The 138,066-nt window shown below is 58.0% G+C and overlaps 6 protein-coding genes and 1 non-coding gene across 14 annotated transcripts; 3 read left to right on the top strand and 4 right to left on the bottom strand.

The window, feature by feature from the left end:
- Positions 1 to 346: 346 nt before the first annotated feature.
- D2hgdh (D-2-hydroxyglutarate dehydrogenase) lies at positions 347 to 32,126 on the bottom strand. The gene is given in 16 exon segments (XM_047543922.1): positions 347 to 1,203; positions 1,205 to 1,239; positions 9,751 to 9,864; positions 9,867 to 9,915; positions 11,110 to 11,173; positions 11,390 to 11,531; positions 12,381 to 12,524; positions 16,386 to 16,546; positions 17,360 to 17,391; positions 17,393 to 17,469; positions 17,472 to 17,561; positions 18,580 to 18,719; positions 19,151 to 19,208; positions 26,653 to 26,982; positions 28,442 to 28,554; positions 32,110 to 32,126. Coding segments are annotated over 16 exon segments (1,791 nt in total). The 3' UTR covers positions 347 to 978.
- A 3,757-nt stretch (positions 32,127 to 35,883) lies between these two features.
- On the bottom strand, positions 35,884 to 49,743 carry Ing5 (inhibitor of growth family member 5). Its single transcript, XM_053743361.1, is given in 11 exon segments — positions 35,884 to 36,062; positions 39,599 to 39,659; positions 39,747 to 39,818; positions 39,821 to 39,885; positions 45,715 to 45,788; positions 45,790 to 45,809; positions 45,984 to 46,095; positions 47,035 to 47,127; positions 47,129 to 47,202; positions 47,982 to 48,053; positions 49,644 to 49,743. Coding segments are annotated over 11 exon segments (723 nt in total). The 5' UTR covers positions 49,681 to 49,743; the 3' UTR covers positions 35,884 to 36,019.
- Positions 49,744 to 57,131: 7,388 nt separating this feature from the next.
- On the top strand, positions 57,132 to 64,992 carry Dtymk (deoxythymidylate kinase). 2 transcript variants are annotated; one of them, XM_047547185.1, is made up of 5 exons: positions 57,132 to 57,327; positions 58,506 to 58,614; positions 59,724 to 59,814; positions 61,958 to 62,155; positions 63,932 to 64,992. In XM_047547185.1, exons 1-5 carry the CDS (start codon positions 57,198 to 57,200, stop codon positions 64,040 to 64,042), a joined length of 639 nt encoding a protein of 212 aa, XP_047403141.1. In that variant the 5' UTR covers positions 57,132 to 57,197; the 3' UTR covers positions 64,043 to 64,992. The 2 variants fall into 2 exon arrangements, with proteins under 2 accessions (XP_047403141.1, XP_047403142.1); XM_047547186.1 differs by having other exon boundaries at positions 62,030 to 62,155.
- Trnav-cac (transfer RNA valine (anticodon CAC)) lies at positions 60,350 to 60,423 on the top strand. Its single transcript has one exon. It is a non-coding gene; the product is annotated as a tRNA-Val (tRNA).
- A 2,361-nt stretch (positions 64,993 to 67,353) lies between the features above and the next one.
- Atg4b (autophagy related 4B cysteine peptidase) lies at positions 67,354 to 91,422 on the bottom strand. The gene is made up of 13 exons (XM_047546289.1): positions 90,768 to 91,422; positions 82,955 to 83,056; positions 82,755 to 82,826; positions 81,062 to 81,160; positions 80,352 to 80,453; positions 79,792 to 79,864; positions 75,480 to 75,559; positions 71,061 to 71,254; positions 69,951 to 70,029; positions 69,649 to 69,794; positions 68,488 to 68,544; positions 68,069 to 68,162; positions 67,354 to 67,783 (listed from the first exon to the last, which is right to left on the bottom strand). Exons 1-13 carry the CDS (start codon positions 90,886 to 90,888, stop codon positions 67,710 to 67,712), a joined length of 1,293 nt encoding a protein of 430 aa, XP_047402245.1. The 5' UTR covers positions 90,889 to 91,422; the 3' UTR covers positions 67,354 to 67,709.
- Positions 91,041 to 117,967, top strand: Thap4 (THAP domain containing 4). Of its 7 annotated transcripts, none has more exons than XR_007107827.1 (7): positions 91,041 to 91,306; positions 92,904 to 94,066; positions 107,527 to 107,686; positions 109,488 to 109,597; positions 110,331 to 110,434; positions 110,873 to 110,986; positions 117,736 to 117,967. XR_007107827.1 is itself a non-coding variant. In XM_047546282.1 (7 exons), the coding sequence occupies exons 1-6, from the start codon at positions 91,230 to 91,232 to the stop codon at positions 111,879 to 111,881; spliced, it is 1,698 nt and encodes a 565-aa protein (XP_047402238.1). In that variant the 5' UTR covers positions 91,041 to 91,229; the 3' UTR covers positions 111,882 to 111,891; positions 117,736 to 117,967. The 7 variants fall into 7 exon arrangements, 6 of the variants coding, with proteins under 6 accessions (XP_047402238.1, XP_047402239.1, XP_047402237.1 ...); XM_047546282.1 differs by lacking the exon at positions 110,873 to 110,986 and adding an exon at positions 111,798 to 111,891; XM_047546281.1 differs by lacking the exon at positions 110,873 to 110,986 and having other exon boundaries at positions 91,046 to 91,306.
- A 3,377-nt stretch (positions 117,968 to 121,344) lies between these two features.
- On the bottom strand, positions 121,345 to 130,829 carry Bok (BCL2 family apoptosis regulator BOK). The gene is made up of 5 exons (XM_047545861.1): positions 130,592 to 130,829; positions 129,916 to 130,167; positions 127,704 to 127,832; positions 123,106 to 123,269; positions 121,345 to 122,212 (listed from the first exon to the last, which is right to left on the bottom strand). Exons 2-5 carry the CDS (start codon positions 130,136 to 130,138, stop codon positions 122,087 to 122,089), a joined length of 642 nt encoding a protein of 213 aa, XP_047401817.1. The 5' UTR covers positions 130,139 to 130,167; positions 130,592 to 130,829; the 3' UTR covers positions 121,345 to 122,086.
- Positions 130,830 to 138,066: the final 7,237 nt, after the last annotated feature.

Here is a 138,066-nt window from a genome sequence, read left to right on the forward strand (position 1 = left end):
AGGACACCCATCTCTGCCAGAACATGGAGGGTCCATGACCAGAGGCCCCTGGCCAGGGAGGAGGCCTCTGAGGGGCAGTAGGGTGTGTCCTGCCCAGAAGAGCCTCTCCCAGTGCCTGGACCCCTTGGGTCAGAGGAGGGGCCCTCAGATCCAGCTCACTTGGGCCCACGCGAGTCACAGGAGGACCCTTTCTACCCAGCCCCCAGCTCAGCTCCCACAGGAGTGGACACTGGGCACAGTGGATAGCCACTCCTGATAGCTGGCCGAGTGGGGTCCTGGGGTCCCACGGCCCCCGACACCCAGGTGGAGCCACGTACATTCCATGACAGAACCAGGAAGGTAGGGGTCATTCCACTTTTTACTGGAAATTCACAATGGACAGAAGAAAATGTGTCCGACCTCCCAGACTGCCCAGGGGCCTCAGGTCAACAGGGTGCCCAGCGAGCCCGGCTCAAGCCTCTGGCTGCAGAGGAGTAAGTGTGGGCAGCCTCCTGTGGCACAGGCACCTCTGTGCCAGGGCCCCTCCTGCAGCCCTGACACTCCCTGAAGCAGCAGAACCAGAGCTGTGGGCACCTCCAGCCTGAGGCCTTCGAGAAAAGGGGGATGGCCTAGACATGACCAGGGCCACCAGGCCCGGCTGCTCCGCCTGGCAGCCGGGTCCACTCACGCCCTTCACTGCAGGTCATGGTGGTAACATGGTTCCCTGCCCACACCCCCGGGGGCCTGCACCCTGGCCCTCTTCCCAAGGGCCGGGCTGACCAAGTGGAACCAGTAAGACCCGACTGGATGGGGAACCCACCCTCCACCACAGCCCCACGGAGCGGCAGTGTCCAGGAGGGGCCTGCCTGAGAGCCCCACACCCTCGACCCAGAGTTGTCCTGGTCTCCCCAGCAGGGGACGGGTCACCTTGCCTGCCCTGTGCTGAGGGCTGCAAGGCGGCAGACCCACCCCAGCGCTGCGTGCCACCAGGGAGGCCCATCAGGCCCGGGCGGGCAGTGTCTTGTAGGGGTTCAGGATGCCCCTGGGGTCCAGCAGGGCCTTGACCTGCCACATGAGCTGCACAGCAGCAGGCGGCTTGCTGTGACCAAGGGTGTCCCTCTTCCTGAAGCCCAGGCCATGCTCGGCACTGACGCTGCCCCGCCGCCCTGCTGTCCAGGCATACACATAGGGCTCCAGGGCGTCCAGCAGCGCTGCACTGAAGGTCTTCCGCCGTCACATTCAGGTGAAGGTTGCCATCCCCTGGGGACAAGGCATGTGATCAGGCTGGACAGGGGACCCGGGCAGTGCCCAAAGAGCCCTCCCCTAGAGCCCCCAGTATGCCCCTCCTGCCACTGACCGCCTGGGAGACGGCCTGCTGTCCTGGTTCTGTGGTGACAAGGCGGTCACTGTGTCCTGGGCTTCCGTGGCTTCTCTTGTTTTCCCTGACCACCACCCCGCTGACCTCCATACTGCTTCCACCCATGTGGTCACCCCTGAGGAGGGTTCCCATCTCCAGACACAAGTGTCCACTAGTCCCAGCCAGTGTTCCATGCTGACCCTGACAGCCTTGGGCTGAGACCTCAGGGTTGCACCCCAGGGGCCTGACCACAGTTGGGGGGCAGGCAGCTCCACCTGGTCATCCCAGCAGGCCAGCACCGGCTCCTGTGCTCGACATTCCGCTGCCCGGCTTGGCCCCCAGCTGGGACCCCAGGACTCTGAGCCCTGCTCTTGGGCTTCACGGTGGGGAACACCCTGAGCACAGGCAAGCTCAGCCCTGTCAGTGGCAGGAGCCAGAGGCCTGGGCCACCAGAACTGGGGATGGGCAGGTGGGGACAGCCTGGCCAGGGCGCAGGGCAACAGGACACAGCAATGACAAGTCGCAGGTGGGACCAGGCATGACACAGGGGACACAAAGTCACAGCAGAGCTACCCAGCCCGGGGGATTCAGTCCGTACAGCACAGCCAGACTTGATGCTCACAGATGGCAGGAGGGGACCGGGGGCCGTCAGACTCAGGTGCAGATGGCCCAGCAGGGGTTGAGGACCCTGACCACCCCGGGTGGGAGGCCAGGAGGCGCTCACTGCCTCCCTCTGCAAGACCTGCCCTCAGGAGAGCAGAGTGTGGGTGTGGCCTCTGCACTGGGCTGCCGGGAGGCCTGTAGGGCCAGGTGGGCACCTGAGGCACATGCTCAGGGCGCAGAGGAACAACCCTCCTGGGCACTCTTGTCGCAGTCCACCAAGTCCACCGAGGGCCTGGGCGGGAGGACACTCTTCCTCCTCCAGCCTGCTGGGCAGCCCAACGGGGGACCACGCCCCACAGTGCATCTGGGGTGAAGGCCACTGAGAGCAGCCGCATTGGGGAGCCAGGGCGAGGCCTGGGTGGGCGGGGAAGAAGACACCCACAGGAGCCGGGTGGTCCCAGGACACGAGCTGAGCGGGGGGACAGGAGGGGCTCCAGGGCGCTCCCACCCCCACAGCACTGCCCCAGCCGCCGGGGCAGCTGTTCCCACAGAGGAAACCTGACCACTCCTGAGCTGAGCCGGGACAGAACGCCACCGCGCAATACCGCTCAAGAGGAGGACCAGGGAAAGGCCTGGATGCCCAGAGTCTCTCCCAAGAGCCCAGCACAGGCTGGGCAGCAGGAAAAATCAAAGAGCTTCCAGACTCAAGGAGTCAGGGATCTGCAGGAGGAGAGGCAGGAGGTGGGAGACCTGGGCAGACTCCAGAGCCAGAGGGGACACAGCTGAGTAGCTCCTGACACTGTGAAAGGCCGTGGGCCAGCGGGCCCTAGCAGGGCCAGCAGAGTTCACTGGACATCGGCAGCAGGAGGCCCCACGCTACTGCTGGCAACAGGCTCACCACGTGGCCTAACGGGAGCCCAGGGAAGGCACCTGGTAGGAGGATCCGAGCTCTCCACCAGAGGGGACCAAGGCCCAGACACAGCGAGGCTGCAACCAGCGCAAGAGGTCAGGGAAGTCCAACAACCAACCCCAAGAAGGATGGGGCAGAGACACCAAGACCCAGGGCTCAAAAGACAGAAATGAAATGCTTCGGACAGGGACGGCCAGTGGAAGGGACCACAGGATGAAGCAGAGGAGAGGGATGAGGAGAGGGACCAGAGGACAGACCAGAGGGAGGGACCAGGGAGGGACCAGGAAGGGACCCAAGGGAGGGACCAGGGAGGGACCATGGAGAGACCAGAGGGAGGGACCAGGGGGTGAACCAAGGAGAGGGACCAGGGAGGGACCAGGAAGGGACCAGAGGGAGGAACCAGGGGGTGAACCAGAGGAGAGGGACCAGGGGGTGAACCAGAGGAGAGGGACCAGGGGTGAACCAGAGGGAAGGACCAGAGGGAGGGACCAGGGAGGGACCAGGAAGGGACCCAAGGGAGGGACCAGGGAGGGACCATGGAGAGACCAGAGGGAGGGACCAGGGGTGAACCAAGGAGAGGGACCAGGGAGGGACCAGGGAGGGACCAGGGAGGGACTAGAGGGAGGGACCAGGGGGTGAACCAAGGAGAGGGACCAGGGAGGGACCAGGGAGGGACCAGGGAGGGACCAGAGGGAGGAACCAGGGGGGGTGAACCAGAGGAGAGGGACCAGGGGGTGAACCAGAGGGAGGGACCAGGGGGTGAACCAGAGGAGAGGGACCAGGGGGTGAACCAGAGGGAAGGACCAGGGAAGGACCAGAGGGAGGGACCAGGGAGGGACCAGGAAGGGACCCAAGGGAGGGACCAGGGAGGGACCATGGAGAGACCAGAGGGAGGGACCAGGGGGTGAACCAAGGAGAGGGACCAGGGAGGGACCAGGGAGGGACCAGAGGGAGGAACCAGGGGGGTGAACCAGAGGAGAGGGACCAGGGGGTGAACCAGAGGAGAGGGACCAGGGGGTGAACCAGAGGGAAGGACCAGAGGGAGGGACCAGGGAGGGACCAGGAAGGGACCCAAGGGAGGGACCAGGGAGGGACCATGGAGAGACCAGAGGGAGGGAACCAGGGGGTGAACCAAGGAGAGGGACCAGGGAGGGACCAGGGAGGGACCAGGGAGGGACTAGAGGGAGGGGACCAGGGGGTGACCAAGGAGAGGGACCAGGGAGGGACCAGGGAGGGACCAGGAGGGACCAGAGGGAGGAACCAGGGGGGGTGAACCAGAGGAGAGGGACCAGGGGGTGAACCAGAGGGAGGGACCAGGGGGTGAACCAGAGGAGAGGGACCAGGGGGTGAACCAGAGGGAAGGACCAGGGAAGGACCAGAGGGAGGGACCAGGGAGGGACAGGAAGGGACCCAAGGGAGGGACCAGGGAGGGACCATTGAGAGACCAGAGGGAGGGACCAGGGGGTGAACCAGAGGAGAGGGACCAGGGAGGGACCAGGGAGGGACCAGGAGGGGAACCAGAGGGAGGGACCAGGGAGGGACCAGAGAGTGAACCAGAGGGAAGGACCAGGGGGTGAACCAGAGGAGACAGACCAGGGAGGGACCAGAGAGTGAACCAGAGGGAAGGACCAGGGGGTGAACCAGAGGAGAGGGACCAGGGAGGGACTAGGGAGGGGACCAGAGGGGAAGGACCAGGGGGTGAACCAGAGGGAGGGACCAGGGAGGGAACCAGGGAGGGACCAGGGAGTGAACCAGAGGGAGGGACCAGGGAGGGACCAGGGAGGGACCAGGAGGTGAACCAGAGGGAGGGACCAGGGAGGGACCAGGGAGTGAACCAGAGGGAAGGACCAGGGGTGAACCAGAGGAGAGGGACCAGGGAGAGACCAGGTGGTGAACCAGAGGGAAGGACCAGGGGGTGAACCAGAGGAGAGGGACCAGGGAGGGACCAGGGAGGGACCAGGGAGTGAACCAGAGGGAGGGACCAGGGAGGGACCAGGGGGTGAACCAGAGGGAGGGACCAGGGAGGGACCAGGGAGGGACTAGGGAGTGAACCAGAGGGAAGGCCTAGTCACAGGGAGCCCACCAGTGGTCCTTAAGATGCAGAACCAGAGAAGGGTGTGCATGAGTCCAGATGCAGAAAGAGGAGATGAACACACACAGAGAGGGATCTGGTGCCTTACAGGTACAGGAGAGGTCAGGAGAGGGACACAGTTGCCTTCTCGATGTCCACTGATGGACAGTCAGTGCAGGGCACTGTGGTCTGGCCAAGGACCCCACGTCACTGTCGTGGGACAACAGCACGAATGCCCCTAGCCTGCCAGCTGGGATGCCCACCAGATGCCCACCGCGCAAGGACTCCACCAAGCATCAGCACCAAGTGTCCAGCAGTGCGCAGCCCCACCAGTAAGGGAAGGTGCACAGAGGCACCGACCAGAGGGTCGCGAGCTGGAGGAGGCAACGAGGAACGTGGAGGAGGCCGAGGAGGGTGAGGGTAGCCCAAGCCCCCTCCCAGCACACCACTCAGCCCCGAGCTCTCAGGGACAGCGTCTGGCCACCTGGATGGGCAAACGTCTTCAGGCATGGTCTCCAGCAGACCACCCTGAGGACCAAGGGCTGCAGAGGCAGGTGCTGAGGGAAGTGTGCAGAGGCTCGAGGACAAAAGGTCCTGCTCACCAGGGCCAGGCCGTGGGGCCCGCCCCCCCTGCCTCCGAGCCTGCCCTCAGACACAGTGACCAGGAGGACGGATCCCACCCTGGGCAGAGACCCCACCCCTCTGACAGGAGTGCCAGCTGCAGCAGGAGGCAGACAACATGGACATCTGTGGGGTCTGGGGCCAGCTGACCCCACCAGCTGCAGAAAGCTCACGCTTCCAGTGCTCCTGACATGGCCCTGAAGGCTGCCCCACCATCCAGGCACATCCTGGCCAGTTCCCCAGCCACCAGGCAATGGGCAGGGTTTCCAGGTCTGGGGATTGAGACCAGGGTGCTCTATCACTGAGACACGTCCATGGTCCCACTGTTCTTTACTTTAAGATAAGGTCTATGCTGAGCAGCCCGGGCTGGTCTGGAAGCTGGGATCACAGGTGTGCACCAGTGCAGTGGCTCGTCAGCCTTTAAAATAGCTGGAAACCACCTGACATCTGCACAACCTGTGGGTCAGTGAAGACCGAGAATGGAGAGAGCAGGCATTTGCACCAGAGGGTGGCAGGAGCGGCCTCCACACACAGGCCCAGCCCCAGGCCCAGCCAGCACAGCCCTGCAGCAGGGGCACCATCAGAGACTGAGGCACCACCAGAGACTGAGGCGCCACCAGAGACTGAGGCGCCATCAGAGACAGAGGCACCATCAGAGACAAAGGCACCATCAGAGACTGAGGCACCACCAGAGACAGAGGCACCATCAGAGACCGAGGCACCACCAGAGACCGAGGCACCACCAGAGACCGAGGCACCATCGAGACAAAGGCACCACCAGAGACTGGGGCACCATCAGAGACTGAGGCACCATCAGAGACAGAGGCGCCATCAGAGACCGAGGTGCCATCAGAGACTGAGGCGCCATCAGAGACTGAGGCGCCATCAGAGACAAAGGCACCATCAGAGACTGAGGCACCATCAGAGACAAAGGCACCATCAGAGACAGAGGCACCACCAGAGACAGAGGCACCACCAGAGACAGAGGCACCACCAGAGACAGAGGCGCCATCAGAGACAGAGGCACCATCAGAGACAGAGGCACCATCAGAGACCGAGGCACCACCAGAGACCGAGGCACCACCAGAGACCGAGGCACCACCAGAGACCGAGGCACCATCAGAGACAAAGGCACCACCAGAGACTGGGGCACCATCAGAGACAGAGGCACCATCAGAGACAGAGGCGCCATCAGAGACCGAGGCACCATCAGAGACTGAGGCGCCATCAGAGACTGAGGCGCCATCAGAGACAAAGGCACCATCAGAGACAAAGGCACCATCAGAGACCAGGGTGCCATCAGAGACCAAGGCGCCATCAGAGACCAAGGCGCCATCAGAGACCAGGGTGCCATCAGAGACCAGGGTGCCATCAGAGACTTGGGGCACCCTCTGCGTGAAACTCAGGCCAGGCCAAGACTGTGCAGTAAGAAGAGGAACAACCAGAGGACTGTCACCCATGTTCCCTGCACATGACAGAGGTAGAGGAGAGGCAAGGGTGGCTAGTGACACAGAGTGACATGCACTGGGCCCCTGTCACCACAGCCCAGGAAGCCTACATTGCCAGTGGAGTGTCACATGGGTCCCAGAGCCAGCTGTCTCTGCTTATGTGACAACAGTGTCCTCACCAGGGCACTTCTGAGATCACACTGCTCCTAACAAAGAATGTAACAGAAACACCTGAACACAGCAGACTGTGGGAGGGCCACATACACACAGTAAGGAAAGTCCAATGGCCCATGAGCCCAGCACTCTTTAAAATTAGAGAAAGAACTGAATGAAGCTCAAAGCAAAAGGGGAAAGAAAATGACAGAGGTATTGGCAGAAATAAGGCCATGAGAGGAAGCCAGTGTCTGAGAGGAGCATCCAGGAAAGCCAGGAAGAGAAGAGCAGGCCAACCATAACCCAAGGCCCCCGAGAAGAGCAGGCCAACCAGAACCCAAGACCCCCGGAGAAGAACAGGCCAACCAGAACCCAAGGCCCCAGGAGAACAGGCCAACCAGAACCTAAGGCCCCAGGAGAACAGGCCAACCAGAACCTAAGGCCCCAGGAAAGACCAGCAAGCCAACCAGAACCCAAGGCCCCAGGAGAAGAACAAGCCAACCAGAACCCAAGGCCCCAGGAGAAGAGCAGGCCAACCAGAACCCAAGGCCCCAGGAGAAGAACAGGCCAACCAGAACCCAAGGCCCCAGGAGAACAGGCCAACCAGAACCCAAGGCCCCAGGAGAACAGGCCAACCAGAACCCAAGGCCCCAGGAAAGACCAGCAAGCCAACCAGAACCCAAGGCCCCAGGAAAGACCAGCAAGCCAATCAGAACCCAAGGCCCCAGGAAAGACCAGCAAGCCAACCAGAACCCAAGGTCCCAGGAGAAGAACAGGCCAACCAGAACCCAAGGTCCCAGGAGAACAGGCCACCAGAACCCAAGGCCCCAGGAGAACAGGCCAACCAGAACCCAAGGTCCCAGGAAAGACCAGCAAGCCAACCAGAACCCAAGGTCCCAGGAGAAGAACAAGCCAACCAGAACCCAAGGCCCATGAGAAGAACAAGCCAACCAGAACCCAAGGCCCCAGGAGAAGAATAGGCCAACCAGAACCCAAGGCCACAGGAGAACAGGCCAACCAGAACCCAAGGTCCCAGGAAAGACCAGCAAGCCAATCAGAACCAAGGCCCAGGAGAACAGGCCAACCAGAACCCAAGGCCCCAGGAAAGACCAGCAAGCCAATCAGAACCAAAGGCCCCAGGAGAACAGGCCACCAGAACCCAAGGTCCCAGGAGAAGAACAAGCCAACCAGAACCCAAGGCCCCAGGAGAACAGACCAACCAGAACCCAAGGCCCCAGGGAAGACCAGTAAGTCAATCAGAACCAAAGGCCCCAGGAGAACAGGCCAACCAGAACCCAAGGTCCCAGGAGAAGAACAGCCAACCAGAACCCAAGGCCCCAGGAGAACAGGCCAACCAGAACCCAAGGCCCCAGGAAAGACCAGCAAGCCAATCAGAACCAAGGCCCCAGGAGAACAGGCCAACCAGAACCCAAGGCCCCAGGAAAGACCAGCAAGCCAATCAGAACCAAAGGCCCCAGGAGAACAGGCCAACCAGAACCCAAGGTCCCAGGAGAAGAACAGGCCAACCAGAACCCAAGGCCCCAGGAGAACAGGCCAACCAGAACCCAAGGCCCCAGGAAAGACCAGCAAGCCAACCAGAACCCAAGGCCCCAGGAGAACAGGCCAACCAGAACCCAAGGCCACAGGAGAACAGGCCAACCAGAACCCAAGGTCCCAGGAGAAGAACAGGCCAACCAGAACCCAAGGCCACAGCAACCAACACAAAGAGACGAGAGGGTCCTGAGTGCCCACCCGGGTGCAGGGATCTGGAATTCTACCAGAAGTGGACAAGTTCCTATAGGAAAAACGCACCAAAACCAAGTCCAAGGAAAGCAAAGTTAAATAGACAATAACAACGATGAAGTTGTTCTGTCATCAAAAACGTCACCCCTCAAATAAAAACAAAAGCCAGAACCCCAACCCACACGTCTTCACTGCAAACCCTGCCAACCCTTCAGGGAGAACATGCCCAGGCTCACAGGCAGCCAGGCCGCAGCGCCCTGAGCTCTGAAGTCTCGGGGTCTGCCTCTGTGCCCGTCTGCAGCCAGCGTCTGCCGTCCCCTGGGTGGGTGCTGCCCTCTGCAGGCACCGTCTGCCATCTGCCATCTGCCAGACCCCAAGTTGGGCCCTCCAGGTTGGAGGACTAACGGGCTGCTTGGCGCCTCTGTGCTCCTTTCCGGGATGGAGAGTCCAGCACCACTCCTCAGAGCCGTGCAGTTGTGTCCTGGCCCGCACCCCATCCTTCAGACCCGCAGGCAGGTGGCCCCCGGCTGCAGGAGGGTGGGGCAGCAGAAGCAGATTCCACAGCCCTGCCACCAACCTGGAACTGGGATCCGGGTGCCAGGCACCAAAGGCTGCAGGATCCCAAAGAAGGCACTTCCTGCCCCACAAGCCCAGGCCTGGGCTCCAAGGAGGGTCTGTGTCCTCCTGCCCCGCGTCCAGCAAAGCCCAGGGCCTCCGCAGGCTGGGCGTGTACTCTGCCATGACAACTGCGTAAACGGCTGTCTTTTCCAAATAGTCCAAGAGCAAGGAGCACACAGGGCCTCCTCACTGGCCCTTCAAGCCCAGCACAATGCACTCAACTGCAGAGATGGCCATGGTCACTCACCCAGGTGGCCATAGCCCACCACGTGCCTGGCAAGCGAACTGAGGCGGGCTCGTAGGTCAGCCACCAGGTCATACAGCTGCTCCACAGGGAGGGACAAGTCGTACTTGTACACTAGCCATCCCGGCTCAGTGCCTCCGTGATCCTCTCCCTCAGGGCCCACAGCGCCTAGGGTGGAGAGAGAAGGAGCGGTCAGGACACGACTTGGCCCGGCCCCTGCGCCACTGTCAGCATGTCCACATCCCCAGAGATATGGATGTTGGTTCAGTTCCAGAACCAACATAGGACTGTGACCCAGGACCAGCAGAGGCCATTCACACAGGACCAAGCACTGAGGGACCCCGGGCTTCGAGACACTGGGCAGCCCAGGGCCCTTCCAGAAGGGGAGCGACAGGGTACCAGGTGCAGCTCTAGGTCTCAAGGACAAGCAGCTGCGCAGGGCTGCACAGGGCCAGGGACCCTGGAATCCAAGTGGAGGCAGGGGCGGGCAGGGTGGGGCAGGGAAGGGTGGGCAGCAGAGCAGAGGGACCAGGTTGCAGGTGGGGCTGCCAGAAGGACCCTGGGCAAGGCTGGGAGCAGCGAAGCACTGGTGGCTGGGGCAGAGAAGCCTGGCAGAGCAGGCAGAGTGCCCGGCGGGCAGGGGAGTGCCCATCCAGAAAGATCACCTGGTGGCTTTCTTGGTTTTCTCCTGCTGTTGGAAATCTGAAGCCACAAGGCTCAGTGGGCCTGCACAGCTTCCCTGCACCATGACCCAGACCCTGACCCTATCTATGCTGGCCAGAGAGACCCCACAATTTCAGAACTTTCAATGCTGGAGAACAAGCAATCCCACCCAACACCCACCCCAGCTCTCTACCAACCCCTTCAGCACCCTCCTCTTGAGGGTCCTGATGGATACTGCTGCCCACAGGCTCCTCCACCTTGGCACCGTCTGCTCATCCCAGCAGCTACAAGATCTGCTTTCCCTGCCTGCAGCCCCAGCCCTCTGCCCCAGCCCTCCACCTCTGGAACATTCTAGAACATGCAAGAACCTGCCCAGCTGCTCCTGCACCACCAGCCCAGCTCTGGGCATCAACCTAGACTGGACCAGGATGTGGCAGGGCTGGGCAGGTGTCCCAGGAAACTGGTGGGCAGGTTGTGCAGGCCTGTGGGCAGCTCCAGGAGGGATGCAGGCCTCTGCCACCCTCCCCAGAGACATCGTCTGCTGGCCGGGGCCATCACTAGCCAGTAGCCACTATAGCTGAGGCCCGAGGTCCCTGCTCTTCCTCTCTGCGAGAGAATGGAAGGCAGCTGCTGTGGCTGGGCCCCAGTGACAGGGGGCGGAGCGAGTGATGAAGGAGACGAGTGTCCTGGCCAAAGCACCTCCGGGGTGACCAGGCGCACAAGGGCATGCAGGTCTCCCAGCCAGTCAGATGGACTCCAAGTCCTGCCAAGTGAGCAGCCAGCCAGCACCAGCTCAGCACCCCTGCCCCCACCTAAACATCAATACCTAAACGTGATGAAAATTATCTAGACACCAAGAACACACGTTCCACCCCAAGAGGCTCTGCCCACATTCAGAAGCCCCGCCACACGGGCCCAGCGCCCTGGTCTGGAGACTTTCCAGGCCCTTCTAGAGAGACAGCAGGAGGGGCGGGAGCACCTGGCTTTGCTCTCGTCGGCGGCCACGGTGCCGTCGGTCACCAGGCCTGAGCCCAGCACCTGCTCCAGAAAGCAGCTCAGCTTCTCGGTGTCGTGCTCTGCGCTGGAGCCCGAGGTCTCGACCAGGAGGTAGAAGGGACTCTCTGGAAGGGAGCAGAGAACAGAGCAAGCGGCCCGGGGTGCGGCCTCTGTCGGAGCCTCTCCAGGCCGAGAAGCAGCAGCTCCCTGGACAGGCTGAGGTCCAGACGCCCTCCCAGCTGCACTGCTGTGGGACGACACGGGCTCTCAGCACTGGAGCGTCCACCTCACCCACACCAGCGCCCGGGGAGAGGCCGCTGTAGGAGACACCCACCAGGGCCTCAGCCTGGGCTAGTGCACAGAGCCTGCTGTGCGGGCTCTCAGATTCGACCAGGGCTGGGGAGACAGCTCAGCTGGGAGAGCACTTGCCTCACAACACAAGGCCCTGAGTTCGATCCCCAGCACCGCAAAAAAAAAAAAAGATTCAACCAGTCCAGGAGCAGAGGCTAGGCCTGCGCTCCCAGAGGCTCAGGAGGCTGAGGCAGGAGGAGCACAAGTTCAAGGCCAGCCTCAGCACTGAGCAAGACCTGTTTCAGAATGAAAAATAAAAAAGGGCTGGGGTGTAGTTCAGGGGTTAAGCACCCTGGGTTCCATTGCTGGTACAAAAAGAATCCAACTGTGCATCACTTACGTAGGAAAGTGTCAAATCTGGAGTTTTGTCAAGGCTACTGTGAATTTGTTCTCTACATTTATTGAAATCAATGCATTAAAATTTCTTCCAGAACGACATCGCAAGTTCACCCTACTACAGAGAGGACACTAGTGTGAAGGACAGCTGGCCCCCACAACGTGCCATGGTCACACAGTGCTCTGCCCAGGGACCCTCTGTCCACCCAGAACCCCTGAGCTGCCCAACATGTCCCATGGCTCAGAAGGAGCAGGAAGGGTGTCACCCAGCTGCTCAGGGCCAGTACCTTGTACTGGGTTGTGCAGGTGGAGGTGCTGCTGGACCAGCTGCATGCATCCAGCATCCATGAACTCGAACGCAGACAGGATCTCTCCCAACATCCCCTTGCAGGTGCTGAAGGTCTGCAGGACCTCTGCAAAGCCAGGGCAGCCTGCAAGGTCACAGGGCATCAGGGGCCCTGCAGGGACAGCATGCAGAGCCACCCCACACCCTGGCCAGTCTCCCTCAAGTAGCAATGCCCATCTGTTAGGGCAAGGAGGCGTGGCACGACAGGAAACACCTCAAGGTCACCACCGGTGTCCAATCTGGACAGAAAATGCCTAGGAATTGCCACACAGCACTCAGGACAGTGGTGGAATCAGGGGAGTCATCCTGGAAAGCCGCCAACAGTGCCTGACGGGGACATTTGGAAACAGCCGTTTCTCAGCACAACCATCCATTCCTGGGAACTCGCCCAGGACAGTTACAGGACACCGGGACCTCACCAGTGGGGCGGGGGAGCCACTAGCACAGCTGACCACAGGGAGCTGGCCACCAAGTGTGGAGGCAGAGAGGAAGCCAGTGGGCACGCGAACAGGTGACAGCCCGAGACCCCATGGAGGGTGCAAGTGCCCACCTCGGGGATGACCAGTGCCCCTAGCAGAAGAAAGGGCAGTCCTGGCCAAGGCCACTCCACCTTGGCTTCTAGGGACGCCACAAGGAATCCTTCCTGGGAGCTGAGTACATGTAAGAATCAGCAGAAATAGACATTAAAACCGCGCCCCCACACACACGGAGCTGGAACTGCCTGATCATGAACACACACATTAAAACAGCCCACACACACACACACACACACAGAGCCTGGAACTGCCTGATCATGAAACACACACATTAAACAGCCCACACACACACACACACACACACACACGGAGCTGAACTGCCTGATCATGAAACACACACATTAAAACAGCTCACACACACACACACACACACAGAGCTGGAACTGCCTGATCATGAAACACACACATTAAAACAGCCCACACACACACACACACACACACACACGGAGCTGGAACTGCCTGATCATGAAACACACACATTAAAACAGCCCCCCCCACACACACACACGGAGCTGGAACTGCCTGATCACGAAACACACACATTAAAACAGCCCCCCACACACACACACACGGAGCTGGAACTGCCTGATCACGAAACACACACATTAAAACAGCCCCCCACACACACACACACGGAGCTGGAACTGCCTGATCACGAAACACACACATTAAAACAGCCCCCCACACACACACACACGGAGCTGGAACTGCCTGATCATGAAACACACACATTAAAACAGCCCACACACACACACACACACACACGGAGCTGGAACTGCCTGATCATGAAACACACACATTAAAACCGCGCCCCCCCCCCCACACACACACACACGGAGCTGGAACTGCCTGATCATGAAACACACACATTAAAACAGCCCACACACACACACACACGGAGCTGGAACTGCCTGATCACGAAACACACACATTAAAACAGCCCCCCCCACACACACACACACACACGAGCTGGAACTGCCTGATCACGAAACACACACATTAAAACAGCCCCCCACACACACACACACACACACGGAGCTGGAACTGCCTGATCACGAAACACACACATTAAAACAGCCCCCCACACACACACACACGGAGCTGGAACTGCCTGATCATGAAACACACACATTAAAACAGCCCCCCGCCACACACACATACACGGAGCTGGAACTGCCTGATCATGAATACACATTAAAACAGCCCCCCCACACACACACACACGGAGCTGGAACTGCCTGATCATGAAATACACATTAAAACAGCCCCCCGCCACACACACATACACGGAGCTGGAACTGCCTGATCACGAAACACACACATTAAAACAGCCCCCCACACACACACACACGGAGCTCGAACTGCCTGATCATGAAACACACACATTAAAACAGCCCCCCGCCACACACACATACACGGAGCTGGAACTGCCTGATCATGAATACACATTAAAACAGCCCCCCCACACACACACACACGGAGCTGGAACTGCCTGATCATGAAATACACATTAAAACAGCCCCCCGCCACACACACATACACGGAGCTGGAACTGCCTGATCATGAAACACACACATTAAAACAGCCCCCCGCCACACACACATACACGGAGCTGGAACTGCCTGATCATGAAACACACATTAAAACAGCCCCCCCACACACACACACACGGAGCTGGAACTGCCTGATCATGAAACAGTAAAAAATAGTCAACTGTGTTTAAAGACAGGAGCACCCGAGAGGTACAGAAAACTATGAAAAGCAATAATAGCACATGTTTGAAAAAAGTGATGAAACTTCTAGAATGAAAACTACAATGATCACACCTGAAACTCAGGGGGAAGGCCCTCTGTGGAAGTCTGACAGCACCCCAAAGGCAGCAGAGGCGGCATGTGAACCGGACCACAGCACAGGGCTCCAGAAGAGGGTGGCAGGGCAGTTCCACACTAAGCCCACCACCTCCCCAAGGAAAGGCCACACCAACTGCCCTTCAGGCGGCGTGGCTGAGCATCGCCCAAGTCACAAGCCGAGAGGAGATGTGTGCAACACACAAAGACCTCTGAAGACAAGACGAAAGGAGCAGGCGGCCGGCCAGAGCGTCAGCAGGAAGAGCCTCCCTCCAACACGATGCAGACAGCGACGGAGGAAGCCAGGGCCAGGCTGCTGCTGGACGCCAGGGGACTTCAGAAGCAAGGGGTGCAGGCAGCTCTGACACACTGCACAATGGTAGCGGCCTGCCAGACGTGGCCAGGACAGACCTGCAGGACAAGATCCCGTGGGATGCTGGTGCACAGCAAGGGAGCAAGAGAGCCTGTGAGGTCATCACAATGGAGACCCAGAAAACACGGCAGAGTCAAGATGCAGAGGGTCATGAAGGTCACAATGGAGACCCAGAAAACACGGCAGAGTCAAGATGCAGAGAGTCATGAAGGTCACAATGAGACCCAGAAAACACGGCAGAGTCAAGATGCAGAGAGTCATGAAGGTCACAATGGAGACCCAGAAAACACGCAGAGTCAAGATGCAGAGGGTCATGAAGGTCACAATGGAGACCCAGAAAAACACGCAGAGTCAAGATGCAGAGAGTCATGAAGGTCACAATGGAGACCCAGAAAACACGCAGAGTCAAGATGCAGAGAGTCATGAAGGTCACAATGGAGACCCAGAAAACACGCAGAGTCAAGATGCAGAGAGGTCACGAAGGTCACAATGGAAACCCAGAAAACACAGCAGAGTCAAGATGCAGAGAGGTCACGAAGGTCACAATGGAGACCCAGAAAACACAGCAGAGTCAAGATGCAGAGAGTCATGAAGGTCACAATGGAGACCCAGAAAACACGCAGAGTCAAGATGCAGAGAGTCATGAAGGTCACAATGGAGACCCAGAAAACACGCAGAGTCAAGATGCAGAGGGCAGAGGGCCTGCAGGAGGGTGGGCGACCTGCTGTCCACTTCAGAAGACTGTGGCCAGCGAGCTTCCAGCCCAGGCTGGCAACAAGGCCATGCTAGGCAGCTGCCCCATCCAGACGGAGGCAGGATGGAGGACGCGGTGTGAAGGGAACGAGGGACGCTGTGGGCGCTGCTGAGCCACAGACTGAGGAGAAGATGCTGCTCCTCCTCGCAGGCCACCAACTTCCCCACAGCTGACAGCCTCCCCTCAGAACCTCACCCCACACACCACTGAGGCCGCAGCACACTGGGGTGCAGGAGCCCAGCTCCTCCATTCCATGACCACAGGCAGGGAAAGGCTCCCGACTGCAGAGCCTGCTCTGAGGACCAGGAAGGCCAGGCTGGATCCCAGCAGCCCACTGGCCCCAGCCTTGCACCAATGGCAAGGCCCAGAGGGCCAGCCGAAGTGGTGTGGGCCAAAGCTGCCCCTCCACCTTGATAAGCAGGGCAGGAACACCTACCAAGAAAAGCCACGTTCACAGCCTTGGGCCTGGGCGGGCACAGGATGGACACGGCAGTGATGACCCCCAGGGTACCCTCCGACCCGATGAACAGCTGCTTCAGGTCATAGCCTGTGTTGTCCTTCCTCAGGGAGGTCAGGCAGTCCAGGATGGTGCCGTCAGGCCAGCACCTGGGGGAGGGGCAAGAAGCGGGGCCTCACACACTGACCATCTCCCAACAGGTAACCTGCTGGTCACCTGCTCCCCACCCTCTGGCTACCACACCAGGGAAGCCAACCTAACCCCAGGCACCCAGAGAGAGTGGCCATTCCTGAGCCCAGCTCCCCAGCCCAGCAGTTAGGGGTTAGAAGGTCTGGGAAAGACCAGGACGGACCCACCCGAGCTCATGGAAGAAGGGTCCTTCCCAGCTGCAGCCAGAGCCCAGCCTCCCTCCCCACCCGGCTAGGAAGCCGATGGCCACCTGCAGGGGGACGGGGGGCTGCCTGAAACAGGACACCCACCAGGGAGCAGGAGGCACACCCCACGGGGACAGGGCCTGGACACAAGAGATGGCCCTGCATGGAAAGCGGCCTGTGTCCGGACAGCTAAGCCTGAAGACAGAGGTGCAGGATGTAGCTCGGGAGCAGGAGCTCAGGAGTGGAGGCACCATCGAGGACCCACAGCCTCCAGAGACAAAGCCAGGGCCCTGCGTCAGCGGGGGCGGACACGCAGGCTGGTGAGGGACATGGACTTCAGGCTGGCCTTGCTGGCCACCCTTCACAGAGGCCTCAGTGCTTGTCACATGAACTAAGAGGCAGTGACATTGTGTCCTGCGGAAGCCAGAGCCACTCCGCTCAGCTCCAAGGTCCTGGCAGCCTGCAGGTCCCTTGGGGCCTGGGCCAGGGTCTGCTGAGATCTGCAAGGGCTGCAGCCCAGTCCTGTGCAGCAGCACCTCCACCTGGGCCTGAGGACAGCTGGGAAGGTAGAAACCCGGCCTGCTCACCACTTCCAGGCCCAGCACGGTCCCACCGCAGGGAGCCATACCGCAGAAACCGCAGGCCGCCTGCATTGGTCGCCACGTTGCCCCCAATGTGGCAGCTGCCCTGGCTCCCAAGTCCAGCGGCATGACAAAGTCCCGCTCCTGCACGTACTGGCTCAGCTTCTCCAGCACACAGCCTGCCTGGCAGACCAGAATCCCTGCAGAGAGCAAGAAAGGACTACCCTGGGCCCTGGCTCCCAGGCCAGCAAGAGCTCCCACCCCTGGGCCACCCTGCACCTGGCCACCCAGGGAGCACCCGCCCCAGAGCCAGCAGAGCAAGAGACTTCCAGGCCTGCCTCCCCCAGAGCATATGCCCCAGACCCCAGGGTCCTGTGACTGCAGGAAGGCAGCACCGCAGGGCACTTCCTCTCCCCCTCTCCCTCTCCCCTCTCCCTCTGCCTTTTTCCCCTCTCCCTCTCTCCCCCTCTCCTCTCTCCTTCTCCCTCTCCCTCTCTCTCCCTCTCCCTCTCTCCCCTCTCCCTCTTCCTCCCTCTCCCCCTCTCCCTCTCTCCTTCTCCCTCTCCTCTCTCGCCCTCTCCTCTCTCCCCCTCTCCCTCTTCCTCCCTCTCTCCCTCTCCCTCTTCCTCCCTCTCCCCCTCTCCCTCTTCCTCCCTCTCTCCTCTCCCCTCTCCCTCTCTCCCCTCTCCCTCTCTCCCCCTCTCCCTCTCCCCCTCCCTCCCTCTCTCCTTCTCCTCTCCCCCCTCTCCCTCCCTCTCTCCCCCCTCTCCCTCCCTCTCTCCCCCCCTCCCCCTCTCCCCCTCCCCCCTCCCCCCCCCCCACCTCCTCTCCCTCTCTCTCAGGGCTGAGAAGACTGCCACAAGGCAAGTAGTCCTCAACTCAGGTGACCTCTACCCCCAAGACTGACAACATCTAGACACATTTGGTGGGAAGGCCGAGATGCCCCTGACACCCTGGTCACAGGTGTGGCCAGCATGACCCCAACAAAGGCCAAGAGTGTGCTGGACAAGCCCCACCCCTCACACCCCTCCAGGAAGGCCTGGTGGCCAGAGAGTACAGGGTCCAAAGGGATCAGAGTGTGAGCCCACACAGACCCACCAGAGGTCCAGGCAGGCCATCGGGGTCCCACACAGCTGCTCTCAGGCAGGGCACGCACACGTCCACGCACAGGCCTGCCTGCCAAGCACACGCCCCACCCCGTGGGCCACCTGGGCTTACCAGACACACTGTCGAAGCTGGTGACCTGGTTCATGAGGGCAGTGGACAGGATGATCTCATCAAAGACAGGGACGCTGCCTCCCACCAAGCCCGTGTTCCCTCCCTGTGGGTTCACAGCCAGGTTCCTCTCGTGGCAGTGCCTGGGGTGAGCACAGGAAGGACATCAGGCCAGTCTCTGCTCCCAGCACTGCCCCCAAATCTGACCCCTCCTAAGGCCCTTCTGCCAGCCAGCAGGCCACAGGCATCGCACAGGGAAAGGGACCCCAGCAGGTCAGCCATGCACCCTAGGCTCACAGGTCTGCAGGCCTCAGCTCAGCCTAGCACCCGGGGTCAGCTGCGGTGCCCCTCCCCAGCCAGGCGCGCGTGGCAGCCTGAAGCAAGGGCTCCAAGGAGTAGGAAGCAGAGCATCAGGTGCTCCCACCCACTGGGCAGTCTGTCCATGCACATCCAGGGAGCCAAGCCTAACCCAGAGGCAGCAGCTCGGGGCCCAACCACAGCATCCATGTCCCCACGTGACCCTGCCTGGCACGCTCCAAAGCCCCCGTCAGCCACGTGCACCCCAGCTTGTTACCTGAGGATGCGGGACACCTCCTCGGACGAGCGGGGCCTCAGCATCACCTGGCTGCAGCCTGTGACAGAGGTGGGCAGGAGAACAAAGGGCAGCCAGCACACCAGGGGGCGGTCCTCAGAGGCACCACTGGTCCTCACGGCTCAGGCCCCAACATGCACCTGGGAGAGCAAGCTGTCCAAGGGCCCCGGGTGGCACGCAGGGCAGAGGCGGGGGCCAGAGCGCTGTGGTCGGTGCTGTGGGTGCCATGGGGACAGTGAGGGCAACCTGGACCCTGTTTGCAGCTCCTCTAGTGCAGGGTCCTTGGAGACTATGCCACAGGCTACTCCTGGGACTTTCACCAGCTGGCAGGATACAGGCTGAGTGTCCGGCCTAAGGTCACTGTGACAGCTGCCAGTTGATGCCCTTCCCAACCTACCCACCCTACACCTTTCATCTGGTTTCTACAGTGAGGGAGGCTGAGCCTCCCTCCCCAGACTCCTTGATTTGGCTGCCTGCTCTCATAGGGCAGCTCCTGGGTTCTTCTCTCATTGCTGGTATGCGATTCTTTCTGCCTGTACCTCTCTGATGTCCAGAGATGGTGGGGGGAGCCTTTCTAGGCTCAAGAGTGGCATTCCTGACCACTGGCACCCAGCATGGCTGGGCTGCTCCCTGTCCTTTGGACTTCTCTGAAGGCTCTCAGGTGGCAGAGGCGGCGAGAGACCACAGGGACTGTGGGAAAAGCTGCAGTCTAGTTACACACAGCGCCCATCTCACTTCTTATTCTGAAAGACACCAGGTTGCTGTTCATCACACACACCTTCTGCTGGACGGGCTGCTGCCCGGCTGGGCTCTCCACCCACCAGAGATCCTGTGGGTTACCAAGAGCACTCCGCTGACAAGACTGAGCTCTGCAGGCAGAAAACCCCCCACGAATCTGCAGCAGGGCCAGAGAGGTACGAGTGCCCACCAGAGGGTCTGCCCCCTGCAGGCAGAGGACAGGCAGACAGGCTCTCCGACTCAGTGTCCTCTAACAGGCAGAGAGAGAAACAAGGGATGTGGTCATCCACAGGCTGCTTTCAACTGAGAAGAGGGTCGGGAGGCAGGAGGGGAGGACCCAGGAGGAGAACACCCTACGCTGAGAGTCCACCTGGAAAGGCCTGCCACTGCCCAGCCGGAGACCCACCGCAGAGCCCCTTCTCCTCCCCTCCGGCTGCCTCCCCACCACTCCGCCCAGGTGCTTCTTGGCAGGATGTGGCCCTCGCATGCCATCCTCTGGGTTTCTGAGAACCAAGAGGCACACTTCCATCGGCCTTGCCAGGGCCAGACCCCAGAAGCCTCAGTTGAGAATGGCCTGCACTCTGGCCTCCACCATCCTTCCAGCAACCCCTAAGGACGGGGCTCCTCGTGCGCCCCCATTGCCCCAGGCCTCCCCTGGCCTATCGCACCACTCCTGCACCCGACGTCCATCACTGCCCCAGCCTGGTGCCCAGCTCTCCTCTTGGTGCCCTCCTCAGACCTCAGCGTCCACCTGTGTCAGGTCACCCGACGTCCATCACTGCCCCAGCCTGGCGCCCAGCTCTCCTCTTGGTGCCCTCCTCAGACCTCAGCGTCCACCTGTGTCAGGTCACCCGACGTCCATCACTGCCCCAGCCTGGCGCCCAGCTCTCGTCTTGGTGCCCTCCTCAGACCTCAGCGTCCACCTGTGTCAGGTCACCCGACGTCCATCACTGCCCCAGCCTGGCGCCCAGCTCTCCTCTTGGTGCGCTCCTCAGACCTCAGCGTCCACCTGTGTCAGGTCACCCGACGTCCATCACTGTCCCAGCCTGGTGCCCAGCTCTCGTCTTGGTGCCCTCCTCAGACCTCAGCGTCCACCTGTGTCAGGTCACCCGACGTCCATCACTGCCCCAGCCTGGTGCCCAGCTCTCCTCTTGGTGCCCTCCTCAGACCTCAGTGTCCACCTGTGTCAGGTCACCCGACGTCCATCACTGTCCCAGCCTGGCGCCCCAGCTCTCCTCTTGGTGCCCTCCTCAGACCTCAGCGTCCCGCCCGGCTCTCCTCTTGGTGCGCTCCTCAGACCTCAGCGTCTACCTGTGTCAGGTCACCCGACGTCCATCACTGCCCCAGCCTGGCGCCCAGCTCTCCTCTTGGTGCCCTCCTCAGACCTCAGCGTCCACCTGTGTCAGGTCACCCGACGTCCATCACTGCCCCAGCCTGGCGCCCAGCTCTCCTCTTGGTGCCCTCCTCAGACCTCAGCGTCCACCTGTGTCAGGTCACCCGACGTCCATCACTGCCCCAGCCTGGCGCCCAGCTCTCCTCTTGGTGCCCTCCTCAGACCTCAGCGTCCACCTGTGTCAGGTCACCCGACGTCCATCACTGCCCCAGCCTGGTGCCCAGCTCTCCTCTTGGTGCCCTCCTCAGACCTCAGTGTCCACCTGTGTCAGGTCACCCGACGTCCATCACTGTCCCAGCCTGGCGCCCCAGCTCTCCTCTTGGTGCCCTCCTCAGACCTCAGCGTCCCGCCCGGCTCTCCTCTTGGTGCGCTCCTCAGACCTCAGCGTCTACCTGTGTCAGGTCACCCGACGTCCATCACTGCCCCAGCCTGGCGCCCAGCTCTCCTCTTGGTGCCCTCCTCAGACCTCAGCGTCCACCTGTGTCAGGTCACCCGACGTCCATCACTGCCCCAGCCTGGCGCCCAGCTCTCGTCTTGGTGCCCTCCTCAGACCTCAGCGTCTACCTGTGTCAGGTCACCCGACGTCCATCACTGCCCCAGCCTGGCGCCCAGCTCTCCTCTTGGTGCCCTCCTCAGACCTCAGCGTCCACCTGTGTCAGGTCACCCGACGTCCATCACTGCCCCAGCCTGGCGCCCAGCTCTCCTCTTGGTGCCCTCCTCAGACCTCAGTGTCCACCTGTGTCAGGTCACCCGACGTCCATCACTGTCCCAGCCTGGCGCCCCAGCTCTCCTCTTGGTGCCCTCCTCAGACCTCAGCGTCCCGCCCGGCTCTCCTCTTGGTGCGCTCCTCAGACCTCAGCGTCTACCTGTGTCAGGTCACCCGACGTCCATCACTGCCCCAGCCTGGCGCCCAGCTCTCCTCTTGGTGCCCTCCTCAGACCTCAGCGTCCACCTGTGTCAGGTCACCCGACGTCCATCACTGCCCCAGCCTGGCGCCCAGCTCTCGTCTTGGTGCCCTCCTCAGACCTCAGCGTCTACCTGTGTCAGGTCACCCGACGTCCATCACTGCCCCAGCCTGGCGCCCAGCTCTCCTCTTGGTGCCCTCCTCAGACCTCAGCGTCCACCTGTGTCAGGTCACCCGACGTCCATCACTGCCCCAGCCTGGTGCCCAGCTCTCCTCTTGGTGCCCTCCTCAGACCTCAGTGTCCACCTGTGTCAGGTCACCCGACGTCCATCACTGTCCCAGCCTGGCGCCCCAGCTCTCCTCTTGGTGCCCTCCTCAGACCTCAGCGTCCCGCCCGGCTCTCCTCTTGGTGCGCTCCTCAGACCTCAGCGTCTACCTGTGTCAGGTCACCCGACGTCCATCACTGCCCCAGCCTGGCGCCCAGCTCTCCTCTTGGTGCCCTCCTCAGACCTCAGCGTCCACCTGTGTCAGGTCACCCGACGTCCATCACTGCCCCAGCCTGGCGCCCAGCTCTCGTCTTGGTGCCCTCCTCAGACCTCAGCGTCTACCTGTGTCAGGTCACCCGACGTCCATCACTGCCCCAGCCTGGCGCCCAGCTCTCCTCTTGGTGCCCTCCTCAGACCTCAGCGTCCACCTGTGTCAGGTCACCCGACGTCCATCACTGCCCCAGCCTGGCGCCCAGCTCTCCTCTTGGTGCCCTCCTCAGACCTCAGCGTCCACCTGCGTCAGGTAGACCTACCCGCTGCCTGATTTGTACAAGATCACAGCACGCCTGCCTCTCGGTGGCTGCTGCACGCTACGCATCTGCAGAGACTGACGGCATGCTGGCCTCACACTGACTACTCAGCTGCCTTCGGGTTGGGAATGTTTGGGGGGCGGGTTGCAATGTCGGGGCCTGGACCAGGGGTGCGCTACCACTGAGCTGGCTCTCCAGACAGGGTCTCTGCACTCCTGGCAGGCCTGCAACTGCTCCTGCCTCAGCTCCCGTGTCGCCGGGCCTCAGGCATGGCCCCCACCCCCAGCTCCACCGCCAGCCGTGGGGAGAAAGCGTGTGCTGGCCAGCCACACACACGCCCCACCAGGGGCTCCAGCAACAGGCCAGCTGCTCAGGGCCTGTGGTGCACACCTCAGAAACCTCCGGCCAAGCACGGTGCACCCAGACGCCACGCTGACTTCAGCGCACCCTCGGCTCCCTGGCCATCTGGCCCACAGCCAGGACCCTCGTTCCAATCCCAGCCCTGCCAGCACCTCTCTCCCAGTCCTCGCCCACAGACTGCTGGCGGCTTTCCATCGCTGTGACACGATGCCGCAGAAAAACAGGAGGGAAGATTTATTCTGCGCAGGTTTCAGAGGTCTCAGCCCATGGTCAGCCAGCGGCACTGATGTGGGCACGAGCCCAGGCAGAGCGGCAGGGCGGAAGGGCATGGCAGAGGAGAGCCCGTCCAGAGTACACCCCAGTGACCCGGCCCTGCAACGAGTCCCTACCCCTGTGGGGTTTCTACTTCCTCCCAGTAATGCCATCAAATACAAATCCACTGACCAACGCCCAGCCCTGACGCCAGAGCCCTCAGGCCCATCACATCCTGAAGGCCGCACCTCTGGTCACTGGTACACGGGGACCAGCCTCAACACACCTGGGAGCCTGTGGGACACTCCAGAGCCAAACCACAACACACTTCCCACGTCACCCCGGCACCCTGTCCCCACCGTGGTGCCCTGCCCAGCACACTCCGTGCTCCACCACCTGCCTGACCTTCCCTCACCCCCCGCCCCACCCCTGCATCCTGGCCCTCCTGGCTATGCCCACCAACTCCGAACCTGCTGGAACTCTCTCATCTTAAGACCAAAATGGGAAAGGAGCCGTCCTGGACCCTGCTCCCACCAGACCCACGCCCCCCCCTGGACGGCCGCTCTGACGACAGGGACGCCATGACTCTGGCCTCTCACCTGTAGCAACTGCCCCACACACATCCTCTCCCCACAGCCCTGTCCACCAGCTTCTGGAACACACTCCCATGGCTCTGCTCTCCCCCTGGGCCTTGTCTGCTTGGTCTCCCCCTGGCTGGCTCCCACTCTTCGCTGACTGTGGTCATCCAGCTGTGGGTACCTGGGTCCAAGGGTGGCCCCTGCCCTCGCTGGCCAACCCCACTCCCTTGCCAACTGCCCTGGTTCTGAGGAGTGCAGAGGCTTTGTGCTGCCTACTCACCCCTGAGTGTCCTTCCAGACACTGCCACAGGCTTGTGCTGGAGGCTCGACCTTGAAGAAGTCACAGCAGAGCCCACCCCTCCTGACGCTGCCCAGGCACGTGCCCTGAGCACCCAGCACCCCCACGCAGGTCTAGGCGGTGCTCACTAAAACCTGCAGACTCACTGCTGAGCAAGTCATCAAGTTTCTGAACAAGGATACGTTTAACAATAATTTTCTATTTCAAATAAAATATTTCCTTTTAAAAAAGTTCTACTGGGCTGGGGAGATAGCTCAGCTGGTAGAGTGCTTGCCTTGCAAGCACAAGGCCCTGAGTTCGATCCCCAGCACCCAAAAAAAAAAAAAAAAAAAAAGTTCTACCAACCAGCCTTTAGTTTATATTTTCTGCACCACCCTGAGGCTCAGTTGTTTAAATGGCCAGAAGTTAAGGCAAACTCTCTCCAAAAGAAACCACATGAAGGTGCTTTCCAGCCGTGATTGACAAGCCTCTGGACACACATGCTCACCTGGCCAAGCCTATGGACCCAGAAAGGAGATCAGTGCTGCCCCACCAGGTACTCAGGGTGGCGGGATATGCAGGAGGGGCCACCACAGGCACAAAGACCTGGAAGAACAACCCCGAAGTAGATAAGCTGTCCATAGCAAGGACGGCCAGGAAGGGCCACTTATCAGAGAGGAGCCCCTGGGGCCAAAACCAACCAGCAGCTGGCTCTTGCCCATTGAGGCTCAGATGTGGCCAGGGAGGGGCCAGTGGGGGACACCCGCCCAACCCCAGGTATGGCTTCCTCCCCACTCTTGGAAGCCCACCAGGATAGCAACTGCTGGCCCTGAGTGTCAGCAGGGAGCAGAGCCCAAGAATGGAAAGGCTGCTGTGGGGTCTACCATGCACCCTGGTGCAGGGGACACTCAGGTCCAACTGCCTAGGGCCTCCAGGCAGGGACGCAGCATGGCTGACCTCCCGCTGCCCGCCTCCTCAGTGCACAGGTATGGCAGGGGAGCCCTCCCTCCACGGAGGGTGCTCCTGCAGTGCCAAGTGGCCCAGTGACTTCAATGTGTCCTGCCAGCCTGCAGGGCTCAGTCCCTCCACCATGAGCCTCTGAGACCTCAGCACTGTGCCATGACGAGGTCTGGAAACCTAGCACGGGTCTCACAACCTGGGAAGATCTGCCCCATAACAGCACGAGCTGGCAGGAGCAGGGCCAGCTAGGACCTGGGTTTTCAGGGTTACACGTGTCATTTTGTTGTCGAGTGCTTCTCTGCTACACCTCTTCATGTCAGCCGGCCAGGCACAGTGGCCACACCTGCAATCCCAGTGGCTCAGGAGGCTGAGGCAGGAAGATCGAAAATTCAAGGCCAGCCTGGGCAACTTAGCACGACCCTGAGCAACTTAGCAAGACCCTGTCTCAAAATGAAAATTTAAAAAGGACTTGGGATAACTCAGTGGTAAAGTGTCCCTGGATTTAATCCCTAGTACCAAAATAAATAAGTAAATAACCAGTGTGAGCATGCAAGCTATATTACCTCTGAATCATTTTAAAAGAGAAAATCCAGCACTGTTATCAAGAGGGTCTAGACTGTTAGGTCTAGACTGCACTCCTGCACTGGGGGCAGGTGTGGGAGGAGTGGGCAGACAATGGCCAGACCAGCAAACCTGCCTCTTGCCCTGTTGGGCTATATGGACCCCAAAAGACACATCTACACCTTAACCCCAGGAACCTGCAGAAGTATCCTTATGTGGAAAAGGCTCTTAACAGCAGCACCTAAGAACCTAAGATGAGGTCAACCTATGTCAGATGGGCCCTGAACCCAGCCGAATGTCTCACTTGATGCAGGAGTGACAGATGGGGAGGGGCCACATGAAGCTGAGGCAGAGGCTGGAGTGCTGCTGGCAGAGATCCAGGGACTGGAGAGGCAGGAAGGCCCCAGGAGACTCAGGCAACTCCTGCTGACCAGGCTTCTGGTCTGTGGAACCAAGAGACCTGTGTGGGCTTGGGTTATGGCAGCCCCAGAGGAGAAGACAGGAGCTGGTCAGAGCACCAGGGCTGGTCCAGCGCTGGACCCACAGATGTCACGTTGCAGGAGCAGGACCTCCCTGTCTCACAGCTTGGCTCTTCTTCAGCGGCAGCAAGGGGTACATGTGACAGTGACCCTCAGTTCCTGGCTACACCCCGGGTCCTGACTCACCTCGGGCCATCCTCAGCCAGTCCACGTGGCTGCCTCCAGTGGCTTCTGGGTCTGTGACAACCCTGCCAGGGACAATGTGCTCGAAGGCCACCAGGTCCTCCTCAGACACCACAGAGAATGGCAGCCGCTGCACAGGATAGCGCTCCTGGGTCAGAGTCACTTCAGGGGTGCGGGAGGCCACTGAGGAGAAGCCTCTGCAGGCCAGGGGGCCAGACGTTCCCCCAGGGCATCCCAGCCACCCTCCTCTGTCCCACCGAGGCTCTGGGAGCACAGGCCTGGAGGAGCCACAAAGACCATCTGGACACACGACACAGCTCCATGGCTTCTGTCCTGAAAAACAAGGGACTGGACCTGTCACTTGGGAACACTGGGGCAGAGAAGAGAACCCCACCCAGCCACAGCCCACAGCATGTCTTCTCTGGGTAACTGAGGCCAGGGCTGTGGGACAGAGCAGGCCTGGGGGGGCGCAGGGGACAGTCCTGGGCCCCAGTGCGGCCACCTGCACGGTTCGCTGGGGGGACTTACTGCATGCAGCCTGTGGCAGGCACCTTCTCTCTGGGTATCATACTCAAACATTTATAGAACCCAGGACCTCCTTCCAAGTCCTTCTTTCAGAACAAAACCGGGATTTAAGGCACTAGAAGGAAAGGGCAGACACCACTGCACTGTGCACCAAAAAGCAGCTAAAAGGTGAACCCATGTTTTTGCTACAAGTTTAAAAATGCTTCCATTTAAAAAAAAAAAACAGCAGGTACAGTGACACAGACCTCCCAACTGCTTGGGGGCTGAGGCAGGAGAAGCACAAGTCAACTTAATGAGAAGCAGCAAGCAGTAGAGGGCCCCTGTGTTCAACCCCCAGAACTGGGGGGTGGGGTGGGGGTGATGAAGAAGGGAAAGGGAGGGGCTCCTCTGAGTGTGCAGTGGTCAGGGTGGACAGTCACCGTACAGTTCTCATGTGCAGCTATTTGCACTTCACTGGGGTAGGAACACCTGAGCCACACACTTGGGACAGCGAGGCTCCCTCCTTCACCTTGCAACCTCTGGAAACAGACCAGCCTCTCTGTGCCCCAGGTCAAACCCAGCTCTGCTGCAGCACAACCTCACTGATGTGTGACGGGCAGAACAAAGATTAAAAGTGGTAGTTCGGTGGTATTCCCTGGTACCACACGTTCAAAAAGAACTATCTACTTCCAAATATGATCTCCATGCAATGGGAAGAAATAAAACTATCTACAGATTTTAAATACAGATTTTAGAATAAGAGATCTACATGGGCCTAGCCACAGTCCTCGCCAGTAACTGACACAGGGAGAGCCTGGACCCCACACCAGGACGGACCGGGAGCTGGGGTCGTGCTGGACAGTGAGGCAGGATGACGGGCCTGTGCACCGTCCCCAGGATCAACTCGGAACCCAAGAACACCCCAGGGTCCTCCCAAGACCAGAGACGCCCCCATGTTCGCCCCCGACTGGAGACACCCCAGGGGCATCCCTGAACCCAGACCTCCCACCCAGGATCCCCCCAGGACCTGCAGACCCTCCCCAGGATAGCCTCGGAACCCAAGAACACCCCAGGATCGTCCCCAGGCCCTGAGACCCCCCCCCCCAGGACCGCCCCGGGACCCAGAGACCCCACAAGCTCGCCCCAGGCCCGGAGATCCCCCACAGGACCACCCCCGGACCCAGAGACCCCCCCAAGCTCGCCCCAGACCCACAGACACCCCGGGAGCCTCCGCGGACCCAGAGAGATCTCCCGGGAGGCGCGCTCGGCTCCCCGCCAGGGCTCGCACCTGCCAGGGCTGAGGGCAGACCACCGCGTGGACCCGGAGACCCAGCGCCGGCGCTACAGGACAGGCCCCGCCCCTCGCCTCCCGGCGGCCTCAGGCCCCAGTGGGGACTGCGCCTGCGCAATGGCCCCCGCCCGCGTCCAGACCCAGGCCCCGCCCCCGCCCCGCCCCAGGAGGAGGCTGGCCCTGCCCAGCGGGCTCCCCAGTCCGCAGGCCACAGGATCCTGAACATTCCCTGTGGGCCCAAGAGCCCAGGAGGCAGGTAAATGCTCACTTATTAGTCCTACAGTGTGGCCCCTACCCAGGGTCTCAAGGCCTCCACCCCACAGGAGCCCTTTCTTCCCCGGAGTTCTCCAACCCCCAAGGAGTCTCTGGGCAGCAGGGCTTTGTCTGCTCAGGGTGTCTCCATGGTGTAGAACAGCAGCTCTCAGGCTGCACCTGCTCTGGTGACTCCATGGTGTGTAGAACAGCAGCTCTCAGGTTGCACCTGCCCTGGTGACTCCATGGTGTGTAGAACAGCAGCTCTCAGGCTGCGCCTGCCCTGGTGTCTCCATGGTGTAGAACAGCAGCTCTCAGGCTGCACCTGCCCTGGTGACTCCATGGTGTGCAGAACAGCAGCTCTCAGGCTGCACCTGCCCTGGTGACTCCATGGTGTGCAGAACAGCAGCTCTCAGGCTGCGCCTGCCCTGGTGACTCCATGGTGTGCAGAACAGCAGCTCTCAGGCTGCGCCTGCCCTGGTGACTCCATGGTGTGCAGAACAGCAGCTCTCAGGCTGCGCCTGCCCTGGTGACTCCATGGTGTGCAGAACAGCAGCTCTCAGGCTGCGCCTGCCCTGGTGACTCCATGGTGTGCAGAACAGCAGCTCTCAGGCTGCGCCTGCCCTGGTGACTCCATGGTGTGCAGAACAGCAGCTCTCAGGCTGCGCCTGCCCTGGTGACTCCATGGTGTGCAGAACAGCAGCTCTCAGGCTGCGCCTGCCCTGGTGACTCCATGGTGTGCAGAACAGCAGCTCTCAGGCTGCGCCTGCCCTGGTGACTCCATGGTGTGCAGAACAGCAGCTCTCAGGCTGCGCCTGCCCTGGTGACTCCATGGTGTGCAGAACAGCAGCTCTCAGGCTGTGCCTGCCCTGGTGACTCCATGATGTGCAGAACAGCAGCTCTCAGGCTGTATCTGCCCTGAGTGACTCCATGGTGTGCAGAACAGCAGCTCTCAGGCTGTGCCTGCCCTGAGTGACTCCACGGTGTAGAACAGCAGCTCTCAGGCTGTGCCTGCCCTGGTGACTCCACGGTGTAGAATAGCAGCTCTCAGGCTGTGCCTGCCCTGGTGACTCCATGGTGTGGAGAATAGCAGCTCTCAGGCTGTGCCTGCCCTGAGTGTCTCCATTGTGTAGAACAGCAGCTCTCAGGCTGTGCCTGCCCTGAGTGACTCCATGGTGTGGAGAATAGCAGCTCTCAGGCTGTGCCTGCCCTGAGTGACTCCATGGTGTAGAACAGCAGCTCTCAGGCTGTGCCTGCCCTGAGTGACTCCATGGTGTGGGAGAATAGCAGCTCTCAGGCTGTGCCTGCCCTGAGTGACTCCATGGTGTGGAGAATAGCAGCTCTCAGGCTGTGCCTAAACCAGAGTTGCTCCATCTTATAAAGCAGTAACTTGCCATGAGCTGCTCCATTTTGAGTTTACGTTTTGAGGTGGATGACTCTGTACAAGTGAATAACCCATCTTCCCAGCACCACCATAAGACACAAACTGAAAAATTAATTGTACTAGTAGAAGTGACCACCTGTGGACTCATGGAATTAATCGGAAGCACACAGATGCACAGGCATGTCAAACCCATTTGAGTTAGAAAAACTAGTCTCTTGAGCTTATCGAACACAACAGACCACCAAATGAGTCAAGCCCCTCCCTCGAGGTACATAAAAGGGGAACATCCCAGGAGTGGACACAGAGGTACTCTTACCCTGTCACCAGGCTTGCCCAAGAAAATGGCCACTGCAAAAAACCTCCAAATCTTATCCTCTGGTTTTAGAGGAGTCCCCTGACCCCTACCCAAGACCACTCTGAGCCTCGAACTGACACTCTAAGCTGACACAGCCTGTAACTGCAGGCTGTGTGGACCCTCTGCCTTAAAAAACCCTCACTGACCACCTGCAGTGGTGCTGAGACTCCACACTCATCTCTCCCTGTCCTCTGGGCTCTGCATCCTGTGACTTTGCAGCTGTCTTAACCCTATTTCAGTCTTTCTATGATCTACTTATATATCATTGTGTGACGTGTGACGTGTGACTTGAGTGCATGGACATTAGAATTAATATTGCACTGGAATGGAAGGACCTGTGATTGCCCAACTGTGACCACAGGTGACCCAAAATAAATTCAATAAATCCTGACTGTGGAAAGACACAGACTTCTTTGATCTATATGATTCCACAGCTCACTCATGATAGTCCTCTTCTCTCCAGGGGTCTCTGTCCCCCAGGGGTCTCCACCTCTCCAGGGGTCTCTGTCCCCCCCAGGGGCCTCCACCTCTCTAGAGGTCTCTGTCTCCCCAAGGGCCTCCATCTCTCCAAGGGTCTCTGTCCCCAGGGGCCTCCACCTCTCTAGAGGTCTCTGTCCCCAAGGGCCTCCACCTCTCTAGAGGTCTCTGTCCCCAGGGGCCTCCACCTCTCCAGGGGTCTCTGTATCCCCAGGAGCCTCCACCTCTCTAGAGATCTGTCTCCCCAAGGGCCTCTACCTCTCCAGGGGTCTGTTCCCAGGGGTCTCCACCTCTCCAGGGGTCTCTGTCCCCAGGGGTCTCCACCTCTCTAGGGATCTCTGTCCCCCCAGGGGCCTCCACCTCTCCAAGGGTCTCTGTTCCCCCAGGGGCCTCCACCTCTCTAGGACTCTCTGTCCCCCAGGGCCTCCACTGTCTAGGGCCTCTGTCCCTCTAGGGGTCTCTGGTGCCCTGACCAACAGGCAGACACCCCCTGGGTGATGAAGTCTCAGTGCAGGAGGTCTTCCTGAAGGAGGGCCAAGGGCTGGGACTCTATGCAGGGACCTCAGAGGGGCAGCCCTTGCTCAGCACCGTACCCAGCCCTGAAGGTCACCTACTCCCCAGCAACCATCAACTCTGCAGGCACATCTGCCAAGCAGCAGCCCCTGAGCCTAGTCCCAGCTGGGGTCCCAGCGGCCCTCCCTGCACGCCCCTGGGGTCCAGGCACAGCTGTAGGCTGCTGCTCCCTGCAGTATTGTTACCCCAGGGCTCCCTTCTGCCTTAGCCTGCCACACCTTAAACTGAATCCTTAAAATAACCCTGATGGTTTTGGAGAAGGACTGATCTCCCCCTGCCTCCCTCCAGCTCATCTGGTTCCACTTGTCCTGGGTGAAGGACAGAGGATGTTCTGTGGGACGTTTAGCTCTGATCCCGACACAGCAGGGTACAGGAGTCTGCCCAGGGCTGAGGCGGGCTGCACAAGTGTGCTTGCCTGGCCACCTGGCCAGCAGGTCCATGAGGCCTGTGGCAGTCAGCAGTGGCCTGCTGTGTTCTAGGACAGGACGAAGCAACACCCAACTGGACCTGCGGCTGCAGCTGCAGCCACAGCCTGTGCCCCAGTGACCGCATTCCCTCGGCCCTGCCCACCTGTGCAGGCAGATCAGTTCGAGTGCATGAAGCACCTTGCCCAGCACCACTCACGCAACACAGCCTTCCATCGTTGGGCATTTTGGCCACAGTGATGAAAAGCTGAGCAACAAGTCCACCCACCCTAACCCAAGAAAGAACGAGGTCTTCCTTTCCAAGGCCTCGGGCACCTGCGAGTGGCTGAAGGTGACCTGGGCATGCCCAGCGGACGGAGCAGCACTGGTGGCCCAGTGGTGAGAAGCTGTGACCCAACCAGGTTGCCGTGAGCTCTTGCTGACACTGCTCAGGGGACCGTCTCAAGTGTTGTGCAGCTCATTGGGCCCGCCCGCCCCCAAAGCCTTACACGGAAGCCCTGACCTCAATATTTGGAAATGGGGCCTTCAAGGAGGTAATTAGGTTAATGAAGTCCTATGGCTGGGGCCCTGACCAGATAGGATAAGTGTGCCCATGAAAAGACACCCGTGTTCCCGCCCTCCACCTTCTGAGCACACAGTGGGAAGCCGGCTGTCCGCAGCCCAAGGGCAGAGCCTGCGCCAGACACCAGCCCTGCTGCACCTTGATCTTGGACTTCTAGTATCTAGAATTGTGAGAAACAGATTCGGATGAGCCTCCAGTCTTAGGTATTTTGTGGTAGCAGCCCAGGTGGACTAGGACCGCTGCCCAAGGGCTCCTGACACCCAGGCAGTCCTGGAAAGCAAGCCCCTGCTCCAGGAGACCACAGCCTCCCTTGCATGCCACCCACAAGTGCCACCTATTTATGCAGGCCTCCCCTGGGAGGCAGGGACCCACTTCAGTTGCTTCAGCACAGCAGGCCCATCTTGCCACCAACCTTCCCGAGTGCCCAACCAAGGTGAGGCCCAGGGTCCAGCCAGGCCACAGACCAGAGTCCCCCCACGACTCTCCTCCAGCACTCTGTATAGCCCTTCAAAGTTGATGATCACGGCTGGGTGTGGTGGTGCACACCTGCAACCCCAGCGGCTCAGGAGGCTGAGACAGGAGGATCTTGAGTTCAAAGCCAGCCTCGGCAAAAGCCAGGTGCTAAGCATCTCAGTGAGACCCTGTCTCTAAATAAAATACAACAAGGCTGAGGAGGTGGCTCAGTGGTCAAGTGCCCCTGGGTTCAATCCCTGGCACTCCCCCACGGCCAAAAAAACCCCCAAAGTTGAGGACCATGCCCGTGCAACAAGAACACAAGTTTCCCGGAAGGACCCACCCTTAAGTGTTTGTTCCAAAAATACTTTATTAAACAATATATCCATGATCTATAACATGATCCAAAAATACAGATGTGCATCTTTACATTATTTAATAAAAAGATTTACAATAGCATCTTTCCTTTACAAAGGGGACATAGATAATTCCTTGAAAATAAAATGTGACATTCATGTCAAAGCGCAGGAGACGTGGTGGAGCACACCAGGAGCCTTCCCACACCCAGGGCACCGTCCTAGACTCCTGCCGTGAAACTCCTCTTGGCGCAGCTGAGGGAGGCCCACCCTGCTCTCCGAGCATCTAGGAAAACCTTAAATCCTCAGTGCCCAAAGGTCCCTTGTGCCATTTCAAACCACAGCCACCAAGCTCCAGCACTGCAATAGGAACCTGGGCCTGGCTGGTGTCATTGCTAAGTGGTCCCCGCCTGGCTCCAGAGACAGGCCAGGCCAACCACGAGCCCTCCGGCACCATGGCTCCCCACAGCCCCCACCTGCCCAGGGGAGAGGAGGGGGCAGCCACTGCTCATGGTGGTCACCCAGGCTGTGTCCTTGTCCTGACACACAACGGGCACGTCTGCAGGTGTGGGGCGGCCTAACAGGCTCTCCCAACACACGGCAGCCTTCCCGGGTCACTGATGCACAGGACTGAGGGCAGCAGGACCTGCCCCTCCCAGGAGTGCACGCCCTTGCCCACAGGGGGCCCACACCCTCTCTGGAGACAGGCCAGTGACCCAGGGCCAGCAGACGCCCTCTGTGCAGCAGGTGGGCTTGGCTCTGCAGTCACCTCCAGGCCCTGGGGAAGCAGTGTCGGGCAGGAGCGCTGCCACCATGCTCCTTCCAGCTGAGCTGCCCAGCGCCTCCCACCAGACAGGAGCAGCAGCAGGGACAGGAGGCCCCAGGGCCCAGGCGGCATCCAGGGAGTCTCTCGTGGGTCCTGGGTCTTCCCCAAAGCTATGTGCATATTATTTTTGGTGATATTATTTTAACTGGCAAAAGTAAACATAAAAAACAGATAAACACAAAACCTTGAAAAAAAAAAAAATAGCAAAGCCACACGAGGACATGCAGTGCAGGGCACCCTCAGCTCCTGGACGCTGGGCAGGGGGCCGACCAGCCTGGGCCTGCCGCGTCCAGCACGCCCACTCCCCAGGGGGCACGTGAGGTGCAGAGGTGCAGCCCAACCTGAGGTAGTGTCGGCAGCCTCTGGCAAAAGCCCTGGACTCACAGAAATGGGGGCAGCAGCTGGGGAGGCCCAGGTGACCCAGCACCCAGGAGGAGCAAGAGAGAAGTCTTCCACAGTTCATCCTCGGTCATCTTTAAATACCTGTGTCCACCCGATTCATGAGGACACGCAGAGCTTCGCGGCTGCAGCTGAGTGATGAGCCTCCACCTGCTGGTTCTGAGGCAGGAGGGTCCGGGCTCAGGACGCTTCTGGCCTGGAGACCCGCAGGGACGAGCAGCCAGCCCTCCACCCTCACCCCTGGCACCTGACCTTGTGGGGCCAGCGCCTGCCACAGGACAAGTCCTCCGGCATGCATCCTGAGCACAGGCCCACCAGGAAACGCAGCCAGGCTGCGTGTGGTCACGGCCGCGGGCCTGTGTCTCGCCCTGTGTGATGGAGGCGCGGCAGCCCCAGCTCCTTCCCACGGGACTCCCCCTCACTGAAACTCAGCTGGCACTCGAGGCCCTGGGGGGAGGGACGCAGCACTGAGAGAGGAAAACACAACGTGGCCAGCCAGCAGAGGGACAACACAGTCCCCAGTGACCTCCTTGGACAGGCGAGGCCCTCCTTGGGCTGCCTCCCACCCAGCCCTCGGTCCTTCCTCTGGTGGACGGCAGGAGCCTCCTGGTTCTCAGCAGACCCTGGACTTGCGTGTGTGCTCAAGGCTTTGCAGCTGGAGGCCCCAGAAGCCACCCTGAGGTCCTGGCATGGATGTCACATGCCCACTGTCCCCAGACGCTGCAGTGCTGGTGTACGGACGCTGACCGAACAAGGTGCTAGCTTCAGGGCAGCACTGTGCTGGGCACAGCAGGTTCACAGACGGGCCGAGGGCCGACTCCGGGGTGTGTGCTGTCCAGCGGTGTCAGCGCAGGCTGCCCGCTCCCGGCAGGCGGCTCCCCGCAGACAGACGAGGTCTTGGTGCGATTGCAATGATTTCATCTTCACAGTAAAAAGAAGCTCCCAGAGCTGCGAGCCCAGCCTGGCTGCCAGCTGGTCACTGACAGCCTAGGACCAAGGGAGGGCAAGTCCCCAGGGGCCTCGAGTCCAACTGAAAAGGCAGTGCAGAGGCAGAGCCCGGTCCTCCTGGGAGGTAGCCCAGCACCACAGGAACACCAGGTGTCCAGCCCAGTCCACAGTCCTGGGTGAGGCTGCAGCGGAGCATGGAGGAGGCACCAGCCACTGCGCTCAGAGCACCAGGTGTGCTGACGGGTCTCTGGAAGCAGGCTAGCGTCCCCATACCAAGCACCTGGCCTGGCAGCCCACGTTCACCAACACCCACCCCCAGGGCCCTGGGCTGGCTCAGGGGCCGCATGCGCAGTGCTGGGGTCCTAAAGAAAGTCACTGTGGCAAGGCCCTGTGAGACTGCTCCTCTGTGCAAACAGGGCTTGGTGGTGGCCCGTTTAAGAAATATCCAGAATTACAACTGGCCATCGAGTTATTAATATCAGTCAAATAAGGTAGTTTTAAAATGAAGAAAGAATTGCAACATGGACGAGGAGTGTGTGGGTGTGCCACGGAAGGACAGCGCGCCTCACTTCTTCTTCCTCTTGTCCTGAACACATCGTGGACAGAACCTGCAGCAAGAAGGGCACAGGGGTCAGCCCTTGGGTCACTTCCATCAGTGGCCAGTGCACGGGACGCCCAGCCCTGCCCCACACCTCCAGGGGCGGACTCGACACTGCAGGGCAGCCTCCTGTCTGAAGTGGGGGTGTGCATCGGCAGTGGCCACCGGCCCTGGTCACTGGCAGTGCTGTGTGCTGGCCACGGAGATGCCACCCCATCAGGCTGGGGGAGGAAGTGTGGCTGCTGCAGTGGGTGCAGGCCTGTCAGGCAGACCCAGCCCTGGAGCCCTGCGGGCTCAGCAGGCCCTCCTGGACCTGTGCTGCTGCTGCAGGGGGCAGCCCACGCACACGGTCGCCGGCATGGCCTCCTGTAGGCTGTGGGCCTACCTGGGCCCAGGGCCCGTGAGTTCAGAGGCTCGGAACCCCAGCAGTCAGGACACAGCTGCCCCACACCACCAGCCTCACGCCTCGCGTGTCAGGATCCGAGACCAGGGAGAAGAAACCATGCCCACCCACAGGCACACAGGTGGGCAGCCGCCCAGCTCCCAGGCTGGCCGCACAGCAGCAGCACCTCCTCCCCTCCCCGCCAAACTCACCACGTCCAGAGCAACTCACCCCAGCCCAGGCTACACACCTGTTCTTCCCTCAGCCCAGGGACGACCACGTCCTCAACCAGGAGGGGGCAAAGCTGGGGACCTGCCACACCCTCTCAGAACCCCAGGGAGTCACCCCCGGCAGAAACAGTATGCACCCTGAAGGACAACCCAGCTTGCCACCCACGGGTTGTCCATGACAGCGTCCATCTGCCCACGCAGCCAGCAGATCACAGGACCAGCCAGGTGCTACACCTAAAGACCACGCACTTTGCACAAGTGAACAAACTGTTTTGTTGTGTTGCCTTTGGTTCTGGAAATCTCATGCTGTGCCACCAACCTGCATCCCAGCCCCATCTGTCTGTCTGTGTGTCTATCCACCTATCTCCATGGTGCTGGGCAGTGAACCCAGGGACACTCTGACACCAACCTGCATCCCAGCCCCGTCTGTCTGTGTGTCTATCCACCTATCTCCATGGTGCTGGAAAGTGAACCCAGGGGCACTCTACACCAAGCTGCACTCCCAGTCCCGTCTGTCTGTCTGTGTGTCTATCCACCTATCTCCATGGTGCTGGAAAGTGAACCCAGGGACACTCTACACCAAGCTGCATCCCAGCCCCGTCTGTCTGTCTGTGTGTCTATCCACCTATCTCCATGGTGCTGGGCAGTGAACCCAGGGACACTCTGACACCAAGCTGCATCCCAGCCCCGTCTGTCTGTCTGTGTGTCTATCCACCTATCTCCATGGTGCTGGGCAGTGAACCCAGGGACACTCTATACCAAGCTGCATCCCAGCCCCGTCTGTCTGTCTGTGTGTCTATCCACCTATCTCCATGGTGCTGGAGAGTGAACCCAGGGACACTCTGACACCAAGCTGCATCCCAGCCCCGTCTGTCTGTGTGTCTATCCACTATCTCCATGGTGCTGGAAAGTGAACCCAGGGACACTCTACACCAAGCTGCACTCCCAGTCCCGTCTGTCTGTCTGTGTGTCTATCCACCTATCTCCATGGTGCTGGAAAGTGAACCCAGGGACACTCTGACACCAAGCTGCATCCCAGCCCCGTCTGTCTGTCTGTGTGTCTATCCACCTATCTCCATGGTGCTGGAAAGTGAACCCAGGGGCACTCTGACACCAAGCTGCATCCCAGCCCCGTCTGTCTGTCTGTGTGTCTATCCACCTATCTCCATGGTGCTGGGCAATGAACCCAGGGGCACTCTACACCAAGCTGCATCCCAGCCCCGTCTGTCTGTCTGTGTGTCTATCCACCTATCTCCATGGTGCTGGAAAGTGAACCCAGGGGCACTCTACACCAAGCTGCATCCCAGCCCCGTCTGTCTGTCTGTGTGTCTATCCACCTATCTCCATGGTGCTGGCAGTGAACCCAGGGACACTCTGACACCAACCTGCATCCCAGCCCCGTCTGTCTGTCTGTGTGTCTATCCACCTATCTCCATGGTGCTGGGCAGTGAACCCAGGGACACTCTACACCAAGCTGCATCCCAGCCCCGTCTGTCTGTCTGTGTGTCTATCCACCTATCTCCATGGTGCTGGGCAGTGAACCCAGGGACACTCTGACACCAACCTGCATCCCAGCCCCGTCTGTCTGTCTGTGTGTCTATCCACCTATCTCCATGGTGCTGGAAAGTGAACCCAGGGACACTCTACACCAAGCTGCATCCCAGCCCCGTCTGTCTGTCTGTGTGTCTATCCACCTATCTCCATGGTGCTGGGCAGTGAACCCAGGGACACTCTGACACCAAGCTGCATCCCAGCCCCGTCTGTCTGTCTGTGTGTCTATCCACCTATCTCCATGGTGCTGGGCAATGAACCCAGGGACACCTATACCAAGCTGCATCCCAGCCCCGTCTGTCTGTCTGTGTGTCTATCCACCTATCTCCATGGTGCTGGAGAGTGAACCCAGGGACACTCTGACACCAAGCTGCATCCCAGCCCCGTCTGTCTGTCTGTGTGCTATCCACCTATCTCCATGGTGCTGGGCAGTGAACCCAGGGACACTCTACACCAAGCTGCACTCCCAGTCCCGTCTGTCTGTCTGTGTGTCTATCCACCTATCTCCATGGTGCTGGAAAGTGAACCCAGGGACACTCTGACACCAAGCTGCATCCCAGCCCCGTCTGTCTGTCTGTGTGTCTATCCACCTATCTCCATGGTGCTGGGCAGTGAACCCAGGGACACTCTGACACCAAGCTGCATCCCAGCCCCGTCTGTCTGTCTGTGTGTCTATCCACCTATCTCCATGACGCTGGGCAGTGAACCCAGGGCACTCTACACCAAGCTGCACTCCCAGTCCTTTTTTGTTCTCATTTTTTTTGAGACAGGGTCTCACTAAGTGGCTGAAGCTGGCCTCAAACTTGCCATTCTCCTGCTTCAACCTCCCAAACTGCTGGGATGACAGGCATGTGCTCCAGTGCCTGGCTAAAGCCAGATTTTCTAAAATGAAATCTTAGGAACATCTGAACAGTTGCCACTGCTGACCACAGAAACACAGCAAATATGTGGACCCCCGAGGCCACTTCTTCATCAGACACAGCTCTTCCGAAGGGACACTGGCTCACGCTCCACCTGCTCCAGGATGACCTGGGCACAAGAGCAGCACTCCCATCTTCCCTCCTAGCACACGGGAGGCCCTGGGCTCTATCTCCAATACCACAAAACAACGCGGAAAAGCAAAGATGACCTCTGACCAGGGAGCCAGAACAGCTGCTCCTCAGCCGGCGACGGCAGCGAGCCACCTGCAGCTGAGCTGGGGCGGACGTCTCTCTGCGAGCTCGGCTCCCACCCGGCCAGGCCAGCACCCCGCAACGCCAGGACTCCAGCCACACTCAGAGCCCCCGACGGCAGCAAGGGGCACCACCAGCCCAGCTCCTGGACCCAGAGCCTCCCCTGGGGAGGGCCAGTGCAGCAGGCGCCCCCACAGCACCCCGTACTGACCACTTTCCTTTGGGCTTTGTGGTGAGGTCCACGCAGGCGAAGTGGAACCACTCGATGGACACTGCAGAAGAAAGGCAGAGTCTGAGTCATGGTCTCGGCCGCGCCCCGGGCCGCCGGCGCCACGCCCGCTCCGCCCCGCCCGCAGCACGCACGTCTGGGTTGTCGCAGCCGATCATCTCCCCGTAGGACACCTGGTGGCACAGGCAGTAGGTGGGCTCGTTGGATCCACAGGCATGTCCAGCACGTCCGAGGGGTGCACAGACAGGATGGTGTCCGTGAATTCAGACCTGCAGGAGGGAAGGCACTGACGGCCTGGCGGGAGGGCGCCACCTTCTGCCCCTGGCCCGGTGCCCCAGCGCCCGGCTGCGCAGATGGACGACGCTGCCCAGGAGGACACCTGCCGTGGGCTCCAGGCTACTCACCGTGACCACCTGGCCTCCAGCTTCCCTACGGCAAGCTGGGATCTGTTGAAATTCCCAGTGCTGCTCTGAAGGCACATTTTCAATGAAAACCTCGAACCCCTCTGACCACGCAGCGCCCTCCTACTCGTTTGTCGTGAGAAAACGGGTACCGATGTGAGCATGCTGTCAGGCCGAGACGTCGCACCAATGACCCCCAGACCACCAAGCAGGATTGAGAGAGGCAACAAGGGCAGCAAACTGGGGGGGGACACCCTGGCAAGACTGTAGGGTGCCCAGAGGCAGCTCAACTAGGGGACAGGACCACCAGGCCTACCGACCCTCCTCAGCCCCCAGCCACCTGTGGGGCTTGCACACAACCCTACTGGCCAGGGACAGCTGACTTTTGAGAGAAGCTTGCCTGTACCCCACCCCAGGCTGCTCTGGGGTCAGGGTGCTCCCCAGGGTTCCAATAACTTGACAAACATGACCTCCCACCACAAGGGGGCCAGTGCATCCTGTGCCCAGGCCTCCGTGCATATACACAGAGACCTTCACCCCCAGCAGCTGCCCACCGGCCAGCAGCAGGCACTTGCAACCACACCCCTATAACGCCTCCAGCCCACAGCTGCCCCTGGGTTTCTGAGCAGCAGCTGGGCCCGGATCCCTCCCCACTCTCCCCAGCCTGCTGCCACCACACTGCGGCCACGCCACACCACAGGCTGGCAGAGCCCCTCACCCACCCAGACACACACACTCAAGTACAATGTCTTCCCAGAGCCCAAGAGGGCTCCAGGAGACCAGCCCCTTTCCCCTTGTCGAGAATCAGCTCTTCCACTGTCTCTGCATCTCTGGAAACAAAAGAATTTCCTCTTTATATCTGAAATCTGTGCCACAAAAATGTGTCTGAGTTCATGTGCTCTGTCAGTCTTGCTTCCAGCAAGCCACGCTCGTCCTTCAGGTCTGTAAACAGTTCTCTCTGCTTTCCCTGAGGCACGTAGCACTCCGCAGCTCAGTCACCTTTCCCACCTCTGTGTCACCATGCAGCCTGGCTGTAGCCGCTAAGGTGGCAAACCCTCTGGCACTAAAGGCCTGGCTCTGTCCACTCCAACTCCTTCAGCTGGCAAGTGTGCCAGGAGCCCAAGTCACACCCCAGTGCAGTCACAAGCCCCGCTGCTCCAGATCCCTGCCGGCCAGCAAGGACACCCACGGGCAGCTGATCCGCAGGAGTTGGGCAACCCCAGCTGTCAGTGGCTGGCCACCAGCTAGCTCTGGTTCCACAGGTGCTGGTGTGGTGGGCTCCCCTTGCTGGACAGGGCCAGTGTGCCTCCCGGTACTGCAGGTAGCCCTCAGTGTCCACCCTTTGGGATCAGGGGCTCAAGAAACTGCCCTTTGGCCCCACGCGCGGACCTTCCTTGGTAGAAAGTCAGGCTCTGGGGTGCAGGTGTCTGAGATCTGGGATGTTCTCTCAGGATGACCCCGTGGCTTGGTCTAGGAGGTAAGTGAGCCACAGGAACTCGACCAAGCACCATCCTAGGTCCCTGCAGGGACGCTGAGCACTCCAGCACCACCAAGCCCACACACATTCAGAAACAGGTCCTCGCGGCCACACCAGGAGTCCCGAGTTCACATCCATCGGTTACCCCCCGGGACGCCCTCTAACCCTCTGCAGTGGCTGCACAGCAACACAGAGCTTGGGACCTCTGTGCACCCTGTGCTCTAGCTGGCCTCTCCTCGTGCCTCCACACCTACAAAACAGCATAAAGGCGGCACGGGAGAACCTAAGTTCTGCACATGAGCAGATGCAGCCAACTCCCACGGGGCCATTCACAATGGCTGCAGTGACCCACCCAGGCAAGACCCTGTCTCTAAATAAAAAAATATTAAAAAGGGCTAGGGATGTGTCTCAGGGGTTAAGCACCCTGGGTTCAACCCTCAGTACCAAAAACAAAACACAACAAAGCAGAAACACCACACTTCACAAGGGGACGGACCTGCAGCCCAGGGCGGGTGTGCCCACCTCCTGGTCTCCTGGCTGGGCAGCCCTGCCCCACACTTCCTTGACACCAGAGATCAGACAGACAATAGGAACTTTGCCTGTGACACTGGCCGCTCAGGAGGCTGAGGCACAGAGGTCATAAGTTCAGGCCAAGCCTCCGGAACCTACTGAGATCCTGACTCAAGATAAAATACTAACAAGAGGTACAGCTCCGTGGTAGTGTGCTTGCCTAGCAACATGAAGGCCTGGGTTCAGTCCCCAGTACTGGGGGAAAAAGACACATCATAATCAAATTGCTATCAGTCAGTGATAAAGAGGAATCTTACAGAAAAAAAGAAAAAAATGACTTATTACAGGAATAAAAGTTGCACTTACCATTGACTTCTCATCAGAAGTGAAATGTCATCATTAGTGAAAAGAGAAAGCAAGACAACCGCAAGATCTGCCTCGCAGAACTGTCCTTCAAAAGTGGAAGAGGGACGAGGGCTGGGATTCAACACAGAGCTTGCTGGGCAGGCCCAGAGGCCCAGGTCCTATCCCCAGCACACACAAAAGCAACGGAGAAGAAACAAGGACATTCCAGAGACACAGAGACTTGTGTCCATGGTGACCCACAACTGCAGGGAAGTCCAGGCAGAGGAGCAGGGAGAGCAGGTGCCAGCAGCACCCAGCGGGGACTTCTGTGCAAGAACCCCACCCACTGTCATCCCCATGGCAGCACCTGGCAGGAGGACCCGACGCCCTACTGACCAGGAGGGTGCCCGTGGCCACCCCTGCCAGCCCTCCAGCCCACTGGTCCCCACCCTCGCCCACCAGATCCAGCCTCACTGACCACACGACAGATTCAGTCTGCACCCTGAGAACACACACGCAGGACAGGCTCACACCACGGGCAGACGGGCAGTGGCTGCCCAGAGGCCAAGCACGGTGTCCACACATCCAACACGAACAGCATTGCTGCGTGAGGTCCCGAGTGAGTCCACACAACAGCACACCTCCTAGGGCAGTGAGTCAGACAACAGCAGGAAAGACGGAGCTCTAAGAACACGCCCAACAAGCCCCTCAGTCAGGGAGGAAAGGAGGACAGTAAAACAGGGCAGGTGGCACTCCATGCTTCACCAACCACCAACCTGAGTGGTCCACACAGCACCATCAGAGGCAGAGATGGCCAGACCAGGAAAAAGGACTCAGCTATTTGCTGCCTATGAGAAACCCACTCACCAGGCCCAGTGCTGTGTGCCTGTAGCCAGCAACTCAGGAGGCTGAGGCAAGAGAATGGCAAGTTCAGAGGCCAGCAACTTCTGAGGACCCTGTCTCAAAAAAAGGGCTGGGGGTTTAACTCAGTGGTTAAGTACCAAAAAAAAAAAAAAAAAAAAAAAAAGAGAGAGAGAGAGGAAAAGAAAGAAAGAAAAAAGAAAAACCCACTCAATACAAAAAATAGTGTTGAAAATAAAGGGTGAGCCAGGTGTGGTGGCACACACCTGTATACCAGTGAATTGGGAGGCTGAGGCAGGAGGATTGCAAGTTCAAAGCCAGCATCAGCAACTTAGCAAGGTCCTAAGCAACTGAGCAAGACCCTATGTCAAAATAAAACATAATGGGCTGTGGATGTGGCTCAATGTCCCTGGGTTCAAAAAAGAAAAGAAGAACTGGCAGGAAAAGGAGACCCATGTCCCCAGGCTGGAGGTGCAGAGGCGCCTCCCGGCAGCCCATAGCCAGCTACAGAGTCAGCGGGACAGACGCGGCCTGGGCAGCACTGCGGGCCCAGGGCCTGACCCACCCACACACTCATCTCCCTCACCCGCAGAGTCTCAGACAGGTTGTTCTGCCCACAGCGCATTTAAAAAGTAAGATCAGTTACCCCAGAAACTGAGACACAAACTTCTGTATGAATTTTAGGTCAAGGAAAATGAGAATGGAAGTTTTGATTTTATATTTTTAAATTTAAAATATAAAAATTAAAAACCAACATATCAATATGTATAGAATGCAACTAAAATGAATTAGAAAGTGTAAAAATAAATGATCTAGGCAACTCAGATCTTAAAACGCCAGAAAAAGAAAAGCACAGTGACCCCGAGCTGAGCAGATGGAAGGACACGAAGCAGAAACAGCAGAAGCCAAGGTCAAGACCAACCACCGGCATCAGGACAGGAGAGAGGCCACTGGACAACCCCACCCCGCAGACCCACAGTGACGTGATGTCACGGGCAGTCTGACATCACCAAGTCTGGAACACGCCAGGCACCACGGCGAACTGTCATCGCAACGCCTCCCGAGGCAGAGGCAGGAAGACTGCAGGCTCAAGGCCAGCTTGTGCAACTCAGCAAGAACTTGTCTCAAATAAAATACAAAGCCAGGCACAGTGGCCACGCCTATAATCCCAGCAGGCTGGGCGGCTGAGGCAGGAGGATCGTGAGTTCAAAGCCAGCCTCAGCAAAAGCGAGGTGCTAAGCAACTCAGGGAGACCCTGTCTGTAAATAGAATACAAAATAGGGCTGGGGATGTGGCTCAGTGGTCAAGTGCCCCTGGGTTCAATCCCCAGTACAAAATAAATAAATAAGAAATAAATTAAAAAAATAAAATATTAAAAAGGCTGGGGTGTGGCTCAGTGGTAGAGCTGAAGAATCCTCTGGTTCAATCCCAGTACCAAAAAAAAAAAAAAAGAAAGAAATTAAGAAAGAAAAGAAAAAGAGAGTTACCTCAGTTTTTTTGTTTGCTTTTCGTGGTGCCGGGAATTGAACCCAGGGGCACTTTACCACTTAGCCATATCCCAGTCCTTTTTATTTTTGAGATGGGGTCTCATTAAGTTGCTAAGGCTAGCCAGCCTCAGACTTGCGATCCTCCTGCCTCAGTCTGCCAAGTAGCTGGGATCACAGGCGTGTGCCACTGCACCAAGACAAATTTGTTGGAAACACATATTACCAAAACTGACTCAAGGGTAGCTTGAGTAACTTCAAAGTCCTATGACTTCAAAGACACTGGATGCAGCCCCAAACTGTACACTTGAGATCATGACGTTTACACTGCGTCTGAATCCTTCCCTGACAAGGCTGATTGGAAGGCTGAGTATGGAACAGGATGTGGTCAGCAAAGGAATGCTGGCCTCACACGGCAGCCTCTGGGTTCCACGCCAGGGCCAGGCCCCTGACACACTGCCGTCCCACTACTGTCAGGAGGAGTGGGTGTGCCAGGCCAGGCCCCTGACACACTGCCGTCCCACTACTGTCAGGAGGAGTGGGTGGTCAGCCCGCCCCGGTCCTCGGTCACGCCTGCAGAGGCCTCTGGCAGTTGCTGTTTTTTCTAGTGCAAAGGTCACTTCAGAGACACCAGGCCTCTGGGGCGTTCAATAAAATATCTTGAAGAAGTTCAAGATAAACGACACGTACACTTAATAAATGTAGCCACACACATTTACGTATAATCACTGAGGGAAACAAGTGCGCCCTTGGAGAGGGGCCCGGGACACAGCTGCCCTGGCACCCAGCGCTCTACGGTCCCTGAAGGCAGCGTGAGGGGCAGAGGGCTCCGGAGTCACTGCCCACTCACACACACTCTGGCCTGGGGCGCTGGCAGGGTGGACCCGCTGAGCGCATGCCCAGCACCAGGGACCAGGAGCCGCCTGGCCTCGGCCAGCACAAGGCAGTCCTGCTGCCCGCCACGCCCCCAACCAGTGCGCACCGCGCTCCTTTGGATAAAGAGGGCAGAAAGCCCCTTACCCTCCTTTGTGTTTCTTCTTCTTAGGAGTCTCTTCTTCTGAGGTCCTCCTACCACGGCCCCGGGAGCCTCTTTTTTTCTTTCTGACCCCGACCTTCTGAAAAACAAGAGAAAGACGAGAATCACTCCAAATCACTTTCATAGATTCTCTACGGTAGAACAAGACTCACCCAAACAAGATATCTACCACCGACTGAGTCCCGACGTCCCCACTAGACACAACCTCAGAACCCACTGTCAATGATGACAAAACGGAAGAATGTCAACTTGCTTTTCAACCCTCGTCCCCCGGTGCTCTCAAAGTCACTGCCGTCCATCTTGTCCTTCAGATCTGCTTCAAAGCGTGCCAGGTCAGCATCAAGCCTCCGGATGTGTTTATCCACCTGCAAACACACACTTGGAAGTCTGACTCGAAGGCGAAAGCAAAGCTCAGGGGACGCAGTCACACGACAGCCCTTGTCCTGAGTCTCTAGTCACGGGGAGCTGGACAGGCCAAGGCAAGGGCTCCCTCTGCAACCACATGTTCCTACCAAGAGTCCTGCCTAGGAAGAAACAAGCACAGGCAAGGCGAGGAAGAGGGGACAACTGCTGTGGTCCTAACCTGAAAACCCAAAGGAGGACCAAGTTCTGGAAGGGAGGGAGGAAGGAAGGGAGGGAGGGAGGGAGGAAGGAAGGGAGAGAGAGAGGGAGGGAGGGAAGGAAGGAAGGGAGAGGAGGGAGGGAGGGAGGGAGAGAGGGAGGGAGGGAGGGAGGGAGGGAGGGAGGAAGGGAGGAAGGGAGGGAGGGAGGGAGGGAAGGAAGGAAGGGAGGAGAGGGAGAGAGGGAGGGAGGGAGGGAGGGAGGGATTTCACCATGCTTCAGGCACAGGGCTCGTGCAACAAGAGGACGCCCTGCCTCTGCTGCTGAGAACAACCGTCCTTCCTATGGAACAACATACAGCCAGGGCTTTGCCCAGAACGTGACCACCATCCACAGGGCAGAGAAACAGCACCCTTCCAGGTCTGGAGATGACCTACAACCTCAAACTCTGCTGTGCATCCTACGGACAATGAGCCAGACCTAACCTTCTAGAAAGTCTGCTAACCCCAAACTCTGGCTGTTTGGGGCATCCATCTGGGCAGGAGAACCCCAGAGTGGGCTCTGAACTCTAGAAGCCCACAGCTTCAGGATGGCTTTGTGACACAGGGATCTAGGGACAGATGCGAGCTCTGCCTGCAGAAGCACCAGAGAGCCCAGGGTGGGGCTGGAGCAGGTGTGCAGCAGGTGTGCAGCGCTCACCCAGCAGGAGCCGCCCAGGGAGCAGAGCTCGGGCGGGGCCTCACCATCTCATAGGTCTGCATGGCCAGCTGCACCTTGTCGTCACTGTACTCCTTGCACTTGCTGTAGGCAATCTGGATCTTCTGCAGGTGCTCCACACCGCTGGTCCGGAGACAGGGTCTTCACCGTGGAGATGTACTCTGCAGCCAGGAGGTCGATCTCTGCTTTTTTATCTGGTGGAAGACGTGCTGCATGTCACGGACTAGCAGCAGTCTGGCAAGGCCGAGTGTGGCAAGAGCTGGCCCAACAGGCCCAAGCCCTGCCTGGAGCAGAGCCCCCGCCTACCCAGGAGGCAGCTGCTCTCCCGTGGCATGCGCTCGCAGGCACTTCTGAGCAGGCGGGCACAGTGCCCTCGGGGAATCTCCAGCACCCTGACTGCTCGGGGTCCAAGAAGCACAACAACATAAATCTGGGTTCGGACTCAGGGTCTCACCCCCAAAACAGCTCACATACTGCAGAACTGGAAAACATCAGAAATCTCACACACTTCTGGTTCTAAGCATTTTGGACAAGGGATACTCAACTCACATGTGCAGTTTGGAAGTAGGAAATTTTTAAAAAGAAAGAAAAAGCAACAAGTACTGTGACTGAAGATGACAATGGCTGAGATGCACTCACATGGTCAGGAGACAGCTCAGCGGCGGAGCACTTGTCTGCATAAGTGAAGCCAGGGTTCCATCCCCAGCACTCCCCACCCTCAGCACACGAGCATGGTCCCGCATGTGCACACACATGTGCGCCTGCACATGCACACGCACGCACACACAATACACAAGATGTGACATGAAAATGTGTAAAAATCCAACAGACTACAACTGACTTTAAGAGTGCCAGAGCTCTCTCAAAGGCACTGGTGGCCCAGCTTCCTGGCTCCCTCCAAACCCCCACTGCCTCCTCTTCCTGGCCTTGGGAACTGCTGGCTGGAGGCAGCATCCAGCTCTGCTGAACCCACCTTCTGTCCTCTGGTCCAGCTCTCGCATCAGCTGGAAGTTCCTCTGAAGTTCACAGGGAAGGTTCTCAATGCCTGAAACAAACATGGAGTTCTGTATCTCCCAGGAGGGCAGCTCTGCCTCCTACCCTTACTTGGAAGTCTGCACCAGTACACCCACTGTCTTCTGTTTCTCCTCCTGTCTGAGGAGCAGAGGGATTATGACCTCTTTCTAGAGGTGGGTACCAAAATGTTCTGGCTGGCTTGAGAAGCCACCAAAGCTGGAGAAACTAGCAAGAAATACAGGAAAAGAGCAAGTGAGCAAGCAGAGGTAGGGAGACAGCCATGGCTCCTCCAGTGGCCCCACCCCCTCCTCACCTTAGGTCACCCCCTCAGTGAGCTGCATCCTCCAAGGCTAAGCCAGAACCCCTAGTCCTCCCTGATCTCTCCCTTGTTCTGTAGTCATTGCACCAAGCAATGGACACAAGGTGAGCATTTTTTCTCCACCCTGCCCAGCACAGCAGCTTCTGGCCACATAGGGTCACTGAGCACTGGAAATGCAGCCCATGTGACGGACAGCCCCTGCAGCCAGCAGTGGCCCTGGGAGACAGCCGGAAAGGACCCCACCCTACTGTCCTGTCTGTACTGCACCCCTAGTCCTGGCTGACATGCCTCAGCAGGTGCCCACGTTGCTCCCTCCTCTGGCCTACCCCCTGGGTATGCAGCAGCTGCCAAGGCAATACTTTTTAGCCTAAATCCAATCTTTCAAATCTGCTATCTCAAGGACTGTGGCTTCTCCAACTGGCAGCAGCCTCTGGCTCCCCATACCTCCCCTGGCCCTCTCCACTCTGCCCAGGGGGCAGCACCCGCAGCGCCTGACCTGTTCCTTTGCCCCATAACCTTCTGTTAACTTTCAAACCACCCGTGCTCCCCTGCTGGAAAGCTGCAGGGAAGCGGGAGTCCCGCTCCAGACCAGCACACAGCAGGTGCCCTGAGCACGGTGCCAGCGCAGGAAAAACCTCGGTTAAGCCCGCCTTAGGAGGCCCCCGGGTAGGCACTGACACGGGGACGCACCGGCTCCTCTGGCCCCGCCAAGGGCGCAAAGCCCAAGGGCGGAACCGGGCGTCCCTTGGGGAAGGGATGGATCCCACGCCCGCTGGGGCCTCAATTACTCTTCGGGGAAAGGAGGGAAACAATCGCCCTCCCGCTCTCAGGGACCCATGCTGGTACCACCCGCAGCCCGCGCGGGCCTGCCGGGGACGTCAACGCACCACGCGGGGCATCCCTGCCTCGGCCTCGGCCTCGGCCTCGCCGGGACCGCCCTGGTAAGAGCCCGGCAAGGCCGTGCCCCGCAGCCCGCCGCGCCCGCACGCGCTCCGCCGGCCGGCAGCGCGGACGGAGGCGGACGGAGGCGTCCGGAGTCCGGGGCGGCGGGGCGGGGCCGGCGGCGGGGCGGGGCCGGGGCGGGGCCGTCCGTCCGTCCGCCCGCCCCGCCCCGCCGTGACGCACCTGGAATTGGCGCGGCCGAGGCGGCGGGACCCCGCGCCGCACCCCCCCCCGCCCGCCGGCCCGGCCCGCCGCCGCCCCGCCGCCCCCGCCCCCGCCCGAGTTCCCGGGCCCGCGCGGGGGTCCCGGGCGCGGGGCTGGGCGGGCCCGCGCGCGCGGAGGCGCGGCCCCGGCGCTTACTGTCCAGGTAGTGCTCCAAGTACATGGCGGTCGCCATCTTCGTCCGCGGCCGCGCTCGGGGTCTGCGCCGGCGGGCGGGGCGGCGGCGCGCTCACTATTCATGAGCCGCCTGCGCTGATTGGCCCGCTGCGGGGGCGGGACGAGGCGGGACGAGGCCCCGGCTTCCGGCCGGCGGGGGGGAGGGGCCGGCCTGCGCTAGGGGCGGGCGCGGGCACGTGGTGCGCCGCGCGCCTGGGTTGCGCGAGCTGCCGGGACTGCGTGCGGAGCCTGCTCCCCAGCACCTATCTCTGTGGCGAGTGCGCAGGAGAGCGTCACGCCTCGCCTGGGTGCCCGACCGCACCTGGCGCGCAGGTGCCTCTATAGCAGTATGTAGGATGCAGCCCAGGAAGACACCTCGCGGAGCTGCATACCAAAGTGCCTGCAGAATGACCCGGAAAGGACCGGCAGAGACTGGGGCAGGAGGATCGCGAGTTCAGAGCCAGCCTCAGCAATTCAGCGAGGCCCTAGGCAACTTAGCCAGACCCTCTGTCAGAATAAAAAATAAAAGGGGCTGGGTATGTGACTCAGTGTTAGAACTCCCTGGGTTCAATCCTCAGCACTAAGTGTGTGTGTGTGTGCTTTGTGTTGTACGGGTAGACCAAGTAGGGGTGATTTTTTTCCTTCTGTGACCAGAGTATCATGGCTAGTGCTAGCCAGTGTCTGCATTGACTCAGGAGGCTGAAGCAGGAGGATTGCAACTTCAAAGCCAGCCTCAGCAACTTAGCAAGACCCTCAAAAAGGACTGGGAACGTCACTCAGGGGTAAAGCACCCCTAGTACCAAAGGAAAGTTCATTTTTAAGGCTTTCTCTCCTTCTGTGAACTCTTCCCCACCACATCAACTATTGGAAAACAGAAGCATGTATCCAGTTCTCTGCTCATTATGCACATTCAAACCATAGAGGAATTTGCAAAGTTTCCCATCTCCCTAGGGTGCCAGGCCTGGGGTCTCACCAAGATGGATCCAGGTGTTAGCAGTTTGGGTGCATCTTCCTGGACACATCTCATGCCTAATGAGAAAGCAGACACCAGCTGCACACTACCACTGCATTTAACTAAGTTTATTTTCACTACTAAACTATTTTTTTTCAATTCCCTAAAAATTGAGCAGAAAGTGGCTCCCATGTCCCCTTGCCCACGATTTCCTGTATTACAAACATTTTGCATTCTCATGGTACCTTTGTTACAATGGATGAGATCATTTTGATACATTAACTACATCCCATAGTCCACATCAGGGTTCACTCCTGTGTGATGTATTCTGTGAACCTCGGCAAGTGCACGTCAAGTACCCCACCACATCACACAGAGTAGAGAGTTTTAGGGTCTAAGGCCCTCGTCCTCCTCCCTCTCTCTTTCAGCACCTTGTATACATGAATTTTTTTTTTTTTTTTTTTTTTTTTTTTTTTTTTTTTTTTTGCGGTGCTGGGGATCAAACCCAGGGCCCTGTGCTTGCAAGGCAAACACTTTACCAACTGAGCTATCTCCCCAGCCCATGAATTATTTTATTGTCTCCATGTCTGGAAAATTTGCTTTTTCCACAATCATACAGTGTGCAGTCTTAGAAATTTTTTGCAGGGGGTGGGTACTGGGGATTGAACTCAGGGGCATTCTATCACAGAGCCACATCTTCAGCCCTACTTTGTATTGTATTTAGAGACAGGATTCCACTGAGTTGCTTAGTGCCTCACTTTTGCTGAGGCTGGCTTTGAACTCATGATCCTCCTGTCTCAGCCTCCCAAAGGCATGCAGCACCGCAACTGGCTTAGTGTGCAGTCTTATTAAACGACTCCCTTCACTTACCAATATACACTTAAAATTCCTCTGTGTTTTTGTGGCTTGATAGTTCATTTCTTTTTAATCTGAAAGACATCCCAATGTATGAGTTACCACAGTTTATCCACTCACCTATTGAAGGACCTCTTGGTTGCTTTACATTTTGACAGTTGTGAATAGAGCTGCTATAATCCCTCATGTGCAGGTTTTTCTGTGAACATAGTTCTCAACTCATTTAGTAAATGCTGGCCATCTGTGAAACGCTCTGCACAGAACTGCCAGTCTTCCAGGGGGCGTGCATCCTTTATTCTCCCAAGCAATGAATGTTGCTCCTTGTTCTCACCAACTTCTGATGTGGCCAGAGTTCTGGATCGTGGACATTCTAATAAATGTGGGCAACTTCCTCACTGTTTGGATCTGCAGCTCCCTGATGACCTTGTTGTGGAGCAGGTTTTCATATTCACCTTTGGCATCTGAATATCTTCTTTGGTCAGGTGTCAGTTCAGTCTGCCACCCCCAGAACTGAGGATTGAGTGCAGGGATGCTCTACCACTGAGCTACACCCCCAACTACTTTATTTCTTCTTTTGCGACAGGTCTCACTGAGTTACCAGGCTGGCCTGAACTTGTGATCCTCCTGCCTCAGCCTCTCCAGACGCTGTGATTGTAGGTGTGGCCACCATGCCCAGCTTCTGCTGCTCCTGTTCTGGATGCTGTCCCTGAACAGTGGCCACGTGTCATGATGCTTCCAGCCTGCGTACAGGTGCATTCCACTGTGTTGGTGTGCACACCTGAGCACACTCCTTGGTGGCAGACACTGCCCATGAACAAGCCTGTACACACAGCTGTATGTATCTCTCAGTCATCTAGTCCTGAATGATGGACTACCTAAAAACGCAGTGCCTGACGAGAACCATCGTATTGCATGCCACAGTTTTCTCAGGCAGGGATTCCACGAGGACTCTAATTCTGTTCACACTGACACCTAGAATGCCTAGAAGGCTGTGTTCAGCTGGCAACATGAACCAAAGCACCTACCTGTGGCCTCTCCAGCACAGCAGACCCAGCTAGTAGGATACCTTACCTGATGCTCAGGGCCTCCAGAGAGGTCCTGGAGGCCAGAATGGGGGCTGCAAGATGGCACCTGATGATATTCCACTGGCTCAGCAAGGGGAGAATTAGACCCTAGGTAACAACGTGAGACTGGAAAGTTCACCGCCAGTCTACCACATTACCTCATTAGGGCTTTAAGATTCACATCTGAAGTAGTATTCTGCTTCAAAGACCGTAGCACCTTCTAAATGCCGATCTTTCTGACTGCTAAGGACGGCTGGATCAACTGAGGCTGCAGGCCCACAACACCAGGGAAGGGTACCCCCGTGATACTCCGCTGTTGGGGAGGCTGGGTTGACTGACGACACTTCCACCACCTGTGCCTGTGTACTTTTGTTCATCAGGCTTAAAAAAAATTCTATGCTAACTGTTAGGAACAAAAGAAAAACTAACAATAACAAACTTCGAAGTTCTCATTGTATTTCTTTTTAAAAAATTTTTTAGTTGTATATGGACATAATACCTTTATTTTTGTGTGGTGCTAAGGATGGAACCCAGTGCGTCTGCCTCACACGTGCTAGGCAAGTGCTCTACCACTGCGCCATGACCCAGCCCCACGCAGCAGACGTGAAGTGATGCTGAACGTTATTTAGGCAAGTGCTCTACCACTGCGCCATGACCCAGCCCCACGCAGCAGACGTGAAGTGATGCTGAACATTATCTACACATTGTGCGGCTGTTGATAGCCCTTCCATCATTTTCTTCTGTATGCCCTCCACCCATTCTCTGTAGGGACACTGGTCTTCACGTCTTTCATCTATAAGATATATATTAATAAAGATAGTGAGGACTGGGGATGTAGCTCAGTAGTAAAGTACCTGCCTAGCATGCTTCAAGCTCTGGGTTTGATCCCTGGTACCCCACTAAAAATAACACTCTGTCCTTTATATATCATTATATTGAAAATAACTTCTCCCAGATTCAGTTTGTCTTCCTTCCTTCATACAACTGCCAACCCCTCTTGCAATCCTGTTTTAGAGACTGACAGAGGGAAGACCCCGTGCCTTTACTACCACTTACAAGACGGTGCCTCAGCCTTCACACAACTGACCTTTGAGGCTTCCTAACTGGTCAAGCGCACAACTGTGATCCCAGCAACTTGGGAAGCTGAGGTAAGAGGAGTGCAAGTTCAAAGCCAGCCTCAGCAACTTAGTGAGCCTGTCTCAAAATAAAAAATAATCCCCAGCACCCCTCCCCCCAAAAAAAGAGGCTCAATAACTATGCTGTGAGGGTCATCTTGTGTTTTCATAGCACCCACCCCTCAAGTCACCACAATCAAAACGTCCCTAAATGCCTGGTGACCAGCCCCCCGGCAGGGTGTCTGGTATCTTTCAGCCCTGACAGGACGTGCACACTGAGGAGGGAAGAGGGCCCAGATCCTTTTAGGGAAACATCAGAAGTTTTCCATGCAGTGCCCCTCTTGAGGAAAACAGGATAAATTGGGAAAAACAAGTTGTTTGGGACGTGGCAGGCTAAGCCCATCTCCAGGCGCCTGTGAACTGGGCTTGTGAGCTGAGGCAGAGCACCCGCATGATCTGGGCTTCCTTGAATTCCCCCAAAGAAGCAGTTTCCCTGCCTTATAATGGCTCAAACAAACCCACAGTTCATACCTGGCTTCCAAGACCTGGACATCACCAGTGTCCCCTTGGGGGTGAAATCACCAACCAAGAACGAGAACCAGTGTTCCTGGGGAAACCTAAACTATTCTAACCAAGAAACCCAACTGAGACCCAAGCTTAGAGAAGACAGATTGTGCCTCTCCATTTAGCATCCCTGTGTAAACAGCCCCAGGGAAGGGAGGTCAGCCCTGCTCCATGGGGTCACTCGGGGGGTTCCTTCCAGCAGCGTCTACTTCCAGAAGGGCTCACCTCTGCATGACAGGGTGTCAGGGAGAGAGCGGGGAGGATGCCCCCCCGGGGTCCGAGGTGCAGACCAGCCGCAGGTGCTCATTCCACTGACCGGAACTCAGACACCTGTCCTAAAGGCAAGGGGGACCGGGAAGGGGAGGCTGGCTAGGCAGGGACAGGTCTGAGGGCGTCTTATTCCGGAAGCAGATTCTGTCCCTCCAAAATCCTTATGCTGAAGTCCTAACCCCCATTGTGATCATGGAGATAGGACCTTCAGGTCAAAATAAAGCCACAAGGACCGATGCCATCTGGTGGGGCTGGTGCCTGAATAAGAGGAGAGACGGCAGAGGGTGCTGGCCCTCTGCCCAGTGAGGATGCAGTGAACAGGACAGCCGTGCCCAGGCTTCAGTCCTGACCTCGTCCTCGTGCAGAACCGTGAGGAAACACACTGCACACCAGCCTGGCCGCGGCATTTTGTTAAGGCTGCAGGAGCAGAGGCACAGGGAGGAAGGCGGTGGTGGTCAGCACTGTGGACCTACACGTTTCCGTGGAAAATCTCAAAAGCAGAGGGAACCTAATCAGCCCTGTAACCCCACACCAATGGCCAACCACTCAGACCCCCATCTCCCATTCACCTGTCGGGCGTCGGTGTCAGAAGGCACTTGATCCCACAGGCCCAAGGCAGTCTGTGCTTTTAAAGCTTCTGCCTGAATACGATGTATCCTCTTTGGAAGCCATGTCATCAAGCTCCGGGAAGGAAAGAAAAAATTGGGAATATAACCACCATCCTTCCACACCTCCAACCAGACAAGGCAGGGCTGAGTCAGGGACCACAGAGCTGCTCTGCCTGTCCTAGACAGCAGCACACCAAGGGTCTGTCCACCATCTGGAGTGGGGCCCAGGGCTGGAAACCACTGCCCGACTTGCCTGTTCCCTCAGTGCCCTGACTGCTTGCCTGGAAAGCGCCCTCCTGCCTCTCCCTCCGCATAAGCCGCAGCAGCCATGGTCCGTGTGCTCAGCACGTGCCGGGCCCTGGTTCTATCCCCAGCGGGCAAAAAGAACACAAAAACTTAGCACCAAAAAACAAATAACCCACCCAATAAATGGGCTAAGGAATTGAACAGACACTTCACATAAGAAATACAATTGATCAACAAATACATGAAAAAACGTTCATCATCTCTAGCAATTAGAGAAATTCAAATCAAAACTACTCTAAGATTCCATCTCACTCCAGTCAGAATGACAGTTATCAAGAATACAAGCAACAGCTGGGAATGGTGGTGCACACCTGTGATCCCAGTGACTCAGAAGGCTGAGGCAGGAGGATCTCGAATTCAAAGTCAGCCTCAGCAATTTAGCAAGGTCCAAGTAACTCAGAGACCTTGTCTCCAAATACAATACAAAAAAGGGCTGAGGATGGGCTGGGAATATAGCTCAGTTGGTCATGTTTGCCTTGCGTCCACAAGGCACTGGGTTCAATCCTGAGTACCAAAAATAAGTAAATAAATAAAAATACAAGCAACAATAAATGTTGGGGAGGATGTGGGGGAAAAGGTTCACTCATACATTGCTGGTGGGACTGCAAATTGGTGCAACCATCATGGAAAGTGGTATGGAGATTCCCCAGAAAACCTGAAATGGACCCACCATCTGACCCAGCTATCCCACTCCTCCTTTTATACCCAAAGGACTTAAAATCAGCACACTACAGAGACACAGTCACATCAATGTTTATAGCAGTTCAACTCACAATAGCTAAACTATGGAACCAAGTTAGGTACCCTTCAACAGATGAATGGATAAAGAAAATGTGGAATATTACTCAGTTTTAAAGAATATTATGGCATTTGCTGTTAAGTGGATGGAGCTGGAGAATACCATACTAAACAAAATAAGCCAATCCCCAAAAAACAAGGGTCAAGCTAAGCATGGTGGCATACGTCTGTAATCCCCCGGCTCAGGAGGGGAAGGCAGGCAGGCAGGCGTATTTGAGTTCAAGGCCAGCCTCACCAATTTAGTGAGGCCCTAAGCAATTTAGCAAGCCCTGTCTCTAAATAAAAAATAAAAATGGCTGGGATGTGGCTTAGTGGTCAAGTGCCCTTGGGTTCAATCCCCAGGACAAAAGAAAACAAAAAAACACAGGCCGAATAAATGTCTTCTCTGATGAGCGGAGGCCAGTCACAATAAGCGGGGTGGCTAGGGGAGCAGAGCTGCTTGGGAAGAGGCCGAGGAGTGAGGGGGGCGCGGGGCGGGAAGCCAGCAGAGAGTCGGGTACGACCGCGCGGCTGCGGCTGCGCCTGCGACCCGCGCCTCCAGCAGCAGCAGCCACACTCGTTCGGGGCCGAGTGCACTCCACCGACGCGCGTGCCCAGGGCGAACTTCAGGGAGTGGGGAGCACAGCCTCGAATCTCCCATCTGCCTGCCTCCCGCTCCGTGGGAGTGGCCCGGTGTCGCCGAGCTGCAGGGGCGCCAGGGACTCGCGGCCCCGACGCGGCCCGCGGCGCAGGCCCGTGCTTCGGCCGAGCGCGGAGCTCTATCGGCTCGCCGTTCTTCTGGGCCACGCCGACCGGAGCAGCGAGGCGGTGCCTCCAGGGCCCGGCGCGCAGGCCCGCCCGCCCCCCGGCGCCGGCGTCCCCCGCGCGCGGCCCGAGGCCCGGAAGAGGCGGTGCGGCCCGCGGCGCATGCGCAGGCCCCGCCCCCCGCCGCAGCCAGTCCTGGCGCGCGCCGCGGACGCCGGCGCGGGTTTGGCGGGAGCTCCGCGGAGCGCGCGCTGGACGACATGGCGGGCCGTCGCGGGGCGCTGATCGTGCTGGAGGGCGTGGACCGCGCCGGCAAGAGCACGCAGGGCCGCAAGCTGGTGGCCGCGCTGTGCGCCGCGGGCCACCGCGCCGAGCTGCTGCGCTTCCCAGGTGCGCGCGCGGGCGGGCCGGGCGGCTGCGCGGAGCCGCTGCGCGGGGCTGCGGGCGGCGGCCTCCGCGCCGAGCTGCCGCGCTTCCCCCGAGCTTCCCCAGCCTGCTCTCGCGCGCGCTGCACCATTATTAAGGTAGACCGAACACGCTCGTGTCTCCAGGGTCAGGTTGTTCACAGGTGCGACCCTTTCTCCAGCCTCTGCTCCCTGGGTACTCGGGCGCCTGGTCGTCATAGGACGGGCAATCGCAAGTTCTTGATTCCCGTCTTGATTCCCGTCTTGATCCCTCGTACCTGCAACACTCAGCCCACAGGTGGCCTTCTGGGCTCTGGGTGGTTGCCTGCAGCACCCAGTCTTGGGGTGCGCCTTTTGTGCATCTCAGGTGAGAGGGTATTACATTCGAGGACCTGGCGTTTCAAGCTTAAGGACTTTTTTTTTTTTTTTTTTTTTTTTTTTAAATATGGGGTTGATAAACCCATGCATCCAAGTGCTTCTGATAAGTAAGTTCACAGGTGGTCATTTTTATTAGCACAGCGTATTTACTAGGTTGCTGTAGGTGGTGCTGGGCAGATGGGGGCTGTTCACTTGTGCACAAAAGGTGTGGAGTCGTCTACCTTGGACCTGTGCTCAGGATGGAGCAGCTTGTGGCAAAGGACTGCTTTACAAGTCGGAGTAACTCAGGGCTAGGCACAGCCTGCTCTCCACTCTCACCTGTGGATTTGGTTTTTGTTTTTCTTTATTTTGGTGCTGGGAATGCAACCCAACGCCCATGCATGCTAAGCACATTCTACCACTGAGCAACACTCACAACCCAATATTGTTAGTTTTTAAAGGAAAGCATCGACTCTGAAAAGGTTTATGGAAATATAACCACCAGTTTTTAATGAAGAGACAGCATATAAAATGCGGGAAAAAGATTTCTTGAATATTTAACAGGTTCCAGTCCTCAAATCTTACAAGTTCCTTCCTTGGTGTCACAATGTACTTCCCTGAATTACTGTCATCAAGGAATCAGCACATTGTCGCCTTTCTCAGGGAAGCTCCCTTGGCTTACTATAATCTCTGAGATGGTAAAGTAAAACTCAAGAATTAGACTTGAGTCCAGGATGAGAAATTCAGCATGAACTATATTCTAAATTAAATGGACTGATCTCACAAATATTTGTGTTCTTTTCCTAGAGAGATCAACCGAAATTGGCAAACTTCTGAGTTCCTACTTGGAAAAGAAGAGTGAACTGGAGGATCACTCGGTGCACCTGCTCTTCTCTGCCAACCGCTGGGAGCACGTGTGAGTGCTGTACACTGCCACCCTCCCTGGGCTCCGCTGCTGAGCGCACAGTTCTCAACTCCGAGTGGCCCGCACACCCTGCCCAGGTGGTGTCTTCCTGGCCCTGTGAGCAGAGGCGGCTGCTCCCTGCTTTTCCTTCTAACCAACCCCCCATAGAGTTAAATTTTTTAAAACATATTTTTAGTTTTTGATGGTCCTTTATTTTATTCATTTACTTACGTGTGGTGCTGAGAATTGAACCCAGTGCTTCATACATACTAGGCAAGTGCTCCCACTGAGCCATTATCCCAGCCCTACTTAATAGTTTTAGACAGACAGAAAAACTGGTGGGAAGCAGAGTTGCTGCCTTCCCCTCCCCAGCTTCCCCTGGGGCTGTATCAGGGTGTTACATCCTGACGGTTGGTAGCAGTGCTGGCTGCTTAACCGGAGCTCATGGTTCACGTTCAGGCGGACCATAGCCTCCTTTCGTGGCTCGCCTCATCCTGGTGGTGTCCACAGACTCCTTGGAGCTTGTGGCTCTTACATTCCTCGTACCTCTGTGGCGGTACCTCAGTACGGATTCACGGAGGTGTACCCTTCCGTCACTCCCACTCACACACACATGCAGACGGCACACGCACAGCCTGCACCCTGCTCTGGGCTGAGGTCTGTGGTGCCTCGCTCATCCTGCCAGTGAGCTGGCAGTGGTTCCCTGGCTGCAGCGTGCTTCTTGCTGACGCCAGGCCCTTCCACTGTGTCTCCTAAGATCTTGAGCCTGGGGCACGAAGTGGACCTGTGTCTGTTCCGTGGGGCGTCCTGTCCTTGCAGCCTGAGTTGTGGGCGGCAGTGTGGTGGTCCCTCCTGACTGCACTCCCCCTCCCAGCCGTCCTCTGCTGTCTTCGCCTGGCTTCTCTTTGGCAGACAGTGAGCCCGCCTTCCCCTTACTGCCTCAATCAGTGCTCCTCGCTGTGTGCAGGGCTGTCTCCTCCATGGTGGGCTTGTTGGGAGTGCCCCAGTGGCACTAGCTCGCCCTCTGTGTGTGTCCTGAGCTGCACAATCAGGATGGTTTGAGGATGACCACTCAGGCTGTGGTCCCGGTTCCAGGCTCAGGAGCACCCTCTGTATTTCAGACCGTCCATGAAGGAGAAGCTGGGCCAGGGCATCACCCTGGTTGTGGACAGATACGCGTTTTCTGGTGTTGCCTTCACGAGCGCCAAGAAGGTGAGTGGAGGGAGCCCTTGGTGGAGGCAGCAGCGGCTGCTGGAGTTTGGGCTTGCCTCTGCGGCAGACCAGCTTTGCTGTTATCAAGAGTAAACGCGTGTGGCTGGGCTCGTTTTCGAGGCGTGACCAGTTTTGGCGTGGGTGATTCATCTCACGGTGTCTTCAAGGTGGTCCACTGCCCGTTTTCGTCCACGTCTCGCTTTCCCTCCAGAGGCCTGGGTGCGTCTGCTGGGCCTGGTGAGGCTGTTGCTCGTGGCATCTGCGTGACCCTGGTGACCCTGCCCCTTTCCTGCTTTCCACTGAAGAGTGTCATTGCCACCCGTACCACACTGGTTGCAGGGACCCTTTGCTCTGCCGTCCCAGACACTGTTAGTTCCCTTGTGTTTCAGTATACATCCAAAAATGACTTCTTCCCCCTCCCCTGAGGCGCAGGGGAGTCGAACCGGGGCCCTTGCGCATGCTGGGCAAGCACTTGAGAAAACGAGCTATTTCTTCAGCACCCAAAAAATTACTTTTAAAAAAGAGAATCTTGGGCTGGGGATGTAGCTCAGTCGGTAGAGCGCCTGCCTCACAAGCACAAGGCCCTGGGTTCAATCCCCAGCACCGCAAAAAAAAAAAAAAAAAAAGAGAATTTCATCTTTAAAAAACAAAGTTAGCAGCCATCTCATAGTATCCTCAGGCCTCTGGTCAGCTCAGGTCCCAGCTCCCCAGCCGCTGTCTGTCTTGCTTGCACTTTCACTTCTGTTGGATCCAAGCCCAGTGAGGGTCCACGTGAGGGACAGCCTTTGACGTCTAGGTCCTCGACTCCCTTGTGTGCATCAGCAGTGTTGGGGTCTTTATTTTGGAGGCTGGGAGTGTGGCTCGGTGGTGGAGCTTGTGCCTACCATTGGAGGCTCTGGGTCCAGTTTACAAGTGCTGGGCCTCCCATCAAGAGCAGATGGGGTCGGGCGTGGCACGCACGCCTGTGCTCCCAGCAGCTCAGGAGACTGAGGCAGGGGGGCCGCACGTTCAGGGCCAGCACCTCTGGGTCAGTACCATACGAGATGGAGCAGGCCGCACTGGCCTCTGGTTCTTTTTGTGGTCGCCTTGACAACGGCTCACTGGTGGCCTACCTCCGCGCGTCTTCCTCTTCCTCACGGGTTAGCTGACACTCTTCCCTGGCGAGGGGTTTGGTCAGCACAGTGAGGAGGGCAAGACAGGGCCCCGCACCATGGTCCCCGTGAGAAGGACCTCTGGGTGAGTCCTCAGCTCGTGGTGTTGGGGGGCTTTGGGGCTTCTTCCCTCCAGAAGCAGGGCACCAGCCAGAGTGTCGGCAGGATGAGGGAAAGGCTGGCGCCGGCTGCAGGGGCCCCAGGGTTGCCTGGCTCCTGCGCCTTTCCTCACAGGTGTGTGGAAGGTCGTGGCCCAGAGTCCTCTGCCTGTCTCTGGAGCCGTCTGCTCACTGCCCCAGGTCCTCCAGCCCAGATGCCTCCATGGTCTCTCCCCCGGACAGAAGGCCAGCGTGGGGCGAGTGCTGAGTGTGTGGGTCATGCTGCCATTCTGTGCACCTGAGACATTTGCTGGGGAGAGCCAGAAAGAGGTGGGGGGGAGCACGTTGTCTGGGGGTCCACGGGGTGAGCCACTGCGAGTAAGAAGACTAATCTCTTAGCCAGGGGCAGTGTCCACTCCAGCAGCTGAGACCAGGGGATTGCCAAGTTCAAGACCAGCCCAGATAACAGGGTGAAATCCTGTCTCAAGTTAAAGATTCTTTTAAAAGGTGCAGGGTTGTAGCTCGGTGGCAGTGCCCCCTCGGTTCCATCCCTACCACCATCCTCCCAAAAAAGAATTCTCGCCTCTTGGTGTTTTATTAAATGTTAGTTTTTTGGCTTTTTGTTTTGTTGTTTTGTTTTGGTACCAGGGATTAAACCCAGGGATGCTTTGCCATTTAGCCACATCACCAGCCCTTTTTTTTCATTTTTTGAGATAGGGCCTTACTGAGTTGCTGAGGCCGGCCTTAAACTTGTGGTCCTCCGGGCTCAGCCTCTGGGGCTGCTGGCATGACAGGCGTGTGCATCCCCATGCCCAGCTCATTCTCCCCCCTTTTCAGTGACTTGAAATGAGATGCTGAGCTGTCTTTTCTCATTGACGGGTTCTGTGTTGGCAGAACTTCTCTCTGGATTGGTGCAAACAGCCCGACGTGGGCCTTCCCCAGCCTGACCTGGTCTTGTTCCTCCAGCTGGGAGTGGCGGATGCTGCCACGCGGGGAGAGTTTGGCCTCGAGCGTTACGAGGACAGGGCTTTCCAGAAGCGGGCCCTGCAGAGCTTCCAGCAGCTCATGGGAGACTCGACTCTGAACTGGAAGGTGCGTCGAGGACTGCGGACTGCAGCGGACACGGGAGGTGCAGCTTCCCTCTGGCTTCCACCTGTGGAGCCTGGGGCGGTGGTGCCAGGTGCCCGCAGGGCGCTCTCATTTGGTGTGGTGCTCAGGGTTGGGCCCAGGGCTTGGAGCTTGCCAGGCAAGCTCTGCCACTGAGGTTCCGCCCGTGCCTGATCCTCCATGAGTCAGGTGATAGGCCTGGCTCCTCGTCTGGTGGGCCAGGTGTGTCTGAGGAGGGGTCCCTGTGAGGCATGGGCCTGTGCCCAGCCCGCTCCTCCGCCTGGCCCCCGGCCCATGGATGTGAAGCTCAGTGCAGGCTCTTCACACAGTCGCTGCTGTCGTCCTGCCTGGAGCGGCCCCTGGGCATGGGTTAAGGTGGGGCGCACCACCTTGGGGCAGTACTTGGCCTCTCACTCCCTGTAGTCCAGGGAGTGCCTGAGCTATAGGACTCCTTCCTGCTGACCCATGATCACACTGGCCTTCCTGCACTGTCCCCTGTGCAGGGCCGCTGGGGCTCTACTAAGCCACGTCCCCACACAGGACAGTGCCATGCCCCAGCTTCCCTCCAGCCCATGGTCCCAGAGTCGGCCCACCTTCCTTGCCCTGCCAGGACCCACCTCTACCTCCCCGAGCCCCTTCTGCACTGTTTGCTCCCACCCTGACCCTAGTGCTTCTCCTGGACACTTGTCACCGGGTGTCTTCCACAAGGAGCCAGGGAGGTACGTACATCAGGAGTGCCCATGTGGTCCACCTGTGCCACCAGCTCCTCCAGGGCAGAGTGTGGCTCAGGCATCACCTGTGAGGTGTGCAGGGTGCAGGGCCGGCTTCGCCTGCAGACAGTGCTGCTGGCCTCACTGGGTCTGTCCATGTGTTTGCACCGGGGATTGTACTCAGGGCACTTGGCCACTGAGCCACCTCCCCAACCTATTTTATTTAGAGACGGGTCTTACTGAGTTGCTTAGTGCCTTGCTTTTCGCTGAGGCTGGCCTTTAACTTGTCCTCCCGAGCTGCCCGGATCACAGGTGTGCGCCCGCCTTGAGTCTCACTTCTTGATCATATTGAACAGCTCATCCTGAGTTCTGCAGGTCGTCCTGCTTTTCAGAACAGATGACAGTCCTTTTCATCTTGTCCTAGAGGGGTTGGCTGGGCGGGGCTGGGGGGTGCCAGCGGGGAAGCTGCGTGCGTCCTGCACAGCCATGTTCATGCAGCCCTTAGGTCCTGTGAGCCTTCTACACCCTCGGTGTTTTCCAGAACTTGCTGCAAGGGTCTCTTCCAGCCCTAACAGATGTGAGGGCCCCCACCCAGCCCCTCAGCAGAATAGCAGACTGACGGGAGGTTCTAGCACTTCTCTCTGGTGGAGAGGTTTCTCTGAGGCTGCTGCCTGTGCAGGTGCCCCTTGGCTGGGTCCTACGGTGCTTTGCTTCAGCACCCACATTCTGAGCAGCACTCGTGGGCCTTTGGAGCTGTCCTCGAGCAAGACCACGCCTTCATGTCTTCGCTTGAGAACTGGGAGGAGGTCCCTCAAGCTCTGCTGCAAGCTCACCTGCTGGCACTGGCTCAGCAGCACCCCCACATCCACACGCAGTCCCCGTGGACTTGCTCAGGCCTGCAGAGCAGGCAGCTGGTGTGAGGCCAGGGTTCAGAGGAAGGTGGGGTGAGGGCACGAGCATCGCTGTGCTGGGGACTTGGGTTGGCCCGAATCACCATGGGGACCTGGAGCAGAGGGTGTGATGGTCTTTTCTTCTGCATCCTGTGGAGCAGGTAGTCGACGCTTCCAGAAGCATCGAGGATGTGCACCAGGAGATCCGTGTACTCTCCGAGGACGCCATCTGCAATGCTGCACAGAGGCCACTGGGGGCGCTGTGGACATGAGCCACTCCTGCCCTGGGTGCTCCTCCACTTGCAGCTCCTGGAAGCCAAAATCTAGAGGCCACCTTTGGGGACCTAGGGCTGGGGTGTGCCAAGAAGGACCCCGTCACCAGGGACCTTGGAGGTGTGGGCGCCAGGTGTTGTGGCAGAATGTCCTCTGCCTGCTCCCGTGTCCTAAAAGTGCAGGTACGTTGTGTGTGTGAGGTACTGGGTGTGGAACCCAGGGGACCTCTTCCACCGAGCTACACCCCAGCCCTTTTTGAGACAGGCCTTGCTAAAGTGCCCAGGCTGACTTCAAACTTGTTACATCCCCAGTCCTTTTTGTTTTTTATTTTGAGACAGTTTCACTCAGTAGCGTAGTTGCCGAGGCTGTCCTCACACTTGCAGTCCTCCTGCCTCAGCCTCCCAAGTAGCTGGTTACAGGCGTGCTCCCTCAGGGCCAGCTGCGTTTGAACTTTTGGTTTTTGTTACCAGGGATTAAATCCCAGCTCGCTTTACCACTGTTACAGTCCCCAGTCCTTTTTTTTTTTTCTTTTTGAGACAGTCTTACTAGGTTACTTAGGACCTCCCTTAGTTGCTGAGGCTGTTCTCACACTGGGAATCCTCCTGCCTCGGCCTGCTAAGTAGCTGGTTACAGGTGTGCTCCCTCAGAGCACACCTCTTCCATTTCAACTTTGTTTTGGTTACTAGGGATTAAACCCAGAGGCGCTTTGCCACTGAGTTACATCCCCAGTCCTTTTTATTTTTAATTTTTAATTTTTTGGTACTGGGGATTGAACCCAGAGGCACTTAACCGCTGAGCCACGTCCCACATCACCAGCTTTTATGATTTAGAGACAGGGTCTCACTGAGTTGCTTAGGGCCTCACTGAGTTGCTGAGGCCAGCTTTGAACTCGCAGTCCGTCTGTCTGTCTCGAGCTGCTGGGATTATAGGCATGCACCACCATGCCCAGCTTTATTTTATATTTTGAGACAGGGTCTCATTAAGTTGCTTAGGGCCATGCTTAGTTGCTGAGGCTGGCTTTGAACTCACAATCCTCCTGCCTCAGCATCTCAAGTAGCTGTGATTATAGGAGTGTGCCCCTGCATCCACCCTTTATATTAAATGACTGAGCAGTTATCATTGAGATCATTGGAAATGATAATTTGTTGGAGTTTTTCTGAATTCCTTGCAAGCCCCAATAAAAATTACCCTACAAATGTGTCCATAGAAGGCTTTGCTGTTCTCAGACACCCACTGCGGACTGAGCTGGCTATGTGGAACCTCAGTCTGAGTGGAGAAGGGCATGTCCTAGCCCCCTGAGCACCACCAGCTGTGCAACCTAAGGCTGCTGTTCTTGCTACAACCTTGGAGCTTTCCCTTCTCAGACCTTCCTTCACCTCGTTTGGGGGAAGTGGGGATATTACTCAAAATGTTCAGGGACACTTTACCACTGAACTGCATCCCTCTCTCTTTTTGAGACAGGGCCTTTTTGTTAGATTGCTGAGGCTGGCCTCAAAACCTGCTGTCCTCTTGCCCCAGCCTCCAGAGAAGCTGGGATTACAGCGTGGTGTGCCACCATGCTTGGCTTGTTCTGTCCCTTTTTAAACAATTCCAAAGTAGAATGGTTTTTTTGAAACTTTGTGGTAGAATCTGCCCTACACAGAGAACCTTCTGGTTTTCTGTGCCCCCTCTACAGAGCCTCCCATTAACCAAGACAGGGCATTTGAACAAGCACTGAAGGCTCTGCAGTGGGATCAGGTGGAGGACCCATGTGGGTGACTGGACACTGGACTGTCCTGAGAGTCTCCTGCCATTGCAGGGCCCTTACCACCCAGGGTTGGGGCCACAGCTGAGGATGCAGGTGCCTCTGGACACATTCTCCCCTGGAGCCTCCAGAAAGGTCATTCTGCACAGCATGAAGTGGACTTGTGCCCTCCAGGACCATAAGGGAGTGCTGTTCCAGACTGGCTGTGCAAGGTCTGAGCACAGCAGTCACGGCCAACGTGGGTGTTCTGATAAGGGTGGTTTGCCTTCCATCCACAGCACCTGGGCCAGCAGTGGCTCCCTGACTGTGGGTCCCTGGCACCGACATCAGAGGGTGGGCAGGGTGTCACTCAGGACTTAAGGAGGCTGGGCACCCAGACAGTCCTCACTTAGCTCGCCTGCAGGAACCTGAAGCCACCCTAGCCCTTGGTTGCTTTTACAACTTCCTCCTACTGAAGAATGAGCAGGAAACACTCTCCCCAAATCCTCTTGAAGATCTCACGTTACCCAGTATGAGGGCAGATGTCAGCTCCTTGCTGAGCAGGCTGGAAGCAGGGCAGGCTATGCTGACACATCTCAGGGAAATCTACCTGTGACTGAGCTCAGACATCACATCCAGCTACAACTGGAGAGAAATCAAAAGACATAGACTTTGTTTTCTACGGAAACTTATTATTTGCCATTAAGAATTGCCAACTATGCTACTGAGAATGCTTCTCTTGGGTGAGCTCTCAAGATGGGTCCCCTGCTGGAGGCTTTCTGCCCACCCACCCTGGGAACCCAGAGGATGAAGTGGTCCCAGCCTCCCCTCCTGCCCAGCTGTCTCTGAAGGAGAAGAAAGAGGGAGGGTGGAAAGAGAAGGAACAGTAAGAGGAAATAAATTATGTCAGACCTGGGGGCTGTTGGGAACTGCCTTGAGCAGGCGTGGCTGGACACTCCTGCCCACTGGGCTAGTACCAGGATTTCAGAAAGCCTCCTTCTAGAGCCAACCCCAGGCTCCCACCTCCTGCATCAGATGCATCAGGCCTCGGGGTGCCAGGACCAGAGGGCCAAGGGCCCGGGAGCCAGAGGCCCTGCCCACCCTTGCCCTGTGGTCCACACCAGAGCAAGAGTTCCTTCACCCTTCCAGCCCAGATCATGTGGAACCTCAGCTGCCTGGGGCAGGGGGCGGGCATCCCTCTCTCCCCACCCAGGAAGTGGGTTGACCAGCAGCAGCAGGCAGAGCGTCTCCACCCCAGGGAGGCAGGGATGGGCCTTGGGGACCTTGAGGGCCAGCTCCAGGAGACGCCCAGGGCATGCCAGCTGCCCAAGACTCGGCGTCCGCCAGCATCTCTGGCTCTCCCAGCGCCCTGTTCCTTGAACAGTCTCCCGAGGCAGGGAGAAGCCTCCCCACAGTTCTTTCACCTCATCTCCCACGGAGGTAGCCCTTGATGAGCCACGCTGGACAGGAATGTGGCCCACAGCCAGCCCTGCCCAGTATGAGGCTACAGAGGCCAGTACTCCACACGTGCCAACCTGTTGGTCCTGACTGACCTGGGAAGTGCCCCAGAAATTCATGTCTGTGTCGAACAACTTCAAACAGGGCTTTAATTCCAAACAAACCACAGGCCTGGGTGCCCAGGAGGAAGCAGGGCCAGAGCCAGGGCACCGAAGCTGCTGGCAGCGCCAAGCAGACTGCTCTGGAGGCTCCTGACTCACTGCACAGGCTGACGGGTGGCCCGTGGTCAGCCCCACGCTGCTCTGGGCTGGCAGTCCGACTCCCGTGGTGAGGCCTCCAGGGCAGCACAGTCCTCAAGGCCCTCTGGGTGAGGCGGCAGGGGAGGCTAGAGGGATGGAATGCAGAGGCTTCGCACGAGGCCGAGCTGGGTTCTCAAAGGCGCCTGCAGCAGGGGCCGTGGAGGCCGGGTCCCCAGCCCAGGGTGTTCAGAGGGACAAGATCTCAAAGTCTTCATCTTCTGAGTCAAAGAACCTTTCCAGTCGCTCTACATCAGAAGAATCTAGAAGGAACAAGGCAGAACCTCCTGAGAGGCCTCTGGCTGCTGGGACTGTGGGCCAGGGGACAGCCTGGGACAGCCCTGTCTGGCCTGCGGCCTCACGTCCACAGGGTGCCGGCCTCTTCTGCACTGAAGGCCTGAGCAGCTGGGAGGGGTGCAGGCGGCACGCCCGGGGCCAGCCTGCTCTCCCAAGTTGGCCCTGACCCTCTGCAGCCACAGTCTGAAGGACCTGGGCAGTTTCCTCGGGCACAGTGGCCTTGGTCCAGGGGCAGCATGGTGGGCACTCACCCAGGGACAGGTTCAGGACGTCGGGGCAGGCGAGGTGGGAAGGCTGCTGCTCCACCAGTTCGAACATGGGCAGGGCGCCCCCAAGCAGGGACAGCTGTGGAGACAGGAGAGCAGCCCTGTCACAGCCCCGCCCCACCGAGGCCACTGCAGCCCAGGAGGGCCAGCGGGCACCCCACCTCACTGATGGGGGGCGGCGCCACACTGAAGGCCAGGCAGAGCCCAGCATGGTGCCCAGGGCAGCAGGGGCCTGCCCTGTGGGCAAGCGTGTGCCAGACACACCTGCCCCCAGACCCAGAGAGGAGGACGGCACAGCTCACCACTGCCCTGGGCAGCAGGGAGGGGTGCGTGTGCTGGAAGCCCCTGCGTGAAGGTCACGCAGCCCTGAGCCGAGCCTGGCCTGCGCCCAGGGGCCCACTGACCTTCCTGACTCGCTGGCACCAGTCGGTGAAGTCGTCCTCAGACTTGCAGAAAAAGCCCTGGAACGAGGAGGTGCAGCCATGAGCCGGGCGGGCACTTGGGGGCCTGAGACGGGAGGTGCAGCACTGCGCCCACTGCCTCTCTGGGAAGGAGGCAGATAGTGGAGAGCTCCCTTCCCCCGCCCGTGTGGCAGGGTGGGTGGGTGTCCCAAGAAGCTCACGTGCCGGTGGCCACCAAGAGCCATCTGAGGCCCTGGCTGACAAGGAGTCGCTGGAAACTCCTCTAGGTAGTCCTGGGGACGGGACCCAGGGCCTCCAGGATGCCAGAAGAGGGCCCCACCACTCAGCCACACCTCCAGCTGTGGAAACCGCCCTCAAGGCCCCACGCCACGAACCAGGAACTGACAAAGGACAGCAGGCACAAGAGGTGGGCAGAGCTGCCCAACCTGGACGCACTGTCCTCCAGCCACTGTCCCTGCTTCAGTGAGACACACGGAAACCTCTGGGACGTGGAAGGCTCATCGCTGCAAGCAGCAGTGTGCGCTGCTCTCATGGTGACGAAGGGTCACTCACCCTTCTGCTGCCCAGCCAGGCACAGTACCTGCTGTATGCTACAGACACTCACCCAAAAGACAGCCATTGACTGGAGCCAGGCTGGCCCACCACCCTCCCTCCCCAGGACATCTGGGAGGCACCTGTGGCCAGTCCACAGAACACTGGCACACAGCTCAGGCAACAGCCGTCCTAAGCAGGGTGTTGCTTCCAGAGCCTCCTTATTTGGCCTCCTTCTCCATCAAGTACATCTGGAGCGCAGGAGGCTGCTTGCACCACGCATCAAGGATCCAACTACAGAATCGAGAGGGAAGATGGAGGAGGCCCGCACACGAGCAGACCAGGAACACCGAGGTGGTGCGTAGGGGCTTCGGCAGGCGGCCTGTGCCGCACTCGGCCCTGGCACGCCCACACCAGGCAAGGCCTCTCTTGAAGGCTGGCAGGGGCTCAAAGCCGGTTCACTCTCCGGCCTCATACTCTGCACCACGTGAGCGCAACACTGAGGAACGCTGGAGGAACCACACCAATCTGAACGTTTCCCTTTCACTCTAAACAGGGCTCGGCACAAAAGGCTTCAGAACAACTGCCCGAGGGCCTGAGGGCAGGACACACCACAGCGATGGAGGGGTCGAGCTCCCCGATGCCCATCCTACACGGAGGGTGCTGGCAATGGAAGCTCTCGTCAGGGACGAAGCAGCTGTCCGTCAGCTCCACGGCCGGCTGGGTGGTGTGGGGGTCCAGGTAGATGAGCTCCTCCCCTGGGCAAAAGGACAGAGGAGTCAACAGGGATGGGGAGCAGGCCAGGCCCACCTCCAGAGCCCCAGGCCCATGCAGCTCAGCTGGACACGAGCAGCTGTGGGCACTGCGCCATGGACCACTGAGCCCCCTCCCACAGGCAGGCAGGCCCAACTCACCAACGCAGCCGATGAAGTAGTGGGCGCTGTTGGGCTTCCCACCAATGACTCCCAGGGACTGGGGCATCATGAAGCAGTGCTGTGGAGACGGGGGCTGCTGAGCACGTGACCCCTGCACTCCCGAGTCCCCCAGGAAGCTTCCAGCACAGGAAGGTCAACCACACACAGCCACTCGGGAGGAGGAGGGCAAATGGCCCTGGGGGGCAACAGGCAGGGGCAGTGGGGGCCAGGTCCGGGTGGGCCGGGCAAGAGGGAGGAGGGGCAAAGGGGGTGACATGGCTAGGGCAGGAGGAGGCCAGGATACCACAGGTCAGTCAGAGGGCTGGAGGAAGGGATGAGACCAAGGCAAAGGAAGGGTCCTTTTTCTTCTGTACTGGGGACAGGTGAGTGAACCCAGGGGCACCCTACCACTGAGCCACATCCCAGCCCCTTTTATTTTTGAGACAGGGTCTCGCTAAGTTGCTCAGGGCCTAAGCTGCTGAGGCTGGCTTTGAACTTGCCATCCTCCTGTCTCGGCCTCCAGAGCTGCTGAGATTACGGGCATGCACCACTGTACCTGGCTTCAACAACCCTGTTAAATTTTTTATTTTGAGCAGGGCCTTGCTAAGTTGCTGAGGTTGGCCTCAAGCTTGTGATCCTCCTGCCTCAGCCTCCCAAGACACTGGGCATAGGTGTGTGCCACTGCCCAAGGCTATCAATAAAAGGTAGTTTTCCCATTCCATAGGGTGAGGATCTGAAACCTGGGTCAGCTGAAGACAGATGGGCTTTCCTTGCTTTGGTGATAGACAAATGGAGTTCCCCAGGGACCTTAGGGGTCACAATCACCCTTCCTCACAATGCTACTCGTGAGGCTCAAGGAGTGCAGAGAGAGCAGGCAGGGCACACAGAGGCCCCCAGGGAGAGCAAGCTTGGAGTACCAGGCAAGCAGGACACCTGGTCCTGAGGCCCCGATGAGGTCCTGACAGCAGCTGCATCGTGCAGGCCTCCTTGCCTCAAGGGGCTGAGGGACACACCGTCAGAGCCACCCTCTGGTGAACTGGTTGCTGACTCCTGGAGCTGGCCGAACAGGTGCTCAGAGCACCCTGGGCCGTGGGTGTGCCCCAGACCCACCTTCAGCGTCTCCACATAGGCCTCGTTGATGTCTGTGAGCCCCAGGCGCAGGGGGATGAGGAGCACCAGGGGCCTCCACGGTGATGGCCTGCTGGTAACCTCGGCTCCGGCAGCGAATCCGTTACAGTGCCCGTCAGAATCTGTGGGAAGTGCAGCAGCCCCTGCACAGGGAGGACTGGCCCTGCACAACCTTCCTGGAAGGGAAGACAAGCAGAGGAGGGCGGACTCTGCAGGCACCCCCTGCTGCAGGCCTGGGGGCCAAGCACAGCCCTGCGCTGCCTGGGGCATCTCTGCTACTCAGAAGCACAGCTGGAAACCGTGAGAGCACGGCCATGCAGGGAGGGAAGAGCACCCGGACCTAGAGACACAGCCTGAGGGAAGCAGGCCAAGCCAGCCTGCCGAGGAAGCGCCTCTGCTGTCCACACCCCAGGAGGTGTGGGCAGCAGACAGACCCTGCACCCCAGACCAGGCAGGGGTGTGCAGGAGGAGTGGAGGAGAGAAAGCACCCCACAAGCTGGAGGTGGGGCCTGCGGCAGGCATGCCCCAGGCCAAGGGCAGCACCATGCGAGCATCCAGGACAGGCGGGCAGCAGCACCCAAGTGAGGATGAGCCCTCAGAGTCCTGGGCTTGGAAGAAACATCCTTCCAGTTTACAGGGGAGAACAGACTCTTCTCAAGAGTGCCAGCAGCAAATGTGCGAGCAGAGAGGACACAAAAACAGCACCTCCACCATAGGAAAGCAACGGCTCAGACCAACTCAGCCGTGCACATGGAGAGTCAGCCAGGCTGTCATCAGCCACAAGAGGAAAAGGTCCCTTAAGACAGACGCAGCCTTGCCCAGGTGACCCAGCTTGGCATCAAGGACAAGGGCACACAAGACAGTGCCACCCAGGGGTGTTCTCCGTCGACACACTTAGCCTGAACCCTGCTTAAGGAAACAGGCCCAGCGTGGGGGAACATTAACAGACCAGGACTCTTCAAAACATCAATGCTATGAAGAGGGAGGACTTTCTAGATTAAAGGAGACTAAAAGGTAGTTGTAATTCACTGAACTTTTTTATAGGATTAAAACTTCTCAAAATAGCTCACTAGGAAAAAAAGGAGGTTATCTGAACTTTCTGTTTAGCTCTGATTTCTAAATGCACACCACTGTTCCCAAGAGCCAGTCCAGAGCGTCACAGTTCCAAGGGCCATCCTGCCACCCCCACCCAGTGCTCCAGCTGTGGCTCTGGTCTTCCAATGCCCTGGGGTGGGATGAGGGCTTTGCCCTATGGACTCAATCACAGCTGCGTCACAGTGGTCTCCTTGCTATTTAGACCTTCTCCACTCCCTGACCTTGGTCAGCACAAGCAACAAAGGCCTGTGTGAGCAGCAACACATGGGGTTTGCTGGCCCGGCACCCACAGAGCCTTTGCTCCCTGCCCTTCTCGGGTGCTCACCTGCCTGCCTCCCGTGACACCAGGCCTTCTCCACAGAACCCCGACCACCTGGCACAACAGGAGAGGGACCCTGGGCCAGCGGGACCCCTTTCTCAAAAGGCAGGCATCACTAAGTGGCTGCTTATAGGAGTTTCTCCTTTTGAAATGTGGAAACAGCACCAGGAATGTATACACCTAGGTGCTCCTGAGTTTAAAAACTAACGGATGTTGCCAGGAGCAGGTGCACACCGGTGATCCCAGCAACTCGGGAGGCAGGGTTGCAAGTTCAAAACAACTCAGATGGTCTCAAAATCAAGAAGTGGAAATGGCTTGGGGTGGCTCAGTGGTAGAGTGCTTCTGGGTTCTCTCCAGCACCCAACAAAACAAAGCCACCAGATGGGGTCTCGCGCTGCAGACTCACCCTCACGACGTCCCAGAGGTTCTTACCGCACACAGTGGCTTAGAGCGGCTGCGTTCTGCTCAACACTGAACACCCGCCTTCAGCCACGCACTGCCCCTCCCGCTTCTCTCCATGTGCTCGCACTCCCGGGGCACGTGTGCTGGCCCTGCCCCTGAGGTGTTCATCTGCATCTTCCCACGGAAGCTACCAAAGTCCAGAGCCAGCACTGCTAAGGCTGGCACAGGCTGCTGTGAACACCGTGGCTGGCGTCCCCTTGCCCCACACACTGTCTGACCCGAGTGGGGCTGTGGTCCACTGGCCCTCCCTGGAGAGACCGGTCTTGGTGGAGCTTCTGAATGCCAACTCTTTCCACAAGCAGCTCTGAGAAACAGCCAAGGTGTCTGTCCAGCTTTTGCTTTGCTGCCGTCTCTCCCAGGCGAATGGCCCCGGGCATCTCTTGGTAGTGGGAAAGAAGAGCAGCTCACTTCCTATCTACTGGAGCCCTCTGCACCTCTCAAATCGAAGGCTCACCCCATGTACCCCTGGCCAAGCCACACCGCGCTCAGCACCCCACCTGCCTGTCGCTTTTGTCCTGGACCACCCTTGCTCACAGGCGTCAGTCAGACCTCTGGCCTCTGCCCCTGTGATAAGCATGTCACTTCTGACTGGGCCCTGGTCAGCTCAAGGCAGTCCCCCAGAACCTGTCAAAACATGGGGACTCTGGCCCTCCCAGGACCTAATTTGCACCCTCCTGGCAAGACCTGGGTTCGAGGACTTGTTGGTTCCAGCAGTGTGCTCAGACAGCCCAAGTCTCAGGGCTCTGAGAGGCACCAGGAGCTGAGGGTGTGGCTGGTTAGACCTTGAGGGTGAAGGATGAGGAAGAGCGGCTTCCCCAACATGGGCATGGTGGGGGTGAAAGCAAACTGACAAACTGCAGCTCGCTGACAAGACAGCTGTCGCTTTTCACTGCAAGAGGAAAAGCCCTGGGTACCATGGGAGCTTGTCTGTGGTACTGTGCTGGGGAAGGCAACCGGGTGTTGTGCTCTACCAGTCTGCGACACCCTTAACCACCATCTTTTATCTTGAGACAAGGTCTGGTTCAGTTTCTGAGGCTGGCCTCAAACTTGCCATCGCCCTACCTCAGCCTTCTAGTAGCTGGGATCATAATGTGCACCACCATGCCTAGCTACATGGTGTCTGAAGAGTATCAAAAACATGACATGTATGATTACATGAATGGTGTGAATCTACATCCTGCACAACCATGGCAATGAAAAGCTGAACCCCATTTGTGTACAATGAATCAAAATGCAGTCTGTAAAACTTAAAGAAAGAAAGAAAGAAAAAACACAGGAAGAGAGCATGTCACAGGGTCAACAGGGACTATTTCTGAGTGGTAGAATCAGTGACTCTAAACTGGCACAGTGGCGCACACCGGTAATACCCGCTACTTGGGAAGCTGAGGCAGGAGCAACTCTAGTTAGAGGCTGGCCTGGGCAACTTAGCAGGATCCTGTCAAAATAAAAAAGAAAAGGACTGGGGTGTAGTTTAGTGTAGAGTGACCACGGGTTCAGTTCCTAGTAGTGCCAGGGGAAAAAATCTGGCTTCTTTCTTTGTACGTTTCATGAATTTCATAAAAGGTGCCAAGAAACAGATGAATGGAGACGGGGGTGGGGGGGCAGAAGGAAACACCCTGTCAGTGTCTGAGCCTCAGGTTCCGAGCACAGGACCACAGCAGGAGGGCTTGCCACAGGGAGCAACCCGGGAGGGGCTCCTGCTCCGCTGGGCCCTGCTCCCTCCTGACACTCGTCAGCGGCTCCCCCAGGTGATCCCGGATGAAGAAGGCGGACAGGAGGGTCACTGCTGGCAGGGAAGGGACCTGGCTCGAAGGTGAGGTGCGTGTGCGGTGGCCAGCACACCATGGTAGGAAGGGGCCTCCCTCCACACACTGAGGACCACAGCTCTCAACCTCTTCTTGTAGGCAAAAGCGAATTCGAGGCAACAGCCCACACACGGCTCCAACTGAGCCGGCTGACCAGCACCGGGAGGTCCTCCAGAGGAAGGTGCGCTGCACATAAGCAGGCATAACGTGCCAGGGGAGGCAGTGAGGCTGCACCACAGCAGAGGAGACGGGTCCAGAGGCTGAGTGGTCTACTTCCTTCAGGAAGGCCTCTGCTCTTGCAGCCCAGGATGGTGTGTGGATGCACAGCGGCACTCAGTCAGAACCCCTGCATGGGTGCGACTGAGCACATCATGCCTTGACCTACGACTAGCTTCTGTTTCTGCTTTTTTGAGACAGTGTTTCCCTACATTGTCCAGGCTGGCCTCTGACTCCTGGACTCAAGTGATCCTCTGGCCTCAGCCTCCTAAGTGCTAGGATTACAGGTATGGTCACTGCACCTGACTTTGATGTGGAGTCTTAAGCAACTCATCACTGGAGAGGGCCTGGGCTCTCCTCCCTCCCTGGTCTACTGGCACTTCATCCACAGGGATGCCAGTGCGGATACGAAACAGGACTCTCCAGGCAGGGCTCCTCCCTGGGTTCAGCAGGAAACGCATCGCTCACACTCCCTCCCCCGCAGCTGAAGCGCAAGCCACTTACGGATCTCCTCCATGACCACCGTGTTGTCCATCGCTATGTGAACAGCCAGGGAACTCCAGGTGTCAAATACAGCCAGCTTCCTAGGAAAGTGGGACAGGGCGCCTGTGAGCTCTCGCTGGTCCAGGTCACCTCCAGGACACCCACGCCAGCCTCTGCCAGAGCTGCTCTCAGTCCAGGGCACACCCATACCATGGACAGGAAGGAAGCTGAGCTGGCCTGTCCCTCCTCACTGGCACCCCAGCTGCCCTCTGTGAAGAGAAGATGCACACAAGAGCCCCTGGGCTGCACAGAGGCGGAGTGGATAGAGCCCAACTCTCAGACCGTGGCTTTAGCCAGTGTGCGGGCCGCCCGCCCCCGGTCACTCCACGCTGGCCACCAGCATGCTGGAGTCAGTCAGAGTCCTGGCAGGACCACCTGTAGCCTGCTGGAATTGTGGTGGGAGGGCTGTGGCTACTGGTGGAGCTGGAGCAGGAGCAGATGGCAGCCAGGATCTGCCCTGATGGTGGTGCTGTGGGTAGGGCAGAGGGCCACATCAACAGCAGATGCCTGGAGAGCAAGGAGGGACATTCCAGGCACAGGGAGAGCTGGTCATGCCCTAAGCTATAAGAACAGAGTACCAACCAGTGCCTGGGAGTCACTGGGGCAGCCACACAGAGCCCCTTCTGATGCAGAGCCTGGACAGTCCTGGGAGAGCAGCCTGCTGCACAGCTATAGGTGACGTCAACACTCAAGTCCACCACAGCAGGACTCAGTCCTAGGACAGCAGCCTGCTGCACAGCTGCAGGTCACGCCAACACTCAAGTCCACCAGAGCAGGACTCAGTCCTGGGAGAGCAGCCTGCTGCACAGCTACAGGTCACATCAACACTCAAGTCCTCCACAGCAGGACTCAGTCCTGGGAGAGCAGCCTGCTGCACAGCTACAGGTCACATCAACACTCAAGTCCTCCACAGCAGGACTCAGTCCTGGGAGAGCAGCCTGCTGCACAGCTACAGGTCACATAAACACTCAAGTCCTCCACAGCAGAACTCAGTCCTGGAAGAGCAGCCTGCTGGACAGCTACAGGTCACATCAACACTCAAGTCCACCACAGCAGGACTCAGTCCTGGAAGAGCAGCCTGCTGGACAGCTACAGGTCACATCAACACTCAAGTCCACCACAGCAGGACTCAGTCCTGGAAGAGCAGCCTGCTGGACAGCTACAGGTCACATCAACACTCAAGTCCACCACAGCAGGACTCAGTCCTGGAAGAGCAGCCTGCTGCACAGCTGCAGGTCACGCCAACACTCAAGTCCTCCACAGCAGAACTCAGTCCTGGGAGAGCAGCCTGCTGCACAGCTACAGGTCACATCAACACTCAAGTCCACCACAGCAAGACTCAGTCCTGGGAGAGCAGCCTGCTGCACAGCTACAGGCCACGTCAACACTCAAGTCCTCCACAGCAGGACTCAGTCCTGGGAGAGCAGCCTGCTGCACAGCTACAGGTCACATCAACACTCAAGTCCACCACAGCAGGACTCCATCCTGGGAGAGCAGCCTGCTGCACAGCTACAGGTCACATCAACACTCAAGTCCACCACAGCAAGACTCAGTCCTGGGAGAGCAGCCTGCTGCACAGCTACAGGCCACGTCAACACTCAAGTCCACCACAGCAGGACTCAGTCCTGGGAGAGCAGCCTGCTGCACAGCTACAGGTCACATAAACACTCAAGTCCACCACAGCAGGACTCAGTCCTGGGAGAGCAGCCTGCTGCACAGCTACAGGTCACATCAACACTCAAGTCCTCCACAGCAGGACTCAGTCCTGGGAGAGCAGCCTGCTGCACAGCTACAGGTCACATAAACACTCAAGTCCACCACAGCAGAACTCAGTCCTGGACGAGCAGCCTGCTGCACAGCTACAGGTCACATCAACACTCAACTCCACCACAGCAGGACTCAGTCCTGGGAGAGCAGCCTGCTGCACAGCTACAGGTCACATCAACACTCAAGTCCTCCACAGCAGGACTCAGTCCTGGGAGAGCAGCCTGCTGCACAGCTACAGGTCACATCAACACTCAAGTCCACCGCAGCAGGACTCAGTCCTGGGAGAGCAGCCTGCTGCACAGCTACAGGTCACATCAACACTCAAGTCCACCACAGCAGGACTCAGTCCTGGGAGAGCAGCCTGCTGCACAGCTACAGGTCACATCAACACTCAAGTCCACCACAGCAGGACTCAGTCCTGGGAGAGCAGCCTGCTGGACAGCTACAGGTCACATCAACACTCAAGTCCACCACAGCAGGACTCCATCCTGGGAGAGCAGCCTGCTGCACAGCTACAGGTCACATCAACACTCAAGTCCACCACAGCAGGACTCCATCCTGGGAGAGCAGCCTGCTGGACAGCTACAGGTCACATCAACTCTCAAGTACACCACAGCAGGACTCAGTCCTGGGAGAGCAGCCTGCTGCACAGCTACAGGTCACATCAACACTCAAGTCCACCAGAGCAGGACCCAGTCCTGGGAGAGCAGCGTGCTGCACAGATGCAGGTCAAGTCAACACTCAAGTCCACCACAGCAGCACTCAGTCCTGGGAGAGCAGCCTGCTGTATAGCTGCATGCCACGCCAACACTCAAGTCCACCACAGTGGAACTCAGTACAACACTTCTCAGAGCTGACTTGGAGGCAATATGGACAAGATGAAGCCAATGGGCAATGGAAGAGCCAGGGAGTCTAACACAGGGGAAATGCTCCAGTGCCTCTGCAGCAAGACAGAGGTGGGGAGCAACCAGTGGACACTGGGAAAAGGCTCTGTACTAGGGCCCAAGCACGCCCAGAAGCCCAGGGGTGCGAGCATACAGGGAGGGGCACAAGGTCATCGTGTCAGAGCACAAGCGAGAGGGCCAGCAAGGGGCGAGGCCAGCAGGGGCAGTGTGGAGCACACCAGCAGTCAGCTGGGAGGCCCAGGGCAGCCCAGGGCCGCAGAGGGCCTGCTGAGTCTTAGAAGACCATGCTGGTTGCCACTCAAAGAGTCCATCAGGATGGCAGAGAAAGAAGGAAGAGCAACAAGAAGGCAGGGCCAAGGCACAGAGCAGGGTGGGGGAAAGGGTCAGAGTCCAGAAGCCTCAAGTGGTATGTGGGGGGTGTTGCAGGAGTCTAGACCTCAGCCTGTGTGTGTGGAGAACGGCTCTGCGAATCCCGCACAAGCAGCATCGGACTGGAACCTAGGCCTGCAGCCCTCCCAGGTCAGGGAAGAGGAGCCAGTGTCAGAGAGGAAGGCAGGGGACAGGAGGAGTGGAGCAGCCTGGTTTGGCCTTTCTGGAAAGGGTACAAGCACCTGTGCCAAGGCCTACTTGCCGCTAGCCAAGTCAGGGACAAAGTGTGGCTCTGGATGCCAGGAAGCGCTGGCGGACCTGCGGGCCACACCAGATGTCCCGGCATGCAGCAGACGCCAGGCAGCCCAGCCAAGGAGGCAGTCAGAGGGCACAGGCTTGGACGGTGGAAAGCCAGATGTGGCACAGAAGGATGGTCCAGGAAGAGTCCAAGGAACCTGACCAAAGGAGCTGGGGGAGACAGGAGGGCAGAGGAGGGGCAGAACGAAGTCAGGGCCCATCTCAGAAAGGGTGTCAGGTGCCATGTGGTCCTTGGGAGGACAGGAAGGGGGTCTTTGAGGGAAAGTCACAGCTGGAGTTGGACTTGGGAGATCATGGCCCTCTGTGCAGCAGGGAACATGCCCAGAGATGCCAGGATGCCAGGCACAGAGCCGGAGGGAGAGGGCGTCAGGCTGAACAGAAACATCACCTCCAGGACTGAGAAGTGGCACGTTCCTGGCCACTGCAGGGAGAACAAAAGGGACTGGCAGCGCTGGGGCTGCATGGATGAATACCGCCCCCCACAGGGAGGCAAGTGCAGGCCGGCTCCAGACACTGGGGCACCTGGGGAGCAGAGGGTACAGGAGGGGACTCACAGGGCGTGCCGCCCTGCAGACCCCGGACAAGGTGGGAGGGGACTGTGGCCTGATAGGCACCTGTACAGAGGACCACAATAACTGCTGTGGTTCCAGGTCATGGGCAACCCCACACATGCGGATCCACGTGCCAAAAACAAGGGCCCGGGGCCACAGGCATGATCTGGGTTAAGGTTGGATTGTTTTCCTCCCCCAGAAAACAAATCCCACTTGGTCAGTCACCTCCGAGGACCCCCCAGGAGCCTGCAAGCAAAGGATCAGGAAGGATCCTTATCTCCTGAGGCAGCAGGGACAGGAAGGCCTAAGTGTCAAGGAAAGCTCACGCGGCCCCGAAGAAGCACAGGCTGTCTCAGTACGCACTTGAGGACCTGGGCCACTGTGTTCGGTCCGTACCACTGGCCTATCGACTTCCCTTCGCCGACTCCCATTTGTGCTGTAGGAAACAGACCGGGTCAGTGACACGCCGCTGCCCCTGGCCACCCAATGTTCCTGCCCCCCTCTGCCGGCACATGCAGTCAGGAAAGCCTGCACAGGACACTCCCAGACAGAGGGTGCTCAGGTGAGACATGGGAACACTTGCTAAAAACGGAGATGGATGGGGGACAGAGGACATCGCAGGTGCTGTCCTTCACCATGGACTCAAGGAGGGGCTGGAGGCCAGGTTCACCCTCCCCTTCTGTAGGCAGGACAGAGCCCGGGGCTGGTCTCCTGCCTGAGCACTTGGCCTCACTGGCAGCAGAGGCCAGCCACCCTTCAGGATGCACGTGGGTCCCACAGAATGCTCCAAGCAGCAGCCCAGCAGGTCACCAGGGCAGAGGTCAGAGTGCCTACGACCTCATACTCCACAAGACCAGCCTGCTCCCGGGACCCAGCGCTGCTGCCCTCTGCAGAGCGTGCCTGGTGTGAGAGCAAGCCCCCACCTATCTGGTGTATGGAGTAGTAGCTGTCCTTCCTGTCCAGGAAGGCACTGAGGACACTGAAGTAGCTGTCAGGCTGCCTCTTCCGCTGTGCCCACCTCCAATCTGTTGGAAACAAACACCTGAGATCAGTTCGCACACAAGTGTGAGGAAAATCCCGCTTTCACACACCCCAAAAGACTGTCTTCAGGCTTTTCCTGGTGGTGGTGGTGGTACTGGGGATGGAACCCAGGGTCTCACGTGTGTGTTCTGCCACCAAGCTATGTCCCCCACCCTTTTAATTTACTTTTTATTTTGAGACACCGTCTCACTAGGTTGCTGAGATCACAGGCGTGCTCTGAACCGTTTTTGAGCCTTTCTAAAGTTAAAGGCCAAACTCTCCAGGATTTCATATCTATACACCAACACAGCAAAACAAATCCAGAGAGAAAACAGAAAACAGTTTAACAATAACTTCTTTTTTTTTTTTGCAGTGCTGGGGATTGAACCCAGGGCCTTGTACTTGCAAGGCAAGCACTCTACCAACTGCGCTATCTCTCCAGCCCAACAATAACTTCTAAAAAATTGACACTTACCAGCATTGAAATCAGTCTTGAACTGATGAAAACCAGTGGGTCACAATGAAGAAAACCCCACACACGCTCTAGCCTCTGCTTCGGCGCGATGTGCCTGAAACATCCCTGACCCCAGCCCCTCCCGATGCGGCAACTCACCTCGGCCTAGGTGCCGGCACACCAGGGCCTGAGCAAAGATCATCTGTCCACAGCGCAGCATGCAGCCCCAGCCCGTGTCCGAGGTGGGGCCAGTTCCCCCTGTCATGGTGGACAGAGAGAGAAGCACTCAAGACCAGAGGGTCCATCAGATGCTGGAGCCAGGGGCAGGAGGTGCTGACCCCTCACGCACCAGCTATCTTGGCAACAGGCACCTCTGAGGACGCAGGCAGAGGCTGCACTTGCTGGGGAACAGGGCATGCTGACACACGAGCGTGAGATGGTGACACACGAGCGTGAGATGGTGAAGCGTGGACAGGCCCGTAGGCAGGCACAGGAAGGCCCAGGCCCCACAAACAGCCCAGATGGTGGAGCTGAACCAGAAAGGCCATCTTCCAGCTGCCAGAAAGCAGAGGGCCGCAGGCTCCGCCACACTGGGCTGCTGAGCACAGCGGGACACCACGCAGTGGCCAGCCCGCAGTGTCCCTCTAGCATTTCAGGTCTACTCCCCAGGGCCCAGACAGACAGCACGCACTGTGGGACTGTGTGCATCGTGGCAGGCATGGGAAACGCCCGCCAGCCCACAGCAGGACCCCCAGGAATGTGGCCCTGGCGCAGGCAGTGGGAGCTGATGAGGCGGGCACCTGCCCTCGCCCACACCCGGCACAGGCACCTCCAGGGTCTGCGCACCCACAGCAACCCACCCAGCCTCTTCTCCCTGTGTGGCCAGGGAGGGCAGCTCTCGAGCCCGGGTTGCCTCCCCAGCACCCTGGCCATGGGGGAAAGCGCCATGCAGAGAGCAGGCCTGGAGGTGTGAACTGAGCAACTGGAAGGAGCGACCAGTCGGACTGTGCCCTACAGTCGCCAGGAGGGCGCTGCAGGCCCCTGTGTCTGGTGTCCTAGAGTGGGCCTACTTTACTTTCACTTGTTTTTTTGGTACCAGGGATCAAACTCAGCAGCGCTTAACCACTGAGCCACATTCCCAGTCCTTTTTATATTTTGAGACTGGGTCTTGCTACGTTACCTATGGCCTCCCTAAGTATATGAGACTGGCCTCAAACTTGCAATCCTCCTGCCTCAGCCTCCCAAGCTGCTGAGATCATAGGTATGTGTCACCACACCTAGCTCCACCTCACTTCTGGAGACCGGTGAGATGCCACTGGAGACCGGGAGGAGCTCAATGCTAACCGGCCCCTGGGGTGGTGTGGGATTGGTCTGGGGCCTGACATCCAGCCTTGGGTCCTAAGACAGGAGAAGGCAGGCCAAGCGCTGGCCCCAGCCCTCTCCCACTGCAGGGCACATGGCAAGGAAGCATCACTGAATGGCATGTACTCCGTGCTCACAGGAAAACACGTCTCGTTTCCCTTGCCTCCAGCCTCACAGCTAAGGGCTCCCTACATGAGGACACACATTCAGACACAGACTCAGGGACACTTTAGGCTGTCCGCCTCCTTCCTGGTCCAGTGTGTTCCACATCTATTTCCTCTGTCCTTCAAGTTCTAACCCCATCACAACTACTGATGCTGAACTACAGCTCTGGCAATGAGCCCTGGAACCTAGAACCTGGCCTGGAGTCCAGCTCCCCTGACTGGGGTCAAGACCCCTCGGCACCCTGAAGCCACCTTGCAGGTGGAAGCTCTCTGCCCCTGCTCTGCAGTGTGTGCCCTGCACAGACGGCAGCAAAGCGGGTACTCACCAATGGCTGGGAAGTTTCTCCTGTAGGTAAACCAAAGTCTGGATGCCACGTCGGACAAGATCTCATCCTTCTCTGCATTGTTTAAAAGAGGAAGACACACAAAGCTTTAAGTCTGTAAGTCAAAACCACAGAGGAGTGAGCAACTGCTGTCACGGATGCCCCTGAGGCAGAGGGCAGCAGAGGCGCTGGCAAGGCACTACCTGTGAAGAGGCTGTATTTCCTGCCCAGGATCCACACAGGCTCCGAGGTCTCGGGGAAGTCCTCAAACTCAGCAAACCGGAGGGTGTCATAGGTCAGAGTGGCTGTGGGAACCAGAACACAGAGACTGTTCGCAGCACCTCTGCACCCCAGAGAACACTGGCTGCCTCTTGTGGCATCGCCCTCACAAAGCTGAAGCCAGAACGCACAGGGCGGGGCGGCACAGCTGCCTGCTGAAGGTTGGGGACGGAGGTGGTCACCTTCTCAGACACGAGGCAGCTGATGTGATGGGGAAGATGAAGGTGGGGCCAGCGTTCAAGGGAATGAAGCCGGGAAAGTGGCTGACCTTACCACATGATTATCTCAGACTTACAGCATTTAAAGTTAAAACAAAAATTAAAAGAAACCATGCACTTTGTCTCCACAGACCAGGCAGCCACAGAAGTCCATGGCCACCCTAAGGTCACCAACTGTCACCTTGGCAGCATGTTCAGAAAGCGAAGTGGCTTAGCAGATGTCCCCTTGGCAGCATGCTCAGAGATGCTGGGATGAAGGCAGTCACTGAACTCTTAGGACCAGCGACAGAGGGACAGAGTGCTACTCCACGTGGGAAGCTGAAAGACGGACTCCTCTGCAAAGTCCCCAAAGGCAGGCAGGTACCCAGAGACCTCCATCAAGACCTGGAAGGTGTGTGCACTTCACAACTGTACCTGAGGCGGAAAGGCCTGCTGGCTAAGGGAGGGGCTGGGCCAGAGCCATGTCCATTTTGCTTCACTGAAGAACCCAGAAGGGCTCAGGGTCCTCCTGTCTCCAGAACCCTGAGGAATGGCTGAAGAAGCCCACATTCTGCCAGCCAGCAGCAAGGCAAGCAGTCCAAGCCAGAAGGTCAGCTGCAGATGGTGTCAAGGACAGGGGCATCTCCAGCTGCCCTCAGGAAACCCTGAGCACACGCGTGTCGGCTGCCTCTTAAGTTCTATGGTGAGACAACCTTCATATGATCTTCTGAAAACCAGGTTCCATACATTTCCCCCATATTGGAACTTTTTTTTTTTGGTACTAGGGATTGAACCCAAGGGTGCTTAACCACTGAGCCACATCCCCAGCCCTTTTAATTTTTATTTTGAGGCAGGGTCTTGCTGAGTTGCTAAGGGCCTCACTAAATTGCTAAGGCTGGCTTTGAATCTGCATCTTCCTGCCTCAGCCTCCCAAGTCACTGGGATTACAAGTGTGTGCACCATGCCCAGCTGGAACTTATTTTCTGACTGACTTACATTGATTATTAAAAATGCTGAAAGGCGCAAAAATATAAAATCACCTGCAGTGTTACCACACGGAGTGCGCCCCGTGGGCAGACCCGGGCATGCACTCCCGGGACAGTCCTTGCTGTGACTCTGGCCCTGCGTAGCACAGATCTCCATGGCCTCACGGAAGTGATGCTGCAGCCTGTTCAGTGTACTGCCGTGGCTGTGGCGAGGGCACCGTGTGGGGCTGCTTCCTCTGGGAAGGTGTGGGGCAGGGTGGCTCTGATCCCTGGCAGCCAGGGATCAGAAGCGACAGGCTCCTGGGCCACTTACTTAACTTTGGAGCATGAACAACCTCTCATCCATAAAACGAGATAATAACAGCCTTGCCATGCGGCTGTGATGCCTCCGTGAGAGACTCCTCATCAGACGAAAGCCGGCAGGAAGAGGGGCACCGGCATCAGCAGGGTCCCCAGCAGGGACGGGGCAGAGGGGAAGGCCACGCTCTTCACCATGCCCAGAGGTTTACCTGGACACAGCTCATCTGCAGGCACAGGCCAGCAGCAGGGGCAGAACCCACAAACCCAGACAGGCGCTCCAGCCAGCTCCGCCCTCACCTGGTGCTGCTGAGGCTTCCCCAGCACGACAGAGGTTTGTCTGGCTCTGAGTTCAGAGTCAATGTCAACCAGGCAGCTGGGCTACTGTGAATTAAGTCCAAGTTTACATCTCCCATCGATTACACACGATTGTTTTTGCACAATCTCTTTAGTTTCCTAAAAAGATAGGCATGGACTTTAATGTGTCCCAACTTAGACTTTTTTATTTTTATTTTTATTTTTGGTACTGGGGATTAAACCCAGGGGCACTCAACCACTAAGTCACATCTCCAGCCCTATTTTGTATTTTATTTAGAGACAGGGTCTCACTGAGTTGCTCAGCACCTCACTTTTTGCTGAGGCTGGCTTTGAACTTGCAATCCTCCTGTCTCAGCCTTCTGAGCTGCTAGGATTACAGGTGTGGCCACCATGCTCGGCCCAACTTAGTTTTTAAAGTCCATGCCTCTCTTCAAGAAGCTGAGAACCACGGGTCATCCCTGCTCTCCAAAGCCACCTGGGTCTTCAGAAGTGGCAGTGGCAGCTCTTCCCTCTAGGCTTCAGCCAGCGTGCAGACTCAGATCCAGAAATCTTATTCTCAAGTGAAAGGATGCAAACAGCCTTGTGGAATTTCAACTGACAACACCACAGGAGAGAAATTCCAACCTTGCTGGAAGATTGACTGTTGTCTGAGACCCTGCCAAGGCATGCGCTTTATTAAAGCTGTGTTATCTGCTAAGTCACTGGAGCACCAAGGAGCAGTCTGGGCAGGCGTCTCTGTACATCACTTCACAGGACAGGACAAGGACCACATCACCAAGTCAACCAAGGTCTCAATCAGGAAACCGGGAAACTTCTATGACATCCATTTTCCCACGCTATAAACACAAATGATAAAAGGAGCAGACAGGCAGACGAGGAAGCAGGAGATAAACGCTCACTCTGAAAGTGGGCACCAGGGCAGGGCAGCTTTGAAGTCAACACCTTCATCCCCAAAGCAGCAAAACGTGGGGCCACAACATTCCTGGTGGCTGGGCAGCTTTGTAGGCAAGAAGCCAACTCCAGAGTGAAGGTCACGAACACATTCAGTCCCGCCCTCACCACAGCTCCTGCTGTAACTGCCAAGATAATGGGCTGTGTGGCCTCCTGAATCAAGTCAGCTTGAGGAAGGAGAAACCCAAAGGGAGCAGCTGGGCGCAGTGGCCATTCCTGTGACCCCAGCAACTCCACAGGTTGAGGCAGTAGGATACCAAGATCAAGGCCAGTCCAGGCAACTTAGTGAGGCCCTGGCTCCAAACACTTTACACAGGGGTGGGAATGTAGATTGGGGGTAGAACCAAACACTGCCCCCCAAGGGGAGCACAAGTATCAAGAGGTGCCCAGAGCTCCCCCCAGCTTCACAGAGCACAAAGCACAGCACCTACCATCCAGAGTCCCTGCCCACCCCATGCTCCATGCCCCTCATGACTAGACATGCCTCCTCTGCATCCTGCCTTGCCTCACTTGAGTCCCAGCTGCTCCAGGACTAGCTGTGGACACTGCACCCTCCTCAGAGCCAGACCTGCTTCACCTCTAAAGTGTCTGACAACACCAAGGGTGGAAGTGCAGGGCCATGGGGCAGCGCAGAGTGGTGGTCAAGGCTGAGCTGCTCGACACAGGTCTGAGGACACTGGTACCAGGCACGGGACCCTAAGTTGGCAATCTTTCTGGGTCTTGGTTTTATCACAGCTCAGTAAATGGCCACAGCTCTGCTTCCTCAGCGCTGGGTGGGGAGGACGCCAGGTCACAGAGGGCAAGAACTGTGAACCACACCGTGAGTGCAGCAAGCTCGCTTCAGGGTTGGCCTCTGCACATCCCCAAGCAGGTGAGATGGTCAGGACACCACGTGGAGAGACATGCATTCTGGGCTCCAGCCGTGGTGCCGGGACTAAACACGTAAGCCTCTTTGCCAAAGTGGAAGCTGACACTACAAATGTGCCTCACAGAGGCAACAGCATCTGAAGAGCAGAAGCCAGCTGTCCCATGGCGCTGGGGTCCACGCCTGAGGCTTCTGCCTTGGGGAGTGAGCTACTGCATTCCCACCAGAAGAGCTCACGGAGGGCCTCCCATCCCTCTGCACTGGGGGACAGGAGGAAACACACAGCTCCGCAGCAGAGGAAGACACCCAAGGTGCTATGGACAAGGCACCACCAGGGAACACAGGCTGAGACCATGGGTGGGGCAGAGCCCCCAACCTCAGGATCTTGCTCTAAATGAGAAGGAGATTTTTCAAATGAACACTTGTGTTTTCCCAGGTTTGTTTCTGGAGACAGGACGCCCACATGCCAGCTGCAGGGCACACACCTGAGCTGCCCTAAGACCCACACTCCTTGCATGGGCTGGGGCAGCACTGCCAGTTCTGCCCAGGTGCATAAGAACCAGGATGAAAGCAAACCAGAGCTCACAGTCCTGACTCAAAGACTGACTGGCACAACCACTGCACTCTCTGGGCTCCACGTAGCTCAAGGCCAGCAACCTCTGCACTTGTCCACGTGGGTCACAGTCCTTGCTATAATGGCACCATCTTTACACACCACCTCATGCCACTTACGAAGCAGGCATGTGGCTTCTAGCTGAGGAGGCAACCCTCACAGAGAAAATCAGCCTCCAGACTGCCGGGCAGTGGTGCAGACTTGACGCAGGGCAGGAAGACGGCGAAGCACCTCCACCCCGAAGGAGGCCCTCCAAAGGAGACCCACGTGGCCACCTGCACCCCAGAGGCATGACTTTCACACCCTCTTCCTGGGACTTCTGTGATCACAACCCAGGAGAAAGCAGAAAGTATTTTAATGATATGGTAATTACATTCAAAAACAGCATTGTAATTTAATAGTGTTAATCTGACAGGCAGAAATAGGGAAATGTGCTCAACGAATTTAACTAACCTCTCTTAGTACTGACTGCATTGTCATTCAGAGAAACTACAAAAAGTATGCACATGATCAAACATTTTTTTTTTTTTGGGGGGGGGTTGCTGGGGATCAAACCCAGGGCCTTGTGCTTACAAGGCAAGCACTCTACCGACTGAGCTATCTCCCAGCCCCCCTCAAACATTTCTTAAAAGAGCTTACTGTAACATACCTCATTTTGAAGACATTTACTAAAAGATCACACTGTATGAATAAATTTAGGCAGGATCTCCCCCTCCTTTAGAAAACTAATGTTTAAGGCAGCAAGTTTGATGTAAAAGAAATGAAGACAGACAAGACAGTGAGAACCTCAGTTATGTCAGAAAACGGGAGAACACTGCTTCAGGGAACACACAGGACAGAACGTCCACACTGAGCCCGCTGCCCCGTGGTCACCGAATCTCGTGCTAACAGAACAGACTCACGTCACACACAAACCCACACAGGCCGAGCACCCCTCTGGCTGCCAGAGTCACGCAAGTAAGGACACTAGATCTGGGGCCCACTTCTGTTTCACCTGCGCCCACACAGCTGAAGGCAGTCACACGCCACATCCAGTGGACTGCACCACGACTACAGCCTGTCACCCGAGGCAGGTGGGGACTCTTCCAACAGAGGGTTACTCCAGTGTGCAAAACATTTCAGATTTTGAGGAGTTTCAGGGTATTTCTGTGTCTAGATCAAGGATGCCCAACCTGTAGTGGGAAGCTATGAATTTGAGTTCTTTTTCATGAAGTACCGACATGTGCAGACACAATGTGAGGCACGGGAGACACAGGCACTGGACACCACCTCTGTTCCAGGGAATAGTGCTGGCTGGCGACAGTGCCTTGAACCAGGAGTGCCTGCCAGCTGCCTCCCCACCCCCACGGCAGCAGCCCTGAGCTGCCCCTGGCCTCGTCTCTTGCCTACTCACACTCAGACTCTGGGCCCCCTCATCTGATGTGGGTTCCTACACATCTTTGGCACAGGCTTATTATTCTCTTAGCTCCAAATCTGTAAACCAAAAGGCCCCCTGGACACTGCTCCACATTCAGCACACATAAAACCAAAGTTCTGGCAGCTCCCCAAGGAGGACCTCCCCGAGCACAGGCGGTGAACTCTAGTGCTCTCTCTCCTCCCTCCCCACCCTTCTCCCAACATGCAATCTGTAAACAAATGCTGCTGTCTTGACTTCCAGAACACATCTAGAATTCATCCTCTTCTCCTCAGCCTGACCTAAGTCTCTAGTCTCTCTGTGCCTGCTTATCAGAATAGTTCTGTCCTCATCCCTCTGTGAGATATATTCTCAAAGGAAAGTCACAGTGCTTCTGTTAAATCCAAGTCCAATTATGCTACTTCTCAATACTTCCAAAAGGTCATCATCCTCTTCAGAATAAAATCCCAAGTTCTCACTGTGACCTGCAGAGCCCCACAGTTGGGCCTAACAACTTCCCCTCTCCACTCCTACTTCTGTCACCCCAGGCCCACTGCACCTGGTGACTCCAGCTTCCTGTTGCTTTCAGATCAGTGGGCTTGTCCTCCGCCCCGCCTCCTGCGCTGCTCTGGGCCTTGGTCAGAACATAACCTATGGAGTGGGACTTATCCCAGTCAGTCATGCAGGCTGCAATTCCAAACCTCTCCTGACAGTCCACATTCTCCAGCAGGAAGGAGATACACCTCCTGCAGCTCATCCTGGTCCCCCACTGGGATGGTGAGCTGCCTCAGGACAGTGGTGTTAGTCTGTTTTGTCCACTTCTGGAGTCATTGGGCCTGGAACAATGACCAGCACACACCTGGCAATTCACCAGTAACTGCGGTTTACAGAAGAAATACCTATAGAACAACCAGTAACTGCAGTACATGTGGTCAGGGAAGGCAGATCTTCAAAGGGGAAGGTGGGCCATTTCGTGTTAGGTCAAGGAGGACTGCCCCATCATACCCTAATAACGTCATATACGTTAGGTTTGGGGTTGTTTGATTTGTACCGGGGACTGAATGCAGTAACACTGAGCTACATCCCCAGGGTCTCGCTGGCCTCAAACTTGGAATCCTTCTGCCTCAGCCTCCTGGGTTTCTGGGATTCCAGGTATGTGCGCTCCTGTCAAGCCATCCTATGTGTTCATCAGCACCAACAGAGGCCTTCAGGTGCAAGGAACTTCTCTACTTCGATCCCGAAAGCAGCGGCATTCGGTGTCCTTTATCACGCAACTACACAGCTCTAACTCCAACAGGACTTTCACACCCAACGTAACATCACACTGAACTATGCTTTCTACCCCGACCGTCTCTCAATGAACAGCCTTAGGACCCAAACATTAATACTCAAAAAGGGGTAAGTAAGTAAAAGACTCCATTCGTTTACCCACTCCGTGTCCCCAACAGTTTGACAGTGTCTGATGCTCATTCTAAAAAATAACCTTCAGAAACGCACACGGGCCCACACACCCCTCGAGCAGGAGTCGGAGCGGGGCTCCCGCAGCCGCCCGCGACGGGGGTGAGCAAACTGCTCACCGCCCGCACCGTTCCCGTGCGGCTGTCAGCGGGGCAAAGCGACGCCACGCGTTCCGGGCGACGGCCAGGGTCAGAACTCGACCCGACGAGAGCTTCCTTGCCCACGAGGAAGGGTGCCTGCCAAGGCCGAGCGGCCCCCTCAAGAGCGGGCAGCGCCAACGCTGCTGGGGACGGGAGAGAGGCGGTCTGCGCGCCCAGGAGCGCAGGCGAACGCCGCCCGGCACAGACCCGCCTCCCGCCATCTCGCCCCGACCCTCCGACGGCACACACAGCAGCCCGCGTGCGAAGGGAGGTGCGCGCGGTGCCGGGGGCCGCCCGGCAACTTCGCCGGAGTTCGGCGCTCGGCGTTGCCACCCGGCGGGCCGGGCTGCGCCCCGCCGCCCTCCGCGGCCTTCGAGCCCGCGAGCCCGGCCCGGCACTCCCGCGGGCCGAGGGCGCGGGCCGGGTGAGTGCCGCCTCCGTCCGCCGCGGGCCTCGGGCCGGCTGTGGAGGGCGAGCGAGCGAGCACCGCCACTGAAGTACCGGCGCCGGCCTGCTCACCTGCGTCCATCTTCCCCGGCGGCGGCCGACTGACCGCGGCGTCGCTCCGACGGCCCCAGCGCGACGCGGAGGACGGGAAGCCGCGGGGGCCAAGTACTCCGCGGAACGCGGGCGCCGCCATGTCGGCGTACGGCAGCAACACGGGGTGGGGCGCGTGGGGCTCGGGACCGCAGCTCGCTAGGGGGTGTAGGGGTGCGGATGGGCGTGGCCATCATGCCATACGACTGGGCGCGCGCGCATGTCGCCGTACGGCCTCGCCGATCCGGGCAGCTGTGCGCCGGCCGCCGCCGCCGCCGCGACGCCGAAGCCGGCAGCCGACTGCGGCGGGCGGGCGCAGCGCGCCGCCATCTTGCCGTACGGCGCGGCCGACCCACGTCCCGGCCGTGTCGCCGCGCTCCCTCGGGGCGGGCCGGGCGGCGGGCGGCGAGGCCGGAGCCTGGCGGCGCGCTGGGCCGGCCCGCGATGGTGATCTGTTGCGCGGCCGTGAACTGCTCCAACCGGCAGGGCAAGGGCGAGAAGCGCGCCGTCTCTTTCCACAGGTACGCGGCCCGCCGCTCGGCCCGCCACGCCCCCGGTCCGGCCCGGCCCGGCCGGCGGGGAAACTGAGGCCGCGCGGCGGGCGCGGGGGGGGCGGGCGGCGGGCGTGGCGCCGCGTGACCTTGGCCGGGCCGCCGTCTCCGGGCCGGGCGCCGCGAGCCGGGCGCCGCTACGGCCGCGCGGCGCCCCCGGCCCGCGTCCCGCCCCGCGCCCAGGCCCTCGCCGCAGGCCCGCGCGGGACCCGACCGCGGCCCCCTGCGCGGCCCCGGGACGGGCTCGGCGCGCGGCGGGTGGGAGGCGGCCGCCGCGGGGCGGAGGGCCGGCGCCGGGCCCGCGCGCTTCCGAGCACGTGCCCAGAAGTTTGGGTGCAGGCCGAGCCGTGCGGGCCGGCGGTTGGCGCTCCCAACGGCCTGAGGTGCCGCGGCGGCGGCCCAGACGGGCCTCGGGAGCGGGAGGCCGGAGGTCACGTGGCCCGGCCTCCGCACCCATCGGCTCGGGCTCCCGGCCCCCGGCAGCCTAGGTGGGTCGGAGGACCCGGTGGATGGAGCTGGACGGCGCCGAGTGGCGCCTGGCCGGACGCAGCAACGGTGAGGGATGTCGGCCCGGCAGCCCTGGAGCCGGGAGCGCGCCGCCCCTTCGGCGTCCCCTGGGTTTCCTGCCCCATTTTTGTTTTTCTGGTTTTTAAAAGTTGTGGCATGATCCGCATGACAGTTGCTCCCCTGGCCTTTTAGGTGCTCCTTTCAGTGGCTGAATGCGTGCACGTCGTCTCCAGAAGGCTTTCTTCTGGCGAGGCTGCAGCGGCACGGGACGCTCGCTCCCGCTTCTCCTCCCCCAGCCCCCGCAGCCCCCAGCCCGCTTTGTCTCTGGGCATCAGCGCGCCCGGTGCCGCGGTCCGAGGTGCACGTGTGACACGAATGTGTCCTGCGACACATTCCCGGCCGGTGGAAGTGCGCAGAACCACAGCGCACTCTCCGTGCTGGGCTCGCCGCGGCCAGCGCTGCCTGGCTTCTCAACAGCCGAATCAGACTTCCTGGTTTTAGAGTTTTACCTTCTAGGCACACCAGGAGGGTTGGTCAGTGGTCAGCTTCCAGAAACTACTTCCAGTTGTCCTGGTGCCCTCTTGATGGAGCCTCCTATGTGCTCGAAGGGCATCTGCCACATCCTGTGAGGAGTGACAAATTTTTCCTCTCCGTTCTACAGACTGTGGGCTCCCAAAGGGTAGGCAGTGGATCTTTCCCTCTCCTGTTCCAGTGGTAACTTGTACATACACGGTGTTCCTTAAGTTAACCCAGGGGCGCTTAACTGAGCCACGTGCCCAGCCCTTTTTATTTTTATTTTGAGACAGTGTCTAAGTTGCTTACAGCCTCACCAAGTTGCTGAGGCTGGCTTTGAACTCATGATCTTCTGCTTTAACTTGTCAAGTCTCTGGGATTGTAGGCAAGGGCCTCCATGCCCAGCTCCTGTAAGTCTATAGTGGAGTATTTTTTTAAGTAAATGAAGTCAGTGCAGGTTTCCATGTTTGGAAAGATACTTGTTTTGATTTTGTAGTTGGGGAGAGACATGCAGTTATTTTTGAATACTCTGTTATTTGTCCTGCAGGTTCCCCCTAAAGGACTCAAAACGCCTGATCCAGTGGTTAAAAGCTGTTCAGAGGGAGAACTGGACCCCCACCAAGTACTCCTTCCTCTGTAGTGAACATTTCACCAAAGACAGCTTCTCCAGGAGGCTGGAGGACCAGCACCGCCTGCTCAAGCCCACAGCAGTGCCCTCCATCTTCCACCTGCCTGAGAAGAAGAGGGGGTCTGCCAGTCATGGCCGCACCCGGAGGAAGGACGCCAGCAAGGCCTCAGGGGCCGTGAGGGGCCGTGGGAGCACAGCAGCTGGGAGAGGGGCTGTGAGCGCCACGCCGTCCTCCAGTGGAACCCTGATGGCCCAGCCAGAGACCCGCAAGCTGAAGCGAGCCCCTCTGCAGGGGGATGCCACACCCAGGACCACCCCAGACCCTGGCGGCCAGGAGCAAGCGCAGCAGTCTCTGGGAAAGACCCAAGGAGATGGACCAGCGGCCCCTCGGGCGGGCGGCCAGGCAGAGGCAGAAGCCTGTGCTGAGGAAGCCAGGAGCCAGGATGCTGCTGCCTCCACCCAGGGGGCCGGGGCAGACAGAAGCGGGGTGTCCATGGATGACTTTACCCCCCCAGGGTCGGGGGCATGCAGGTTCATCGGCTCGCTTCATTCTTATAGTTTCTCCTCTAAACACACTCGAGAGAGACCGTCTGTTCCCCGAGAGCCCATCGACCGGAAGAGGCTGAAGAGAGACGTGGAGCCCAGCTGCAGCGGGAACAGCCTGGGGCCGGACAAGAGCGTGGCCCAGAGCCCCCCGCGGTCCTCGCTTACAGCCACGCCACAGAAGCCTTCCCAGAGCCCCTCCGCCCCTCCCACTGACGTCACCCCGAAGCCAGCTGCGGAGGCCGTGCAGAGCGAGCAGAGCGACGCCAGCCCCATGTCCATCAACGAGGTCATCCTCTCGGCCTCGGGGGCCTGCAAGCTCATCGACTCGCTGCACTCCTACTGCTTCTCTGCCCGGCAGAGCAAGAGCCAGGTGTGCTGCCTCCGGGAGCAGGTGGAGAAGAAGAACGGAGAGCTGAAGAGCCTGCGGCAGAGGGTCAGCCGCTCCGACAGCCAGGTGCGCAAGCTGCGGGAGAAGTTGGACCAGCTGCGGAGAGCAAGCTTCCCCTACCTGAGCTGCCTGCTGCCCCCCAGCCGCGGTCAGTACCAAGCTTCTTCCCCTCCCTCCCCCCAAGAGGGGTCTTTGCAGCTTGGCTGGGTCTGGGGTGGGGGCTGGTAGTAGCCACACTTAGTGGACTGGGGACTCAGATGAGGTAGCTGACCTCTCTTGCTCCTGACCACACAAGGGGCCCTGTGTGTGGAGGTGTGAGCAGTTTCCTGGGGGCCAGCCTGCACTGCACAGGTCGTGGTGCCCGGGCAGTGGGCCTCGTGTGGACCCCGAAGGCCTGCTCCCATTCCATGCTCCCAGAACCAAGTTCCAAGCAGGTTGGGTCTCACAGAAATAAAAGAGAGTAAACTCTCAGAGAAATGCAGGAGACCCTTAGAATCCTGGGGAACCTTCCATTCCTGTTTCCTGAACATCCTTGAGACTAAATCATTTTGGGCACCTGTAGTCATTTAACATCTATCCAGTGTTAAAACGTCTATTCAAGTACAATATGTTCTGTTCTGTAAAAAATAGAATACCATGGGCCAAGACGTGGTGAGAATTCCCATTGTTCACCTGCCTCCCTGATCTTAGTACTTGCTAGTATTGAAACCCGGTCTTAGTCTTTAGACTATATTCTGTGCTATTGTGGACACAGGTTTCTCCCCGTGCTGGTCAGCAGTGTGTGTTTTCATGTATTTATTGTCTGTTCTCACTCTGTTTTACTTTTATGTGCTTTTGAAAGCTGATTTCCAGGTCCTGTTTCTGTGCCGAGAATCTTGTCCTCTCTGTTACATGCCCATGGAAAGCGCTTTCCTGCCCACTCATGTCACCTGCGTCAGCATTTGTCCTGAGGATGTGAGCAGCTCTTCTGGTGGGATGAGAGTTTCAGGTGCTCCTGAACTCATTTCCAGTGCATGCTGAAGCTAATTTTTTGGAGTTATTAATTTTATTGCATCAAGTTTCAGTAACGTCTCTTGGAGCAATCTGCTTTTTGAGTTGTTTGGAGGTTTTATTGTGGCTGAAGACATGTCTGATTTTGTGACTCACCTCTCCACAGCTGGCTACCTTTTCTCTGCACCGGCTTCCTCTCAGGCCTCCCCTGTTGGTTTCTGCAGAGGCGGGTCAGCCTTTTCCTGGGATTCTGGAGATGCCCTTTCTTCCTGGGCTTCCGTTGAGCTCTGCTTTAGGTTTCAAGACCTTGTCGTCATGTGTGTGTTTTCCTGACAGCCTGTTAGGTCTGAAGTCTTTCCTGTCTCCTTATTCTCAGTCTTCCCTGTCACTTTGTTTGATAGCTACATTTTTAATTCCGTCTGAGAATCATCACCTTTATGGAGCAATGCAGTACAGTTGTGATTACTGACATGTTGGGATTTGGGTTTACCTTTTATTTTGTTAGCATTTCTTTTTCTGTTCTTCTGGTTTATTTAATTAATTAATTAATTTTTTTTGGGGGGGGAGGGTACTGGGGATTGAACCCAGAGTCACTTAACCACTGAGTCACACCCCAGCTCTTTTTATTTTTTATTTTGAGACAGATTCTCACTAAGTTGCTGAGGCTGGCCTTGAACTCGTGATCCTCCTATCTTAGCCTCTGAGCCTCTGAGATCACAGGGTGTGGCCTCTACCTCTGGCTATTGTTTTGTTTTGAAGATGAACATGTCAACCTGACTCTGTAAGTGTAGAGCTGAGTGGTTCCCATATGCTACCCTCCCCAGGTTCAGTCTTCTCATTTTCCCCTCAAGGAACCATAAGCATTTAGAGTTGAACATACATTGGTTACTTTGTTCATGGCTATTGACTATTTCTACATTTGTCCTTTGAGGAAATATTTAATGATTTTTTTTAAAAAAGTTCATATTCCAATACAGTTTTGAGAGTGGTGGGTTGGGGTTGTCAGTTTTTCTGAGTCCTTGGGCATGAGGGAACATTTGGTTGGGACCTGAAGTAACCCTGGGCACCTGTCTGATGTGGCGGGCGCTGGCCCCTGTGTGGGTGGGCGAGGGCTCTTCTGTCCCTGGGTGTGGAACGTCATGACTGGGGCTGGAGTGGGCCCCATGCTCGCCCCTGAAGTGCCCTTTCATCGGAAGCTCGTGGGTGCTCACGTGTGCAGGTTGTTCCCTCGCCCTGTCCTTCCTGGCATTGGGCATTGAGAGAAGGGTCATAAGCAGCCTAGGTGGTACAGATTCTGTTGACTTCCCATGCTGTGGAAAGCTGCCAGAGGAGTCCCAGGGTAGGGAGAGGCTGACTCCTCAGTGGTCCCAGGGTAGACAGCTGTGGCTGAGAGCTGAGGGCAGGGTGCCCGTGAGCAGGGATGCCCAAGGTCCACGCTGGGGAGGCTAAGAGGAAAAGCAGCACCCAGGCCAATAGCTGGGTCTGTTCTGAAGTGCCCAGGAGACCATGGTGCCTTCCTCGGGGTGAGGCAGGCTGGAGGGAGCAGGCACCCAGCCTCCCAGGGAATCTGGGCAAGGTCAGCATGTTTGAAGCCCTGGGACAGGGTGCTTCTCTCAGGAGCCGCCAGGGCCCCAGGAGAGGAGAGAAAGGCTCACCAGGAGGAGTGTGGCAGGTGTCTGGACCTTGGCTCCCTGGAGCCGGGGGAGTGGAGTGGGCGCAGGGGTTGCTGGGGAGGCCTGGGGTGGGGCACTCTCTTTAAGAGCTGCCTCCATGAGGGACATGGACAAGTGGACTGTAGACAGAGGGGCCATGGCCCCTGTGGAGTCTTTGTCAGTGGTGAGGACTGGGAGGGCCCCGTGGGGCCTGAGGAGGCCCTGGGCTGGGCTCCCAGCAGCCTGGTGAGCGGCAGTGGTGAGAGGGCAGATGTTCCCTGTGTCCCTGTGCCTCTCAAGGCCAGGTTGGGGCTGGGAGAGAGCCTGGCTCCCTGGGGTCTGCTGGAGGTGCCCTGGCTCTGGCCATGGTGGTCTGCAGTGAGGTCTCAGTGGAGCAGTTGTGCAGGGCCAGAGACCGGAGCAGGCCATGGCCCCTGTGGCTGCTCCTTGCCAGCCCCTGGCCCCGACCTCCTGGCAGTCCTGGCTGTGTGCTCCTCAGCTGCTTGTCCTCACTTCCTGGCTAGGGTTGCCCACCTTGCTCTCTGACTGACCACGTACTTGATGCAGGAATATTGATCTCTATCAGGCACTGTTCAGTCAGTGCCCTATTTTAGTAATTGAACACTTGCTTCAAAAATCCATATTCTTCTTTTTTCCTTTGTGATTTGTTATCTACATATAATTTTTATTTTTTGGGTTTTGGTGGTGGTAGTACTGGGGATTGAGCTCAGGGATGCTCTGCCACTGGGCTACATCTCTTACCTGCCCCCTTTTTTTGTTTTGGTACTGGGGATTAAACCCAGGGGCCCTTAACCACTGAGCCACATCCACAGCCTTTTTTATTTTTTATTTTGAGACAAGGTCTCACTCGGTTGCTTGGGGCGTCATTAAGTTGCCGAGGCTGGCCTAGAATGTGGGATCCTCCTTCCTCGATCTCCAGAGTCGCTGGGATTACAGGTGTGCTTGGCCCATATTTAAATTGAGTTGTTGGGGCTGGGGATATAGTTCAGTTCATAGAGTGTTTGCCTGTCAAGCACAAAACGCTGGGTTCAATCCCCAGTACTGCAAAAAACAAAATAAAATAGAGTTGTTTTCTTACTGTTAAGTGTTAAGTGTTCTTTGTGTAGTTTGACTACAAGTCCTTTTGCAGGTGTGTTTTGCAAGCATTTCCTCCCTTTCTGGCTCATCACAGTGTCTTTGGCAGATCAGAAATTTCCAGTTTTAACAGAACCAAGCATTTTGATTATTTTTAAGTGGATCATGCTGTTATTTCTAAACTCAAGTTCAAATCCAAGGTCACCTAGACTTCCTCCCTTGTTTTTCTAGGAGTCTTATGGTTTGCATTTTACATTTGGGTCTATGGTCTGTTTTGAGTTAATTTTTGTGAACGTCTGTGTCTGAGTTCTTTTTTTCTTTTACGATCATCCATTTGTTAAACAGGTTATCTTTTCTTCATTGACTTGCCTGTGCTTCTTTGTCAGGAATCGGTTGCTTTTATTGGCTGGGATGCTTCTTCTCTCTGGGCTGGTCAGCTCCACCCTGCACAGGTGGCTGTGGCTTCCTGGGAGCCCTGTGGGGGGCAGTTGCCCACCTTGTTCTTCATTGTGCTATGGACTGCTCCAGGGTGTTTGGCTTTCCCTCTACCTGTAGTGTCAGCCTGTAGCATCTGCCCAGCAGTTTGCTAGGGCTTAGGTGTTGTGTTGAGTCCATAAATCAAGTTGACTGACATCTTGACACGTGGAGTTCGAGAACATGAGGTACTTCCATTTATTTAGCTCTTACATAACATTTTTTGTAGTTTTTATGGAACTCTATACATATTTTGTGTGTGTGTTTCCTTAGATTTATACCTAAATATTTCTACTTTGGGTGCAAATGTGAATTTTCTTGTGTTTTACTTTCAGGTTCCAACTATTTGTTGCTAGTAAACAAGAAAGCAGACAACCTTCATATGTTAATTGCATGTCCTGCAACCTTACTGTCGTTGCCTGTTAATTCCAGGAGATTTTTGTGGATTCTTGAGCTTTTTCTGCATTGTGTTGTCCACAAACAGTTGTGTTTTTTCCTTCCTAGACCATCTGTTTCTTTTTCTGCTCCTGTTGCACCAGCAGGACGTCGGGGTGGTGTTACGCAGTGGTGGGCGTGGCGACCTTGCCCAGCTCCGTCTTGGCAGGAAAGCTCCCTGTCCTCGTTGCTGAGTGCAGTGATGCTGTAGCAGGAGAGCTGGGGTCTGGCCTGGCTGGCTCCTGGCACAGTGCTCCTGAGACTGCGTTTCCTGAGTGCTGGGTGAGAGGAGCATCTCTGTTGTTTTCTCAGAAGCCCTTTCAGCCACACCTCAGTCGTGCTTCTGAGTCTGCTCCTGGGGTGGGACTGGTCCCCAGAGGGTTGGAGCTGAAAGCTCCATTGACCCCTGGCCTGGGTGTGGGCTGTAGACTAAGCTAACCACTTGTGGCCAGTGATTAACCAGGAGTGCCCACACAGTGAGGCCCTGTACAGATCCTGAAGGTCCAGAGAGCTGCTGTGCCAGCCAGCACTAACGGTGCCTGAGGCAGGGAGTCCAGGACGTGCTGAACCCTCCCTCAGTCTGCACTCCACAGTCCAGATGTCCAGTTCATTCCACTGTGGTCGAGAGCAGACCGTGTAGGATTTCTGCTTCTAAACATGTGAAGGTGTGTCTCAGGCCTGGAGTGTGACTCTCTTGGTGAATGTCCCCCATGGACTTAGAAGAGTACTCGCTCTGCTGTTGAGGGGGAAGCCCTCCAAGAGGCCTGCTGGGGCAGGGCGCGCAGGGCTGCTGCTCTAGGGCCCTTGACCGAAGGGCTGTCACGCCTTCCTGACGAGCAGTCCCCGCTGGGTCCCCAGGACTTCTGACCTGGTGTCTTTGCATTAGGTGCCTCTCTGGTTGTGCTAGCATGGTGTACCTTCCTCTTTTTTTCACGACTGTATTTAAGGTGAGCCTCTTATGGACAGCACATAGTTGGATTTTATTTTAAAATCTGCTCCGATGTTTGTCTTTCTTTTTAGGTTTCTAATTTTTTTTCCTTTTTGTGCTGTTTGACGGTGTCACCCAGCTGGTGTGCTTGGGCCAGTCCCCCTAGGGGCTCCTGCTGGTGCTGCTGGATTGAAGGGGCCTCGTTGGCAACTGGCTCCTGTCCTCTGCCTTCTGTGGTCCCGCGGCGTGGGCACACCTCTCCTGCTCCCACCTGTCTGACTTGCTGCCACCCCGGAGTCAGCTCTTCACTTCACAATGAGTCCACTCTGCGTAGCACTGTCATTGGTGGGTGGAGCATAGACCTGTGATAGGAGCCCACTGTCCCTGGGTCCCTGTGAGTCAGTAGGAGGAGAGGAGAGCGCCCGCTGCCCTCCCTCCCCCACAGGTGTCAGACCTACCTGCACACTGTGCGCGCTGGCACTGAGCACCCTTGGCCCCGCAGGCCTGGGGAGGCTGCTCTGTCCCTAAGCCTTCGCTCCACGGGTGAGGCCTTCCCTCTGGCTCCTTTCAAGACCCTCCTGTCCTGGGCTTCTGCAGCTGGAGTGTGACGCTTGGTGGGGGTCGGTGTCCCACTGCTGGGCGTTCTGCCTCTGAGGTTGGCGTGCGGCCACTTGGGGAGTCCACAGCTGTTGTCCTGCCCATGCTGCGTGTGCTCCTTCCTGCCCTTCCTGGTTCTCCCACTGCTTGTGTGGGGTGCTCTGGGCACGTCCAGGGCTTGCTGGAGCTCTGACTCAGGCGCTGTGTGGTGCCCCTCTGCACCTCAGTTGGGGACTTCTGGTGACCTTGCCTCAGCCCCAAGGAGCCACTGAGGCCAGTCCTCCCTGGCAGCACCTTCGCTGAGCACACCTTCCCATCCTGTGCACCTCCTGCGTGACCCACCTCTCTCTCATGGCGCTGAGCTTGCAGTCATCATCCCCTGCTCTCAGGCTGGCAACTCCGGGGCACCTGCTGGAGGCAGACCTGAGGATGCAGGTGCCAGGCTGCAGGTCTCCACTGCCACTGTGGAGCCCTGCTCCAATGCCCTGCGGCTGCTGCCCGGGTGGGCAGATCTGGCTGTGGTTATGTTAGGGGGCCGTTTGCGGCCCCTCCCCTGGTTGTCCGTGTTAGGGGGTCGTCTCTGGACCCTCCCCTGGTTCTCTTGTGTTCGGAGGGCCGTCTCTGGACCCTCCCCTGGTTCTCTGTGTTAGGGGGTCGTCTCTGGACCCTCCCCTGGTTCTCTGTGTTAGGGGGTCATCTCTGGACCCTCTCCTGGTTCTCTGTGTTAGGGGGTCACCTCTGGATCCTCCCCTGGTTCTCTGTGTTAGGAGGGCCGTCTGTGGACCCTCCCCTGGTTGTCCATGTTAGGGGGTCGTCTCTGGACTCTCCCCTGGTTCTCTGTGTTAGGGGGTCGTCTCTGGACCCTCCCCTGGTTCTCTGTGTTAGGGGGTCATCTCTGGACCCTCCCCTGGTTCTCTGTGTTAGGAGGGCCGTCTCTGGACCCTCCCCTGGTTCTCTGTGTTAGGGGGTCGTCTCTGGACCCTCCCCTGGTTCTCTGTGTTAGGGGGTCATCTCTGAACCCTCCCCTGGTTCTCTGTGTTAGGGGGTCGTCTCTGGACCCTCCCCTGGTTGTCCATGTTAGGAGGGCCGTCTGTGGACCCTCCCCTGGTTCTCTGTGTTAGGGGGTCGTCTCTGGACCCTCCCCTGGTTCTCTGTGTTAGGGGGGCGTCTCTGGACCCTCCCCTGGTTCTCTGTGTTAGGGGGTCGTCTCTGGACCCTCCCCTGGTTCTCTGTGTTAGGAGGGCCGTCTGTGGACCCTCCCCTGGTTCTCTGTGTTAGGGGGTCGTCTCTGGACCCTCCCTTGGTTCTCTGTGTTAGGGGGTCGTCTCTGGACCCTCCCCTGGTTCTCTGTGTTAGGGGGTCGTCTCTGGACCCTCCCCTGGTTCTCTGTGTTAGGGGGTCGTCTCTGGACCCTCCCCTGGTTCTCTGTGTTAGGGGGTCACCTCTGGACCCTCCCCTGGTTCTCTGTGTTAGGGGGTCGTCTCTGGACCCTCCCCTGGTTGTCCATGTTAGGAGGGCCGTCTGTGGACCCTCCCCTGGTTCTCTGTGTTAGGGGGTCGTCTCTGGACCCTCCCCTGGTTCTCTGTGTTAGGAGGGCCGTCTCTGGACCCTCCCCTGGTTCTCTGTGTTAGGGGGTCGTCTCTGGACCCTCCCCTGGTTCTCTGTGTTAGGAGGGCCGTCTCTGGACCCTCCCCTGGTTCTCTGTGTTAGGGGGTCATCTCTGGACCCTCCCCTGGTTCTCTGTGTTAGGGGGTCGTCTCTGGACCCTCCCCTGGTTGTCCATGTTAGGGGGTCGTCTCTGGACCCTCCCCTGGTTGTCCATGTTAGGAGGGCTGTCTGTGGACCCTCCCTGGTTGTCCATGTTAGGAGGGCCGTCTGTGGACCCTCCCTGGTTCTCTGTGTTAGGAGGTTGTCTCTGGACCCTCCCCTGGTTCTCTGTGGTAGGGGGTCGTCTCTGGACCCTCCCCACCATTATTTTTAGTCTGGTTGTTGATTACATAAGAAAAGGCAGCTAACTTTAGAACTCAGCCATTATGGTGATTCTCCTGTCATTGAATTGTTCCTAAGTGTTTTGAATGACTGGATGGCCACACATGGCGTCTGCAGGTGATGGCCGCGTGACCCATTGTGGTGTCTGCAGGTGATGGCCGCGTGACCCCGTTGTGGTGTCTGCAGGTGATGGCCGCGTGACCCCGTTGTGGTGTCTGCAGGTGATGGCCGCGTGACCCATTGTGGCGTCTGCAGGTGATGGCCGCGTGACCCATTGTGGTGTCTGCAGGTGATGGCCGCGTGACCCCGTTGTGGCGTCTGCAGGTGATGGCCGCCTGACCCCGTTGTGGCGTCTGCAGGTGATGGCCGCCTGACCCCGTTGTGGCGTCTGCAGGTGATGGCCGCGTGACCCCGTTGTGGTGTCTTCAGGTGATGGCCGCGTGACCATTGCGTTGTCTGGTGCTGCAGGAGCTCCTGCTCTGTCTTCCCTCATGGATTCTGGTTTCCTCCATGTCTGTGTGCCACTCTCGTTTCATGTGTGATAAAGCCAGGGCCTTGCTCGTGGCAGAAAGAGCAGCTAGCTCCGGGGTGCCCCAGCAAGGCAGTGCCTCCCCCGGCACAGCCCATGCTGGCCCGCAGCCGGGACGTCTTCCTTCATGACCTGCTGTATAGTTGGTGCTATTTTCTTCTGTGACAGTGGGCGGCATCCTTGTCAGCAGTGCAGAGTGATGTGAGGTGGCCCAGCAGGAAGGATTCTGCACTGGCTCCCACCTCCAGGCCGAGAGCAGAATGAGCAGAGGCCATCCCACGAGGAGACGGTGCTGCCAGAACTGTTGGGGCTGTTCTGTGCCTGAGTCGCTGTGGTTCCCTCTGTTGTGGTCAGTGGTGTCCACAGGGTGCAGTCTCCTTCTCTGCATGGGACAGCTCACATCTCTGACCTGTCCCTGCAAAGCTCCTTCCAGCTCTGCAGCTCTGTGAGGTCACTTCCTTGTGAGACGTGACCTTCTGAGTGGACTACAGTTCCCAGGATGCTCCCTGGACCTGGCATCCGCTTCCCGCAGCGCCTCCTCAGCCAGGTGCAGACATTTCCTGGTAGTTGGCAGAAAACAACCTTGAGGAACCTTGCCGGTGTGCTGTGATTCTGAAAACGTGGGGATGGGTAAGCCTGCTTTCAGCATCTGGGGTAGGAAATGAAAGTTTAAATTTCTTGTACAAAATTTAGATTTTTATTTTTGCACTTTGGCTAGATTTTAATAAAACAAAAAAAAAAGAAATGAGATCAGAAAAAAATTTGTAGAAAAGCCTGCCTGGTTTATTTGAAGAGGTTGAAAGTTGCAAATCCACTGGATCTTCATTCATTATACTTTTGTTTCACTTTTTAATCCACTGTTTCTCTAATGAGGTGATTTACATCGGGAATCGCAGGCTGCTGAGCGTATGTTGATGATCCCAGCACACTTTCAGGCTCCCAGGGTGTCTTCACTGCAGCTCCAGGCTTTTGTGAGAACAGGGCTGAGGGGCAGTGGCCAGGACCCAGGGAGTGGGGGCGGGCAGGGAACCAGGGGCCCAGACTCAGGTGCCCCTGCCCAGCCTGCTGTTGGTGTCCACATCGGGGCCTGGGAGGGCTCAATGGTGCCTGCAAGTGTCCAGGGCCTGTGCCTTCTGAGGACCTGCTGGACTTCAGCGGGCGCACAGGCACACCTTACCCAACTGCTCTGTCCAGTGCCGACCGTGTCTAGGTGCTCCTCCCGCTCTCCCTGAGACAGGCCTGACCCCTTGCCTTGTCTCTCCTGCCGTCAGCCCTGTGCGGGGCAGCCGCCCAGCGACCTCGGCTTCCTCCTGCCTGCCCCTGGGTGCTGCCCTGACCATGTGACGTCAGAAGCAGCAACTCTGCCTGCCGGCCCTGGGCTTCCAACTGCAGCCCCTCCCCACCTGAGCCCCCAGGCACAGCTCCTGTCAAGACTTCGCTTAGACCCGGCCACCCGGTGTCACAGAACTTAGATGGGACAGAGCGCAACCCTGCTGTCACTGGGGGCAGTACACTGCCCTGCCTGATTCCCATTAGCCCCGTGGATCAGTGGCACCAAGCAGCTTGTGGTCCTGGGCAGCCTGGCCTCTGAGAGTCCCGCCCACCCTCAGCCCCCACCAGGCCCACAAGACCCCCAGGCCTTGTCACACAGTTCCCTTCCCTCCCAGGCCATCACTCTCCCCGCTACCCCCGACCCCCGTGGGCTCCTGCATCTCTTCTGTCTCCCTGCCGTACTCCGTGTGCTTGTGGTTCCTCCGGTGAGCCTCTGCTAGCAGTTAGGAGGCTGCAGCAGAAACTCCTGGGTCAGCGTCTGACCTCAGGCCACACTGCAGCCAGTGGGCACCAGGCCTGCCTCACCCGCCCACGTCATGAGACCAAGCTCCTCGGGCTGGTGGACGGGAGAGCCAGGGACAAGGGCACGTGACTCACACCACAACAGGAGGAGCTCTCTGTTTTAGTTTGGAAAAATCTTTAGAAATTGGGGCATTTTATCCCCAAACCAGTATTTCTGGCTTTTCCTGACAGTCGGAAGACTGGAGCAGCAAGTGCCTCATGTGGTCGTGGCCCTGGCGCCCTGGTTGCTGGGCCACTCAGGCCCTGGGTGCAGCCCTTAGCGTGAGGCGGGAGACTTACTTTGGTCGTGTTTGACTTGAGCCCTGTGTCCAGCATGGTCTGAGCCACGGTCGAGGTCGCTGGGGTGCTGGGAGTTCTTCTGGCGCTCAGCACGCCCCAGGGGCCACCACGTTCCTGGTGCCTGTGCCTGGCCTCTGCCTCGAGGCTTCTGTGTGGAGAAGCCCCCGCAGCCCCTCCAGTGGCCAGGCCTGTGCGGTGTGTGCTCGGGTCTGTTTGCTGGCTCGGCACCTGGCTCCTGGCTGTGTCATCTGGACGTGGCGCCCACGCACCTCTCACAGTCGGGAGGGCGACTGCCCACGGCGGTGACGAGAGCTAGCTCCTGGCTCTGAGAGGAAGTGTGGTTCTCGTCCCAAAGCAGTGCTGGTCTGCCTGCTGTTCTCAGCTGTGTTTCTGAGTGTCCTGGGCGCTGCCCCGTGACCCCTGTTGGGGGCGCTCCTGCTGGTTTTCCTCCTCCTTCCCCAGCTTCCGCCAGCCTGTGGAACCTGAGTTCTTGCACTCGGGTGCTTGGTCTTCCTTCAAGCTCAGAAGTGGCTCAACTCAGCACGTGCACCTGCAGTCCCAGCACCTCGGGAGGCCGAGGCCCTGTCTCAGAATGAATAGATAAACCAGGGGTGGACACACGCTTTGCTCTGAGCACCAAGGACAGCATGTGTCTGGGACCAGTGGGTTGCTGAGGGTCAGTCATGTTGTCTGGTGAGATGCTGGCCGGCCCTGCACCTCAGGAGGTGTGGAGCCTACCCAGCCTCTCTTCTTGGCAGCCTAGAGGGCCACAGGGGCTGTTCCCCACTGCCTGCCCACTCTTCACTGCTCTAGTGGACGGGCCGCTCACCTGCTCCAGCTGTGCTGGCCTGGTTCCCTTGTCTTGCAGCCGCACCCTGGCTCTCCCCGCTGGCTCCCATGGACCCCACGTTCTGGTGGCTGTGGAGTCTGTCTGTGACCTGTCTTCCCTGGAAATCAAGCTCAGGGAGAGCTTTTGTCATAGCAATCTTGTTCATTCCAGAAGAGGTGGAGATCCTTCTGACCCAGAAGACCAGAGACAGACAGGGACTGCCTCTCGTCTGCTTCTGTGCCTCTGACTTGTGGGCTGTTCAGAGGCCAGCATGTCTCAGGCTCTGTCTTCCTCGCCCTGTCTCTGAGGACTGCCTTCCAGGCTTTGGGAACAGGTCTCCCTCGGGCCTCCGGCCAGCTGCAGCGTGTCCTAGTGCTGGATCAGAGGGACGGAGATGAGGAGAGCTGGGAGGCCACCCTCCCGCTTGCCTAGGGAGGGTGGCCTCAGGTCTGGGGAAGGCGGGGTTGTGCCCACCAAGGCATGGGTTCAGATGTCCCTTTAGTGAGTGGTATGGTCCCTGCTGGCCCGCGACCCTGGCCCTGCCTCCTGAGTGGCGTCCAGCTCTGCTGCTACTGCTGAGCTTCTCCCCACCAGGGGGCAGGCATGGCTTATCCCAGGCCCTGGCCTGCTGAGTAGAGGACACCCAGGACCTCCTGGGGAGCCTGCTGGCCAATGGGATGGTTTTCACATGAGCTGCCAGCCTCCAGTGTGTGGGCAGGGCTGGACGAGCACTTCTGAGCCTCCAGGGCAGGCTCCCTGCCCTCCAGCCAAGGGCCTCGGTGCACTGACCCCTGCAGGGTGCTGCCAGCTCATACTGGCCTCTGAAGGGCCACAGCAGGGCACCTGTGCTGCTCTCCCTGGAAGGCTCAGGTGTATGTTGGGGGTCAAGGCTGCAGGTCACCACTCGGAGGGGCAGCAGGTCAGATTCTAGTCCCCTGGACTGAATCACTGGCAGACCAGCCCCCGTCCACTCCTCTGTGCCCACACCTGGGCTGCAGCACTGCCCGAGGACCAGGATAGCTGGTGAGAGCCACAGGCAGGGCTTTGACCTCAGTCTGTGAGTCGGCCCTGCCTGCCTGGGGGTCAGAGTCTGGGAGGCCTGAGGTGTGAGGGGAACACCCCTTCTCAGTGCCGAGCAGCTGTCAGTCAACCTGAAAAGCCAGGAGGAAGGCGCCCAGACGCTGGCCTTTGCACTGGGGCCTCCAGCACTGGGCCTTCAGCCCTGTGCCTCCAGCTCGTCCTCAGCCTGCGTCTCCAGGTCAGTGTGTCAGCTCGTCTTCCAGGAGCTCAGGCCAGAACCCTCAGAGCCCCTCCATCCCATGTCCACCTGCTCTGAGCTGGGGTCCTGAGCCTGGCCCTTCCCCCACCGCCCCTCCTGCCATCTGGCCAGGCCACCCCTCCACCTCCACTGTCTTGCTGTGGTTAGTGCCCAGGCTCCTAACCGATGTCCTGGAGGTGGGCGGAGCCCCCTGTACTCCTGCCGTCCCTAGAGTCCTTCTCCAGCCTCCAGACACAGGCCCTGGGAAGAGCCCACAAGAGGCAGCCCCTGCGGGCAGCCCGAGGTGGGGAACGCAGAGGTACTTCACCCTGCTGACCTGTGTCACACGAAGCCGCTCGGCAGCACTCAGTACCCCACCCACCGTCCCACCTCTGCCCACCCCCAAGCCTCTCAGCCAGCTATGGCGCTGGCTCACCAGTCACAGCTGGGGAAGACCCTGAGCCCTGCACCCCGCTCTCCACCTCCAGGGCCCTGACCCCACGCAGGAGCTGCTGTCCGCCCTGGCCCCCTGGCTCCCCTGGGTTGTGTTTCTGTGGTCACTCGCGAGGTTCTGACCATGTGGCGCTGCTGGTTCCAGTGGTGCCCGTCTGAGGTGTATTCTGGCAGCACGTGCCTCCCATGGGAAGCCCAGTAGGGTGCGCAGGAGGAGGCTGCTGACTGCTGTCCTTCTGTCCTCAGAGCCTCCCAAGATGAACCCAGTGGTGGAGCCGCTGTCCTGGATGCTGGGCACCTGGCTATCTGACCCTCCGGGAGCTGGGACCTACCCGACCCTGCAGCCCTTCCAGTACCTGGAGGAGGTGCACATCTCCCACGTGGGCCAGCCCATGCTCAACTTCTCGTAAGTCCCCCACGCAGGCTGCCGTTCTAGGCTGATCCAGAACAGAGAGGGTCCAGCAGGAACCTGCAGGCCATCTGAAGCAGGAGTGGTGGCATGGTCTTCCTGAGGCCATGGCGTGTGTGACAGTGTTAGGCAGCCCGCAGGGTCGTCGGTGTGAACCAAGCATGCAGCAAGTGCGCGCTTGTTTCCATCTGATCTCGAGCTGAATTCCCATGTGGAAGTCAGTCGCCCCAGTGTCTCTGAGAACAAGGGGTGTGGCTTTTCTCCTGATTTGCCCTGAGCTAGTTGTGAACCGAGGAATCCGTGAGTGCTGCGGTTCTGAGTCTTTGCCACAGTGAAGTCCTCAGCGGGGTCCCACAGCACACTCACTGGGAGAACCCTACTGTTCTGGAGGAAGCAGAGGCTCCCAGGCCTCTGGAATGAGGGCCCTGTGCTCCTCCGGCCTCTGCTGTGTGACGGGGGCAGCAAGTCAGCCTGGGGCTCAGGACCAGACCTGTTCCTGGCTGCACAGTGTTGGATAGGATGTGTGCACAGACTGCCGGTTGCGCATCCTAATCTGGAATACTCCACAGGCTAAGCCTTTCCGAGCCCTGACGTGATGCTATTTTGAGTTTCAGATTTTAGAAGCTCCACTTGTATTTATAACACCTCCGGTCTCGGAGAGATTTAGAAGATCTTGTTTAAAAACACTTCCACAACCAGACTCAGGGATCCTTCCACCGCAGCCTCCCAGGCCGCTGGACACAGGCACCACCGCTGTGCCCAGGTGTGGCGTTCTTGATTGAGCAGACAAGGGCATGTGACCCTAAGGAGTGTTTGAGTCAGCTTTGCTTTACTGTGACCAGAAGACCCGAGGGCAGCTGAGAAGAGGCAGAGTCTGTGGGGCTCAAGTCCCCGAGGTCTCAGTCCAGAGAGGGCCTTGTCCATTGCTCTGGGCCCGAGTGAGGCAGCGTGTCATGGGGAAGGGTTCCATGGAGGGAGCTCATGGTGGGGGCAGGAAGCAGAGAAGGGCAGGGAGCACAGGGAAGATGTACCCCCAGGGCAGCCACGCCCATCTGCTCACAGTCCCATAGCAGTGGTGGACTGATGAGGGGCCAGCTGTCCACGGGGTGGAGTGTCGAGGGGCCAGCTGTCAGTCCACCATAGCAGTGGGATTCTGGGTGGTAGACATGATGCAGACCAGTGTCGTCGGCATCTTTGAACTGTGGCCTGCGCCAGAGGATCGGAAAGTCCATCCTGCAACTGGCATGGGAGAGCAGTGGAGTGGGGTCTGGTGCCGGCACAGGTGGGCACGCGTGTGCCCTGGACTCCGCAGTGCGCGCCCTGCACGCAGGTGCCCCAGGCCAGGCACAGCCGGTGACACCCGACCTGTCCGAAATTTGCCATGAGAGCCGTAGACAGGCTGCGGGCAGCATGGCGTCCTGAGCCATGCAGGGAAAGGGCTTCGGTCTGGGTGCTCGCCCAGCGGAGTTGTGTCCCTCCTCCTGCGTCTGCCGCAGGGCGCATGCTGGCCAGGGGCCCATGCCTGCTCTGTCTCCACCACACAAACCACCTGGACTTGGGCTCAACAGAAGGAGGTCCTAGAGCTGTCCAGTGCCCATGGGCATTGGACAGCACTGGGTAGAAGGTGGGGAAAAACAGGCCTGGGGACAGTGATAGCCAGCCAGGACCCTAGGGCCTGGAGGGGCAGAGGCAGCAGGGCCGAAGGCCACTTGCGTGTCAGGCTGTCGCTGGGCGCCTCCGCACCCAGGCGTGGGCACTGGCGGGCCCGGCACCTGCCCTAGGTCTTGGCTTCCTGCAGGTTCAACTCCTTCCACCCGGACACGCGCAGACCCCTGCATAGAGAGTGTGGCTTCATCCGCCTCAAGCCCGACACCAACAAGGTGGCCTTCGTCAGCGCCCAGAACACAGGTACTGCCCACACCCAGGGGAGCAGGGGCAAGGGTCTCTCAGATGACCTCTCAGGTGTGCTTGCTTGGGGACTATGGAGGCGTGGTGTGCATGTGGGCTGCAGCCGCCTCCTGAGGAGCAGGGCTCCTGAGGAGGACAGTCTGGCAGCAAGGGCCTTCTCTGGAAGTCTGGCTTGCCCCAGTTGAGGTCCTTCTGAAGTCGTTCATCAGCCACCCTTGCCACCCTCATTACTTCAGTCACTCAGACTGCCAGGTCATGGTGCATGCCTGCAATCCCCAGGACTCGGGAGGCTAAGGCAGAAGGATCCAGAGTTCGAGGCCAGCCTCAGCAACTTAGAGAGGCCCTAAGCCCTGGTGGTCAGTCTCCAGTACCGAAAAAGAAATTACTCTCAAAAAGCTTGCATGACCTTGACCTTGCCCACTTGCTCCAAAACTGCTCCCTTCCTGGATGTTCAGGATGCACCCAGCCCAGAGTGGAGCTGTTCAGGCCCTGGTGGGCATGGCAGTGGGTGGAAGTCAGTGCGGGCTTCTGGTAAGAGGGCTGGATCCAGGGCACCTCTGCAGAGGCCAGCCCCCCAGAGTACCCGTCCTGTGCTGTAACAGACTGGAAACCCAGTAGGCCGTGTGCAGGCGAGAAGGGCCTTGTGCTGGAAGTCTGAGTCCAGCCTCCTGTGGGGAGGAGGCTGCTCTCTGGAGCCAGAACGGGAGGCTGCAGCTGAGCTCCACCCTCGCAGGTGTTGTGGAGGTGGAGGAGGGCGAGGTGAACGGGCAGGAACTGTGCATCGCGTCCCACTCCATCGCCAGGATCTCCTTCGCCAAGGAACCCCATGTGGAGCAGGTGAGCCCGGCCCTCCCCAAGATAGCTGTGGTGTGTGCGTGATGGCCAGCGGGGCCTCTGCAGCTGCTGCGTCTCCTCCCCCGAGCCCATCTCCCGGGCCTCCTGGCTCCTCCCTGGCTGATGGGCAGGTGGTCGCCAGGCTGCTTCCCTCTCACGAACACCCTCGTGCTTGTGCGTAAGTGTCCAGGTTGGCTCACTGCTGTGTGTGCCGCTGCCCCGTCCCTGGCCTCACTCTGGTGCTGTGAGTCTGACAGCAGCAGATGGTCCCTCGTTCACATTCGAATCCAGCCTTTGGTGGAGGGCTCATACTTGCTGGGGTCATGGGTTCTGCTGCTGGTGTGGGTGGACACGTGTCCACCTGCGGTCTGCTTTCCGGCCTGGCTGGTGGCGGGGGCGTCTCTGTAGCCACCTTTCTCGCCAGGTTTCCTTTCTCTCCAGGACTTGGGTTCTTGCTCCGTATTTCCTGTGCTCCTGCGGCTTCCTTTACAGTCAGACCCCTGACCTCCCAGATGGGTGCACCTGGTGACCGCTGCAGTCCTGGCTCTCTACGGGGTGAGCAGGGTCCCTCACGGACGCTGCCGCAGGGGGTGCAGCCTGGCCCCATGACACCTGGCGCAGGTTCTAGGGCTCTTGTGTCCTTGGTGTCACAGGAGGGTCCCGAGCGCCTCTGTCCACAGGTTCTTTTTATTGAGCATTTCCCTTTCTGGATGGGCTTCTGAATAAGACTCGAGGTTCCAAACGTTTACATGGAGGTCACATGGAACGTGTGCATTAGCCTAGGAGCGCCAGCTGGCGGGGCTGGCGGGGCTGGCGGCTGTGTGGCCGGTGTGCGGAGAGCTCGCGGTGCCTGCTGCTGGGCGAGCGCTCTGCTGCTGGGCACCCTCCCAGCCCACAGGCCTGGGGGCTTGGCTTCCAGAGGCTCTCTGCAGCCTCTCTTGGAGGACTCTGCTTCTCCACTTGAAGCAGCCGTGCAGCAACTGGGCCAGGGAGGTCCTCCTGCGCTGGCTCCGTCAGGTGGGTCTTCCGTCCCCAGCCGCATTCCTCCTAGTCCAGGTAGAGCGCTCTCGGTGACTCTGCTTTCTCCAGGCAGGTCGCTGTCACTGGTCAGGCCTCGTGGCTGTGGGAGCAGGGCCTGCGCCCTGGCTGCTGCTGGTGCCGGCGGCCTCTGTGGGTCTTGGTGCCTGCCTCGCTCCCTCCACCCGGCTCTCAGCCGCCGGCCCCGCTGTGTCGTTGATCAGCCTCTTTCTCCTCACACTTGCCAGCAGCCATCTGTTCTTCAGGGTTTTATTTGGATTTTGTTCATTTTTTCTGGAGAACTAGCTTTGGGTTTTAACAATTAAACAAAATGTTCCTCTTTTGCCAGGGGGAGGAGGCAGTGCACCGGAGTGGGGGCCGGGGGTGTAGCCTAAGAAGCCAGCACCCAGGCCTGGGTCCTCTGCTGACCTGACTGACCACAGGTGGGAAGCAGGCCTGGGTCTTCCCCTTGGATCACTGTGGAAACAATGTCATGCTGGGGTCGGGGCCCAGATGTGGGATGTGAGGGACTGGTGCTTGGTAAGCAGCTGTCTGCCCTGCCAGTGCTGCTGGGCAGAAGGCCGTGACCCGGCCACGACCATGCGTTTGGAATTTTTTGGGGGGTGGGGCCAGGGATTGAACCCAGGGGCTCTCGACCACTGAGCCACCTCCCCAGCCCTAGTTTGTGTTTTATTTAGAGACAGGGTCTCACTGAGTTGCTTAGCACCTCGATTTTGCTGAGGCTGGCTTTGAACTCGTGATCCTCCTGCCTCAGCCTCCTGAGCCGCTGGGATTACAGGCATGTGCCACTGTGCCCGGCCTGGAATTTTTTCACAGCCAAAGGTGCTGGTGGGTGCATGACCTTGCTGCGCGTGCGCTCTGCTGCATCCTGAAACCTCCGGCCTGGTTGCAGTGTCCCCATACTGTCCTGTTCTACGCCTTGACCTTTGGTGGGAGTCGCAGGCTTGGCAGGTGCCGCCATCCCACCACATTCCTGCAGCTCGGGTTGGTTCAGCGTCGGGGTCGTCTGTGTGGACAGTGTGTCTGTTGCTCCTGGTGAATGTTCCTTTGGGGAGCCTCACACAGACTCACACTCCTCTTCTTGTGGAGGAGAAGGTTGTGCTCCCTCAACCCCAGGCCTGAGCGCACCTGCTTCCCCAGGCTGCCTCTGCTGCGGCCACAGGAGGCTCCTTTCTCACACACCTTCTTGGTGCTCAAAAGGGCCCTTTCCTCTGCTTTGTTAGGTGCTTTTCCCACGTCCAGCCCCACTCTCTGCCAGTTACCTACGCCCATTTCCATACACCAGAAACGAGATGCCTCCCAGCTCAGTGTGAGGGCTGCCTCTCCAGGCTGACTTCTCTGCTTTGGTCCTTTTGCCTTGCTCTCCAGAAGATTTCCTCATCACCGTCTCCACGCGGTGGTGGGATTCCGAGCTGTGCTGGAGGGCTCCTTTCCATGGGTGGGCTCCCTCTCCCACCTGCCCTTTTATTTATTTATTTATTTATTTAATTTATTTTTGTGGTGCTGGGGATCGAACCCAGGGCCTTATGCTTGCGAGGCAAGCACTCCACCAACTGAGCTGTATCCGCAGCCCCCAGCTACCCTTTTAAACTTGCTGCTCTGGTTTCATCCACGGGTTCGGCAGCTTCTCCTGCCTCTCTGAGAGCATTTGTTTGTTTTTGTTTTTGAGATGGGGTCTCACCTTGCTGCCCCAGCTGATCTGAACTCTTGCCGGGGGGCTCTCCTCCTGCCCCCGCCTGCTGAATAGCTGGAGCTGCAGGTGCTGCCTGCACACGGCTTCTCATTGAGGTACTTGTGAAGGTTTTAGTTTTCTTCTTTCTCCATTCCTTTTTTCCTTCCAAGTTGCTTTCTAATATCTTTTTGTTTTGATGTTACATTTCTTCTTTGAGGTTTCTTTAGATGCATGATGTGCTGAGGGGTCCCACCACCACCTCCAGCCAGGTTCACAAGGAGGACTGAGCACAGAGTGGCACTGGCAGCTGAGACCCCCACAGAAGGGACACAGGGAAGGCAGGAAAGGGACAGGAGCAGGTGGGTCTGGAGGAAACAGGCTCCAGCTCCCAGGCAGAAGGCACCCCAGGGTCCACCAGAGAGGCAGGTGTGCAGCACTGCAGGCTGCAGGCCCAGGGCTGCTGGGCTGCTGGGGTGCACCCTCCTGGTGTGTGCTGTGCAGACCCCAGGGGAGAGAGTTTTCTGCATGGATCCCAAAGAAGGAGACTGTCCTGCTGCTGGAAACTGGCCCAGCTGCCAGGTTCAGGGCTGGGCATCTCGCCTGGTGGCCCTGCGCTCTGGGCCTAGCTGAGGGCCGGGCTGCTGGTCTGAGGCACCAAAGTCCTGCTCTGTGAAGATGGAGCAGGATCTGCAGAGTGTCCACTTCTTCTATGTCCCCTTTAATTTTTATTTTCCATGCATCTGCTACTCAGCCTGTGGACATATTTTTAACAGTTTTTAAAGATATGATTCATGTACTGTAGCAATTAGTTCCTTAAAGTGTGCAATTCTGTGACTTTTAGTGTTACTACAGAGTCGATTTTAGAGCATATTCACATCCCAAAAGAAACCTGGTGCCCCCAACTGTCCTCCCAGGTCCCCACCCTCCCTGGCCCTCAACAGACACTCATCCGTGTCTCCAAACTGGCCAGTTCTGGACACTTCCAAAATTGGGGACATTTTCTTGTGTCTGGCTTCTCTCCACTGAACCTGATGTCCTCAAGATGTGTCCAGAGGAGTGGTCATGCTGCCTGTGGTCAGGAATAGTGCCTAAGGGCCTCCTGAACACACCCTGAGCCAAACTATTCCTAGGCTGTGTTTCCCGCTGCCACCTGGGTCCAGCATGTTGGGTGACTGCCTCCCTGTGTCCTCTGCAGACCCTTCGGAGCCCAGGCTGCTGGAGGCCGCCCGTGGGCACTGCTCCCCAGGCCTGGCCATCTTGTCTGTGCCATCTACTGTCCATCCACTTGTGCTGCAGCCCACCATGTCCCCCGAGGTTCAGAGAGGACCCAGGACCCAGAGCCACCTTTCCTAGTGTCTGGCAGGAGCTCTTATGACCAGAAACTGCCCTCAGCCAGTTACATGTGGCACAGTGGTTCTGCAGGTGGAGAAGCAGACGTGCAGTCCACGTGCGTCGGGGTGCAGTCCTGACGGCCAAAGCCGTCTCCTGACCCTCGCACTCTGCCTCCTGAAGCTCACAGTGGGGCTTGCCTGCCCTCCCAGGGGCGTCCTGCTGCCCACACCTGCAAGGAGGTGCCACCTGCCACCTACTGTCCATCACTGGGCCCCTTCATCTGTCCCAGTTCCTTGGTGGAACATGTTTTGGCTGTTTGAGAATCTGCACTGCTGTGGTCAGTTTGCATACGATCCTCCCACTCCCCATCCCAGTGTGCGGTGTGATACATGAAGGTGGACAGACAGAACGAGACCCTCGCAGGAAGTCTCTGCTCCTCAGGCACCCACAGGGTCCCTGGGCACGTCCCTGAGCTGGAGGGCTGGCAAGTGGCCAGAGAGTGCCCGCCTGTGTGTGTGTCTGCCCTTTCCCCCAGTGGGACCCACAAGAGGCAAGGGCAGGGCCGGAGCATGGCACCTCTGGAGGCTGGGCCCTGGGGAGTGGACAGGCTGGGGGCTGGTGCTGCTGCCCACATCTTTGGTTTGTTTTCTTTCCTCTTGTGTGTACTGGGGATTGAACCCAGGGGTGCTCGACCACGAAGCCACACGAAGCCCCAGCCCTTTCGGTTTTTTATTTAGTGACAGGTCTTGCTAAGTTGCTGGCCTGAAACTGGTGATCCTTCTGCCTCAACCTCCTAGCTGTTGGGATCACAGGTGTGGCCACTGCGCCCTGCTGGCAATCTCCCACCCAGACCCACCCCAGCCCTCTCCGTCTCCTGTGAGGGTCTCATTCTGTCTCTCCACCTGCACGTGTCACACTGCACTTTGAGACATGCAGGGCTTGCCACCCTTCTGGGCTGGAGGCTCCTCTGCCATCCTGTGGGTGGTTGCTTGCTGCCCTCAGGGTCTGCTGGGTCTGTGCTCCAGGCCTGGCCCACCCCCCTTCTTAAGTGGTGCTTTCTGAAGCACAGAACACTTAGCCCTGTTATCAGTTCCTTGTTTTGTAGTCAGCGTTTTCTGTGTCCCATCAAGTTTTTTTACTTATGCCAAACTGGAGAGAGTTCCAGCTCATGTTCCTCAAGAGGCTTCTCGGCCTTCCCTTGGGCTTGAGGTCTGTGCTGTGGGGCCACCTGGTCCTTGCAGTGTGCAGTAGTGGCCTGGTACCCCCACCACACACCCTGGCTACAGCACTGGTTCTCTAAGACTCCCTTCCATGTGAGGGTTGAGTCCGTGGGCGGCGCTCTTTCTCCCAACCTCACCCTTGTGGACGCTGTGCTTTGTATTAAGGTAGCTAATACTCATTGTCTAGCAATTCCATTTTCCCACGATTCTTCTGGCTCTTCTGGGACCCATGTAGAACCTGCTTGTCAGTTTCTAGAAGAGCATTTATGGGGATCAGTTGAGTTTCTAGGTGAATTTGTAAGGAGGCACCATCTTGCTGACTGAGTCCTGAGGTGCAGTCCATAGTTAGCGTCTTCATACTGTGGACATGTGGATGCCTTTGCCTCTGAGCAGCAGAAGGGCCAGTGGCAGCCTTGAGCAGCATGGGGCTGTCACTCCACAGGGAGAGGAAGAGGTCGGCCGGTCCGTCGTGAGGATGGACTGACGGGTCTGGGTCTCTCCTGGCCAGGTTCATGGCCACCTGTGAGGTTTTGGTGTTGTACATTGTTAGACTTTTTTTTTTTTTTTTTTTTTGTAAACAAATGGGATACATGTTGTTTCTCTGCTTGTACATGGCGTAAAGGCATACCATTTGTGCAATCATAAATCCACATAGGGCAATGTTGTTTGATTCATTCTGTTATGTTTTCCCTTCCCCCCACCCCTCCCACCCCTCTTTTCCCTCTATACAGTCCTTCCTTCCTCCATTCTTGCCCCCCTCCCTAACCCTAACTCTAACCCTAACACTAACCCCTCCCACCTCCCATTATGTGTCATCATCCACTTATTAGCGATATCATTCGTCCTTTGGTTTTTTGAGATTGGCTTATCTCACCTAGCATGATATTCTCCAGTTTCATCCATTTGCCTGCAAATGCCATAATTTTATCATTCTTTATGGCTGATTAATATTCCATTGTATATATATACCACAGTTTCTTTATCCATTCATCAACTGAAGGACATCTAGGTTGGTTCATTGTTAGATTTTATCTCTGAGTATTTTGTGGTTTTGGCTGCTGTTATAAATGCTTTTTTTAATTTTCCAATTATTTTTTACTAATATCTAGAAATAACAGTGGGCCCTTAAATATTCTCGTATCACACGACCTTGTTGAAATCATTTACTTGGGCTGTGGCTCAGTGGTAGAGCATTTGCCTCGCACGTGCGAGGCCCTGGGTTCGATCCTCAGCAGCACATGAAATTAAATAATAAGATCTAGGTATTGTGTCCATCTACAGCTGAAACAGACATTTTTAAAAATCATTTCCGTCACTGACTTTTTATGGATTTCTTCCTGGCCTTGGTCCTGGATGTCTGAGTGTCTTGGATGCCCTCGTTGACTGACTGGACGGGGTGCTAGGCCGCGCTGTGGCGCTGGGCCACCCCACAGCCCTTTCTGTTTTGAGACGGGGCCTCCCTGAGTTCTAGACTGGCCGGGTTGCAAGCCAAGGGAGATTTCTCCAGCACTCCCTTGGAGTGTTGGTGAGGCACAGAGTGTTGACGTGGCCAGCAGTGGGCCTGCGTGTCACATGGGAGCCCTGCCATGGGGCCCTTCAGAGCACTGTGTGTTCTCGGGTCAGCAGTGCTGGACAGGCCGGACTGTCTGACTTGAGACCCGAGGACCATGTGCTCCTATTCTCGTGGAAACAGCCTCGTTGTGATTCTTGTGGACTGGTGGCTCGGCAGAGGCGCTGGTGGGTTTCCAAGGACACGTTGGCAGTGAGTTCAGGCTGCAGGTGACGGTGGGCATCACAGCAGGACGGCATGTCGGGTGCTACTGGAGGTCAGGAGCATGGCATCTCAGCTTGGATGACCAGCTCCTCTCACCTGTGGGCACAGGCCTGAGGCCGGAAACCAGGACCTCAGTGCCCTGCGGGGGCCTGGGCCCAGCCGTCGCCTGCGGGTGTGACACCTGGGTGAGCGGCGGGCACCAGAGGGCAGCAGTGTTGGCCAGGTCTTCTGTAGATCAAACAAGGAGTCTGTCTCCTTCTCTCCTCAGATTACCCGAAAATTCAGGCTGAATTCTGAAGGCAAACTTGAACAGACGGTGTCCATGGCAACCACCACGCAGCCACTGACCCAGCATCTTCACGTCACCTACAAGAGGGTGACGCCGTAGCCAGCACTCCAGAGCCCGGGCCTGCGAGGCTGCAGCTGTCGGGCGGCTCTGCGCAGACGCTCCTGGGGTGGTGTAGAGAAGCCAAATAAAAGGCCTTTATTTTTATGGCTGAGAATGTTGCCTGGTACCCCTTGTGTCGATGGCATGTGTTCCACCGGCTGCTGCTGATTTCCTCCCACAGACTTTTCCTTAGAAACTTGGTCTTGGCTGGGGTGGAGCTCAGCAGGGCAGCTCCCGCTGGGTCCACCCCTTGACCCGCAAGAGAAAATTCATGTGATAGGCAAGTTCCTCTCTCTATTCCTGCAGTTTTTAACAAGATCTGAAGGATCCATCAGCCTTCGATAGTGTGGGCTACAGTGTTGCAGACGAAAGATGGAATGCAAAGGGTCGCAGCACTGGGCGCAGTGACCACACCTGGGGTCCCAGCCACTCGAGGCTGCGGCAGGAGGGCTGCCTGAGCCCCATTCCCACCCCCCACAATGTAGTGAGACCTCGTCTCCAAAAAGAGAAAAAGAATGAAGGTCATTTCCATCACCTTGAGGAGCAAGAGTCTAGGCCTCTTCCCCAAATCAGGTGCCCCAGGAGCCAGGCGGTAGTGACCGCCAGCACCGTGTCTGTCCTCTGCATGACCCCACGATGGCTTGCTTTCGTTTCTGGTGACCCCTCCTGGGCACCCCCCAGCCCAGGTCACCTCTGTCTCCCCACTTGCTGCTGTGTGCCTGTGAGCAGTTCAGGCGTGGCGGCCCCAGGACTGCCCAGCCTGGCCACCACCTGCACACCAGGAGGCCGACCTGACAGTGATGGGCACCAGGCTCAGGCAGCTGCAGCCCCAGGGCACAGGGACCTCAGCGCAGGGGAGAGCCCAGGTCTGTGTCCAGCCTGTGGCAAGGACCTGAGCTGCACCACGGCCCATGCTGGGGAACCTGGCGGCTGGGGCTGTGCACGACTCTGCTGCAGCACCTGGGAGTGCTTGCCAGGCCGCCCCTGGCACCCCAGGCTCCTGTCTGCTCACAGCAGAGCTGGGAGGGAGTGGCTGGCAGCCTCCTGGGCCGACCTGCAGTGCACAAGAAGGCCCTGTGCTCTGCGGGCAGCTCTCCTCCCTTCTGCCCGCGTGCGCTCCTGACTGCCCCAGACAACCCACTCCGGGGCGCTATCAGGGTGCCCCACCTCCAGCGGGCTCCACACCCACCCTTCTCCCTCAGGTGGTCCAGGCTGTTTTGCTCCTCTCTCTGACCTCGAGTTAGCTCGTTTAGATTCAGGGGCAGGCATTCTACTGCTCTTATAAGGGTTACATTTGATTCGTGGCTTTTTTTGGGGGGTGTCCAACTTTGCCACCAAGACACATTTCTCTTTGCACCTGTTCACATCCACTTTGGGGCCCTGAAGATGTCCCTAGTCTTCCTCGCCTTGGGCTCACGTTGCTTTTCGATTGGTGCTGCATCTGTCCCTGCCCTGATGGGCCATCTCTTCCTGGAGCCAAGCCACTGACCTCTGCCTCTTAAACCTGCTGCTTCTCTGGGCCCTTGGCGTGGAGACCTTCCTGTGCTGGACTAGATCACAGGCTTTGCTCCGGGAGGTGCTGACGGTAGCCTGGCAGCCTGCAGAGCTGCAACCCCTGCACCCTTCGCTAAGGCTACTGCCCACCAGGCAGGCAGAGCCAAGACCACCCGGCTGGTGGTCATGCAGAGCAGTGTCCACCCTGAGCTGACTTCAGGCTTCTGGGACCCTGTCCACATTGCCTGGGGCTGGGGGATGTGAGAGGAGTAGGTGGGGCTTCCCAGGAGGGGGAAGGAGCCAGGACAGCAGCAGGGGCGCTGGGGGGTGGGCAGGGTAGGGTGGGCTGCAGCGTCCTGAGGGCCAGGCAGGGCTAGAAAACCTTGATGGTTGGCGTCTCAACCCTGTGATGTGTCCACCTTCCAGCAGTGTCCCGTGACCCAACCTGGAATTGGGTGGGCCTTGGGAGAATGTCCCTGCCTCGGAAATTAGGCCCTGTGCTGGCCTGGAAGCAGATGGACACAGGAGGCTAGAGTGAAAGGGGCTGATTGCAGCTGTGGAGCAAACTGGCCTTTGTCCTGGTGTGTGTGCACGTGTGTGAGCCTCTGGCACAGCAGAGCGCAGTGTCCCTGGGAGGGCTCCAAGGCCCTCACTGTGGTCCATTCGATTCAGCCACCAGGGTCCCCTGGAGCCTCTGCAGGCCTGTGGGAAAGGACGGCCAGCCCTGCCCTAGAGGCCCACGCAGGACCCCAGTGTGCAGGTGAGGCGCGTATCCATGGCTGTGGGCCCGACGGGTCTGGCGTCGCACCACCTCACCTGTGCCTGTGGAGACGGACTTGCGGACTTGCGTTTGAGGACCTGAGTTGCCAGCCCTGGGTGAGGGCAAGGTCCAGGCTGCCCAGGGGGCAGGGAGGGAGGCCACGCCCACTCCAGCACACCCTGCAGGCCTCTGGGCTGCTCCCTGAGTGCAGAACTGCTTGCCTGGCGGACTGTGCTCCTTCTCCCACTCAGTCTGCCCGAGTGAGAAAACCACCAGTCCCTCCAGGTCCCGTGTGACCCTCAGCTCCAGGGGCCTGCAGGGCTGGTGGCTGGAAGCAGGAGATGTGGGGGATCTGCGTCCTGCAGGGCAGCTGCCTCAAGACCACGCTCTGGGACAGGCGGACAGCTGCCTCTCGGGGTGGGAAGTAGCGTCCACTGGCCAGACACCTCTGCGGGATGCCGGGCTCAGTGTCCCCTGCTTCCCAGCCCACATCCAGCTCCAGCGGAATGAGGTCCTGGGCCCCATGGTCGGGGGCCCCTCGGGTGAAGGAGGGCAGACACAGCCCTCCGGTCACTGTGGGGACTTGACCCCTGTGCTCCTCTTCCTCTGAACAGCCAGGCAACCCCATCTGCTCCTTGATGTTCTGAGGTCACCTGGAGCCTGGGAGCCTCCCATGGCAATGTCCCTGTCCCTTGTATGTATTTCTACTGCCACATCAAACCCTGGACTGTTGGCAGCTTCGACTGGGAGAGGTGTTTGCACATTTTCATCTGCACACGTCCACCGGACCAGACCAGAGAGCCTGCCACAGCTCACACAGCATCCTCCACATCACTCAGCAGGCGTCTGCACACGTCCACCAGACCAGACCAGAGAGCCTGCCACAGCTCACACAGCATCCTCCACATCACTCAGCAGGCGTCTGCACACGTCCACCTGACCAGACCAGAGAGCCTGCCACAGCTCACACAGCATCCTCCACATCACTCAGCAGGCGTCTGCACACGTCCACCTGACCAGACCAGAGCCTGCCACAGCTCACACAGCATCCTCCACATCACTCAGCAGGCGTCTGCACACGTCCAGTGGACCAGACCAGAGAGCCTGCCACAGCTCACACAGCATCCTCCACATCACTCAGCAGGCGTCTGCACATGTCCACCTGACCGGACCAGAGAGCCTGCCACAGCTCACACAGCATCCTGGGCACATCACTGGACACAGGGCAACTAAAATGAAAACCTCGGTTTGGACTTTATTTCCAGTCTGTACCCCCAATGGGACCTGAAGGCCACACAACCCTGGGGCTGTTTCCTGCAGGGCCCTCCTGGCCAGGTAGGACCTGGCCCGTGGTCTCCTGCTGGGGCCTGGGGGCAGGTGCAGCTACAGGGTGGGCACAGGAGCCAGAGGGGAGGGCACTTCAAGCAGCCACGTGGGGCGCAGGACTCCGCCTGGGCCAGCCTCGGCCTCTAGTGCACCCCAGGGGCGGGGCTTCCCAGCGTCGAGGACTCACGATCGTCCACGATGCGAAGCTTCAGTGGGTCCTGCTTGCCCACAGGATCAGAGGTCCACTGGTCAGGACACTGGCCTGGAACCCACCACAGTCAGGGATGCTCCCTCCCTCTAGAAATGGGTGAGGCCACCAGCATGGGAGCCTTGTTGACCAGGCCAGTCTCCTTCAGACTGACTGTGCGAGGCCCACTGCCCACAAAGACCAAAGCCAGCTTGTGTCCTGAGACGGCCCTTCTGGGGCTGGGGGCATCAGGGGGCATGTGCTGCAGGGAGCTGACCCCGACTTCCCGGCAGGGGTCCAGGAGGGGCTGCAGCCGCACTGACGCCAGCCCCTCTCCACTCACCCTCCCAGGGGTCAGGTCTGCAGAGGAATGGGGCTCAGAAGGGAGAGGTGCTTCCCAGGTGCTGCTGGCCTCCGGGGTGGACCCCAGGGGCCAAGCCACAGCTTCCGTCCAGCTGGGCAGCTCATCTCTCTGGCAGCAGCACAAAGAAGACAGCCTTCAGGAAGCGGCCAAAACTGCAGAGTGCGGCCACCAGCCAGTGTGCACGGAGGCCAGGGTCTGTGCTGACCACACACCTAAGGACGTCAGTCTGTGAGGGAAGAGAGGACGGTCAGAGCCAAGCCCGGCCCCACAGGCCCAGAGCACATGAGCCACACAGCCAGCACCAGGCTGCCTGGGGAGGGGACGGGGCTGGACTGCAGGCCCCTGAGGACTGGGGCAGCAGAAGGGAGGGCTCAGGGTGCAGAAGGGGAGAGGTCACCTGCACCAGGGCTCCCAGACACCCCCTGCTTGCCGGCCACCCCGGAGGAGCCTCCACAGCCACCCCACAGGGCCACTGAGCAGCTTCGGCCCCTTGCTTGGAGTGGGAGCAGAGGCGGGGCTTCCCAGAAGCCAAGGAACCTGGACCCCAGGCCCTTCAGGAGGGATGGGTGCTGCCTACACCTCAGCCCCGCTTCCTGGACTGGCCTCCTGGGCCCCGGGGCCTGCCAGCGTCTGCAGGGAGGAGGCAGGAGGTCAGCAGCCTCAGGTCTCTGCTGGGAATACACCCTCCCCAGGCAGCCCAGTGTCCAGATGGGACCGCAGCCCAGCAGCGGGGGACTGAGCCCCACCACCCGCTCTACAGGTGCAGCCCACCTTCACGCCCAGGCCCAGGTGGCCAGTGGAGCGTGGAGACAGCGGAGGGTCTGCCTCCGACACCCGCCCCAAGGCCGTGCAGCCCTGCTCCAGTGGGTGAGGCTGGGCTCCGAGGAGGAGAGGGTGCTCTGGGCATACTGAGGGGGCCAGAGTCCTGCCTCTCCCAAGGCCAGGGGCCCGCTCTGCTGGCCACCTAGGTCCGCTGGTCTTCAGCTGGGGCAGGGCACGATGGGGAGGGGCAGGAAACAAGCAGTGCAGGGTTCAGACAGCAGGAGCCAGCGGGCTGCCCCAGCGCCGTCCACTCTGCCTTGCCCTGTGCCACCCTGGCTCCTGGCACCCGGGGCTCACCCATCCACCACGCCTCCTCAGCCAGGCCGCCAGGGTCCTGCGCACGAACTCCCCCAGGCAGTCCACCAGGGCATGCACCACGGCGGGCTGGGCCTGCCGCACACAGTCCACGGCCAGTCCTGCAGCCACTGCATACAGGGATACCACCTTGCCCCACGTGATGCCTGCAGAGAGAGCCGCTGGTCAGGCACTGGCAGTGGGGATGCCCAGGTGGTGCCCAGGAGCCAGGTACCTCCTGCAGGCCTCAGCCCAGTGGCTCTCGGCCAGCCGACGGCCGGGTGGGAGCCTGCCACGTCTCCCGTGGGTCAGGCCCACCCACCCTAGGGCAGACGAAATGCCCAGCCCAAGGAGGGAGGAGGCCCCACGGAGGCACCTCGGCACAGGGCCCAGCAGACCTGGGGCTGCACGAAGGGACAGCGAGGGCTCCCTGGGCACACCTGTCCCTCTGCAGCAGGAGTCATCCATTCCTGACAGAGCCAAGGCCCAGACGACTGACCGACGGAGCGGCAGAACAGAGCTGGGGCCACCTCGGGGGAGACAGACCACGGCCCCGGGGCAAGTGCTCCTGAGCCCCGGGCCAGCCGCTCTCCCCCGGCCAGCACACCAAGTCAGTTCACAAACCGAAGAAGAGCCCACAGGCTGGGACGGGGCCCAGACAGCAGCTCTCCAACAGCCGTCAGGCCCGGGCTCCACTGGCCAGAACAGCCCTCGGAAGGAACCAGATGCACAGCACGCGCACTGGGCAAGACCACGTGTGCAGTGTCCAGAACAGCACCTGCAGCCACAGCAGGTCAGCAGCCTGGCGGGGTGAGCCAAGCGGGGGTCCCCACACCAGTGTACCAAACGCCATCAAACTGCCACTTCAGGTAGTGAAGCTGCTCTACTCATCTCACCTCCACACGAAGAAACAGCCCTGAGCTCAGACCACGCACTGTCCAGCCACACCCAAGCCTCAAGCCTGGCTGCATGCCCCCTGGCCCTCCACAGCAGGGCAACAGGGCCTCCTGGCCATGCCCAGTCCCAACCCCAGACTCGACCTCCTGCCCACTGAGCCCCGGGCCTCCAGCAGACGCCAGTGGAGGGTGAAGGGGAGGATGTCCCATGGGGCCCGGCAGGGGGACCTGAGGTCGTCTCACAGAGGACTGAGCACTCCGTGGGCGGCCAGCTGCCCAGGGCTGACCGTAACCATCAGAAGTGGGATACTGCCTCCTCTACATACACACTGTCCACAGCTGTCCAACTCCAGGCATACCTGTGTCCCCAGACCCACCGGTCACTCCTAACCTACTTTTCCACCTGGAGTGCAGGGTATTCCTGTCCAACACGCCTCGCTCAGCAAAGTGCCCGGCATTGTGCCCAGGGTCCTGCCACCCTGGTGCATGGCACTGGTCACTCTTGTCCATGGCTAAAATGTTCCATGTGTCTTCCAACAGAGGAATCTGTGAGCCGTTCCCACCTCTCAGCAGGATGAAGAAGGCCGCTGCCCACTTCCAGGTCTCTTGGGCCTCTGCCTAGAGCTGCCAGGTGACATAGAAACTCCACGTCTAACCCTGGAGACCTGCCAGGCTGTTGCCAAGAGGCCACACACCTGGCCAGGTCTGGGGCTCACACACCGCCACACTTGCAGCTGTGGGACTAGCCATCCTGGAACGAGGAGGTCCAGCCCTTCTTCGCCTAACAGCTGGTAGTGCTGGACAGTGGCTTGTCCTGCTGGCCTGCGTGTGTGTGGATGGGTGGAGCCCAGGACCTGGAGGGTTGAGCAAGTTCTGCCCAAGCTGCACCCCAGCCTGCTGGTGGGCATTTGGACGTCGTCCTTGGAGAAAGAGATCCTGTGCTGACCTTTCTTTCATAGCATGCACATACGCACACAGGCACTAGGGACCAGGCCACCTCCACAGCCCGTGCCACTCCCCGGCCCAGGCTGGCTGGGAACCTGCGGTCCTCCTGCTTCGGCCTCCGAGTAGCCGGGACGGAGCGGGCAGCATGCCCACCACACCCCGCTCCTCTGCCCAGCCTTCACGTGGGATGCCTTGTCAGTAGTGGTCTCTGAGAGTCCCTCCGTACTTCTGTGTCTGCTCATCTTTCTGTGGTAAGATATCTTGCTCTTATAATCAGGAGAAATAAAACCACTGCTGACTTTTGATCAGAAGTGGAAATGAGCGTGATAGCACTTGATCCCTGTGGAGCGCCGCCTGTGGCTAAGACGACTCTTCAATGTGCGACACTTCTAGAGTAAAATACCTGTTATGAGGGGGGTCTTTATATAAGCTTTTATATTTTTTGAGATGTTCACATTTCTGTTAAATGTCATCATAATTTGCACTGTTGGCTTTTTAAAAATCAAAGCCACTCATGTTCTATGATTGCAAGAGTCGAGCATTGTGTCTAGTGGTGAAAATGTGTTCTTGAGAAGCAAAATAGATCCTGGTTTTAGAAAATACGAAAATATAATAGCTTTTGTATAAAGGTTTTCTTTTGCTACAGTGAAAATCAAGGATTTTTTTCCTTGCTCTTATGGAGAAGTAAAAAGAACTGTCTCCCTCTAAGAGTAATTTTTTAAATTATCATAGCAATAATTCACTATTATTATTAAGGGGTAAATATGCCTTGTATAGGAAAACACATAATTTCTTCTTAGGAGTTCCCTTTATAACTTTAGCATTTTCTTTTACTTGAGAAAATTCCAGTATTTCAGATTATTTCATCTTGAGCTTTTTTGAGCTTTGCAATGTAATATTTTATTGATCTGTCTTTGTACATTTGCATTTCATAATGTCTGTCTCCCACCTACCTGTCTGAATCAGCTATAGCAAATTTTGAATTTGTTGGTTAAAAAGTAGTTTTATGTTTCCTCACGGGTTTGTGTTAGTTTTATATTTTAATCTTCTATTTTGCTAAATTACTCTGAAGTTTATAGTCTTTCCTTTTGAATCCTGCCTTAGTGTATTGTTATTTTTCTATGGTTTAAGAAGAACAGATCAAACTATTTTTGTTTATTTTGACGAACAAGCTGTGTTCCTTCTCTTTTAGAGGAAGAATTACACTGTGTTACTAACTACTCTTTCCTTCAGTCAGATTTCCTTAAATCAGTCAGGTATACACAGGGCTGCAACTTGGGGGTTTTTCTGAGCTACTCTTGTCAACTGCTGTTGTACATACTGTTATGCGTAAGGGCATAAATATATTTATCATGTTTGTAAAATTCATTCTGTACAATTGCAGATCAAGGTTGCTTTTCTGTGATATATGGGATATTATGTCTTAAAGACCATCTTGGAATACAATTAGAGAACTTAGTATTTTCATGTACTAAGACCTATTTTAAGTTTAATATTTTACCTTTGCAAAAAAAAAGGAAATGAGCAGGGTGAACTCGAAGCCCTCAGGGAAGCACAAGGCCAGCACCAGTGGCCACTGCTTCACGGAGCCTCGGCTGTCCTGCCACAGGGGGCAGGAGCCTGGGAGCTGCAGCTCAGGGTGGCAGCCTCCCAGCAGGGTGGACCCTGGCAGCTGCACTCCAGGCAGGAAAGCCAGCTGGAGGGCCAGTGTGCAAGACCAGTGTGGGCACACCATACACAGAGCGGCCGGGAGAGCCCACGCCAGCAGGCCAAGAGCCCAGTGCCCATGAAGACTGGGAGGGGCTGGGGTGAAGTGTGATAGGCAGGCACAAGCTGGCCTGAGGGGTGTCCTGAGAGCCAGCCAGCCATGGGAGGGGCAGACAACACCCTCACTCTCCCAGGATCAGAGAGGTCAAGAAACAGCTGCAGGTCACACAGTCCACATGGGGCCAAGGACACTAACACAAGGGCCTGAGGCAATGGGTGGAGTGGGGGCAGCTGGTCTAGGTTCTCCCTGGGGAGGAAGGCAGTGCTGTGGGACCCCCCTCCCTCCACCTCACCTTTGCCCCAGGACCCCCCAGAACCACCCTCTGGCTGCTGCTTTCCAGCTCAGGCTGGTTCTCCTGTGCCCACGCCCACCACCAGGCAGGGCCCCAGCTCAACCTCAGCTCGTGGCAGACACCAGCAGGCCAGAGCCATGCTAAAGGAATCAGGCCTCAACCAGTCTGCTGAAGCTGGAGGCAGGCAGACGCCACCACATGGTGGGTCTGGAGGGCAGCCCCTGCTCAGACAGGCCCGAGGATGCCTGCCACCCCGGCTCCCTCCTGAGCTCAGCCCACCCCCTCCTCTTGGGACACCCCCCTTGGGGCCAGCACCTCACTGTGAAACGTCCAAGCCCACGGTGGGTGCCCAGCCCTCCAACCAACAGCCAGCTGCACAGCTCAGCGAGGTGCCCCCCAGCAGTCCTGCAGAGCACGGCAGTGCCCGCCATGCTGGACCATAATGACCTAAGAGGTCCGTGCCAGCTGCCCAGTGCCAGCGGCCCTCAGATCCACCAGAGCTCAGGGGAGCCTGGGCAGCTGTTCCAAGCTCCAGACGAGTCCAGCAGCAGAGTGGCAGCATGAGTAGTGAGTACGCAGGTCTGGGACCCACAGGGACCCCGCCTCCTCATGCCCTAGGGGCTCCATATTCTCTGCACGCCTGCCCTGACCCACAGCCACTGGGCCCCACCTTGAGGTCCCCTGGGGTGGATGTGCCTACCTGCAGAGAAGATGTGTCCAGCCACAGCCAGGAACGCGTCTGTGACCACGGGCTCGGACTGCACGGAGAGGTGCAGCTGGCCAGCCACGTTGCGGTACACGCTGGGCCGGATCTGCTCCAGCTCATCCCCTGCATGGCACAGAGAGGTCAGGCACTGGCTCGCTGCCCGCCCCTAGGTCCCACCTGACTTCGCCTGACTCCCCAGCCCCAGGGAAAGAGGTGCTGTGGGTGTCCCTGCTGGGCCAGGCCCTGAGGCCAAGCCGGCTGAGGCGGGGCAGGAGTCCTGCTGAGTGCGTGGTCTGCCTGGTGACTCACCGGCAGGCCCCAGCAGGGAGACCCCAGCAGGTGGGCTGCCTCACAGGGCCCTGGCTCAGGCCCCAGAACCAACTGGTGGTGTCTCTGGTGAAGGACTTAGAGGCTGAGCCATGGCCCTGGGCCACCAGCACCACCCACTCCAACTGGGCTTGAAGGCCAAGCGGGCGTGTCAGGTGTGGCACAGGTCGGCCCAGCCCTGTTGGCTTGGAGGGGTGGCGCCCTCAGGCCCCACCTCCCCCGTGGGCCACAGAGCCCTTGGCAGTGATGTGGAAGCACGGAAGACGCTGTGGGAATCCCACCGGGCCTGGGTCGGTGTCCCGGCTGGCCACTTCTCCAGCCAAAGCCAACAGGGAAGTGCTGCTGACTGTCCAGTTGGCCAATTAGGAGGCACAGCATCCCTGGGGCCAGCTGTGCTCCATCTAATTAATTAAGATCTGGAGCCAGAGCAAAACCAAGAGGCCAGCCAGAGGGTGGGGACATGGCATGGGAGGCTGGCCTGGCTGTTCCCAAACACAGACCTTGGGGCCCTCTGGGGACTGCTCTAGGGACTGGCTGTGGGACACAACCCAGGCTTGGGGCGCCGGGGTCAGGCAGACGGTGCCAGGCTGTGGAGGCGTTCACCCCAAGCAGCCCTGGCAGCAGACATGGGCAGGAACACCCTGGGGTCCAAGCGATCTCCCTCTGGGGTCTCCTTAGCTGTCCAGACCTGGCAGGGCTGGGCAGTAAAAAATGCCCTGAAAGCCCTGCTTGCTGAGAGGTCCAGGCCAAAGCTCTCCAGGCAGGGCAGCAAGGACTGAAGAAGAGAGGCCAGACAGCACCAGGGCCAAGGCCGGACGTCCTGTCTTCCCTCCCTAGAGGTCTGGCAGGCTCCTGGGAGGCCCAGGAGTGTCCCCTGGAGTAGCCCAACTGGAAGACACAGCAGAAGTGGATACCATGGGACCCCACAACCAGACAGTCCCCCAACCTGCACACCCAGCCTCTCTGAACACCTGGAGGTCTCACCCTCCTTCCATTCCCAGATGGCATCCATGCCTCCTGGAAGCCCATGCTGGCACCCATGTGGTCTGACCCACAGCCCTGCACACTCCAGGCAGGCCAGGTCTCCACAGCCCTGCTCCCTGGCCCGGACACCAGCGTCAGCCCACCAAGCACCTGGGTGTCCCCTCTCTCCCTGAGCGGGCCAGCTCTCCCGGACAACTACTCAGGCTCCTTCCCTGGCCCAGGCTAATCTCAGTCTGGCTGGGTCAAGGTGGACGGCCCATGGCCAGAGTCTGGCTGTCTCTCACTTCTGGGTCCAGACCCTGGGAAAGAAGGGAGTTACTGGGTCGTGTATGCCCCAGAAACAAGTGCTCCATGAGCTTCCCAGCGCCTCCCTTCCAGGCCTCCACATCCGGGGAAAGGGCAGCGGGCGTCCGGATTTCTGCCAGCAACTGAAAGACCTATTTTCCAAAACAAACATCAGACACGTGGTCCCACAAAGGATTTTTGAGCCCTGCTGAGTACAAGGGTCACTCTAAAGTCTAGCCACTAAAACAGCATTCTTTCCGGAGCTTTCTACGGTTTATGGCGAGAATGTCTGAAATCTGAGTCAAGCAGGCCAACCGGCTAGGGGTGGGGGCTGTGCCGGCGGGAACAAGCTGGTCATCCAGAGAAGGCAGACCCGGAGCGCCGGCCTCGAAGGCCTGTCCTGTGTCGCGGCCACTCCAGGCACACTGGGGGCACCCGGGCAAGCCCCCTCTCTGTCCCGGAGAAACTGAGGCCCGGGGTGAAAGGGCCTGGCGCCGTGGCCCGACGGGCGTGCCAGCGCAGGCACAGCCGGACGACATCGCGGGCCGCGCCCGGTCGGCCAGCTCGGGAGCGGCGGCCCGGGGACGCGCCCGCAGGGGCCCGAACTCACCCAAGCGCAGCAGCACGGCGCACACCTCCGCCAGGCGGCCGCCGGGGGCCGGCGCGGCTCGCTCGGGCGCGCTCCAGGCGAGGCCGGCGCGCAGGAGCCGCGCGTGCACGAACTCCCGGCCTAGCGCCTTGGCTTGGGCCACCAGCTCCTTGTCGGTGGGCGAGCGGTCAAAGGCGTCCATGATCTCCGCGGCAAAGACGGAGGAGCGCCGCAGCACCTCCATGACCGGCACGCGGGCTGGGGGCGCCGCACCTGCGGACAGATCGCGCTCAGCCGGGCCCAGCCGGGCTGGCCGCGGGACACCGCGGTCCCCACCGCGTGCGCCCGGACCGCGTCGGCGCGGCGAGCCAGGGCGCACCGGGAGGCCGGGCTGGGCGCGGCCTCAGCCGCAGGAGGGCCCGCGGCCAGCTGCCTGCACCCTGTGGCGTTTGCGCCCCAGATCTTTGAAAACACGATGTTACACGTTTGGGGATTCCAAATTAACTCATCCCCTCGGCAGCCAGGGACGGAGGCCACGGAGGGGAAACGGTGACCTGCCCAGCGGCCGCAGTGCCCAGGCTCGATGACAAGCGGGCGGGCTGGGGACCCGGCGCAGCCGCCCGGACCCGCGCGGCCGCGGCCGGGTGTGGGTCCCCGCTCGCGTCCCCGTGGCCAGGCGCCCTGGGCGCCCGCTCACCTCTCCCGTCGCATGCCGCGGGCGCGCAGGCTTCAGGCCGTACCGCTCGCCTTCGCCGGCCTCCGCACCTCCTCCGCCAGCCTCCGGCCTTCCAGTCACGCCCGCCAGCACGCGCGCCCGCCCACTCTGCGCCCGGGCCGCCGCGCGGGATCCCCGCGCTTCCCGCACCCTCGGGCTTCTGGTCCCAGCCCGGGAGCACAGAGCGCACCGCGCGACGCCCGCCCGCGAGAGGCGAGGCTTGGGGCTTCGCCTTCTAAGGAGAAGGCAACCCCCGGGGGCGGAGCCTGCAGCCGCGGCCAGAGCGCCCCGGCCTCCGGCTTAAGGAGGCCCGAGCGAGTTCCCCCGAGGCACACAGGCCTTGGCGAGGGGCGCATCAGCGCAGGCCGCCTGGCCCTGGGCGCCGGTCCTTTCTACTGCGTCCTGGACTCGTGTCTGGGGACTCCGTGGATTTGTACTGTAGCGAAGATACCGCAAGTATCTCCTCGCACTGTGGTTTGCTCTTAACGAGCAGGAGTGACTCTTAATGAAGTTCAGTCTTTTCAGTCAGTCTTCTCTGGTTAGCCGCTTAAGCTTAATTGGCTTAGGGTACACATTTAGGTCTATAATGGTTCGCAAAGCAATTCTGGTTAAGGGTGTGGCACAAGGTCACAGATCTTTTTTTTCCTTTGGATTTCCAAGTAACCCAGCAGCACTTATTGAAAGCATCCTATGTAAGGGTCTGGTCTATCCCACTGGTCTATTTATCTTTGGACCAACCTCACACAGTTTGAGCAATAGAATTAATCAATTTGCCCTAATTTATATACATGAAACACTTCACACAGCAACTGTAAAATGCATTTCCCATGTGCACACAGGGCGTTTATCAAAATAGACCATATCCTGGGCCATAAACAAGTGACAGCAAATCAAAGAACTGAAATCACATAGTGTGTCCTCTCTGAATTAAAGTTAAATTACAGAAAAACTACTAGATAGTCTCCAACTGCTTGGAAGTGAAATGCCATACTTATAATTACTCAGATGAAATAATAAATCAGAATGGAAGTTGTAAACAAGTGAACAGAAGTAAAATATCACCTATCAAATTCTGTGGGGTGCTGCTAAAGCAGCACTTACAGGAAAATGTGTAGTTTAGAGAAAAGGTTGAAAATTAATGCTCCAAGCTCCAACTCAAAAAGCTAGGAAAAGAATAACAAATTGAACCCAAAGATGAAAAGAAATAGAGCTGAAAGTAATAAAACAGAGCAGAAAACAAAAACAAAGACTTTTTTAAAAATCAGAGAAATTCAACAAAGCCAAAGTTGGTTCTTTGAAGAGATCAGTATAACTGATAAGAAAGATTGAATAAGAGAAAACGCAATTCCACTCTCTGGAGTGAAAGGAGCATCATTATACACACTGCAATTTAAAATTCTAGATGAACACAGCATATCAAAACTGACATTAGAAGAAACTGAAAACCTGGATAGTCCTATACCTCAAATTAATTTAGTTCATGCTTTGAAATCTTCCTACAATGACAATTTTAGTTTCAGACCAGTTCATTGAGGCATTACTCTAAATCGTTGAAGAAATACCTTTGGTCTTACATAAATCTGTCCAAAGGACAGAAAATGAAGGAATATTTCCCAAAATAATTTTGTGAGGACAACCTTACAGCCTAAACCTACTGAACACATTGTGAGATACCAAGAGCCTGTGGACCTTCTGTAGAACAGAGGAAACAAGACCTACCCACTGTGGCCTCTGATGAATCGATGTAAAAAGTGATCTTGTAGTGAGTGCTTGTGGTCTGTGCTTGCTCCAGAGCCACTGCGCTCTAAAATGTAAGAGTGAATTTGAATGAACTTTTTTTTTTTTTTTTTTGCCTGTTCTGGAGATTGAAGACAGGGTTTCTGTACCAAAGAGCTACAACTCCAGACCTTTTTTTTTTTTTCATTGTTGCAATATAATTAGATTGTCATTTTCTTTTTCTTTTTTTTATTGTAAACAAATGGGATACATGTTGTTTCTCTGAATGTGGAGTAAAGGCGTACCATTTGTGTAATCATAAATTCACATAGGGTAATGTTGTTTGATTCATTCTGTTATTTTTCCCTTCCCCCCAACCCCCAGACCTTTTAATTTTATTCATATATTTACTTTAAATTTTTTTTAGTTGTGGATGGACACAATACCTTTATTTATTTATTTTTATGTGTTGCTGAGGATCAAACCCAGTGCCTCACACATGCGAGGCAAGGACTCTACCACTGAGCTATAGCCCCAGCTCTTATTTATTTGTAAGATAGGGTCTCTCTAAGTTGTCCAGGCTGGCCTCAAAATTGCCACCACCCACCCCCATCTCAGGTTCCCAAGTAAGTGGGGATATAGGCTCATACACTGCAGCCAGCTTAATGGATTCTTTAATGCAGAGTTGAGCACAGAATGTCTTGAGTTTCTGAAGGGCACTCAGGCTTGGGATTTCCTGTGGTTTATACATAGACATGTAGAAGCTCAGAGAAGGAGAGACTTATCCTTGGAGTTGTTGCAGGACTGACCATAGCCAGACTGTGAGCCTTGGTGTGTGACCCCAGGCCCTCTGGGAAGGGCAGCCCTGACCCGGTCACTCTCTCAGGCAGCGCCCAGCTCACTCACAGGCTGTTTTCTCCCTGCTTCCTGTTTCCTGGGCTCTGGCAGAGTCACTGGGCACAGTTGATGGGCACAGCCCCTTTACTCCAGGAACTGCAGAAACCAAGTCAGACCCAAGTCCCAGGGTGCCCAGCACAGAGCAGGACAGCAGCAGGAATGGAAATGACCCACATGGGCTGAAGCCCATCTGACCACAACCCTCGTCCGGACCTCAAGAGGCCAGCTTGTGCTGCTGCCAGCAGGGTCGCCCATCCTCTGGACCTGGAGGTGCTGGTTTGAACCACCCAGGCCCACCCCAGCCCCCAATTCCCCAAGAACGTGTGACCCCTCTTTCCTCCACCCAGCTGGACTTGGAATGTATGTCTCTGTGGAATTCTTGCTCTCCATTCTTGTCTTGCATCTGACCCCTCTGTCTGCCCTGGTGTAGGAACTCAGCCCCTGGTTGCTGAGGAGCCTTCTGAGTGCCAGCACCAGCCCACGCTGGCTAGCGCACAGGAGGTGTGTTGTTTCATGTGACTAGGTTTCAGGCTACTGATTTCAGGCACGACTGGATCTAAGAGTCTCTTTCCATCTGTGGGTCTGTGCTCTCTTGTGATGGATTCCTTAGACTGTCCAGGAGTCTGCAGGATAACTCCCACAGATCCCTGTCTACACCCCATAAATTCAGTCTAACAGTGGAAAAAAGTCAGTCATTTCAGGAGGTTTCTGGGGTGCCCTGCAGTTTCTGTGGCACATCCCTCTCGGACCCACCTGTGACTGGAGGCAGGGAATGCTCAGTTGCCAGGCCTGGGTCACATCTGGTCCTGGATGGGGATGGTGCTGTCGATGCCACCCAAATTCTTTAGGAGGAAAGGGGCCTCAAGAATTCCTGTGGGAAGTGGCCAGAATTCCATGAAACCTGCTGAGTCGTGGATTTTTGTGGGGAGCAGAGGGGTCCAGAGCCCAGTGCCACCCATGCTCAGTAACCCAGATCCAGCCTGCGTGCTGCCTCTCTCCACCGTGTGGCCCCATGACTGCTTTTGCTGTCCAGCTGGAAAGCTTCCTCCCTACTCAGGCCCTGGCACAGTCAGGGGGTGGGCCATCCCCGTGGCGGACAGTGGGCACCCTCAGCAGCAGGTGCTTCCTCTGTGTGACCACCTGACCTGGCCAGCAGTAGATCCCAGCCAGCTCACCAGATCCCTGTCACCCATTGCCCTTGTCCAGTGGGCTTGGGGCCAGTATGAGCCTTGCTTCCTCCCGTGGGTTCTTCTGGGCTCTGCGGGAGTTTTCGGGAGACTTCCTCCCTGTGCTGTGGAGTCCCACCCCCTGGGGCAAAGTCTCCTGCTCTGGCCAACAGAGTCTTGTCGGGGAGCTGCAGGGGCTGGCAGTGGAGCTGGGCACAGGCGACACAGAGCCCTTGGACTCTGGGGGTGCCGCACAACTGGCCTTCCCACCTCTGCTGGCCATCAGAGAGCCCCTCTGCCACTGAACCAGGCCTCTGGACCAGCAGCCACCAGCGCCTCTCCCCCTGGGGAGCAGGTCTGCACATGCTCTGGGCTTGGCGGACTCCAAACAGGGCCGGGCCTGCCTGGAGCACAGCGGGCCAAGAGCCACAGAAGGGCTGGTCTTCTCCCCGGGTTGGGCACGCTGGGCATGCTGGGCGCATACAGCAGCAGGAAGCCTTCTCTGCAGCTGATGGCCAGGCACTGGCCTTGACAGGCAGCTGAGCCCAGCAGGGGAGCCCACGGATGCCACTATGAGAGGAAGGCCTGAGGGAGACACAGGGTGGGGGCAGCAACACTCCAGAATGGGCAGGGCCCTGCCTGGACCCACTTCCCGGGGTCTACTCTGCCCCTGCAGCCCCCCGGAGGCTCCATGCCCATAGCAGGCAGTACTCCTCCAGGGCACACCATCCCGGCCCCGAGCCCATGTAGACCCTTCCTGAACCCAGCCCTGTAGGGGTACTGAACTGCCAGTATGTGCAGGGCACAAAGTGGATGTGACGGGCAGTGTGGATGGGTGTAGACGGGCATGAATGGGCTGGAAGGTCGGGGGCACTGGACCCATGGGGCCCAGGAACCTCTGGAGGACTGGGCCTGGCCTTCCTAACGTCATTGCATGGCCTGTTTTCTGGCGGGTGGGCTTTCACTGACCAACTGCTAAGCGTGTGCAGAGTGACCCAGGAACCTGGGGCAGGTGGGCCCATGTCCTCCTGCAGGGCCCCTGTCCAACCCTGTCCAAGCCTTGGTGTGCACAGGGCACTGGCCTATGTCTGACCTCGAGGGTCTCCCTGCTTCTCTCTCCTGACACCGGCCTCTACAAAAATCAGAAACCAAAGCCCCCTGGGAGAATTGAGTGCCACTGGCCTCTGTTGTCCCTGTTCCCTGGGCACGGCCACCTGTCATTCCCCAGTGAGGCCCCTGTCTCCCCACTGCCCGCTGGGGCGGGGCCTGCTGCAGCCTCAAGCCAGCACCAGCAGAGCATCCAGGCTGCCCGCAAGGCACTGGCCACCCCAGCACCTCCCTGACGCTGAGGGTGCCCCTGGGCAGCGAGGTGTGCAGAGGTTTCAGAATACTCCAGTCCCGCAGATGGACAAGGGCATCAGGCCATGGTGAGGCGCACAGTCCTGGTCACAAAAAGGTGGAGCGTCTTCCTGGCCGGTCTCTCAGCTCATTTGAATGCTGGTCTCCAGGCAGGGAATTTGCCACATTCCTCGGATCCATTTCTCACTGACTCCCAAAATGAGCCCAGTCCTTCCCAGCTGCCAGCGGCGTGACCCTCTCTCCACAGGCTGTCCCCAAACCTTCCTTCCTGGTACCCACAGTGTGTGTTCACTGTGGGCACAGAGCCACCCTGGGTCTGAACAGGCCCTGCCCAGGCTGCCTGTGGGCCTCGGGTGCTGCTCCTGAGCTCCTGCTGCTGATGGGTGCTGGCCTCACTTCATCTGGTTTTCGTGTGATTTTGGAAAGGACATATATCAGGGTCCAGGACTGATGCAAGGGTTTGGGTTTTTATTTTTTTAAGATGTAGATGGACCTTTATTTATTTTATGTGGTGCTGAGGCTTGAATCCAGTGCCCCACCACTGGATGCTAGGCAAGCGTCCACCACTGAGCCCAGCCCAGCCCCTGCTGCAATTTTAAAAATAGTTTTGCAAACGTTGCAAGGAAAGGTTTCTTTGCTCTTCTCCTTTCGATTGGCTTGGTGATCTCTCCTGAAATTTCTGAAGTATTCGTCTTTTCTGAGACTCTAGTGGCCACTGCCCTTGGCCCTGCTGTGCGAAATCCAGGTGCCACAGGAATCACACGTGTGCCCGGAAGCAGCTCGGCCAGGCAAACTTCACCTCTGCAGAAGGGCAGGCTTCAGAATCTGGGGAACCAGTGCAGCTGGACGGGCAGCCCCCCACTTTTGTCCCTAAGGCAGTGCTGTCCCTTGCTCTGGTAGGAGGAGCTGGGGTCACAATTTACACCACTGGCTAAGTTTACAACTGGGGTGGGCAAGGGGAAGGGCCTGGTTAAAATGGCTACGATTGGACCTTAATCCCACTTACGGCTGAATGCTGTGTTCTGAGAATGGGCCACTGAACTTTCTGTTTCTCACAAGTCCTCCCTTTTTTATGACTTTTGGTCTCGTTTTCATTTTTGTTCTTGTGGCCTTTGGTGTTGCCATCCATCCTAGACACGCTAACTTTCTGAGGTGGAAACTGCCCGTGGTAATGAGTTCGCCCCTTGTTAGTAGTTCAGATCACCTTCCTGATGATCAGGAGCACCTGGTAAGGTCGTTCCCAGCTCAGCTGAAGCTTGTCTTCTTTCCAGGTCTTGATTAAAATCAAGTCGCCAGGCTGGACATGAAGAACGGCAAACTCCAGAAAAAGAGTCTGAGTAGCAGCTCGTAATAGTCATACCAGAAATGAAAACAACCAAAACAAATTTTTAAAAAAGAAAGAAAGAAAAAGAAACATAGGTCTCAAACTGACTCAGAACAAACTGCGGCTCTGACAGAGCTTTTGTGATATTTACCAGGCGCTCCTGTGTAAAAACCCTTCCTTTATCACCTCCCAGCTTTACTGACTTTTAGGAGGACTGACACAACGCACATCTCAAGTAAAAGAGCCATTGCCTTTTAGATGTCCATGCATGGCTCTGCTTTGGTCAAACTCTCCAGCCAGGTGTTTAAGGCCAAGTGGGTCAAAATCGACCTCGTTCCCATCCACTGTTAGGATCAGCTGAGGTTGTCAGGGGTCACTCTTGGGAACGTGTGAGAAGCCTCTTGACTGCTTTAGCTTTTCCTCTGCCAGTGTGTCATGTGCAAGGATGGGTCAGTGTCTTGCTGACCACATGTGGCTTCCTTGGAAGCACCAGGGACATGCCCTTTCAGTGGCCCTTCTCCTTGCAACATGTGAACTGATTGGCTTCCTGTTCTCCAGGGTCCTTACTATCCCCCCAATAGGGAGGTTGGGTAGCTCAGCAGAGTCACAGGTCCCTTAGAGGGTCCTCTTGTTCCCTGGGTCCTGGCTGACCTTAGAGGACAGGGGCCAAAATATTGGCTGCTTTTTCCTTGGCCCTTTTACTTCCTTAACTTTGGTCTCCAGGTCACTTTCACCAGTCTTGAGATAGGAGTTCTGGGTTTTAAACTTCAATATCTACAATTTTATAGTTACCCCTCCATTTAATTGGTCAGTGTTAGTGCTGGAAGTCAGCTTTATATCCTGTCTGTCCTATAGTGTTGGTGTGTTGTCTCAAATTAACTCAGGTTGTTCTATCAGAAGCAGTGATTTTGCAAAATATAGCAGGTAACAGATATGAAGTTTTAAAGGAAAATACAAAATGAAATTAATGAGCAAAAATATTTGTATAATATTTG

This window comes from Sciurus carolinensis, chromosome 3 (assembly GCF_902686445.1).
Source record: "Sciurus carolinensis chromosome 3, mSciCar1.2, whole genome shotgun sequence".
Taxonomy (NCBI): Eukaryota; Metazoa; Chordata; class Mammalia; order Rodentia; family Sciuridae; genus Sciurus; species Sciurus carolinensis.

Excerpts from the sequence above, each read along its gene's own strand:
- Dtymk (XM_047547185.1), top strand. The coding sequence starts at position 57,198 with ATGGCGGGCCGTCGCGGGGCGCTGATCGTGCTGGAGGGCGTGGACCGC. Across the intron at positions 58,615-59,723 it reads GCCAACCGCTGGGAGCACGT|ACCGTCCATGAAGGAGAAGC; the intron begins GTGAGTGCTGTA and ends TCTGTATTTCAG. Across the intron at positions 59,815-61,957 it reads CCTTCACGAGCGCCAAGAAG|AACTTCTCTCTGGATTGGTG; the intron begins GTGAGTGGAGGG and ends CTGTGTTGGCAG.
- Atg4b (XM_047546289.1), bottom strand. The coding sequence starts at position 90,888 with ATGGCGGCGCCCGCGTTCCGCGGAGTACTTGGCCCCCGCGGCTTCCCG. Across the intron at positions 79,865-80,351 it reads CTACTCCATACACCAGATAG|CACAAATGGGAGTCGGCGAA; the intron begins GTGGGGGCTTGC and ends TGTTTCCTACAG. Across the intron at positions 69,795-69,950 it reads CTACTTCATCGGCTGCGTTG|GGGAGGAGCTCATCTACCTG; the intron begins GTGAGTTGGGCC and ends CCTTTTGCCCAG.
- Thap4 (XM_047546281.1), top strand. The coding sequence starts at position 91,230 with ATGGTGATCTGTTGCGCGGCCGTGAACTGCTCCAACCGGCAGGGCAAG. Across the intron at positions 91,307-92,903 it reads CGCGCCGTCTCTTTCCACAG|GTTCCCCCTAAAGGACTCAA; the intron begins GTACGCGGCCCG and ends TTTGTCCTGCAG. Across the intron at positions 94,067-107,526 it reads CCTGCTGCCCCCCAGCCGCG|AGCCTCCCAAGATGAACCCA; the intron begins GTCAGTACCAAG and ends TTCTGTCCTCAG.
- Bok (XM_047545861.1), bottom strand. The coding sequence starts at position 130,138 with ATGGAGGTGCTGCGGCGCTCCTCCGTCTTTGCCGCGGAGATCATGGAC. Across the intron at positions 127,833-129,915 it reads CGCCGTGCTGCTGCGCTTGG|GGGATGAGCTGGAGCAGATC; the intron begins GTGAGTTCGGGC and ends TGTGCCATGCAG. Across the intron at positions 122,213-123,105 it reads TGAGGAGGCGTGGTGGATGG|ACTGACGTCCTTAGGTGTGT; the intron begins GTGAGCCCCGGG and ends CTTCCCTCACAG.